The sequence below is a fragment of the Corylus avellana genome, chromosome 4, assembly GCF_965113065.1.
Source record: "Corylus avellana chromosome 4, dhCorAvel1.hap1.2, whole genome shotgun sequence".
Classification (NCBI taxonomy): domain Eukaryota; kingdom Viridiplantae; phylum Streptophyta; class Magnoliopsida; order Fagales; family Betulaceae; genus Corylus; species Corylus avellana.
Window position 1 is genome coordinate 22,040,331 of NC_142493.1, and position 126,915 is coordinate 22,167,245.

General features: G+C 36.9%; 13 protein-coding genes and 1 long non-coding RNA gene across 19 annotated transcripts; 5 read left to right on the plus strand and 9 right to left on the minus strand.

Annotated features, from left to right (window-relative positions):
• The first annotated feature begins 9,597 nt into the window (after positions 1–9,597).
• On the plus strand, positions 9,598–16,909 carry LOC132177169 (ankyrin repeat protein SKIP35). Its single transcript, XM_059589408.2, has 4 exons — positions 9,598–9,618; positions 9,765–11,059; positions 12,967–13,399; positions 15,731–16,909. The coding sequence occupies exons 2-4, from the start codon at positions 10,437–10,439 to the stop codon at positions 16,538–16,540; spliced, it is 1,866 nt and encodes a 621-aa protein (XP_059445391.1). The 5' UTR covers positions 9,598–9,618; positions 9,765–10,436; the 3' UTR covers positions 16,541–16,909.
• A 1,493-nt stretch (positions 16,910–18,402) lies between these two features.
• LOC132177681 (uncharacterized) lies at positions 18,403–20,029 on the minus strand. Its single transcript, XR_009439790.2, has 2 exons — positions 19,551–20,029; positions 18,403–19,024 (listed from the first exon to the last, which is right to left on the minus strand). It is a non-coding gene; the product is annotated as an uncharacterized LOC132177681 (long non-coding RNA).
• A 5,777-nt stretch (positions 20,030–25,806) lies between these two features.
• On the minus strand, positions 25,807–32,888 carry LOC132177058 (putative disease resistance RPP13-like protein 1). Its single transcript, XM_059589265.2, is given in 5 exon segments — positions 25,807–26,501; positions 26,580–26,827; positions 27,040–27,171; positions 27,345–27,881; positions 27,884–32,888. Coding segments are annotated over 2 exon segments (4,299 nt in total). The 5' UTR covers positions 31,752–32,888; the 3' UTR covers positions 25,807–26,501; positions 26,580–26,827; positions 27,040–27,171; positions 27,345–27,450.
• A 4,137-nt stretch (positions 32,889–37,025) lies between these two features.
• On the minus strand, positions 37,026–39,150 carry LOC132177063 (Mitochondrial transcription termination factor family protein). Its single transcript, XM_088515396.1, has one exon. The coding sequence runs from the start codon at positions 39,115–39,117 to the stop codon at positions 38,206–38,208; it is 912 nt and encodes a 303-aa protein (XP_088371522.1). The 5' UTR covers positions 39,118–39,150; the 3' UTR covers positions 37,026–38,205.
• Positions 39,151–46,272: 7,122 nt separating this feature from the next.
• On the minus strand, positions 46,273–47,568 carry LOC132178222 (F-box protein CPR1-like). Its single transcript, XM_059590670.2, has 2 exons — positions 46,463–47,568; positions 46,273–46,354 (listed from the first exon to the last, which is right to left on the minus strand). The coding sequence occupies exons 1-2, from the start codon at positions 47,566–47,568 to the stop codon at positions 46,273–46,275; spliced, it is 1,188 nt and encodes a 395-aa protein (XP_059446653.2).
• Positions 47,569–56,633: 9,065 nt separating this feature from the next.
• On the minus strand, positions 56,634–58,020 carry LOC132178223 (F-box protein CPR1-like). The gene is made up of 2 exons (XM_059590671.2): positions 56,915–58,020; positions 56,634–56,806 (listed from the first exon to the last, which is right to left on the minus strand). Exons 1-2 carry the CDS (start codon positions 58,018–58,020, stop codon positions 56,725–56,727), a joined length of 1,188 nt encoding a protein of 395 aa, XP_059446654.2. The 3' UTR covers positions 56,634–56,724.
• Positions 58,021–59,916: 1,896 nt separating this feature from the next.
• LOC132177061 (Late embryogenesis abundant protein, group 2) lies at positions 59,917–64,419 on the minus strand. Of its 3 annotated transcripts, none has more exons than XM_059589270.2 (3): positions 64,285–64,419; positions 62,254–63,218; positions 59,917–60,215 (listed from the first exon to the last, which is right to left on the minus strand). In XM_059589270.2, exons 2-3 carry the CDS (start codon positions 63,214–63,216, stop codon positions 60,207–60,209), a joined length of 972 nt encoding a protein of 323 aa, XP_059445253.2. In that variant the 5' UTR covers positions 63,217–63,218; positions 64,285–64,419; the 3' UTR covers positions 59,917–60,206. The 3 variants fall into 3 exon arrangements, with proteins under 3 accessions (XP_059445253.2, XP_088372178.1, XP_059445254.2); XM_088516052.1 differs by lacking the exon at positions 64,285–64,419 and adding an exon at positions 63,346–63,404; XM_059589271.2 differs by lacking the exon at positions 59,917–60,215 and having other exon boundaries at positions 62,245–63,218.
• A 2,445-nt stretch (positions 64,420–66,864) lies between these two features.
• Positions 66,865–71,331, minus strand: RAP (RAP domain-containing protein). The gene is made up of 3 exons (XM_059589268.2): positions 69,371–71,331; positions 69,160–69,242; positions 66,865–66,976 (listed from the first exon to the last, which is right to left on the minus strand). The coding sequence occupies exons 1-3, from the start codon at positions 71,142–71,144 to the stop codon at positions 66,893–66,895; spliced, it is 1,941 nt and encodes a 646-aa protein (XP_059445251.2). The 5' UTR covers positions 71,145–71,331; the 3' UTR covers positions 66,865–66,892.
• Positions 71,332–72,170: 839 nt separating this feature from the next.
• On the minus strand, positions 72,171–74,992 carry LOC132177060 (ADP-glucose pyrophosphorylase small subunit 2). Its single transcript, XM_088516042.1, has 9 exons — positions 74,810–74,992; positions 74,318–74,608; positions 73,938–74,207; positions 73,684–73,851; positions 73,419–73,522; positions 73,210–73,321; positions 72,933–73,031; positions 72,690–72,815; positions 72,171–72,430 (listed from the first exon to the last, which is right to left on the minus strand). The coding sequence occupies exons 1-9, from the start codon at positions 74,990–74,992 to the stop codon at positions 72,314–72,316; spliced, it is 1,470 nt and encodes a 489-aa protein (XP_088372168.1). The 3' UTR covers positions 72,171–72,313.
• Positions 74,993–76,263: 1,271 nt separating this feature from the next.
• COS1 (6,7-dimethyl-8-ribityllumazine synthase / DMRL synthase / lumazine synthase / riboflavin synthase) lies at positions 76,264–81,573 on the minus strand. Its single transcript, XM_059589274.2, has 8 exons — positions 81,342–81,573; positions 81,142–81,257; positions 80,897–80,992; positions 80,019–80,114; positions 79,813–79,891; positions 78,505–78,551; positions 78,330–78,389; positions 76,264–76,618 (listed from the first exon to the last, which is right to left on the minus strand). Exons 1-8 carry the CDS (start codon positions 81,508–81,510, stop codon positions 76,580–76,582), a joined length of 702 nt encoding a protein of 233 aa, XP_059445257.2. The 5' UTR covers positions 81,511–81,573; the 3' UTR covers positions 76,264–76,579.
• Positions 81,574–83,446: 1,873 nt separating this feature from the next.
• On the plus strand, positions 83,447–90,533 carry LOC132179756 (Dihydrodipicolinate reductase, bacterial/plant). Of its 3 annotated transcripts, none has more exons than XM_088516101.1 (9): positions 83,447–83,644; positions 84,038–84,318; positions 86,043–86,280; positions 86,972–87,105; positions 87,229–87,303; positions 87,812–87,913; positions 89,240–89,349; positions 89,455–89,542; positions 89,958–90,533. In XM_088516101.1, exons 2-9 carry the CDS (start codon positions 84,136–84,138, stop codon positions 90,024–90,026), a joined length of 999 nt encoding a protein of 332 aa, XP_088372227.1. In that variant the 5' UTR covers positions 83,447–83,644; positions 84,038–84,135; the 3' UTR covers positions 90,027–90,533. The 3 variants fall into 3 exon arrangements, with proteins under 3 accessions (XP_088372227.1, XP_059448509.1, XP_059448510.1); XM_059592526.2 differs by lacking the exon at positions 83,447–83,644 and having other exon boundaries at positions 83,975–84,318; positions 89,958–90,052; positions 90,223–90,533; XM_059592527.2 differs by lacking the exon at positions 83,447–83,644 and having other exon boundaries at positions 83,975–84,318; positions 89,958–90,030; positions 90,223–90,533.
• A 732-nt stretch (positions 90,534–91,265) lies between these two features.
• On the plus strand, positions 91,266–100,225 carry LOC132179360 (poly(ADP-ribose) glycohydrolase 1). 2 transcript variants are annotated; one of them, XM_059592066.2, is made up of 10 exons: positions 91,266–91,765; positions 92,484–92,587; positions 93,555–93,759; positions 93,888–93,992; positions 94,247–94,365; positions 95,252–95,395; positions 96,265–96,370; positions 96,558–96,755; positions 99,259–99,321; positions 99,906–100,225. In XM_059592066.2, exons 1-10 carry the CDS (start codon positions 91,319–91,321, stop codon positions 100,092–100,094), a joined length of 1,680 nt encoding a protein of 559 aa, XP_059448049.2. In that variant the 5' UTR covers positions 91,266–91,318; the 3' UTR covers positions 100,095–100,225. The 2 variants fall into 2 exon arrangements, with proteins under 2 accessions (XP_059448049.2, XP_059448050.2); XM_059592067.2 differs by lacking the exon at positions 91,266–91,765 and adding an exon at positions 91,815–92,180.
• A 1,126-nt stretch (positions 100,226–101,351) lies between these two features.
• Positions 101,352–105,041, plus strand: MRL7-L (Thioredoxin superfamily protein). The gene is made up of 6 exons (XM_059590227.2): positions 101,352–101,698; positions 101,920–102,110; positions 102,209–102,729; positions 104,371–104,452; positions 104,541–104,652; positions 104,735–105,041. The coding sequence occupies exons 2-6, from the start codon at positions 101,922–101,924 to the stop codon at positions 104,869–104,871; spliced, it is 1,041 nt and encodes a 346-aa protein (XP_059446210.2). The 5' UTR covers positions 101,352–101,698; positions 101,920–101,921; the 3' UTR covers positions 104,872–105,041.
• Positions 105,042–112,133: 7,092 nt separating this feature from the next.
• On the plus strand, positions 112,134–112,562 carry LOC148586445 (uncharacterized). Its single transcript, XM_088515641.1, has one exon. It carries the CDS (start codon positions 112,134–112,136, stop codon positions 112,560–112,562), a length of 429 nt encoding a protein of 142 aa, XP_088371767.1.
• Positions 112,563–126,915: the final 14,353 nt, after the last annotated feature.

Sequence of the window (126,915 nt, forward strand, 5' to 3'; positions counted from 1 at the left end):
TTGTTTTTTAAATTAATTAATGATTTGACACCTCAAACTAATCAATTAATACCACATAATTTTTTGTTTGACATTAATACGACCTTCTATTGTGTTACATGGCATTAATTGATTAGTCTAATATAATGTTGAGATAATGATTATTATAATTTCTCAAAAACTCAATTTTTTCTTTCCCAAACATTAAAGACAATGGAATATTTTTCCAAGCGAGACTTCAATCAATTAGATCAATAAAGACTTGTAAAAATAAAAATCAATGGCTGATATTCACTATTACGTCATCATAGTTGTATGACAATCGTATGAAAATCTTCTCTCTAAGAGAAATGCTAGAATCTAATAAAACCCTCATATTTTACCTTTCAAAATCTTAGGTGGCAAAATGCACATGGCCCAAGTTAATGTAAAAGGGCACATGGCCCAAGTTGTTGGCAAATGGCACTTTGCCACCAAGGATTTTGATGGGCAAAATGTGGGAGTTTTATTAGATTCTAGCATATCTTATCTTCTAAATATCATTTCTCGTTCTTAATAAGGTTGCAATCGAGTAAAGACAAACTGAGTTTGGCATTTTCATATTCGACTTGAGAACTTCGTGTAGGTGCTCAAACTCGACTTGAACTTGATCGTAGCTTTGTTCAAACTCAGCAAGAAAAATGTTGTCAGACTCTATCAAGCATTAATTAATGATTTGACATCTTAAACTTATCAATTAATACCATTTTTTTTACAACGATACGATCCTCTATGGTGTTACGTGACATTAATTGATTAGTCTAATATGATGTTGAGATAATAATTTTTATAATTTCTCAAAAACTAAATCTTATATTTCCCAAACATTAAAGACAACGGAATATTTTTCCAAACGAGACTTCAATCAAGTTCTCAATAAGGTTATAATCAAGTCGAGTCAAACTGAGTTTTACATTTTCATATTCAACTTGAGAACTTCATATAGGTACTCAAACTCAACTTGAACTCGGCAAGAAAAAATGTTACCAAACTCTATTTTTTTTGTCAACTTACCATACTCTATTGAGTTGAAGCTTGATAGACTCTTTTATACTTTCAAATTGCAATAATAATTATAATTATATATAAACTCCTTAGGTCAACTCGCTTTTATTAAAAACTCCCTATGTGTTTTTTTTGGGAAATTGACTCAATGGGTCAATCGAAACTACAATAAACTCCCTACCGTCAAAAACTTTTAACAGTCGTTATTGCTACTCAAAACTCTCCGTTTTACCTCATTAAAATATTAATTTTTTATTAATTTAATTTAAAAAATTAAATCTTAAAAATAAAAAATAAAAAAATTGAAGGGTAGCCATGGGTGGCTCGCACCCACCCATAACCACCCATGGGGTGGCCGCGAGCCACCCCATGGGTGGAAAGGGGTGGCCGCAAGCCACCCATGGGTGGCCGTAAGCCACCCCAGGGGTCACACCACCCCTGGGGTGGCTTACGGCCACCCCATAGGCCACCCTTCATTTTTTTTTTTTTTTTTTAAGATTTAATTTTTTAAAATTAAAATAATAAAAAATTAATATTTTAATGAGGTAAAACGGGAAGTTTTGAGTAGCATTAACGACTGTTAAAATTTTTTTACGGTAGGAAGTTTATTGTAGTTTCGATTGACCCAGAGAGTCAATTTCCGAAAAAAAACACCTAGGGAGTTTTTAATAAAAGCGCGTTGACATAAGGAGTTTATATATAATTTTCCTAATAATAAATTAATCAAAATTATATTATTTAAAAGGGTTAAATACCAAATACCCCATGGGGTTTGGTACCCTTCTTTTTACTCCTCTGGAGTTTCATTTTTATCACAGGACCCCCCCTTGGGTTTTGATAAATGACCAAGTTAGTCAATCCGTTAGTTGACCGTTAGGACTGACACGTGGACCAATCAGATGTTGACACGTGGCACATATTTAATTTTTTAAAAAAAAATTAAAAAAAAATGTTTTTTTTTTTAAAAAAAAAAGAAAAAAAAAAATCACCATTGGGGGTGGTTTTGGCCACCCCCATCCGGCCAGATGGGGGTGGCCTGGGCCAAAGGGGGTGGCCGAGCCACCCCCAAATGGCCAAGGAGCCACCCCTAATTTTTTCAGTTTTTTTTTTTTTTTTTTTTTTTTTAAAAAAAAAAATTAAATATGTGCCACGTGTCGACGTCTGATTGGTCCACGTGTCAGTCATAATGGTCAACTAACGGATGGACTAATTTGGTCATTTATCAAAACCACAGGGACCTCTTGTGATAAAAATGAAACCACATGGAGGAAAAATAAAGTTGGAAAACCCTAGGGGGGTATGGAGTATTTAACCCTATTTATAATTGTTGTACAATCATTTTACATGAGTAGGACCTCAAATCAAGACTTTAAATACAGCATTCTACATAATTGAGTGCAATGATAATTACTTACACGATAGTTCATACTTTCCCAATATTTCATGTTCACAAAATTGAACTCACATTGTTACAAAATGATTTTGTTCAAGTAAATTAGCTAAGAAAAACTACTCTGTAACATCTATTAGGGCTGGCAAAATGGGTCCGCGGGTGGACCCGTTTACGACCCGCGGGTACTCGCAACCCGTTTAAGCATTACCCAAACACGACCCCTTTAATAAACGGGTCGGACCCCCCGACACGACACGACACGGGTATTTTCACGGGTCACCCGACAAGACCCGTGAGACCCGTTTAACTAAAAAAATGATTTTTTTTTTTAATAAAAAAAAAAAAACAACAACAATGTCGTTTTTGAGAAGATCCTACCGAGGAGCTCTTGATCCAACTTGAAACAAAGCGAATTGCTATTCAATTTATCGACAAAATCAGCTTTGCTGTGCCTTCAATTCAGCAATGCTAAAATCTTAAAGTTTTATCGAAGTCTAAGCCATTGGCTGAAAAGAACAGTAAAGAAAAGGAAGCACTAAAAATCTCTGAATTTCACCAAAAAATGAACCTTTTTGTTAATTTTTGTTTTTTGTTTTTGGTTTATCTTGAATTTTATGAAACTATTGATAATTGCATAGGAGTGAGGCCAAGAGGGAGGATTTTGATTTCTAGATATGGAGTTGGAGGAGATGAGTGTGCTACTGTGTTGTATCTATATGCGTTTTTCACTCTTTCCTTTAAGGTAAAATAAATAAATAAATAATAAATAAATAAAACGGGTCTGGTGGGTCGATCCGTGACACGGCCCGCCAAACCCTCATAAACGGGTCGACCCGTTTATGACCCAAACCCGTTTAATATAAACCCAAACCTGCTAATTTCGTGTTGTGTTCGTGTCGGGTTGTCGGGTCGTGTTAAAATTGCTAGCCCTACAAAACACCAAGGTGTTTCACAGGTGAAAAATAATAGCAACTGAGGAAGTCCATAGCTTAATAAGTAAACATCATATGAGAACAAACATGAAATAAGCTATTGATAAACTCAAAATGCTATACTCATATGAAATAAGCCACTGATAAACTCTAAATAACTTTTCATTATACTGTATAATTTTAGAAGGTTTGATATATGCTTGAGAATGTAAAGTAACAAATTCATAAAACAATGCATGATTTCTTGACAATTTCACTTTAAGGTATGTAAAAACATTTGAGTTTAAAACATAACATCTTTTTACATTCCATTTGCTTTAAAACCATAATTTTATCTCATCAAACCATTTCTTCTTTCACATCATTATATGTATATCTTACCCTTATATAGTTGATGTCACTTTATCAATCGTTTTCATACTGGTACACGAGTCACAATATCATATTAGTACATTAATCATTGTACTATAGAGGTTGACAAAAATATATAAGATTTATATAGGTAATTCATATCATACTGGTTCCCTTGCCACAAGATGCCTTAAATATACTAGCTAGTTCGTCGTACTGACACCCTATTATACGGTAACTGAAACTCATATCGAAGACCCGTCATTGCGTAATTGTAACACATACCGACACTCCCATTACAAGGTATTCATACTTAAATCGGAACCTGTTACCAAGTAATCCATATACCGCATATTGACTCCCTTTTCATGGTAATCGTAACTCATTCTATATCATATAATATATTCATATATTTTCATCATATTTCATAAAATATGCTAGCTATATAAAGCATAATTTAGCATTTGAAATATCATCATGCAAACAAAATACGATTATGGTTCACATAATGTCAAAAAATTGTATGATTTAATGTTGTAAAAATATATTAAGTTCTCATTTTCACATTATGCTGAAAAGTTTGTTTATATTTCAATAGTGAGTTCACTCACCTTGAACGCTTATCCTCAAACTTGGACATCTTAAAGTTCCACTTCACAACTCTGTAAGCCACACCCTAATATTAGACAGTCCTCAGACTAAAACATTAATCAAGCATATAAAAACCTTAAACCAGTTAAAATAGACATTCTATCATAGTATCAAACCTTCGGTTTCTAAGTCAAATGATCGGCATCAATCATTCGACAGTCGTGTCAAACGTTCGGTCGTGGGCAAAAATCTCATCTAAGACAAAATCCATAACCAAGCCTTAATTTGACAAGACCCACTATTCCTCATACGATTATACCCACAAGTATAGCCTTCATATACATCTAAATTTGTCCATTAACATTAAATATCCAACTAAAATCTAGATTTACCACAAATCTTCCAAAACAACTCAAAGGTATACATTACTCTCATATAGTAGATTAATCATGCAAGTCTAACAAGATAACAAATGCTAATAGATTAACAATAAAAACGATATTAAAACAAGGAGGATTACCTCTCTTGAAGGTAAAACTTCAAGAATTCACCTACTTTTTCTCTTGCACTCTCTCTCTCTCTCACTATAGGGTTTTTGATGCAATAGGACGTCCAAAATGGGTGGAAGAAACTAATAATGTTTATAAAGGCCCCCTAAGCACGCACATAAGGGTTGATGTGTCCAACTTTTTAAAGGAATTCTTCAAACAGACATCGAATGTTTGAATCTAATTTCGAACGTTCTCCACCAATCATTTGAATCCAACTTTGAATGTCCTACCAAATAGAAAATTCTCTTAAAAATTCAAGATCTTGCACTTTACTAACTGAGAACCATTAATATCATCATAAAGTTAGAATTAAGGCACTCTTAACCATAATTTAACAAAACAAGATAATAGTATTTCTGTGAGTTTCACTCACCTTGATCGTAGGGATTATCCTAAAAACCCACTTCAAAGTCCTCAACAATATTCTATCCAAAAAAAAATTGATGTTAGAATGTTTTACCTATTCAATAACCTTTCATAAAGCCCAAAAACTAACAATACATGGTGTTGGAACAAGGCATGATCAATCCTCATTAGGGTGATCGATCTTGTGTTGAGGTAGGATTGATATTGACAACCGAGAATCGATCATTGGCTGAGCCTCATCAATCTTGGATAGTATGAGATTATCCTAAAAATCAATATCGTACTCTTCAACAATATTCTATGCGAAAAAACATAATGTTAGAAGGTTTTACTGGTCCAAAATCTTACCATAAAACTAAAAAACTAACAATACAGGGAGCTGGAACAGGGCAGATCAATCCTCGTTGGGGTGATAGATCTTGTGTTGAGGTATGATTGATCCTCACAACCTGGGATCGATCCTAGGCTAAACCTGATCAATCTTGGGCAGTATGAGATTGATTCAAACACTTTATTGACACTTCAGAACATCGGAAAGAGCTATCCTAACTTTGAAAAGGATCCTAAGGGTTCTAAAACTTCATAAGGATAGTCTTAGACATCATCTAAGGCATTAAAGCTCAAAACCAGGCCTTTATATTTCTAATACATAAACTTATGTATTTCAAATACAGAAGGGTTCGCAAACCAATAATCAAACACAACAATCAACAACCCTCAATAACACATGTAGTAATTTAATGCATGTTGATGAAGTGTACAATATAATAATCATAAGAATTTATCGTCTATAACCATTTCCACATGGCCTACTCGTATGTTTAACCATCCAATAGGAGGTTTACGTGTCCTTATAAGGACATGTGGTACAACGTCGATGCCGTGGCTAGGGACAATAGCACAACACCTCTAATGGCTTGGCCAGGTCCGACACTAGGTGATCCATATCACTAGTGATGATGTAAGTTGTGATCGCCATTTGTGGAATGTTGTGTTGGTCACTTTAGCCACTAGATCTAATGCAATCTATATCTACCATCTTTAGGCTACAAATCTCTATACTATTATGTACACACCTCAAGTTATGTACATCTTTTCCCAAATGGTGGTATGACACACAACAATATGTAATGACAACCAATTAAGAAACATAATTTAGTTCATGGGTATACAATTGATAATAATGCATTAGTAAAACATCATTTATAAAATATTAGGCTCATGACTTATTTTGTAAAAAAATATGAGTATCAAAATGCAAGGTTTATAAATAAAATATTAATTATTGATGACACAGTTTATGGTGTTTTCATAGGGCGATTACTTACCTTGAATGCTCTTTTTCAACTTTGGACATACTAAATTATCAAACTTCTCGTATATGCAAGTCATAATCTCATATTAGTCAAAACACTAAGCAAAACCCTAATCCTACACTTAAAATCCTAACTATGCACATTCTGCTTTGAACGATCGATTGTTTCTCGAGGTTCGTTTAATTGTTATGCCGCAAAATGTGTTTTTCCTAATTTCTTCCTACCAAAACCAAAACCTGGCCTATCTTTTACCTAAGACTCCTAAAAGGCTACAACATAAACATTTAAAACATTTAAATGTTTTAAATGCCCCAACTTTAAAACATCATACATAAACATTTAAAACAACTAAAACACCACTTAAAAACTCCAAATGCCCCAACTTTCTTCCCATAGTCACATCTCCCTCGTTAAACAACCAAGAAGATGCTCTCAGTTATTGAAAGATAAGTACTTCAATAATGTTCTAAGGTTGAAAAGAAAGATAATCTTTAAAGTTTAACACATTTCATGCAAAACTCAAGCTTATTTACTTAAAATACTCAACTTTAAACATTTATTAAAGGAAAGACAAATAGCATGTGTTTTAACACATAAAACATAGTTTAAACATGAGTAAACATAAGTTTTTTTTTTTTGAGCAAAAATGGTAAGCCGGAGAGACCAATTGTAGCTATCCTACCTAGGCGTGACCATAGTAGCACCTATCCGCTGGGAGCCGCACATGAGGGGCCTAGACTGTGGGAATCGTAGACGCTCCCTCAAGTCTGACTGAGCCATAGCCTGACCCAGCCCCACTAGGGTATCGATAAGAATCCAAAGCGGCTAATACTAATTAGGCATATGTGGAGATTCTCTATTGCAGAGATTTGAACCCACACCATAGTACATGCCCTAACCACTTGAGAACTTCCTTAGGTCATTGAACCACCACCCTTGGTGGTATGAGTAAACATAAGTTAGAGTTAGGTAAAGTTTTATATCTCAAAGCCTTAAGAGCACAACTCTAAAGGGAGGCTCTTTCCTTCTCTCTCTAGGGGCTAGTATCATAAAAGTGGCTAGTATCATAAACTTGTGTTGAAAATGTCAAGTTTTAAGTGCATGTAGACTGTCATCGATCGATCGTTAGGTACAAAATTGTATTGTTTGATTGTTTGAAAGAATTGATCGATTGTTCCATAAAAGCACATCATCAACAATTGATTGTTATGGATAAAAAACCCAAAAATAAGTGTTTGAAAACCCTAACTTACCACATTTTCATATCGGGCTTATTTCAACATCTTAAAAACTTGTTTGAACATTTTTACAACATAGGGTATAGAGAGGGGCGGAACTAGAATTTGTAGTGTGGGGGACGAAGCCATAAAGGTGCTAACTATAGCAAATGATAAAGCCCAAAAAAAAAAAACTACCATATCACAATTTGTAATGCTTTTATAAGGTTTTGGACACTGTTGCACTCCAACAAACAATAAAGCCATAAATGTATTTTCTTTGATTTTGATCGGGTCTCCAAACTCTAAAAAGTCATAACATACTATGTATGGTTCTAGGTAGACAATTTTATTTATTTATTTTTCTAATTATGATTCTAGGTAGACTAGATTCTTCATTTTTGGGAAAATTTTTTGTTGGGTTTATTAAAGTTTTGTTTCCTCCATCTGAATCCTTTATTCAATTGGAGCAAATTGTAATTTCAGGCTTGTATTGGTATTTTTTGGTGCCTTGAGGAACTGATTAAATTTTGTAAAATTAAAAACTGAGTAACAAAGAGATAATCAAATAAGTCATTGTGAGGAGTGGCTGGCCGGATGCAATCAATGGCTAGTTTTTTTTTTTTTTTTTTGTGCGTTTTATCAGTATTAAAACAAGGCATGGTACCTAAGATCAAAAGACTCACAGTTGTTAGTCTCAATTGGAGCAAAATTGAGACAGACGAGAAAAACCAACAGGAAATGCCACAACTGCCATCCCAAAAAAAACCCTCCAACTTCTCATTTAGAATAAAAAAAAAAAAGAATAAGTTATGTTTTAATTAAAATATGTGAAACACACAACAAAGGTTAAAGAGTTTGTACACTACTCGCCCGACCCGACCCTTCATTCGAGCCTAGCCGATTGAGCACTCGATAAGGGCTGAACTGGGTATCCTAACCGACTTCGAGTTCTAGTTCGAACTCAAAGATTCATACACTTTTTCTCGCTTTGAACTACTTTGAGATAATGCTTAAAAAAACCCCATAACACACACTTCTGATTCGCTCTCGATGGGACCCAAACAAGCCCTCTCTTCACATCTTTTGATTTCATCCACCCTGACCCGACACTTCCTTCGAGCTTAGCCGATTGAGCACTCAATAAGGGCTAAACTGGGTGCCCTAACCGACTTTGAGTTCGAGTTTGAGTTCAAGTTCAAACTCAAAACTTAGGTAAGGGCTTTGTGAGCCAAATCGAGTACTTGGTTCAACTAAGCTCTATTACAACCCCAATTTTGTTCGAAACCAGCCTTGAACATGTGTTTTTAGTCTAACCGAGCTTATAAAATCCAATACTCACTAGGTAACAATTTTGCCATTGTCATGTATGCCCTTACCTAACTTGTACTGTAAAAGAGAGAGGGGGGGGGGGGGGGGGAAGAGTGGGGAGGATGTGCCCATATCATAAAGCAATAAATGAAAGGTGCCAAAGCAAAGCAAGAAGGAGAGGGTGGGCATTTGGCATGGAAGGCCAGGGGGTGCGTAATGATTGTAGCTTGCGTGAGTGGGACCCATTCTCAGACACCCCTTTCCCTTCTTTCCTTTTCTCTCTCTCTCTCTCTCTCTCTCTGCTCTTTTGTGGTGACAACATGCACTCAGCTCCTCCGTCCTCATGAGGTCACTCGGTCCTCTGTTTTTTTTTTTTTTTCTTATAATTTTCTTTTAACCTTTGTTAAAAAAATAAAATAAAATAAAAATTTTTAGGAGAGATATCTTTTTTTGTTTTTTGTTTTTTTTTCTTGTTTCTAAAATAAATAAATATTCTCAAAGGACCATTGGAGGCAGAGGGTTTCTCTTTGCCCCTCATCTCTCTCTCTCTCTCTCTCAATTGATCAGGTTTGCTGTCTGTTCATTTTCCATTTCTCTCTTTCTCTCTCCCCCCCTTAAAGCCTTACTATTTATGCGTTGATCATTTTTTTTTTTTTTTTTTTTTGCCTTTTTTGGCCTTCTCTCTTTCCTTAATTTTCTCGCCTTCCAAACAGACTGTATTTAGTCACGAATCACTTGAAGAATTTCTGGTTTTTTGGTTAACCGAAATGGTTTTTGGTGGTTTAGAGGTGGTCCTGGATCTCTGAATATATTGCTGGAATTTATGTGAAATTATTGGAGGAGGGGTTCTAGGGTTCTCTATGGATGGAGCTTTTTGTCTGATGTCTATCCCTTCTCTGTCCATTGCTGTTTATGGTTATGACTCGTAGATTTGCACTTCTTTCGTGGGTTTGCTTGTTTTGATCGATTTCAAGCTTATTTACCATTGATTTGGATTGTATTGGAGACCAGGGATATGCATACAACTTTTTAGTAATTTGTGGTTGTGGGGTTTCTATAATTTTTGGATTTCTGGGTTTTGGGTCCTTTTCTCTTTTGGGTTTTTTGCAATTGAGGATTTTGCTTCTCATTCTCTTCACCTGAAGCCAATTGTAGCAGCGTTTGAAGGAAAGAGAAAGAGAAAGAGAAAGAGAACAAGATTGTTTTCAGTTTTGTTATTATTAGCTCATTTTGGGTTTGAAGGGGTTGATATTCTGACGGAATTTTTTCCTCGGGATTTAGTTGGTTTAGGATGTGTCCTTGTGCTTGTTGGGAATATTGAGTATCTGCTTGATTAGGGGTTCTTTCGTTAGGCAGGGCAGAGAGGAATTGTGTAAAGGGTAAGGATGGAAGAGGAGATGGTGTCAGTTGTGGGGAGTCAGGAGAATAACGTAGAGGACCGAATGTTTGTGGAAATGGAAACCGAAGAGAATGGAATTGACAGTCCGAGGAAGGAAATTGAAGGTTTTATGTCAGAGCAAGGTGAGGGAAGTAACGTGGTATTCTCTAGAGAAGGACCTCTTGTGAGGAAAGAATCGAGATCATCCAGCGGTTGTTGTTGCAGTGTCAAAAAGCTCAAATCCAGGGTGGTTGCAGCAGATTCTGAGGTTGGAAAGAATGAGAAATTTGTGCACGAGAAGAAGCTCAGTAGACAAGAGAGGATCGATTTGGGTCGGTTGTTTCAGGGTGCAGTGAGTTCTCATGATTGGGAGCTTGCGGAGAGTTTGATCTTGTTGGCAGATCCACAAACTCTTAATGATGCCTTGTGCATCACGTTGGACTCCATCTGGTTCCTGACCGCACAGCAAGAGCTTAATGGGATAACGGGATTGATTAAGAAGATCATTGCCAATGGTGCTTATGACTTTACAAGAGCTGCTCTTAGGACTTCATTTCTTGCTTCTTGCGTCTCTGCCTGCCAGAGCCGAACTATGAGTCTTGCAGATACAGTCACTGTTATGGCTCAAAGGTAAGTGTTATCTTCTTTTACTGTTAATGAGACAATAGTTTTGTAGCTTACTAACCATTTGAAAAGCCTTAAAACTCTTATTTAACAAAAAAAGATCATTGTGATGGTGTTCTTATGTTGCAGTACTTGTCCGTTACTGTTGAAGACCATGCTTTAATTTTGATCTCATCTCATATGTGTTCTGTTGCAATCCCATTTAATGAAGTTTTTTGTTAACGGGTGTTCTCAGATTACCCAGATTATCCCTTCTTGCATTGTTATTTGTTTTTGTCTTCACTTATGAAATGTTGCCCCTTCTCAGTAGCCTTTTTTGTACAAAAGGAAGTTTTCTTTAGTATTTTTGTAAAAGCAGATCAGGCACTACTTCAATCAATTTATTATGGTTCAATCTATCGAATATTACACATATGATGGAATTTGTTTAGTAACCTTTTTTACATAAATGCTAATATAAATTTGTGCAATTTGTGATAAACCTTAATGTCAATCAGTTTCAGAACTACTGTAACCACTTGCCTGAAATTTGTGCAAAATAGGGAGCTGGACTCTCCATTGCATGGTATCATTGTAAAGCTTGTGCATTCTGTCATTGTTGGGAACTTGGAAGCATAATTGGAATTCCACAGAAAGGTTTTCACACATTTGGAAATAGTTATTACTTATTTCTTAGAGTGTTAGTTGGTATTAGTTATAACAAAGCTATTGTGTTTCTCCAATTATTTGGGAAGGAGTGAATATATTTTAATTTCTCTCTCCTGAAGAAGCTCTAATGGAAGACAACTAGATAGCTAAGATTTTTCTATTTACAACTTCTGTATAGCTTTGAGTTTTGGAATTATAATCTGTTTCTAGATAGATGTATTGATTACTTATGTAGAGGGAAGGAGGAAGTTTTCTAGGTTCTTTAAGGGAACCTGGACAAGTTCAGTTCCTTTTTGTCTCTTCTATGGGAACAACTTAGAAGAGAAAGAAATGAAGTGGTCTAGGTTCACTTATAGTTTCTTTATCTCATGTCCTTCAAAAGTGAGAGAAATGAGTGTCTTTCTTTAATTTTCAAGAAGTAAAAGAATGGTGTCTTTTGCTTTTTGATCTGCTGTATTTCTTAATAGAACATTTTTGAGCACCCCCTCCTCCCGTGTGGAAATAATTATAGGTGTCATTTGACATTATGCGTATACCCAATTTGAGCTTTTTGATCTGCAGTATTTCTTAATAGAATATTTTTGAGCACCCCCTCCTCCTGTGGAAATAATTATAGGTGTCATTTGACATTATGCGATTTAATGTGCTTTTAACAATTTTTAGAAACATCTCTCTCTCTCTCTCTCAATTGTTTTTTTTTTTTTTTTTTTTAAGTACAAAAATTTCATTAGAATGAAGGGTACACGGGGCTCATTCAGTTGTTTATATAATATATTTTTATATATACGGACATTATTGGCATGAAGCTTACAGAGTAGAATGGAAGCATCTCGGTGAGCTTCTTTATTTGCAAGCATACCTGAATAGGGAATCTCTTTTTTTCCTTTCTGGGATGCTTGGAAATATTTATAGATCTCACATGTCACAGCACCAGTTGATTTTCTTTGAACGAATTCCCCACCCCTGTTCCATATGTATGCAAATTATATGCTGACAACCTTGGCATGATGCTTACTGATTAGCAGCCATGGAAAACACTTTGTTAAGCTATCTACTTACCGGTCTACAGAGGGCTTGGACTTTAATAAGTTTCATGCTTTTTTTTTTGATAAGTAAAAAAAATATTGCAACAGAGAAGTCCCACTGCTTTTTGTTTATAAAATCCAAAAGACAGATGTTGTTTGCTCTTTGTGCTGAATGTCATCCTGATTTTTATAGCATGCTATTGATGTCCCATTCTGCTTCATTTTTTTGGCTTTCATCAGGTTGCATGAGCGTCTTCAGGAATGTAATGGAGATGAGGTCTTGAAGGCAGAAGCTGGTGCTAAGGTTCAAAAGTTTACTGAATGGGCTCTGAAATGTATAGGCTTCCATTCTCGTTGCCAAGGCAATAAGGATAGAGTGAGTCACAGCTCTGCGGTTGAGATCCAACTCCAGTTATCTGCATTCAAGACATTTTTAGATCTTGTTGGCAACCAACTTACAGGGAAGGACTTCACGGAGGCCTTTGATGCAGCTTGCTTCCCCCTTACTCTCTTCTCTAGCTCATTTGATCCTGGTTGGGCATCTGGGATATCAGCAACTGCAATCCAAGGATTGCTGGGGATGTTGGTAGAGGGGGGTGCTGACAATGTCAATCAGTGTTTCCTCGAAGCCTCACGTTTTGGGAGTACAGAACTTGTGCGCATTTTATTGCAGGTATTGCTAATACAATGTTTATATTTCATGAGGACGTATAGTTGCCTTTCTGGCTTTTAGCTGTTTTCTTTTTTAAATGGCGTTCTGTTCTGTTAGGTTCAAAAGTCATCACTTTCTGTCTGAATATTACTTCCCTTTGTCCTCTCTGTGCACTTGCAAATATGTGTTAATTGTAGTTGGGAATACTCCTTCTTGAGACTTGGTGTCTAAATTCAAGTTTTTGTGATTTTAAATTCACACCTAATGCATTCTCCTCCCTTCAGAAAATACTACATGGACATGATTTCCTCGAATGGTGAGTTGTAGATGGACTTGGCTTTTGATGGTGAAAGAATTTTCCAACTATGTAGTTGAAGAGTAAATAGGAAAGCTGAGGTCAAACTATAAGCAACCAAGAGAAAGATCAGATATCTCACATTCTATGCATTCATGTAAAATCCAATCAATGGAGAGAGATGATAGAAGGTTAATGCAGATAAGCCTTTTGTTGTTTGCTGGGTACGTAAACACTAGAGATGTATAAAAGTAGGGCAACACTCTAGCTTCTCATGCATTTTCATTACCCTGATGTGCAAAGGTGGATATCATTTCAAATGAGTACCCTACTTATTGCATATGTCATGACTAACATGGAATTGGCATTTTCAAACACGTTAGAATTTTTCGGAAGGTAGCTACTTTGTTTCATATGTTTCTAGTGCAAAGCTGAGAAGTCATGGGTGAGAATTTTGAGATGTAAATGCAAGTTATCTCTTGGGTTTGATCCTTTGATCACCCTCCCCCCCCCCCCTTTTCCCCTCAAAAACCTGCTGCTCTGCCACAATTTCTTTAACAAGTTGGAGTTTCTTCTACTATTTGGTTAGGAAGGAGAGGGTTTGTACAAATGGAAGTTCATCATGTTTTATCTGATTCCACTTAAATAATTTGGGTCATCCCATGTTTGGATTATTCCCTTTTCAAGAGAAATGCTCCAGCTCTCCAATTGTGAAGGATTGATGGGATTGCTTAGATTATTGAGAGATGTGGTTTTATAGCTGTCATGTTAAATCTTTATAAGCAAGTTGTCAGCACCAAATATAGAGATTCCTACATCTAGTCAAAAGAGAGGGAGGGAGGTAGTCTCCAATGTGCACATCAAGTTGTTAAGTTCATATGCATATTCTATAACTTAGTCATGTGAGAAGAGGAAATCAGTTTAAAGCTTATCATCCCTAATCCTAATAAAACTATAAGGGCACGTTGGTGCACAAAATGATCATTCCTTTAGGAATAGGAATGAATATTGTTGGGAATACAAGAGCTTGGAATGGAGTTACCATTCCTATTCTTTTGTTTGGTTACAACACATATGCTCTCATTGGAATTGAGCCAGAATTCCTAAAATACCCAAAAAAAAAAAAATGAATGAATCCTGAGGAAATAGAACCCTGGGGGCACCACCCCCGAGGCCGCTCGAGGTGGACACTCAATGTGCTCCAGGGGTGGTGCACGTAACCATTCCCAAGGGGCTCCGAGGGTGGTCTTGGCCACAGCACCAAGTTTGGTTGCTCCACCCTCGGTGTTCCGTTATGGGGTGGCCGACCACCCCACATAATTCATTCTGTTTTTCTTTCTTCTTTTTTATTTGGGTTTGAGTAAAAAATAATAATGTGGGTTTTTTTTTAATTGAAAAACGTAGTTTATTCCTCTATTTAGGGGAATAGTCATTCCCACGGAATAATTTGCAACCAAACAAGAGAATGTATATTTTATAGAAATAGTCATTCCATTCTAGGGGTCTATTGGCTATTCCACATGCCAAATGTGACCTAAGTATGCATGCTGAGTTCATCAATATTACAATATATGTTATGCTTTGTTCATGACCATTACTGCGATGGCACCTGGTTTTCTCTGTTATCTCCTGCATATAGTGGCTCAAATGAGTGGGTCTAATATGTAGTAGCTGTGGTTTATGGTGCTTGCAATGCTCAATCTAAACAATGCCCTTTTAGATGAAAAGTATGTGTATTAATAAAGAAGAAGAAGAAGAATATGTGTACAAGATCTTTATTTTCTATTTTGTGGATATGATGCTTGTTCAGGCATTGGATGGTGTCTTTGACCATTATTATTTACTTGAACGGGATTTGCTTTATATACTCGTACTTGTGTCCTTGACCACACTGAAACACACGCACACATCCCAAAGCTTTTCATCTTGAAATTTTCCTTCAATACTTGAAATCTACTAAAATATGTATTGTATTTTTGTATGTCATTGTGATGTATGGTTTGTTTGTCTGTCATTGTTCTCATTTGATTTTTGTGAATCTGGGATTATATCTGTAGATTGCCCAAAGAAACAGCTTGGATGTTGACGTTGACCTTGCTTTGGGCTTTGCTTCCCACTACTGCAAGATTGGCACAATGGAATGTCTGGTGGATGAGGGTAATGCCATTGCTTTTTTGGGCCCTTTGATGAGAGCTGCTGAGAGGGGTTGTCTGCAGGTTGTTGAGTGGTTTGTGAAAAGGAATTGCCGAGAAATGGAGCTTTGTCTTGCCCTCACAGCTGCCACTTCAAGCAGCCAAGTAGACATTGCTGCCTATCTTCTCCCTCACGTTCCTCAGACTGTGCTTGCAGCACTCAGCATCGAGATTCTCAAGGCTGCTGGTGAACGCAGTGGTGGGTCCCTTGATGGTGTAGCATTTCTGCTCCATTCAGACTTCTTAGGTGATCCAGCAGCTACTTACGCAGTTGCAGACAGTATAGCAAGGTCTGACGACGAGGCTGTAGCTCCTGAGCTAAGGTCTTTTCTTCAAGAGCATTGGTCAGAGGCGGCTTTCATTGATGGATTAAGGCAAGGACGAGAGCATTACATGAACCTTGTGAGGATTTTAAAGTGGGGTGGATCTCCTATTTGCTTAAGAGATCTTCCAGGCCCTCTGAGGGTGGCAATTGCTTACCTGCCACTGTATAGGGAAAGTATCAAGGCAGGTGGCTGTATGTTATCCCAAAGGCTAAGAGGCCAGCTTGTTGAAGCAGTGACTAGGCTTGGAGGTGGGGTCTTAGAAGAGTTGAACCAGGGCAGAGAACTCCTGGCTGTTTTGGAGCATCATCTTCCTCCATTTTTGGTTCATAAATCCACCAGCATTGCCTAGCAAGATTTTGCCATCAGATCTCTCATATTTTTGCACCTTTTTTTATTTTTATTTTTATTTTTTGTTCCCAACCTATATGTGCCATAGATAATAATAACACAACGTTTTTAGCCGGGGATCAGATCGGATCGGATCGGGCGAAGAAGTATCCAAGGTTTGCCAATTTTCTTGCCATCCTATGTGCTTGGCTTATATTTTAGGTCTCCCTGCACGCTTTCTATATAGCAGCATGTACTCTCTCTCTCTCTCTCTCTCTCTCTCTCTCCCTCTCTCTTTTATATCTGATGTGCAAGCTGATCTATCGTGTAAGACGGAAGTGCAACTGTTGTCACAAGGGTTGAAATATGATGGTCGTGTATATTGGCTATTGACTTTCCGTCCACCTTTTTGACACATGAAAAATTCCCTTCGTTTGTCGTATGATTTTCATGGCCGGTGGCTGTTCAATGTTTGTCGTAAACTTGTCTTGCAGATGAACCAAACCAAACCAAACCAAAACTTCTTTTCTTAAAGAAACAAAAAATATTGTTCACATGGGTATTTGACTGCGGCCGTGGGGATTTGAATCACGCAATCAAATGGTGCAGAAGAATAGATCTATGAAATAATTGCTAAAAAAAAGATTAGTTTAGTGCAATTTAATTATTAATTAGGTTTGAGAATCATAATTACGGAAGGAGTAGATCACATCCCACCTTGCTAAACGACACATCTTACTGATTAAAATAAAGAAAGAGGATGGATGCTTTGGCGTTGGCGTTCCTTCGTCGCTTTCCTGAAAAGGTGTCCACCATTTCCATAGGATATGAGGCATTGAGGCTCACAAATCAACCCTCTGCTTTCTCAATAATTCATGTTTAGTGACCCAATTACCATTTCATCCTAGGAGTGCGTCAATCCGCTCATCATGCCATGATGTCACCGGCCCACGTGGCCAACCCACTCATCATGCCATGATGTCACGTGCCCACGTGGCCTAACCGTTGTACATGAACAAGATGGCTGGTTGGTTGGATGTCAGCTCACCCATGGCCTAATCAACAAACTGTTGGTATTATTACCCATGGGAAACCTTCCTTTCTTTTCTTTTTTTTTTTTTTTTTTGAGTTTGCGATATCAAAAATAGTTATTTAAAAATGCAGTTAAGTATCTCGTAAAATTATAAATCGGACGCAATCTCAAATACAAAATTTTCAATTTGGTTCAAAATCGCTTTTTTGGTTTAAAATAAATCACAGTACTAAACACACTCATACCGTACCCAACCGGGGAGACTTCCTTGCCAAAAATTGCAATATGAACTAATATCATCCCATGGCTCATTAATGAGTAAACCCAAATGATGCAACAATACAGAGGCATATATTACTCTTCATCATGACTTAATTAGCCACATTGCAAGTAAATAAACAATAGTTAATAATACAACTTTGTGTCAAGATTAGGATGATCACAATCTCCTGGAGAAATGCCTACTAGTTTGTCTGATCCAGTTGGGATGAATTCCTCACACAAAATAAGGATTGTTGTGATGTGAAGCAAATGATGAATAAGAAATAAAAGAACTGGTTATCTTATCTTTTTTTTCAACATTAAGAGAAAATACAAAATTTGTATGATGAAAGACGTGCATGTGCATGTCTATAACGCCATTTACACATATGTATACGTTATATCCCTCACATTGGAAGGCATGAAAGCCAGTACCATAAGAACAGCCAGAATCCCTATTGGAAGCAGCAGCAGCATGAATGGTGGGGGAGGTAATGGTGGAAGTATCAATGGAAGGATCAGCAAAGATGCTGTGAGGCACACCAGTAAAAGCAATGACTCTAAGCTGAAGTAACTTGCAGGCAACAATCTTCTGCCGCTCCCTTTACCATGTGAAAGGGTGCGTTGGTATTCAATCTTCTTTCCTTGATGATGGAGAGGATGATGATATTCCATCTTCTTCTCTTCAACCAAAGGGGTAGGAATCTTTCTTGCTCTCACATCCATAATGTAACTTGTACAATTAACCAAACCTTTCAACAGTCCTGTCAGATCTAATTCAGGAAGTTCAAAATTCATTAAAATTCTCCCAGCCTTCAAGAATCTCCAGACCTCGAAGGCACAAGATGGAAGCTATGGTGCTGGTGCAAATGTGTATGGGAATTCTTGTAGTTTTGATATGCAATCAAGCCTACAACTCACAGAATCTGCCAAGGTTGTTATCTTTCCACTTCAACAACCCAATGTGGTTCTTTTAGAAACTAATGCTGCCTGGATCCAAGTTCAGAAATTACAGCTTCACTAACTAGAAATACAAAATGGGTTCAAGCTTGATCTTGCAACAAAGATTTGATTTTTTGCAACTCTTCTAAGAAAAAAATTGTCCCAACCATCTTCGAATTCAGTCAATACCACATGTTTCTAACTGCCGGCCAAAGAGTTACAACTTCAGTTCAATGAGCAAACCATGAGACGTCGTCCCCAATAATCCAACTGCTTCGAACAATTGAAGGAAATCATGGAAAAACATTGAATCAGTCGCATGAAATTTCATTGCATTCCACAAAATTAAAGAATCATATAAAGCTACGAACAACAAATCCAACACATACATTTAAACAAAATAGATTCAAAGTTCTGATCTGAAATTGAAACCACAATGGACCACCGCAATATGTATAGGCAATCAAATGAAAAAGCGCCCAAGTCAAACACAAACTACAGTGATTCAACAAAACATCTATAAAAGCCTTTGACTTTATTGAAAATGAATTTGGGTCTCTCCAAGATTTAGATTCAAATGACTCCCAAGAAATTTTTGGGATTGGCTTGCAGCTGAAACCCTATAAATTAACGAAATAAAGGCAAAAGGAAGAACACACAGATACGAAATATAGCTATTTTTTTTTTGTTAGGAGATGAACAAGATAAAAGAGAGAGAGAGAGAGAGAGAGAGAGAGAGAGAGAAATCAAGGAAAGATTTGGAAAAACCAAACGTAGAGAGGCATAAGGTTGATACCAGTGATGTTGATAAAGCTGATAAAGCCTTTGATGGTGTTGGCGGTGGGTTTGATAGGAAGATTTCCGAATGAGGCAACAAGAAATAAAGCCCCCCTTATGCAGTCTTTGCATCTCAGCCACCAAAACTCTTTCCCCTTACAGATCCTCTGTATTCAGTACAAAGAATTCCTCATCCTCATCATCATCATCAAAGCAAACAAAAAGAATAAAAAAGGAGAGGTGGGTTTTGTGCTATCTTTCAAAAGATTGCATGGGAGTTATAGGAAGGAATGGGATGGTGAAAAATGGAATTGGTACCTCCTCCTTTTGTTGAGTTTTGGGTTGTTACACTGTATTTGAATTGTCTCTATTATCACTGTTGTTATTATGTAGAGAGAGAGAGAGAGAGAAAGAAATGGTTGGGTTCAGTGAATTCCAAAATCAAGTGGGGTTGCTGACATGCAAGTTGCTGGTTTTAGAAACAGAGGGCCTTGTGTCTCCCAAGGTTCTTCACCCCTGGACTCCCCCCCTCTCTCTCTAGAATATGTCTCTTTCTCTCTCTCTCTCTGGAAATTATGTGTCCATCTAGAAAAGCCTAAAACCAGCATCAACTTTATTTAATTATGCTTGTTTATCCACGTTAAGGGCCCCTTTGCAAGTTTTATTCAAAAGTGAAATCATTCCATTGAATTTCACACTACATTTGGGATGGGGTCCATATTGTTTCCTACTCTGTTTTGGAATAGCTTTGGTCTCCAATCAACATTGACTTAATGGATTTATTTTATTTGAGAAATGTTTTTTTGTCCTATGAGGGTTTAGTAGTCATCCATATTTGGCAAGGGGCGGAACTGTTCCTTAGCTTGGGGGATACAAGTTTTTTCAAAATTTTTAAAAACTTCTAAATTTTATGTTTTTATATGAGTTCAACCCGCTCAAATTAATTTTTTACCGTTAAAGATCTTCATTTTTTAGTTACATAATTTCTCATTTCAAATCCTGGTTTCGCCCCTGATTCATACCATTGACCAAGCCAACTATGGGGTTGGGAAATTCGGCGTGAAAAAATATGAGTATATGTAGCATTACTCATGATATATACCATATTAATATCACACAAGTATCTCACTATCTCACTATGCTAGGGCTATTTTGACGTGATAGTGTCAGTTCACCATTGAAATTATGAATAGATAGGCATTGTCACGTCATGATAGTGAGTTAGTGATAAGATATTAGATATTTGTGTGGTATATAACGTTATTATTATTATTATTTTTTAAACGATACCTAATTGACAGTGCCACATTGGATTACTCTTATAGTATGATTTTTGAAACATGACATTGTCTCCAAGTTGATTTTAAAATATGATATTACTGTTATCTTATGATTTTAAAACATGACATTGTCTCCAAGTTGAAGGTCTCATCCCCATTCAATTGGCATTCAATTGGCGGAGTCGCCATTCATCTTTCTGGCTGAAGTATTATAATGATTAAATATTTTATATTCATTTCACTTATGTTTTTATTTTCAAATTTTAGACCTTTTTTTTTTAAAAAAAAAAATGTTAGGAGGATTTTTTTGGGTCCGTTTGAGATTGCGGTTTCAATAAGTGCGATTTTAAAAATAGTGTTTTTGAAATCAATACTTTTTAAAATCGTAAAGACGTTTAGTAAAATATGTTAATTTTTTTTTTATTAAATATTTGTTATGTGAATTCATGATTTTGATTTAAATTCGCACATTTTCAAATAAGCACCCCCTAGCCTCCTTATTGAAATCTTAGATTTTTTTTTTTTTTTTTTTTTTTTCTATTTTAAATTAAGTGCTTTTTAAATCGCAATGCCAAACGCCTTACGTTTTGCGATATATTTTAAGAACGCTGATTATTCTTGTAAAATCGCAATTCCAAACACACCATTCATACTTGTTAAGGGGAGTTTTTAATTTTTGGGAAGTGAGAAGTTTTCTTTTTTGTTTTTGTTTGTTTGTTTTTGTTTTTTTTTTTAAAAAAAATTTTTATTTATTTTATTTATTTTTATCTTTTATTTTTAGGTGATAACATGTCTCCACTACTAATTCGATAACCATTTAAGTCTAAAAGCCATTAACTATGTTTCTAGAACTAATTGCTTGGCCCCAAGCCGATCCAATATCTATTTCGGCCTAAATTATATTGACCGATACTTTTAAGGATTTGGGGTGCCGGAAAAAAAAAAAACTGCAGTATATAAGCCATAGTGTTTTCAATTATTCAGATTTAATTTCACTCTCTTTCCCATAAAAAAATTTAAAATTAAATATGAAACGTTTAAAAAACTACACCACATAAGCCAAATCCTTTCTAAGAACTAATTGATTACATTTAAATTTTGAATTTTTTTATTACTTGAAGAGGAAAAAAAAAAAAAAAAAAAAAAAAACACAAGTGGGGGTTGTTCAAAATGGTATTGGTAGCACATCGTGGATGTGAAGTGTGGCATATATGCATACATAGATAATTCCAAATGGACATAATAATAATAATATATATTTGATTTAATATATGTAGCATATATTATATCATGGATCTCCATAACATGATGAAACACATAGCATGTGTGAAGTGGGGATTCATTGCATCTTCCTTTCTGACTTAATTTGTAGGTATGCTGGCAACTTTGTAAATTCCTTCCTCGTACATCCACTATAATCATGTGAATCATAAATGGTAATATGGGTTTTATATTTGGGATCCAAAAGTATGGCAACTGCTGCTGTTGCACTGCACCTTCCACACAGGACCACACGCATTGTCTTCGCCAAGGAATTTGAAATTCATGCATTTTCCAGCGACGGCGAAAGAAAAATTGGGCATTGGTGCATGAATCAAGAATTGGGTACACGGATTCTGCCAAATCCAAACAACATATCCCATGAAAGATTTCAAAGACACTTGCAGAGCTGGTCGGCTGACACTTTCATCACTTCTCGTACACGCTTGAAAATGAAAGCAACTAAAGTAATGTTAGATCTCACATCTCTCCGACCCACTCCGTTCTAATCGGCTTTATTGGGTTGATGTGACAGTATTTATTAATTTTAAAAAATTAAGAATTGGTGAGCGTTGTCCACGTCAATCCAATAATGAAAGTGAAATGAAGATATAGTATGTAGTATTATTCTTAATTTATTAGCATTTTAACGTTTATTTCATGTACAATTTCGCTGAATTAGCAATTTAGCATGCTCTATTTACTGGTGTTTTCTTTTTTCTTTTTAATTAAGGGCAGATGGAACATGTCAAATTAGCAAAGATGTAAACATTTCTAATAAGGAAATGACACATTTATCTCATTACTCATTTGATGGAATGATAATTGGAGCAAAGAATTATGTAACCTTAACCTAACCTAACCCATCACTTACATAATTTTAAAAAGTAATATTGCTATATATTACATCTATAAGTTGTTGTTACTGTGCACAATAATTGATGAACAATATAGAATCGAAAAGAGAGAGAGTCGAAACATAGATTTAACGTAGTTTAACAATTTGTCTACGTCCACATAGAGACGGCTATATTTTTCTTTTAATGATCCAGAATTACAACATAACATGTATATAGGAAAACCAAAACCCTACTTATACGGACATATTGAAGAAATCCCCAAAGTACCCCATACCGTACTGCGGGGGCGTAATTAAGTTTGTAGGGGCTATCGCGACGTTTACTCCACTCCCGACTACTTAGCCTTCTACTGATATTAATATGAGCTACTAGTTTCAACATATTTGTTAAAGTAAAAAAAAATATAAGGGCTAATTGATCGAGACTGCTATATTAAAAAAGTGAAATGAAGGTAAAATGAGGCTGTAATCCGTAGCTTTACTCATTTCTAAAGCAACTTTGGCTTTTGGTAGATAAATAAAATAATAGAATGACTTTCTTCTATAACATCAAAATGATATGGACTCTTCTCTCTATTCCACCTCTCCCACTACCCGAAACACTATAAAATTTGGCCAAAATAACAACAAAAAGAAAAAAGAAAAAGAAAAAGGTAAAAAAATAATATAACCCAAAGAAAAAAGAAAAAAAAAAAAAGGTAAAAAAGAGTTGCACAGCCTATATGTGAACATTTGCTATGTGAGTATTGGGCTCATTAATTCAATATATTAATTTTGATTATGACTAATCTATCTGGTATGCCTCATCAACACTTGGCACCAAAAGAAGTCGTCAGTTCTGCCTATATTTCCATATTTTGTATTGATTTGAATTAAGCAAACAAAGGGATAATTTGCCACACTTGATGGTGGTGGTGGAAAACTAGTAGTGGTGGTGGAAAACTAGTAGTGACGGTGTGGTGGTTTCGGTCGAGGGTGGCCAAAACCACTCTTATTTAGCCATTTAGAGGTGGTCGAACCATCCTCAAATTGCCAAGGATAGTAGTTTTGGCCATCTCCTATGGCCCGCCTAAAGTGGTTGAAACCACCCCAAGGCCATTTCGGCCACCCTCTAGTCATTTGGAGATGGTTCGGCCATAGGATAGCCTAAGGCCCGAAGCCACCCCCATTTGGCAATTTTGGGATGGCCAACTACCTCTTTGACACCCAAACTTTTTTGTTTGTTAGTTTTTTTGCATTTTGGTTTTGGTTTTGATTTTGTATTTGTTTTTGTTTTATTACCTTTAAATAATATTATGAGGTGTATGGGACAAACGTCGCATTGTGAGAGATATTGATGTATCTCTCCGTTAAAATATCATATACCATCTTGGTCTTTTGGATCAATATAGGTATCATCTACGCCTCTTCGTTAAAATATTAGATGCCATATTGGTTTTTCATATCAATATAAGTATCATCTAAAAAAAGGTAATTATGTCTCTTAATATTAAAATCCTACTTACTGTTTCGAATAACCTAGAATGAGACTTTTCCACCCCCAAAAGCAACCTTATTTAATGAGAAACCTTTTAGGGTAAGCTAATGACATAGACTTTTTGTCATAAGAGTAAAGAACATCATATATGCAAGAAATCTGTTGAAGACTTGTTTAGTATTTGTTATTTCTTGTTTGGAAAGAATAGAGGGGCCATTGAAATCCTATTTTATGGAAGTTGGCCACGATTCTGTTCTCATTAAGCAATGTTTATGCGTTTGCAAAGGCTTGCCTGCTGGCCCGTCCTTGTTTCAGGGAAAATGCGACTTGCCCCTGCCAAACCCTTTTGAAGCACCTGTGGTGCACATGCTTTCTCTGTATCCTCCAGACACTGGCACATCCCATTGATTGGATTGTGGGATCTCTCTCTTTCTCTCTCTCTCTCTCTCTCTCTCTATATATATATATATATGCCAGCATAGCATTTCTACTATATTATATGCTCAGAGGAGATTAGTCATGAGATGTGATGTTCATCTTTTAACCACCCTATTATTCATATTTAATCTTTCTTTTGCTGGATACCATATAATGTTTCTATCACAAATAAGTTCCTATGCTACAAGCTAAATACACCCACATCTGGAAAGTGTTTACCCAATCTGACATAGCCAAAATAACACTGCAATTTTCCCCTTGACCTTTTCCAATTGTCATATTTCCACCCTGCCTAGAAAAGTACAAATCTGAGAAACTTCAAACTATCACCACTCTCTTTTCTCTCTCTGTCTCTTGCTGTCCATAATTTTTACAGTTTTTTTTAGAGGCGAAGTGCTAGGTTTCCAGTAGAACCCAATCCCACTACACAAACCCCATGATATAACCCCCAATAGAACCCATTCCACATTTATCAGGAAAGCCTTATGAAGCTTCAGTGGTCTACAATATTCACCAGCAGCAATACCCTTCCATCCCTGAAACCCTAAACTTCCATAAAACACCTTGTTGCCAATACTACAAAGTATTTACTACAGCAAAGCTGCTCCTTTATCTTTGACAAATGGTACACATTCGTCTAAGTGTTTACTTCCTAACGTGACAGTGAAAATTCAATATGAAAATCATCATTGAATGCTACATGTACTTTGTTACGTGAATGCTTTTACATACACGTAACGGGATAAATTTTTAGGTTTTAAGGGAACCTAAACCCTTTAAATTTATTGAAGGGAACCTATAACCTTTTTCCAACACAAAGTTTGGAATAATTTTCTGCTTACTTTATTCATAACATAATGGCTTTTAAATAGGCAAACTATTATAATATTTTCTAGGATTGAGTCATTAGCTCTTATTAGAATATAAACTAGGGTTGAGTCATCAAGACTCTTACAAGGAATAAAATAAAGACAATATTATATAAAAATAAGAGATATGTTACAGTGCAATAAAAAGACCATTTTGACTCATAAAAGTCATAGGTGGCAAGCAGGTCCCATTCGCAATTGTATGTAAAAGTTGTCTTCAACATCATAAACTTTTTTGCGGCCATTTGAATTATTGCCATCCATTTTGTTGCTTGTTGGGTTCTCTTTCACTTCCTTTATACATGCATGGATGAAGTTTGGGCCTTCTTGGTACAGTGAAGAATCTAACAAAAGAAAGCTTCAAAGAAGAAGAGATTTTAAAGATGTTGCAAAGGCCCTCCATAGTTCCGTCCAAGATAGGAATTTAAATTGCAAACCTACCTTGAAACTTGTGCTGGTGATTATTGTCTTGGGAGCCCTTGTGACATTCTTCCACTCTCCAGCTATTTATAATACAGATTATCGATCCCATGGCAGCAAACCCAAAAGCGTCCTCCAAAACCACCAACTCTACACACCAACCCATGAAAATATCTCCCTCCAAATCAAAGAGAAAATCCTCTGCCTTGAAATCATGGGTGTTGACTCAGGGAAAGCCCTCTCCCAAAACCCTTCTCTACACGAAGCCTCCCTCGAATTCGTCCACTCCATCATCTCCTTCCTCCAATCCAAAGGCATTCGCCAGAAGGACTTGCCCAGAATATATGGACACGTGTCCGCATGGTTCCTTCAATGCAATAAAGTTAATACCCCCTTTTTTTTAATCAATGAATAAACCATAAAAAACAAAGGAGCAAAACATTACCATCAATATCCTGTTCATGACCAACATTATCTTCATTGAATACTTCGGGTTCCACCAACAAGGGTGTGATGCCAAATCATTGGAGAAAATGCAATATATGCTCTAGGTTTGGTGTTTAGGCTGGGAGTGTTTAACTTACAGGTTTCTTCTCTTTTGTCAAGCCAAGAAAGGCACTCATAGTAATGAAAAAATTCAATGCTCAGAGGCTTTCACTCTCTGCTTGGTCGGTGAAGCAATTTAACAAACACCTGTTATGCATTTATGTGAACCCATCAAGTACATTAATAAATAGGAGCAACATGATCTCTCCAACGCAAACATTTAGACAAAAACAAAAGAGCCTTTTATATCAACGCAATGCCAATGACAAGCATAAAATTCCCAAACAGGAAAATTAACAAATATACAAACCTAAGTTCCAAAACATCCAGATTGTTTCTTAGGAAAATATGAACTCTACCTGGAGAGATTACAAGTATATTTGTGTGGGATGATGCATGTTCTCCTCCTGCTACTAACAGTTTAGAGGCCTCTTGAACAGCGTGATGTGTGTGGCTCATGGCGATGACTTGCATAGTGGACCCGCCCACGGCTATGTTGAACCCCAAAAGAATGAGAGAAATAAGAATAAATGCAAATTATTTAAAAATCTTCCAAAGAAGATGAAGAATGTGAAAGAAAATCAGAAAACCCAAGTTATTTGCAGAAGGAAGCACTGAGCGTTCTCCAATGGAAGCAGAAGAAGTAATGTGCAAATAAACTCACCTTTGGATATACTTCTCAACAGTTGTCTTACATTAAGCAAAATCTGGGGGTCAATTGACGATAGACCTCCCTAATCCTCCTCTTCCGAGTCAGGCATGGATTCCTCCTATTCTGAGTCAAACACGAACCTCGAGTCAATATGAACGGAAGGAATGTGGGCTATCTTGGGCCACTCTGGTCCGTTATTCTTGTTGCAGCGTTCTTTCAGCAGAGGACACTTGAAGATACTAAGTTGCTGGAGTGAGGGAGGCAAGCCATCCTTTGGAAAGTATGTGAGATTTTCACACCAATTGATCTGCAGTTGTTGAAGAGAGGCGAGGTCTCGAAGGGAAGACAGGTATTTCAGAATGGGGAAGCTTCCGATGAAGAGGGTAGTAAGAGACGCAGGCAGCATCTTCTCTGGAAAGGACTCCACATTCAGACATCCACCAATAATTTTAAGATGTTGAAGAGAGGTAAGCCTGTGCAGCCTCCATTCAAGCAAGGCCTCAGTGAAGTTGCAATTCACGATTTCAAGTGATGTTAGGTTGGCAGGAACTTTTCCGGAAAGGATGATACCACGCTTGGATTACTACAAATCCTCAATTCTTGAAGGGAGCTGATGCTGTATATGCAGTTGGGTAGTAGTGCCATATTATCAATCGTTAACTCTCTAAGGTTGCTAGGGAGTAACCCTCCGTCTGGTAAGGAAACGAGAGCTGGACAATCCTTAATATCAATCTTGTGTAGATGGCTAAGGGTGTGTATGCCCGTGGGTAAGGATTTAAGGTTTTTACAACTATGAATATCAATCTTTTCAAGAGACGAGTTGTGATGGAAGCTCTTAGCTATTGACTCCAGCTTTGAACAAGAGTAAATCTTTAGCAATTTGAGTGTTGCGGGCAGTTCTCCGTTTGGGATTAAGGATTCAAGGTTTTCACAACTCCCAATAACAATTGTTTCAAGGGACAAGTTGTGATGAAAGCTCATCGCTATTGACTCCAGCTTTGAACAATAACTAATATGGAGGCGTTTGAGTGTTGCAGGTAATTCTCCACTCTTGATTAAGGATTTGAGGGATGGACATTTAGAAATATTCAAGTGCTCAAGAAGAGTTGAGTTGACACTGCAAGTACTGTTGGTATCATCCCCATCCACCAAAATCACCATATTCTTGCAAGACTCTATACGTAGCCGCTTTAGGGTTGAAGGTAGCTGGCCTATTGCAAAGTGCTTCAGTGAATCACATCCGTTAATATTAATACGCTCAAGACACGGGTTGTTGTAAATCACTGCCTTGGGTAAAGATTCCAGGGCATTGCAACGAGAGATACGAATTTCTCTAAGTGTTGAAGGCAAATCCGATTGTGGCTGCTCGTTTGCTTTTTTTGCTGCCAAAGAAACTAGTTTCGGACAATTATCAAACCTTAGAACACGAAGATTGGGGAAGGGCTGTAGTAATCCCACTTCATTTGACCACAAAGGCGTAAGCTCCTCACAATTTTCAAAAGCTAGATCTTCTACTTGAGTTAGTCCTTCGAGAAGAAGCCCTTCTGTTGGAAGAGGTGTGAACTCTGAAATTGTTGATAGAGAACTCCAGTGTAGTGAGCCAAAGTCAACCTTACTATCGCACATAGTCCCTTTTGACCCCTCAATTTGTAGTTCGCAGTCCTTTGGAAAGCTTGAAATTGAAATCACCAACTGTTGACATCTTTCTATAGCAACTTTTCCTAATGAAGGAAAATGGTTTGGTAACTTCCCCAATAGCTTAGGACAATTTGCAATTGAAAGCTCACGCAAGTGTGGGAACTCTCCATTAGGGCTCAATTTCTTCCATTTTGCCATATCCTCAAAATGTAAGGTCACCAAGGATCTAAAAGGTTGTGAGGAACCTTCCCCATAAAACTCAACACCAACATCCTTCACACTTGCCATGCCTCTAATGAAAAGTTGTTTGAGTGATGGTAGTTGGCCGACTGGTGGCAATGAAGTACACTTTTTACAGTTTTCAATCCTTAGCACCACCATACAAGGAAATGAATGACCTTTTAACCAAGTCGAAAATTTTGTTCCACCATAGCGCCTGATAGTGAGCTCGTTCAAAGCCTTGTGAGGTTGTAACATGTTAAGTACATCTAGCTCACTTGTTCTGTCTTGTGAATCATATGCTTCGGCATTCCATTCTAAGCACAACGTAGTAAGATCAGTCTTTTCAATTAGCTTAGCATCGCTTGCATCCCTTGGTTCAGTGACATTCTCCAATTGTGAGATGATGAGTGTGCCTCGAAGATGCAACAAAGAACCTAGCTCTCTTAACGCGGAGCAATTGCCTTTTCCCACAATTAGATTAGACAATGTTTGGAGATGAGTTAATTTGCCTATTTGAGGAGGCATTGTTTTTAGCTTATATGCATTGATAATGTTGAGGTGGCGCAAGTTGACCAGGTTGCCCAAATTTGAAGGCAATTTCTTTAGATAAGAACATCCCTCCAGAATCATTGTTTGTAAGTTGCAGAGAGTGGTTGTTGATTTAGGCAAGCCTGTAATCCAAGTGTGAGAAAGGTCAAGGTACCGTAGATGCTTCAAATCACCAATTGAATCCGGTAGCTCAGTTATGCGATACCCACTCAAAGAGAGCACTCTTAAACATGGTAGTTTTGGCAACAATTGATGAGGAACATTATGAGTCAAATAACAAAGCCCACGATGTTGAAGCATAAGAGGCAAGAAGGTACGTAGACATCCGAGTTCAGAGAATGCCTCAAACTTTTCAAAAATGTCGTATTCACCACCTAAGTAAGAAGAGTGTCGAGCCCTTTTGGGAAATATCCTTCCATTACTACCCTCAATTTGATCCTCCATTCTAAAGCATATATCTCCTGCAACCCATTGGGCCAAATCATTGATGAGGTCGTGCATTATAAATCGTGTTCCATCATCGCTTGATTGTTGGAAAAATGACCTTGACAACAACTCACGAAAACACTTCCTACCCAAAACTTCCGGTTGCTTGTCCCCCTGTTGTGACTGAATTAGATCTTCTGCCATCCATAACAAAACCATCTGCTGCTCTTCAATTTCATAGTCCTTGGGGAGTATTGAACAATACATAAAACACCTTTTTAAATGTGGAGGGAGATGATGGTAGCTCAACATAAGAGCTGGAACAATTCCACTTCTCTCCTCTGGTATATCCCATATCTTGCTCTTAAGTACATCTTCCCACTCGTCACGGTCTTGTGTAGTGCGCAAGAGGCCTCCGAGGGTCTTTGCAGCTAAAGGCAAGCCTTTACACTTTTCAGCAATTTTTTCGCCAATATCTTGAAGGTTTGGATGTGCACTGAAGTTGCTTGCCCCCAGTGCATGTTGGGTAAATACAGACAGACATGCATCTTTTGACAGCACTTCCAAACGGTAATGGTATTCTGGAATGGACCGTGTTGTTGATGAAACTCTTTCATTACGAGTTGTGATGACAATTGTACTTCCAGGAGCCCCTACTAGGAAAGAAGCACGCATGATAGTCCAATCATGATAGTTCTCATTCCAGAGATCATCCAAAACAACTAGAAACTTTTTCCCATTCAGATTCTTCTCTAGTTTGACTTGCAAAAAATTTAGATCGTCGTCGTCACAGCTTTCAGAGGTGACCAATTTCAAAACTGCTTTTGTGACTCTAACAACATTGAAATCTTCAGAAACACAAGCCCATGCTTTTAACTCAAAAAAGCTTTGCACTTTTTCATCATGGAATAAAAGTTTGGCAAGAGTTGTCTTTCCAATGCCCCCCATACCAAGAATGGGAATCACAGAAACTTTATCTCCAGCATCACTACGTCTTTCACCCAGCAACAATTCAAGTAAAACCACTTTATCTTTTTCCCTGCCATAAACATAAGCATCTGTCATTACAGAAGTTGGCGCCAGTGTGCCTCCTCTTCTGTTTGATCTCCCACGATCAGCAGCTTCTTTCAAGTTCAATTGATTTTTTTGTGTCACGATATCATTGAATCGAGCAGAGATCTCATCTATCTTTGAAACCAGCCTAAAATTGAGCTTAAGAGCACTTGGAGTTAAACCAGTGCAACAGGTAGGGATGAGTTTCCGTACCTTACTTGTGCTGGCCTGATCATCATCATCTCCTCCCTTCAATTTGCGTTGCAAAGCTTCCGTGGAGAACTCATCAAGTATGTCCTCCACATCGTAAGCCAAGTCTCTAAGATCATCCAACCACAGTTTCACTGTCTTCCCATCATGCTGCTTTCCATCCGCATCATCAAGGACTGCCTGGATTCCTTCCAACGCATGCTTCCACTTGATCAGCTTTTCTCCGAGTCCCACATATCGGCGTGCAAAGTTGAGCAACTCGCCAGACGCCAATTGGTCAAACAACAGTTGGATTAACGGAGAAAGGAAAAGCTCAGCCATGGTTATCTTTCGAGAAAGGTATGATGAGGAAACTCAGAAGCACAAGTAATTGGTATCTTCTGGGAAGTGAAGGGTTGAAATCAAGTAATTATTACTTTAATATGTGTCTAGTTTAGATTAATTTATGTTAAAAAAATCAAATAGTAGGTTAGTTGGGAGTCGATGTATCAAAATTCTATCCCGTCAAAGAATGCAAAGTGTCAGCTTTCTTTTGGTTGAATGCGCTGCAGCCTGCAGGGGACCATGTGATTTGAAAAGGAAAACTCGAAGAATTGTACAAAGGCTTTGGTATCACTAAGGTGATGTTTGGTAACCGGGTTGTGGGGTAGATACTGTAGATTTTCGGGAATTGTGCCAAATTAAACATCCACCCCCCACCCCCAAACCTTCGTCCCTCCGTGGTGGTTATGAAGCAGAAGAAGAATCAGTAAGCACAATGTCATTTAGATCTCCGAGGGACAGCTCTGGTCATAGCAGCCACACAGCCTCAATAGCTGCTGGTCGCTATGTGACAAACATGAATTATAAGGGGCTGGCAGCTGGAGGAGCTAGAGGTGGTGCACCAATGACCAGGATTGCAGTATATAAGATGTGTTGGGACTCAGGTTGCTATGATAGTCAGTACAATTTCTATGTCAACATCAAGGAAAACTTCGAATTATTTTTTTTTTGTCCTACTTGTTCTTGTAGTTACTATTTAGAGAGTTCCTTGAATAGCACCAAGGCCAGAGGGAAGGTTTTGGTCTGTCAACACGCAGAGAGCTCAAAGGAGTCAAAGCTGGAAAAAAGTGTGGCAGTGAAAGAAGCTGGCGCAGTTGGGATGATATTAGTTGATGAAGCAGAATAGGATGTTGCCATGCCCTTTGTGATCCCTGCAGCTACTGTTGGAAGAGGGACAGCTGATCAGATTCTTTCTTATGTTAATCGAACACGTTCTATTATTATATAAGACGATATCAGTGTGTTTGAATTTATCTATAAGCCGTGGTGGCCGGAGGACGAAGGTTTGGGGGTGGGGGAGAAAGTGAGAAGGGCTCGCAGGACGATGATTTGGTTCGAAGTCGTTCACTGGAAGAACAAAAAAAAATTAGAAGGAAGGGAAGGGTAAAATGGTCACTTAGTAGATTGGGTACGGATGGGTGGATGTTTAATTTGGCACATTTCCCTAAAAGCTACAGTACCTACCCCCAATTCCGGTTACCAAACAAAGCTAATAGACCCAAATTATTAAAATAAAAATATAAAAAGAATATAAAAAAGAGACAAAGTATTACAGGTAAAAAGAGCCAAAGTATTTTTTTAATAAAAATAAATAAAAAAAGAAAATAACACTAAATTGACCCAAAACACTAAATTGACCCAAAAGTATTACAGGTAACCAATATTAAAAGCTTAATTGACTCAAAGTATATCCTTTCGGATTTGATTTGGTTTAGGTGTCATAAAAATTAAAATTACAATAAACATTTTTTGTAATTTTTTTAAAGCATATAAGCCAAATCTTTCTTTAATATTTTGAAGTGTTTATGGCTCAGTTTACTTTGACGTCGGAAAATATTTTCAGGGAAGCCATTTTCTTACTGCGCACACGGAAAATAATTTTTTTTAATATATATTTTTTTCCAATAAGGTCCCCGCTGGGACCTGCAAAGGGACTTGTTCGAGGCCCTGCAGAGACCTACTCGGGACTTCGTCGGGACTTGTCTGGAATCTCGTCGGAACCTACCTGAGACTTGGCCGGGACCCGCCCAAGACTTGATCGGGACCTGCCCGGGACTTGACCAGCACCCCGTCGGGACCTGCTCGTGATACCGCAGAGACTTGACTGGAACCCGCTTAGGACTTGCTTGGAACCCTTTAGAGACTTGACCGGGACCTGCCCGAGACTTGCCCAGGACCCCGCCGGGACCTACCTGGGACCTCGCCAGGACTTGACTAGACCCCCACCAGGACTTGACCAGGACCCGTCCAGTGCTGTTGAGGCAAACATGCAGGTTCACGCGTGCAATGAGAAGATCACTTAGGCGGATGCTAGATCTTGGGCACCTAGTCCTAGGGATGCTCAGGTGGTCGCCTCTATTGATGCTTAGGTGGTCGCCTCTATTGATGCTCAGGCATCTGAGACTCAGAATACCATTTCCTCCAGTAGTTCTTGAGTGAAACCCCTCGGTTTCAAGTGGTCGATGGGTAGGCCGCTCAACTAATTTGGAGGTAATCTCACCGGTAATCCCTTTGCTGCCTTGGTGGCTTTCATTCCCCAAGAGTTCCTGACTGGTGAGCGTGATCATTGAGCCCAAGGCATGGCGAAGTCCCCGAGCAAGTCCCGGCAGGACCCGAGCAAATCCTGGGTAGGTCCGGTTGAGGTCCCAGGCGGGTCCCGGTCAAGTCCCATCAGGGTCCCAAGCAAGTCCCGGGTAGGTCCCGGCCAAGTCCTGGGCAGGTCCCGGCGGCGTCCCGGTCAAGTCATAGGCGGGTCCCAAGTAGGTCCCAGTCAAGTCTCGGGGGTCCCGGGCTCTCGGGCGGATCCCAGTCCGGTCCCGGTCAAGTCCAAGGCAAGTCCCTGTCATGTCAAGTCCTAGGCGGGTCTCGGTTAGGTTCCGGGCGGGTCCATGGCAAGTCCATGGCAAGTCCGATCAAGTCCCGGGCGGGTCCTGATCAAGTCCTGGTCAAGTCCCGGGTGGGTCTCGATTAAGTCCCGATGGGGTCCTGGTCAAGTCCTGGGCAGGTCCCAGGCGGGTCCCGCACAGATCCCTAGCGGGTCCTGGTCAAGTCTCGGGCGGGTCCCGATCAAGTTTCGTCGGGGTCCCAGGCAAGTCCTGGGCGGGTCCCGGTCAAGTCTTGGGTAGGTCCCAGCGGCGTCCCGAGAAAGTCCTGATCAAGTCACAGGCGGGTCCCGAGCAGGTCCCAGTCAAGTCCCATTCGAGTCTCGGGCGGGTCCCGATTAGGTTACAGGTAGGTCCCTGGAAAGTCCATGGCAGGTCCGGTCAAGTCTCGGGCAGGTCATGCGATGTCCCGGGCATGTCCTGGGCGGATTCTGGTCAAGTCCCGGTCAGGTCTTGGGCGGGTATCGGGCAAGTCCTGAGCAAGTTCCAGGCGAGCCCCAGCAAGTCCAGAGTGGGTCCTGGTCAAGTCCCGGGCGGGTCTCAATCGAGTCTCGAGCGGGTGTTGGGCAGGTCCCGTTTAAGTTTGGTCAGGTCATGGGCATGTCTTGGCGCGATCCCGAGCGGGTCCTAGGCCGATCAAGTCCCGACAAGGTTCTAGGCAAGTCTTGGCAAAGTCCATCGATTTAAGAATGAGATGCTCACAATCGAAAAATGGTCTACGATTTTCAAAACCATAAACCATTTTTCGAAAATTAAAGAAGAATTTTTAGTAAAAAAGAAAATATTTTTTATTGACCACTATTTTACGTTGAAGTAAACATCGTAAAATATAAAAATCATTTTTTAGAAATCTTTTTACGTCGAAATAAATAGAGCCTAAGATGAAAATGAAGAAAAAGCACCGGTCAAACAAGTAATTTCCGACGTTGCTTGGAAAAAGACACAGAAGAATTGATTGAAGGAAGATGGGTGGTAATTGCAAACAGGTGGGCAAAAGATCAGACTGCAGGCTTTCTTTTGATTTTACACCAAAAAAATACTCCGTGCATGGCAATGATGGAGCCTTTTTACTCAAAAGTCTTTGCAAAATGCTTGGCAAACAGATTTAAAAAAAAAAAAAAAAAAATCCTTGAACCCCTTTGATTTTCCCATTTCGTACTTTGGTCAACACAATAGGTAGTCAGAACAAAACTAAAATTTTAGGGAATTACCAAATAATTTGTAATGTTTTTCAAACTTTCAATTGAACCAATATCTTTCAAAATTACAATGTAGTATTTGTATTTTCTTTTCTTTTTTTTTTAAAAAAAAATTATGTAATTTTTGGTGCAGAAGGATTACAACTTACAATACAGTTGTTGGAGAGGTTCGTAGGTGGGAATTACCAAGTCTTCTCTCCTTATTTGTTCGATAATGCTTTCTATTTTGCTTTTTCTTTGATTCTTTTCATGGAGTAGTTAGAGTCCACCATTGTTGGCCTCATTCAAAGTAAGCCAACGGAATCCAAAGCTCTCAGTCTCTTTACAAACAAAGAAAGAAAAAGATTTCCACAATCCAATAAAGTCTATCACCATTCACCACCACTTTGTCTGTCTAATCAATACCTCTCTCCACTACTTTTCAAGGCTATTGACTATTAAGTATGGAATAGGAAAGGAAACGGAAAGGAAAGTTTTACGAGGGTAAAACTGTCAATTCGACCCTTCCTCTCCATTTGCAACTCATCTCTGTTGAGATGAAGATGATCTTTCTTCATTAAGTATGAATAAAAATTAAAATTTAAAAAAAAGGAGAGTTTTACGGTCTCCAACAACAATAATTAAAATATTGAGGAAAGAGTGCAATTCTTCATTTTAGTTATTGTATTGTTTATATGCACTCTCTAACATAGGTTTTACTTGCTTTTAAATATTAATCTTCTTTCACACAATAAAATATCATAGTGTATCATATATTTTAATATATCCCAATATTAATAATTATTTTGTATAAAACTTTATTCACGTAACACACTTTTATTTGTTATTTCATTTAATAATAATTTTTACTGCCACGTTAAAGAATGAGTACTTGAGAATATATGTAGCACTTCTATTTATCTTTTATCTTTTATCTTTCTCTTTGTGCTGAGTGAAGAAAAAGGAAGATTTAGCTACCAGAAAGCATCATCTGCAGACAGCAGTAACATCATTTGGAAAGCAACATAACATTAAAAATCTTTACCTTGATCTATACCGTCGTCAAGTTACAACTACCCTTTCAGAAACAAATTGAAAACTTCAACATCTGCATACTAAAAGCATTGGATTTTGTATACCCCTTCTCCCAGGGGTTTTCACCTTTAACCTTGTTATTTTTAACTCTATACACCAAACTATTAATGTGAGTACAGGTTCAGCTCTGTTTCTTTGGTTGATATTATCATATTCGATCCTTTACTGTAATTGAATACACGAATTAATTTCAAGTCAAGGCTTATGATCATATAAAATGCCAAGATTGACTGAGCAGCTATTCAATTTCAGAATGTAGTTAGGATGAAATTTCAGGTCACTTCAGCCAAAGTTGCCCTACATTATTTATTACTTGGGATAAATGAAAGTTCAACAATGTAACAGAGAAACAACAGAACCCCGGCAAGGAAGTTTGACAACTATCACACTGTTGAGTATTGATAAACCAAGCAATATCCGAACTAAGCAGAAATGCATAAATATAATAATACCAATGTATACGATAGCTATACAGTAGAATGCATCGAAACTACTGAACAATATTGCTATCAATTTTATAGCTTTTCTAACATATGGGGAATTTTTTTTATTTTTTTTTATGACGAGGAACTCTTCAAAGGTAGGACCACTTTGCGTACCTACTCCTGTCGAATAAAATTTGGACCCGTGCAAAACGTCCCCTCCACGCAGATCGAGTAAGACTTTGACTTCGCCATTGAGCTAACATAAGGGGAAAATCTGAAAAGGGGTTGGAGAAAAAATGGACAGGAATAGGGAATCAGTGAAAAAATTTGGCATCAATGTCTCTTCTGTAAAAGATGCAGGTATAAACATTGATAAACATATTGGCATTCCAGGAAAGCAAAAAAGAAAATTTTACACCTTACCTCAACTGTGGAGCTTCTCTTATTATGGATTTTATGTGTAAAACCGTCCAAGGCAGAACAACCCCAGGGAAAAAATTCTCTATCACCCAAAACCTACATTGTTTTTTATAAGTAATAACCCCGAACCTACTAATAACCACATACAATATCAAGATCGATATAAGTGGTCACTAGATATATACAAGCACCAATCACAGTCTCTTCTGACGCATCTGTGCATACACACAAGCACTCATATATGAGAAAGGAAGAAGGAACACAAGGATTTTCTTCAAAGTAGTGAACTTTGAGTATTGTAGTGGTTTCTCAAGTCATCTTGTCTATTTGATTTACCAGTAGCATTGGGTGTTATCAGGTAAATTCCCCATGCCCACATTGCAATCTTTCCAAAAAACAAGAAAAGAAATACTAATGCTTGCCTATTTACAGCTAGTAATACAGGAACCAAAATTTCTATTCCACTATATCATAAAACCTATAAAATGATACTGGAAATTTTATTACAGAAGATAAAACAATATACAGCACCGTAGCTTCAATGTACATTAAACAATGTAAAATGAAATGGGCAATCCAAATTTTCACAAGACAGCTAACAAGAATTTCTGCAACTCAATTACTTCTCACCATACCATGGAACCTGTTCTTGACATTCTAAGCATGTAAACAAGCCAAAAATCCTTCTCTTCCTATCAGTGTTGTGTTCAGAAAAGTGTACCCATCATACTCATTACCCCCCTTGTCTTATCAACCCAGCAAACTCTTCATCAGTGCTCTTGAGCATCAGTGGCAAAGGGACTTCCACGCCACTCTGCAAGACTTTCTCGTGCCTAGGCTTTATCCTCTTCTCCAAACTAAATGCAAAATACTGAGGGAATTCCTTCAACTCCTCCAACTTCCTCTCCATCACCACAGCAAAGTACTCAAACTTTGGCTTAAAATTATTCTCGATGCTGAATGTCAACAGGGTCGGGCACCTTAAAGCCATCCCCACAGCCTCATCCCTGGAAAGCCCCAAACTTTCCAAATACTTCAGCTTGGGAATGAGGGTGATCTCTACACTCGAAACCAACAAGACAGAATCATGGTAAGCCAATTCCTCCAAGTCCTTGAATCCAAGTCTCTGAAGGTAAAAAAAGGCTGGTTTCAGCTGGTCGCTTACACTGCAAGCAAGCAATCTTGGGCATTTGTTGATGACCCTTCTAAAGTTATGATCTGGGACTCCAAGGTATTGTGAGAGGAAGATGAAAACTGGGTTAAGGTCAGTTTTGATGTTGGAGGTGAGAATTTTGGGGCACATGCCAAAGATTCTGGGCAAGTCCTTCTGGCGAATGCCTTTGGATTGGAGGAAGGAGATGATGGAGTGGACGGATTCGAGGGAGGCTTCGTGTAGAGAAGGGTTTTGGGAGAGGGCTTTCCCTGAGTCAACACCCATGATTTCAAGGCAGAGGATTTTCTCTTTGATTTGGAGGGAGATATTTTCATGGGTTGGTGTGTAGAGTGGGTGGTTTTGGAGGACGCTTTTGGGTTTTGCTGCCAAGGTGCCGTTTGATTGCAGGGAATTTAGTGGCGGTGAAGATGATGGTTTCTGAGGAGAGAAGCAGAGGAAAGAATGTAATGCTGTTGCTCCGGCGGCAGGCATGGTGTGAACTGTGCAGTGCTCCAAGAGCAAACAAGTGTGCGTGGGAGAGAGACTCTCTTGGCAAATGTCATCCCGTTTTATTTGCTTGTGGTAGTGACACGTGGCAGATTGCTTGAAAATGATTGGCTAAAATTGGATTTCAAAGATTGTTGTGACTGCTTCCTCGTGACGCGTGTCCCACTATGGTTGATGTTAACATAGGCTATGTTTGGCAAGAGGCTGGGCTGTCACTGTAGCTGGAACGGCACTGTTCCAACTACAGTGCCAGCAGCAAAAATTGACTTTTTGCTTAATTTTTATTTTTTTTATTTTTTGAAAGTAAAATATTAAAAAAAAGAAAAAATGATGAGAAAGGGGTGGCTGGTTTTTTTTTTTTTTTTTAAAAACAAAAATTGAGCAAAAAGTCAATTTTTGCTTCTGGCACTGTAGCTGGAACAGTGCCGTTCCAGCTACAGTGCCGGCCCGGCCTGTTGCCAAACATAGCCATAGATATGTCATGTGGAACTCGCTACCATGCGGTAGTGAAAAACTACGGCATGGTGCAGTAGTCCAAAACGACCCTGTTTTAGGTAATAAAAAAATATATTTTTTTAGAAATTAATATAAAATTTATTAAATATTAAATAATTAATAATTAAAAAAATAAAAATATTAAAAAACAAAAACTATTAAAAAGGATAAGGGGGTAGCCGGCCATCCCGACCTCTCTGGCTTTCTCAATCTCAAATCCCGGCGACTTTCCCGCCTCCACTGCCTCAAAGTCGTCAACTTCTCCGGGAACCTGGCCAGATTCCGATCTCTCTTGTCTGACTTAGGCCACTGTACGTGCTCTATTTGCAGAACAACAGGTTGAGAGGCACCATCCCTCCTCTGTGGCGCTGCTGCTCCGCGTGCTCCTATTATGGATGAGTTGCAGGAAGCGTAGCTGCGCAAGAGGAATGGCCAAAGTGGAAGATGACTGAGGTTTGATATTTTTTAATATTTCTATCTTTTTAATTATTATTTGTTTTATAATTTTCAAGTTTTAATATTTTGTTATTATTAACTTTTTAAACATAGTTTTTAACTATGAAAAATGGTACCATTTTCCACTACCGCATGCAAGCCGGATCCATGTCATGTTAATAGATTTTCTATCAATTTTTGCAATGATATAAATTCATTTGTTTTTTTGTTGTACTTTTCAAAATTTAATGAGTTATTTATCAAAACTTCTAATCACAATGACAAAAAAAAAAAAGATGCCGCAATTGCTTCCGCAGAAGCTGCATCCAAAATGAAAGGTCTGTTAGCACACTTCGTAGCTACCACTTGGCCTTCATGATCTCTGCCTATGATGCTTACTCCCATCTTCTTTTGCCTCTTGTCAATTGCAGCATCCTAATTGAGTTTTATACATCCATAAGGAGGCTTATGCTACACCATCATTCCATGATCATTTGGAATTTGACTTTGGCTATGTTGACCTTGCTCAGCTTTGGTGAAAGCCTCCAATTGAACTGTTGCTTCTGTCGAGCCACACATGCAACCATCTCCATATCCGAAGCCTCCAACTTGTCCAACAGTTTTTCTAGAATACTCAGAAAATCTGTTTCATCATTGATGCATTTCTGGATCTTTTATTGCAGGCTAACCACACATCCTTCGCTGCTAGACAACTCCACAAAACATGGCCAGGAGTTTCCATCACTTGCTCACAGTGAACACATAGGGTTTCTTGTAATATTCTGCTTGTAGAGCTTCTCCTTTGTTGGAAGTATATTACTACAAGCCTTCCACATAAACATCTCAACCACCCTTGGACCTCTAATTTGCCAGATCCTCTTCCATAAAGACACCAATACTTGCAGATTAGAACTATCGCCTACCTCCATACTAATTTGCTCCTTTGCCAAGTGATATGCGCTTTTGACAGTGAAAATTCCAATTTTGTTTCCTGCCAAACTAGTTGGTCTGCACATGAATTTGGACAAATGGCCATTCCACAAATTTTTTCAGCTTCCTCATTAAAAATCTGCTTAACCAGAGGGATGTTCAACCATCTAGAATCCGTAGCAATAAGAGCCGCAACATTAGCCCCTAAGGGTGGGCACGGGTCGAGGTGGGTTTCGGCTTTTTCCACTACCTAACCTGCACCCTACGGGTTCGAAAAATCCAACCCACTACCCAAGCAAAGTGAACCTTATCCGCACGGGTTTGGGTTGTGCGGGGCAGGCTGGGTTCTTTTCCATCCTTTGCTTCCTCTCCTTTCATTTCCTCCGCCGGCTTCTTTGTCGGTTTCTCTTCTGTCTTCTCCATTGGTTTCTTCTCCTCCATTTTCGTCTCTTCTGCAGGTTTCTTTTCCTCCAAAACAAACACAACCCTACATCAGAACCCCGAGAAACAAACCTATAAACAATGGAAAAGAAAACCAAAGAATAATTCATATTAAGATAATGATAAAGAGATCTCTTGGTTCCCATTCATGAAAGAGGTCTAGAGAGAGAGAAAAAAATCAGGATCGTGGTTTGTAGAGGTGGGAGCGACGCAGCAGCCAATGGTCAGAGGAGGTGGAGCAGTAGTGTAGACGAGAGAGAGAAGCAGAAGAGAGACGGAGAGAGAGCAACTAACGAGAGAGAGAATAGACCAGAGAGAGATGAGAGAGAGCAAGAGAGGGAGAGACTGCGGCAGAATAGAGAGAGTTAGGGTTAGAGTTTTTTAATTTTATACTTATGCGGGGTGGGCGGGTACCTACGGGGAAAAAATTCTATACCCGCAACCCGCCTTGTCCCCACGGGTTGGATTTTATCCAATCCGAATCTGCAAAAAAATCCTCAAAATTCGGGCGCGGCGTGGCGGGTTTGCAGGTTGGGCGGGTTTTTGCCGAGCCCTATTTGCCCCTCTATTCAGAATTTTTACAAGTGACTAGATTGCATTGGTGATGGAGAATTCAACAATCTATCCCCCCAAATCATAATAGATCGACCATCTCCCACCCTCCACATCAATCCATCTTGCAATAATTCCCCCGTTTTCCAGATGCTCCTCCATGCATATGAAGGTCTGGATCCTAATGAAGAATCCAAAAAATTACCATTTGGATAGTATTTCTCTTTAAAAATTAAGGCCACCAAGGAATCTGGAAACTATGTCAATCTCCACCCTTGCTTGGCCAATAAAGCCAAATTAAAACACTATAAATCTCTAAAATCCACTCATCCTCGATCCTTCGCTCTCCCCATCTTCTCCCAGCTCATCCACGACATTTTAGATTGATTATCTTTATGCTCCCACCAAAACTTAGACATGACAGAGTTAATGTCTTTACATAAGGTGTTTGGTAACATAAAAACACTCATTGTGTATGTTGATATCACCTGTACAACTGCCTTCAAAAGGACTTCCTGTCCTGCCTAAGATAGGAAATTTTAATTTAATTTTTTTATTTTTTTAATTTTTTTTTAAAAAAAAATTATTTTTTTATTTTTTATTTTGTATATGGACACATGTCAAGATTTTAGGGGCGTTGATGTGGATTTCCGTCAATTTTTGGACGGAAGTTTGACGGAGGTACCATTTCCGTTTTTATGTAAACCCGAGGTATTTCCTGAGATAAAAACTAAACCCTAGGGGACAAAAAATAAAGTTGTTAAACCACATGTGGCAAAAAGTGATTTAACCATTTTTTAAAATATATAATTTTTTTTTAGTCCCACCATGTTTGAGGTTGAGGAAAATGAATAATAACAAAATAGGCTCCAATATATATTACAGTATAATATATCAAACAACTTGTTCTTCAACAGATTAAGACCCTCTCCCTCAGCCACAAACATAAACCAACGCGACTTAGAAACTAAGTCCATAATATTGAGACAGAAAAAGAATTAATCAAACAAAAAATTCCGTTAAAATTTTACCTCTTCCTCAAGGCTTCCCACACAAAAGGCTGTCCAAATCAGACAATTGGGCATACCACGAATCTTAATTCTACTGCCCCCTTTCTATTGGCTCAATCGGCAAATTCTTGTACCGTCTGATTAATGAGCTCCAAATCCCATTCTCTCTTTCATGGCAATTCTCGAGGCAAACCAATCCGTTGCAGTAGCCCACGATATGAGTGAACTTTCTTAGATGTCTCAGTGGCTGGCAAATCTTCAAGAAAGCTCTGTCGAACTGGTGATTGTCGTTAAAGCGCACTGAGAAGCAATTTGGTGGCGGAAGCTTAACTTCATCATCGCATTCTAGGACGATGAGTGTGCGTTCTCGGTTGGCGGCAATATATGGAGAGCTTGAGATGCATGTTGATGAAAATCGGGTCGTTGATTAGCACATGCCATGCCTTTGAAACACACCGTAAACGTAATAGAGACTTGACGGGTAATCGAATAAGTATTTCAGTGATTAACTCCAGCAAGAGACTCGACATGGATGAGTAAGAATTTTTTTTTTTTCAATTTGTAAATTGTTTCGAAAGAGACTTTTTGGAAGAAAATTTCTTACTTGTATATATTCCTACATTTTAATCTTTTAAAAAAGGTAATATGTGTCCATTAATATATAAAGAGTACATGTGTTGTTTCTCACATGCTTAAATAACACATCACTTTTGAGTTGCCAACCCATAAAATGTTTGTCTTGTATATAATTTCTCAACCAAAGGACACAAATTTCTAGCCTCTAGAAGCCACATTATACATTAAACTATTATAAAACATGTGAGAAGCACGTCTTATTAAAAAAATATGTGTTTTTCACATATTAAGGGACACGTATCTTTTAAAGGCTAGTTTATATGAAATTTATATTCATCCCAAATAAGACAAAGAAATTTCCTATAAACTGGTTTGTAGAAAACTTCTCCAAATTAGTTTATAAAAGTGACATGTTCTTTAAGCATGTGAGAATCACATGCTTTCAAACCATGTGAAAAGTATATGCTATTAAAAAAAAAAAAAAAAAGCGTAATTCTCACATGCAAAAGATATATGTTAGTTTTAGAGGTTGGTTTATATACAAGAAATTTCTAGAGGACAAAAATTTGTTACAAACTGGTTTTTAGCAAATCCCTACAAACATGTCCAAGGAGTTGCCAAGTGTCCTTAAACATGTGCCTTTGACATTTTTTTTTTTTTAAAAAAAATTTTAATTTTAATTTTTATTAAGTTAAACAAACAAATATTTCACTATCAGTTTAGAGTAATGCTATAAGTCTTCTTAGAGTCCTCCTACAGTCATCTCAAATGTTATGTGGCTTTTAAAATCACCGTTGAATTTGAGATGTGATTTGTTGAGTTTTGATCTATTTGTGATTTTAAAAGTCACATCACAATTGAGATGACTCTAGGAAGACTTATAGCATTACTCATCAGTTTAACATAAAATTGCGTGCTTGATTCCTCTCTCAAAGAGGCCGTCGCCTTCGACAGTAGTTTTATAATTGGATGCATATACGTTTAAATTTTTAATGGTTGTGCAAAAATTTCACTAACAATGATTAATAAAAAGTAGGTTGAAAACTAACTTTTTTTTTTTTTTTTAATTCAACTTATTAGGTTGACATGTTAATTCAAATTTCGAGAATTGAGATGAGTATTTGTCTTTCCATCCTAATGGTTAGTGTTGAATGTATATTCGACACAATGGTAAATAAATAAAAGAAAACGTGCTCTTTGTTGATATTATTTAGAGAGTATTTTTTATTTTAAAATTTTTTTGATGTGACATAAAAGAAAAATAATTTTGAGAGTTATTTTGAATTATTTGTTAATGTATTTACTCGATCTAAAGTAAAAAGTTTTTACCCAATATGTTAGCTTTTTGTTTTACACAACTTTTTAAGTACTAAAAGTACATTTTAAGGTCTTTAACACAATTACAAACATGCTCTTAGTATAAACATTCTACTAGCATACTAACTACTACTAAGTCTATTATATCAGTGTGTTACTAACAGTAACATATGAATTGAGTCTATTATTTTAGCTAATGGCTTTTCAATCACATTCTCGTCTCGGTGTCTATTCTTTCTCCATATTATTTAAATATTATTTTTTTATTTTATTGTTTTTATATTTTTAAATACTTATACATTATTGCATAAAACATCTTCTGGATCCTAACTCAACTTTCTAGGGGTGTCAACCCGGTCCGGTTTTTCGGTTTTTGGCCAGAACCGGAACCGGGTACCCCGGTTCTTGGTTTTGAGAAACCAGAACCAGGACCTCGGTTAACCGGGGTCCCGGTTACCGGCCGGCTTCGATTTTACCCGGTCCGGTAACCGGTTTTTTTTTAAAAATTGGTTTTTTGGCTTATTTTAGGTATTAGGCCTAAAAAAAGCCCTTTTTTTTTTTTTTCATAAGTTGGTCCATTTTAAAAAAAATCTATTAGTCTCTTTGTCTAAATTAAAGGGGCTTTGTTGTGATTGTTCCAAATAATTAAAAAATAAACCTAAAAAAGTCCAAAAATCCTAAAAAATCAATGTTTTTGCCTATTTGGGCCTTAGAAATAAAAATTTAATTTTTTAAAATACCCTAAACCTAAACCTAAGTGTAAAATATATATATATATATATATATATATATATATATAAAATGGAAACCCGGTTCTGGTATTCCCGGTAAAAATCAGGTACCAAAACCGGGGTACCCCGGTTTTTCGATTTTTGAAACCGGGACCCCGGTTTCCTAGTTTTCCGGTTCCGGTTTCCCGATAATTTTTGATACCCCTACAACTTTCTAACGAATGAAATCAAAATCAGAATCCATCTCCAGAATCTGCTCGCAACTTCTATGCTAGCAAGTTCTACATCCTTGTATATATTTTCGAAAGAAATGTGCATCCCAACCAATGGCACGAAGAAGACACAATCAAATACAATGCCTACTTGCACTTTAAGAATCAAAGCTAATGCAGGCTGAAAAATATTTAAGGTGCAAGCAAATGCATACAAAAAAATGGATAGCTGTATTTGGAGAAAGAAAATCTTTGCCTCCATAGAACATTTGAGCAACATAGAACTTAAAATAGTTTAGTAAGTCTAGAGAATTCCAGCAGAGATAGACATTAGACATAACTCGGAATGCTGAAGCAAAGAAATTCTACATGATATAAAATTCCCAAGAAAATGAGTTGTACCAAAATGGGCTCCAAAGCAGTTTTCCTTGCAATCTAATATCAAACAGCTTGTTCCTCATTTATCATTTCCTCCTCCATGGCTTCTATCAACAGATTAGGACCATCCGATGGATTATTATTCCTGGCACAAACATATATAGACCAATATGAGTTGAAAACTAAGTCCTTAATATCAAGCCAAAGAATTAATCAAACAAAAAATTACACTCAAATCAGTTAAAAATTTTACACTCTATCACCGTCGTCGAGAAGAACAAGGCTTCCCACACAAATGGCCGTCTCAAAAAAATTAGGCATACCACCAAACTCAACCCTTGTGCCCCTTTTCTCCTCTATGTCATACCAAAAGAGATGCTCCAAATCCTGCTCAATTAGAACCTTCTTGCCCTCTTTCGAGTACACCACAGGTTTACAGTACTCAAAATTCCAAGGGACTTCGCCTTGCACAATGGTGTAAAGACGAGTCCAAGAGCTTACTACCTCGTACTCCTTCATCACCCAAACTTCGTTGAGTATCAAATTGACATTCAGGCAAACACATATACATCCTTTCAAGACCTCCAAACCGAGTACCCAATCATCGGCCGATTGAACCGGAATTGTATACGTTTTGTACTTTTCGGTGGCTAGATCGAAAGCTAGAAGGGTCTGCCGGTGCAGGGACCCACTAAAAGGATAAACTAACCAATAGAAAGCACCGTTTAAGGACATCGAACAAGGATCGGCTGTACTATACTCTTTAGGCCATTCCTCTTCGACCCTTTTCCAAGAATGCGCTCTCAGACTATAGACCTTGACTTCAATGGCACTTTTAGCATCAATCTTTCTATAGAACTCTTCAACCCTCATCACCTTATAGTCTTCGTTAACTGGGTCGTGTCCGAAGGCCAAGTTGGGCGAACCAGACAGATCATAGTCGGTGAATCCCACCGGCTCAAAGGGCAACTTCTTGTACCGCCGGATTAATGGGTTCCAAATCACAATCTCTCCCTCATAGTTGTAGAAGCAAACCAGTCCATTGCAGTAGTTCACGATATAGGTGTAATGTCCTGCATCGAGTAGTGGCTGGTGAATGTTCACGAGCGCTTCTTCGAATCGGTCGTCGTCGTTGAAGCGCACTCCTGAGAAATTCCGCGGCATTTCTAGCCCGCGCTCCATGAATATGAGATGGCGTTCTATGTTGCCCACAATGGAGAAGTCGAGATGAGTGTTGATGAAAGCTCGGCCATTGATCTGTGCCTGCCATGGCTTCGAAACGCATTGGAAACGTATCAGGCTCTTCACGGGTAATCGCAGAAGTATTTCGGTGATCAATTCCGGCGGGAGAATCGACATTTACGGAGTTTATTGTTTTGGCGGAGGAGATGAGTAACTTCGAACGCGTAGAATACTCAATACCCACTACTCAGCGGGAATTTCAATTCCCAACGGCCAGGAAATGGATCATATAGAAACAGAAATGTTCTTTCTTGATTCTTCTAACCTCTTTTTGCCACGTCTTTTCGTTGGAAAACGGTTTTGCAACCCCCATTTTCTATTTTCTAATAGTAAGTGGGCTTTTATTTCCAACTCTAAATTCAGCTCACGAGCTCCTTGTTTAATACAAATGATAGAATTTTTTTTTAAAATTTTTTTTTTTTATGAGGGGGTGATTAATCACTTTTCAAAATTTAGGGAGTTATTTATCAAAACTTCTCATCACAATGACAAAAAAAAAAAAATCTTATTTTAAATTTTTATTTAAGTCTTTAAATTAATTAAGCGGTAATTTAATATAGTATTATAGTTGAAATCATAAGGTTAAATCTTTTTTTTTTTTTTTTGAATAAACTGCTCTCATTCAACAACAACAAGTACAAAGATTACAACAGAAAAAACAAGGGAATACAAAGAGAACAGCAACAAGAAACAAAAAGAAAATACATGCTTAACTGAAAAAATAGATCTAGCCAAACTTCTTGCACCTCAAAGTCTGGCTAGAAAGGTTAAATCTTATCTTCCTTTTAAATTAAAATAGTTTACATTATTTAATACTCTTGCTATGTAAAGAGATCTAGAAGCGAATACCCAAAACACCCAACCCTATCCTTTTACATTATCTTTCCCTATAAACCATGCTGAATTTTTTTTGAAAAAACAGATGTTTGGTTCCCAAAGAAAATTAGGTAAAGTAACACTTACGCAAATTAAGACTTTTGAAGAATGTGACAAAATTTCAGGAAGAAAATGGGGAAGATTGAGGATTTATTAGAAGTTCCTTCTACGCTATTATCTAGTCTTTATCTCTTTGTTCATAATCTTTTAGTGTATGCTAAGACCCAGCAATGATGCTAGATTTTTTTTTTTTTTTTTTTTTGGTAAAGAAGCAAGGAAATTGATGGTAACAAATGTTTGTAAAATGGAAGGAAGAAAGCCTTTGCCCGACATCATTTGAGCAATGATGCCAGATATTTCTTCTTAAACATCATCATTACCTTCCCCATGATGAATATTGAAATTTAAATTCCTCATCCCTTCGCACTGGTTGACTGAAATCCCATATTTTGTAGCTGCAGTGAAATGTTTGCCAACATTGAAAATGCAGTCATTCTCTTGCATCAAAATTTAATGAGTTGTTTATCAAAACTTCTAATCACAATGACAAAAAAAAGATGCCGTAGTTGCTTCCGCAGAAGCTGGATCCAAAATGAAAGGTCTGTTAGCACACTTCGTAGCCACCACTTGGCCTTCATGATCTCTGGCTATGATGCTTACTCCCATCTCCTTTTGCCTCTTGTCAATTACAGCATCCCAATTGAGTTTTATACATCCCTCAGGAGGCTTGTGCTACACCATCATCCCATGATCATTTGGAATTCGACTTTGGCTCTGTCGACCTTGCTCAGCTTTGGTGAAAGCCTCCAATTGAACTTTGCTTCTGTCGAGCCACACATGCAACCATCTCCATATCCGAAGCCTCCAACTTGTCCAACAGTTTTTCTAGAATACTCAGAAAATCTGTTTCATCGTTGGTGCATTTCTGGATCTTTTTATTGCAGGCTAACCACACATCCTTTGCTGCTAGACAACTCCACAAAACATGGCCAAGAGTTTCCATCACTTGCTCACAGTGAACACATAGAGGCCAGGGTTTGTTGTAATATTCCGCTTGTAGAGCTTCTCCTTTGTTGGAAGTATATTACTACAAGCCTTCCACATAAACATCTTAAGCACCCTTGGACCTCTAATCTGCCAGATCCTCTTCCATAAAGACACCAATGCTTGCGGATTAGAACTATCTCCTTCCTCCATACTAATTTGCTCCTTTGCCAAGTGATATGCGCTTTTGACAGTGAAAATTCCATTTTTGCTTCCTGCCCAAACTAATTGGTCTGCACATGAATTTGTACAAATGGCCATTCCACAAATTTCTTCAGCTTCCTCCTCATTAAAAATCTCCTTAACCAGAGGGATGTTCAACCATCTAGAATCCATATCAATAAGAGCTGCAACATTAGCCCCTGAGCGTGGGCACGGGGCGGGGCGGGGTTGGGTGGGGCGGGTTTTGGCCTTTTCCCCTACCCGACCCTCACCTACGGGTTCAGAAAATTCAACCCGCTACCTAGGCAAAGTGAACCTTATCGGTGCGGGGCAGGTTGGGTTCTTTTCCATCCTTCGCTTCCTCTCCTTTCTTTTCCTCCGCCAGCTTCTTTGTCGGTTTCTTTGGTTTCTTCTCCTCCATTTTCGTCTCTTCTGCAGGTTTCTTTTCCTCCAAAACAAACACAACCCTACATCAGAACCCCGAGAAACAAACCTATAAACAATGGAAAAGAAAACCAAAGAATAATTCAGATTAAGATAATGATAAAAGAGATCTCTTGGTTCCCATTCATGAAAGAGGTCTAGAGAGAGAGAAAAAAAACCTGGATCATGGTTTGTGGAGGTGGGAGCGACACAGCAGCACGTGGTCTGAGGAGGTGGAGTAGCGGCGCAGACGAGAGACGGAGAGAGAGCCGCTAACGAGCGAGAGAACAAACTAGAGAGAGAGACGAGAGAGAGCAAGAGAGGGAGAGACGGCGGCAGAATAGAGAGAGAGTTAAGGTTAGGATTTTTTAATTTTATACTTATGCGGGGCGGGGCGGGTACCTGCTGTGACATCCTGTAGATTTTATTTATTTATTTAAAATAGAGTTATAAAGCATTTTGGTATATATTAAATGTTTTTATAAGTGCTATATATATATATATAGGCACATGGGAGTATATAGTTACTTATATAAATTATATGAATATACAAGAGGATCTACTAAAATAGGACTAGAGAGTTTTTAGCCAATTAAAGTCTCCTAGAATCTAGAAGGAAATTGTTTATTACAAACTCAACGTAGGCCTTTAAAAAAAAAAAATTAAAAAATAATAAAAAAAAATAAAGAGAGAGAGTTTTTATTAATTAAAGCCTTTTGCCTTCTTGGTTTCCAAGAAAAGAACAAAACAACATGTTTTTATCCCTTCTATGCATTGACATTTGTATCTCATGCCTATCAGGTATCTTGAAGCCACATATTGAACATTTGTCCTTCTGCATGGATTTCCCAATATCCATTTTGACACTTGTCTTTTAGCTTGATTTTTTTTTTATTATATCTCTCTCTCTCTCTCAACTCTCCTTGGTTATAGTATAAATACCCCCAAAAGCTTCCATTATTCCTCACGCCCACATAGTAGAGAAACACAAGCAGAAGGTTTATTTCAAGTTTTTCTTGCAATCTCACTCTTAGCACAGCAGCGGTGAGGAACTGTTGCCTTCTTTCTCTGTTATCATTTTGTTTTCTTAGAAAGAGATTGAAGATATGTTATTATTTGCTTCTTATGGGTATTTTAGGATTCTTATGCGGATGGTTATTTAAGGAGTTTATAAAAATGACTCTTATTATTAAAATGTTAGTTCTATAGGTTTTATAAAGATTATATATATGCAATATTTTGTTTAGACAGATTTTTTTATATATGTTCACATAAGTCAGTATAGTGTTTTTGTGATTAGATTTTGTACATCCAATAATAATAATAATAATAATAATAAATAAATAAATAAATTTTTAGATGTGTAAGACTTGGAGGATAAATGATTAGCACCCCCCACACACACACACACACACATATATATATATATATATATATATATATATATATATATATATATAGTCATGTAAGGTTATGTGTGTATATAAATATATGTGCAACATTGTTTTGTGTGTATATAAATATATATATGCAGCATTGTTTTGTGTATATATATACATACACAGCATTATTGGGGATTGGAAATTGGATATCATAAGAACTATATATACATACCTATGCAATATTTTTGGGATATGATTTTATGTGCTTACACATGGGGTCCGTGCACACACACACACACACACACACACACACACACACACATATATATATATATATATATGAGTATTTATTTAAAATTTAGATTAAAACTTTAATATACTCCTCTAAGTTCTCCTTTGCAATTTATTTAGGTGAAAGGACGACTTGACTCAACCCAACATCAAATCCAAGGGGACACAACACCAAAAACCCCAACAAAATTTTATTATAAATCTTTTAAAAAAATGTTGGGAATTTTATAAAGAATCCACTTACATGATTGCACTTCCTTTTATATTTTAATGCAAAGTTTTATTCAATCATATGCCATGGTGTAAGAATTTTTTTGTATTACAATTATCTCAATTTTATGAGTTATGCATGACAATGATTATGGATGAAAAGAGCTCTCAAAGTTCATGGCATAACATATAGTTACAGATAAGCTTACAGATCATATGAAATGTTATATGTGCATTCATGCTTATAAATGTTTAACCCGAGACACGATTATCGGTACCGCATAGGGTAGCATTGCAAGCACACCGAAAGACGGTTACGAGAGGGTGTGTGCTACTGACCAGGTGGCCATCACCTAGGGAAGTTCCCAACCTGGTAGCTCTCCCATGTGACGACATAATGAGCATATAGGTCTTTCGGTACAAGCCAACGTGCGTCGCTCACAGTAAATTTGTGGTGTCGAGTCAAAAGGGTAAAACAATAGTTTTGAAAGAAAAGTAAAAGGAAGTGCTTGCATATCTCATAACTTACTTGCTATTCTTGTATTAATTGTCAATTATTTTATTATTTGTGCATAACTGAGATTATGGCATAAAATCTGCATAGCATGTTTTATAGGATCTTGGTGTTGTGGCTACTTACTGAGTTGTCGAACTCGCCCATTTTCCCTTTACTTTTTTTTTTTTCAGATGCCGCTATACATAATAGTTTTAAGAATGGGGCTTCCAGTAAGCCATTGTTGTGCAGACTTTTGTTTTGTTTTGTTTTTTTTTTTTTTTTTTGTGTAGACTGCACAATTTTTGTTATTTTGTAGATATGAGGACATTTGGCACATGAGGAGGCTATAACCTCCCTATAGTGGTCATTTTTGGTTATGCCTCCTAACAAGGCTTGTAATGCCTTTTTTTTTTGGATTCTCAACTCTTATGTATACAAGATCTTATAAATGTTCATATTAAAATACTAGTTTTATATAACTTTTGCCTTCCTATCTTCCTTGGTTTAGTATTAATAATGTAATGATATTTAATAATTAATTCCTTAATTGTTGCGATTTCCTTTTAAGTTCGTGTTTCCCCTATTCACCTTAATTGGGGGCGTGACACCCGCGGGGAAAAAATTCTATACCCGCAACCCTCCTCGACCCGCCCTCCACAAGTTGGATTTTATCCAACCCGAATCCGCAAAAAAAACTCTCAAAATCCAGGCTGGGCAGGTTTGCAGGTAGATCAGGTTCTTGCCCAGCCCTAATTGCCCCTCTATCCAGAATTTTTACAGGTGACTGGACTGCATTGGTTGATGGAGAATTCAACCATGTATCCCCCCAAATCATAATAGACCGGCCATCTCCCACCCTCCACATCAATCCATCTTGCAATAATTCCCCCACTTTCCAGATGCTCCTCCATGCATACGAAGGTCTGGATCCTAATGATGAATCCAAAAAATTACCATTCGGATAGTATTTGTCTTTAAAAATCAAGGCTACCAAGGAATCAGGAAACTGTGTCAATCTCCACCCTTGCTTGGCCAATAAAGGCAAATTAAAACACTATAAATCTCTAAAACCCATTCCTCCTCGGTCGTTCGCTCTCCCCATCTTCTCCTAGCTCATCCACTGTATTGATTATCTTTATGCCCCCACCAGAACTTAGACATCATAGAGTTAATGTCTTTACATAAGGTCTTTGGTAACATAAAAACACTCATTGTGTATGTTGGTATTGCCTGTACAACTGCCTTCAAAATGAATTCCCTTCCGGCCTGAGATAGGAAATTTTAATTTAATTTTTTAATGTTTATAATATATATATATATATATATATATATATATATATATATATATATATATATATATATTAATTGTGTATATGGACACGTGTCAAGATTTTAGGGGCGTTGACGTGGATTTTCGTCAATTTTTGGACGGAAGTTTGACGGATGTACCATCTCCGTTTTTATGTAAACCCAAGGTATCTCCATAGATAAGAACTAAACCATAAGAAACAAAAAATAAAGTTGTTAAACCACAAGTGTTAAAAAGGTATTTAACCATTTTTTAAAAATATACAATTTTTTTTATTGGGATTGTCACACGTGTCCCACCATAGTTGAGGTTGAGGAAAATGAATAATAACAAAACAGGCTCCAATATTACAGTATAATATATCAAACAGCTTGTTCTTCAACAGATTAAGACCCTCTCCCTCGGCCATAAACATAAACCAACGCGACTTAGAAACTAAGTCCATAATATTGAGACAGAAAAAGAATTAATCAAACAAAAAATTCCGTTAAAATTTTACCTCTTCCTCAAGGCTTCCCACACAAAAGGCTGTCCGAATCTGACAATTGGGCATACCACGAGTCTTAATTCTACTGCCCCCTTTCTATCGGCTCAATTGGCAAATTCTTGTACCGTCTGATTAATGAGTTCCAAATCCCAATCTCTCTTTCACGGCAATTCTCGAGGCAATCCAATCCGTTGCAGTAGCCCACGATATCAGTGAACTTTCTTGGATGTCTCAGTGGCTGGCAAATCTTCACGAAAGCTCTGCCGAACTGGTGATTGTTGTTAAAGCGCACTGAGAAGCAATTTGGTGGTGGATGCTTAACTTCATCATCGCATTCTAGGACGATGAGTGTGCGTTCTCGGTTGGCAGCAATATATGGAGAGCTCGAGATGCATGTTAATGAAAACCGGGTGGTTGATTAGCGGATACCATGCCTTCGAAACGCACTGTAAACGTAACAGAGACTTGACGGGTAATCGAATAAGTATTTCAGTGATTAACTCCAGCAAGAGACTCAACATGGATAAGTAATAATTTTTTTTTTTTTTTCAATTTGTAAATTGTTTCGAAAGAGACTTTTTGGAAGAAAATTTCTTACTTGTATATATTCCTACATTTTAATCTTTAAAAAAAGTAATATGCGTCCATTAATACATGAGGAGTACATGTGTCGTTTCTCACATGCTTAAATAACACATCACTTTTGAGTTGCCGACCCATAAAATGTTTGTCTTATATATAATTGCTCACCCGAAAGGACACAAATTTCTAGCCTCTAAAAGCCACATTATACATTAAACTATTATAAAGCATTTGAGAAGCACGTCATAATAAAAAAATATGTGTTTTTCACATATTAAGGGACACATGTCTTTTAAAAGCTAGTTTATATGAAATTTATATTCATCCCAAAAAAGACAGAGAAATTTCCTATAAACTGGCTTGTAGAAAACTCCTCCAAATTAGTTTCTAAAAGTGACATGTTCTTTAAGCATGTGAGAATCCCATACTTTCAAACCATGTGAAAAGTATATGCTATTAAAAAAAAAAAAAAAAACGTGATTCTCACATACAAATAATATATGCTAGTTTTAGAGGTTGGTTTATAAGAAATTTCTAGAGGACAAAAATTTGTTACAAACCAGTTTTTAGCAAATTTCTACAAACCTGTCCAAGGAGCTGCCAAGTGTCCTTAAACATGTGCCTCTCACATTTTTAATTTTTTTAATTTTTTAAGTTAAACAAACAAATATTTAGAGTAATGCTATAAATCTTCCTAGAATCTTCCTACAATCATCCCAAATGTTATGTGGCTTTTAAAATTACCGTTGAATTTCAGATGTAATTTATTGAGTTTTGATCTATTGGTGATTTTAAAAATCACATCACAATTGGGATGACTCCAGGAGGACTATAAAAAGACTTATAGCATTACTCATCAGTTTAACATAAAATCGCATGCTTGATTCCTCTCTCAAAGAGGCCGTTGGTTCCGACAGTTGTTTTATAATTGGGTGCATATACGTTTAAATTTTTAATGGTTGTGCAAAAATTTCACTAATAATGATTAATAAAAAGTAGGTTGAAAAATAACCCTTTTTTGAAAAAAAAAAAAATCAACTTGTTAGGTTGACATGTTAATTCAAATTCAGAGAATTGAGATGAGTATTTGTCTTTCCATCCTAATGGTTAGTGTTCAATGTATAATCGACACAATGGTAAATACATAAAAGAAAACGTGCTCTTTGTTGGTATTATTTAGAGAGTATTTTTTATTTTAAAAGGTTTTTGATGTGACATAAAGAAAAAATAATTTTGAAAGTTATTTTGAATTGTTTGTTAATGTATTTACCCTACTTTAAGTAAAAAGTTTTTACCCAACATGTTAGCCTTTTGTTTTACACAACTTTTTAAGTCTTTAACACAATCACAAATATGCTCTTAGTATAAACATTCTACTAGAATACTAACTACTACTAAGTCTATTATATCAGTGTATTATTAACAGTAACATATGAACTGAGTCTATTATTTTAGCTAACGGCTTTTCAATTGCATTCTCGTCTCGGTGTCTATTCTTTCTCCATATTATATATATATTATTGTTTGTGTATTTTTAACTACTTATACATTAATGCATAAAAAATCTCCTGGATCCTAACTCAACTTTCTAACGAATGAAATCAGAATCAGAATCTATCTCCAGAATCTGCTTGCAACTTCTATGCTAGCAAGACATCCTTGTATTTTCGAAAGAAATGTGCATCCCAGCCAATGGCACGAAGAAGACACAATCAAATACAATGCCTACTTGCACTTTAAGAATCAAAGCTAATGCAGACTGAAAAATATTTAAGGTGCAAGCAAATGCATACAAAAAATGGATAGTTGTATTTGGAGAAAGAAAATCTTTGCCTCGATAGAACATTTGACCAACATAGAACTTAAAAGAGTTTAGTAAGTCTAGAGAATTCCAGCAGAGATAGACATAACTCGGAATGCTGAAGCAAAGAAATTCTACATGATATAAAATTCCCAAGAAAATGAGTTGTACCAAAATGGGCTCCAAAGCAGTTTTCCTTGCAATCTAATATCAAACAGCTTGTTCCTCATTTATCACTTGCTCCTCCATGGCTTCGATCAACAGATTAAGACCATCCGCTGGATTATCATTCCTGGCACAAACATAGATAGACCAACATGAGTTGAAAACTAAGTCCTTAATATTAAGCCAAAGAATTAATCAAACAAAGAATTACACTCAAATCAGTTATAAATTTTACACTCTATCACCGTCGTCGAGAAGAACAAGGCTTCCCACACAAATGGCCGTCTCAAAAAAATTAGGCATACCACCAAACTCAACCCTTGTGCCCCTTTTCTCCTCTATGTCATACCAAAAGAGATGCTCCAAATCCTGCTCAATTAGAACCTTCTTGCCGTCTTTCGAGTACACCACAGGTTTACAGTACTCAAAATTCCAAGGGACTTCGCCTTGCACAATGGTGTAAAGACGAGTCCAAGAGCTGACTACCTCGTACTCCTTCATCACCCAAACATCGTTGAGTGTCAAATTGACATTCACGCAAACACATATACATCCTTTCAAGACCTCCAAACCGAGTACCCAATCATCGGCCGATTGAACCGGAATTGTATACGTTTTGAACTTTTCGGTGGCTAGATCGAAAGCTAGAAGGGTCTGCGGGTGCAGGGACCCACTAAAAGGATAAACTAACCAATGGAAAGCACCGTTTAAGGACATCGAACAAGGATCGGCTGTACTATACTCTTTAGGCCATTCCTCTTCGACCCTTTTCCAAGAATGCGCTCTCAGACTATAGACCTTGACTTCAATGGCACTTTTAGCATCAATCTTTCTATAGAACTCTTCAACCCTCATCACCTTATAGTCTTCGTTAACTGGGTCGTGTCCGAAGGCCAAGTTGGGCGAACCAGACAGATCATAGTCGGTGAATCCCACCGGCTCAAAGGGCAACTTCTTGTACCGCCGGATTAATGGGTTCCAAATCACAATCTCTCCCTCATAGTTGTAGAAGCAAACCAGTCCATTGCAGTAGTTCACGATATAGGTGTAATGTCCTGCATCGAGTAGTGGCTGGTGAATGTTCACGAGCGCTTCTTCGAATCGGTCGTCGTCGTTGAAGCGCACTCCTGAGAAATTCCGCGGCATTTCTAGCCCGCGCTCCATGAATATGAGATGGCGTTCTATGTTGCCCACAATGGAGAAGTCGAGATGAATTTTGATGAAAGCTCGGCCATTGATTTGTGCCTGCCATGGCTTCGAAACGCATTGGAAACGTATCAGGCTCTTCACGGGTAATCGCAGAAGTATTGCGGTGATCAATTCCGGCGGGAGAATCGACATTTACGGAGTTTATTGTAGTGGCGGAGGAGATGAGTAACTTCGAACGCGTAGAATACTCAATACCCACTACTCAGCGGGAATTTCAATTCCCAACGGCCAGGAAATGGATCATATAGAAACAGAAATGTTATTTCTTGATTCTTCTAACCTCTTTTTGCCACGTCTTTTCGTTGGAAAACGGTTTTGCAAGCCCCATTTTCTATTTTCTAATAGCAAGTGGGCTTTTATTTGCTTTTTTGTGTTTTTTTTTTACTTTTATATGAGGGAGTTATTTATCAAAACTTCTCATCACAATGACAAAAAGAAAAATGCTTATTTTCAATTTTTATTTAAGCCTTTAAATTAAGCGGTAATTTAATATAGTATTATAGTTGAAATCATAAGGTTAAATCTTAACTCTACCCTTCATCTTTCTTTTAAATTAAAATAGTATACATTATTTAAAACTCTTGCTATGTAAGAGATCTAGAAGCAAATACCCGAAACACCCAACCCTATCCTTCTACATTATCTTTCCTATAAACCATGCTGAATTTTTTTTGGGTTAAATACTAAATACCCCATGGGGTTTAGTTGTTTTATTTTTTTTCCTCTTAAGGTTTGATTTTTATCACACAAGGTCCATGTGGTTTTGATAATAGACCAAATTAGTCATTCTGTCAATTAACCGTTAGTTGACTTAACGAAAGTATATGTGAACCAATCAAATGTTGACACGTGACACCTACTTAAATTTTTTAATTTTTTTTTATATTAAAAAAAAAAAAAATTGGTGGTGGCCGAGCCACCCCCTTTGGCCACCATCTGGCCGGACGGGGGTGGCCGAGCCAATTTTTTTTGTTTAAAAAAAAAAAAAAAAAACATTTTTTTTTTAATTAAAAAAAAATAAGTAGGTGCCACATGTCAACATTTGATTGGTCCACGTGGACTTCCGTTAAGTCAACTAACAGTCAACTGACAGATGACTAATTTGGTCTATTATCAAAACCACATAGACCTCTCGTAATAAAAATTAAACCCTAAGAGAGAAAAAATAAAACAACTAAACCACATGGGTATTTAGTATTTAACCCTTTTTTTTTTTTTTTTTTCAAAAAAAGATGGACTAAAAAGAAAAATGCTGAAATAGATGTCTGGTTCCCAAAGAAAAGTAGGAAAAGTAACACTCACGCAAATTAAGACTTTTGAAGAATGTGACAAAATCTTCGGGAAGAAAATGGGGAAAGAAGCAAGGAAATTGATGGTAACAAATGTTTGTAAAATGGAAGGAAGAAAGCCTTTGCCCGAGATCATTTGAGCAATGATGCCAGACATTTCTTCTTAAACAACATCATTACCTTCCCCATGATGACTATTGAAATTCAAATTCCCCATCCCTTCGCACTTACTGACTGAAATCCCATATTTTGTAGCTGCAGTGAAATGTTTGCCAACATTGAAAATGCAGTCATTCTCTTGCATCAAAGGGAAAACAGTAGGGGAGATTCAAAGGGGGTTCATATGCAGATCGACATGCATTGAATTAGTCAGAAAGAGAACTTGCTAAGGAGAAAATCTTCCCAGCAAGAGTGATTAGGCAAAGCATCAAATTAAGAAGACACACAACACTTCAGTTTTTCCAGAAATAAAATCTGTAAGGGTTTGAGAGTAAAATGCTTTGTGGGTTTTGTCCATTTCAGTCCAGGCTCCTCCCTGGGGGGCGAATAGCTTCTAAATACGCCAATTTTGCCACAAACAGCTCATCGGGGGGGATTTCTGGCGTAAATACACATATCACAGGGAGAAGTTCACCTGTCACACTGACAGGATGGCCTCATCCCTCTCATACCCTGGACATGCCCCCCAAAAGCGCATCAACATTACGAAGATTTAGAAAGGAAAATGTGTTTGAAAACAAACAGAACACTCATAGTAATGTCTTATATAAGTTGAATCATTAATATTCACCATCATCACAAAGTGAAAAACAACAGTTTCATCTGCCGCCCAAAGGTATCAACAATAGAGCGGTATGCAAGCTAAAAAGTGCCAGACATATCCATCACAATAACACAAACGTAAATATGGATGAGTAATGCTACTCGACTTCAGCTTGCAAGAGATGTGTATCAACACTCGGAAGCAAAAGCCTTGAGATCTATTATTCTAATGGACCACTGCTGATAAACATACCACAGCTGCTAATATTACCACTCCTGCCACCAAAGAATAAAAAAGAGTTACAGGCAAGAGAAAATGCAACACAGAGGTATCATAATAATATATCTAGGTCAGATGTCGGTCCGTTATGAATATAGAGTAACAGTTTAAAATAAAGGGGTGCATGCATCAAATGTCAATATTGAAGGTTACCAAATTTAAGTAGGGGTGTGATGAATCCCATTGAAATGGGTGAGTTAGAAACAGATGCAAAGTCAAGTTCGTGGAATTCTGAGCTAGAGTGGCATTTTGTCATCATAACTAGTCAATTCATAAGCACATCCTTGGAGCATATATTTTGAAGCTACTAATCTCTTATTATTAGAACAATAGACTTATGGGTTTGTTATGTCTTTGCCTATTCTACCATTCTGATCTAGTCATGTCTATGGCACACATATGTCCAGGGCATCAAGCTCATTGCTCCCCTTTTATTTTGTTTCAGTAAAGATGATGATAACAACGCAGCACCCGTTTTTCTTCTGACATATACAAACAATGCAATACTCCTGCGATGGTATTGTGAATACCATCATGTCTAATACTTAAATAGTGGCACCCCACAAGGACAGTGCTTAATATCTTAGTGCACGCTCGTCCTTTTTTCTCTCTTAGATTGGGCTGGCAGTTTATGTTCCATTAGAGTAGTTGTATCTCTTATATACTCCTCGTGTATGAGGACTGCAGTTTTTTTTTTGATAACGAGGAACCCTTCCAAGGCAGGGCTACTTCGTATACTCACTCCTGTTAGGTAAACTTCAGATTCGTGTAAAGCGCCTCCTCCACACGGATCGGGTAATACTCTAACTTCGCCAGCGAGCTGGCTCCAAGGAATTGTTTGCACCCAAGGAGATTCAAACCTTAGACCTCATAGACTACCACAAAGACCAAGGCTCTTACCACTTGAGCCAACCCATTGGGGTTAAAAGCATTGGAATATTGAAGTGGCTTATCAATCTAGTTGATATGATACTGTTAGATGATATCAACTTATCTCACTGCTCACATGTTACAATGAATACTAGGGCTGTTCAAAATAGCCAACCACCAAATCCAGCCCAATTGGAACTGACTGAAACCAACCAAAGTCAGCCAGTTCCGCCCATGTCAAGGTTGGGGGTCGGAAGAAGATCTAACTTCCAAAGTTGGATTGGTTCAATTGGGGAAACTAACCCATGCCGAACCAACCGATCACTCTTAAGACCTCTCTGCAATTTTTTTTTTTCTTTTTTTTTGTGGGTAGAAGATGAAGAATAGAAGAAGATTTTTTTTTTTGTGGGTAGTAGAAGAGGAAGAAGAACTCAGCCGTGGGGGCCCAAGTGGGATTAACAAATTTTTCAGTCCACTCATTAATTGATAGAAGGGACACATGACAGTCACAAACCTTCGTTTCTCTCTCTCTCTTTTTTTTTTCTTGGGCGAGAGACCTTCAACTCTCAGAGACTTAGACATTGTCGCCATCATTGCCTCCTTGTCACGGCGCTGCCGTGTGTTTCACCATTATTTTAGGTTTCTTTCTCTTCTTCTCCTGCTCCTTTCAGCTCTCACCACCCCTTCGATTTTCTCTCAATCTTTCTCTCTAGGTTTCTTTTCTTTCCCTTTCTCTTATTGCCCAGCCTAACCGACCTTGCTGATCGATGCTGTCGGTGACGGGGTCAGTTGGGTTTGGTCGGGATTTTCGACTTCTGGTCTCCCTCAGTTCCGAAGTTGGGGATACCCAAACTTCTGAACCGAGTGGGTCAGGTTTACACCCCCAATGAATACTCAGTCATTCAACTATTTTCCAAACTAATGTTAGAAAGAAAAAAAAAAGGCCTATATTATCACCAGAAAACATGGTAAGAGAAGAGGGAACTATTACATGATGCAGGATAAGTGAAATTTTATATCTCATTACTATTAAATGATAGATTGATACAGAATGAACTACTCTATCACTTCGTTCCCATAAAACTTTGTGGGCATAAGACAGCACACGATGAAAATAAAAAATAAAAATTTGCGTCTTAGTATAAAGGTATAAAGCTAACATACCTCGTCGTCATCATCATCATCATCATCATCCCCGCGATCTTCTTTCTTCTTCTTGAGACGCGTAGTACCACCCTCCTTGCTGATTGGTAACTTCATTGCCCCAAAGGGTGTATCCACATTAATATTTCCTTTCATGGTGTAACCAGTGCCTTTTCCTCTCATCATGTCCCAAATTGCAGAGCCAAAGTCCTTGGGCCTGAAGGTGATGGGAATATTGATGTAACTGATTCCATTTTTATCAATTTTTGTGGATTCTGAGAGTTCTGCACTTCCGATGCTCTCATCACACAGCCAAACCTCATAGTCTAGTTCATTGACGCCCAAGTCAAAGTCATTCTTATTTTCCAATTTCAAATGAAGAATTGCAACAGTTTCTTCAAAAGAGAACCTCTCAAATTTTATTTTCTCAATATCAATGTCAGGCTTGTAAGGTATGGGGATCTCTCCAGTTTTCTCAAGTGGTAGAGTTAGTCTCCCAAAAACAGGCACGTCCACGATGAGTTCAACCCTGATCCTATATGGAATTATGCTTCCGGGCTTAATTTCACTATACGTGTTTTTTATGTCATCATAAATCAGAGTAACTGGTATTTTGACAGTCTCCTCACCATGTGCCTGAATCGTCCCAGCATCTGGGATCAACCCTGAAATTAGTTTCCTTCCATCACTCTCAATCAAGTAGTTTATGTCAATCAGAGGGATAGGAACAGGATTTGGGTTCTTAATGAGAACATCAATAACAAACTCTGCCTTCTCCAGATTTATACAAGGGATATGAATCCCTGCAACATCAGCAGTTGGCTTCCCAAATCCAATAGCTCCCTCAAGCTTCTCGCCAATGTCATGAATGAAATCCTTCACCTTCTCAATAAATCCACCTTTTCCTTCCTCTTTCTCATCTTCCTTGTGCTCTTTGTCCTTAACATCCCTTGTAACTGCCTCTGGCTCATCAGATGATGCCATGCCTTAACAACAACATGATTTCAGATGTTAAAAGAATTAGTTTGTACAATGACCAGAACAAAAGAAGCAACAGATTAAGTAGAAAAAATGGGCAGGAAAAAATGAATGAAATAGAGCGAATGCACTTGCATTAGCGAGCATAGAATGAAATTCTACAAACCCACAAAGCTAATCGCATGCAATGCCTATAGAAGTTTTTAGATAGTTAGAATATACAAAGGAATGCAGATGATTACTTTTCTATGAAAAATAAATCAAATATGGGCTCAAAGTTCATTGCTGCTCAGACCAAGAAAATGCTTCTATATCTTAAAAAGGTTTCACTTGCGTTTTATTATGGGTATGCATCGCCAAGTAGCATTTTATCATTTAATCATATGTTAAAATTCATATTAAAAAAAAAAAAAAAATTACCGATTCATACAGATAGCATCAAAAGGTGATTAGAAGATTAAAATCTAAGAGAGGTATTACGCTTTTTCCTCTCTTTTCTTTTTCAATAGTTAAGCACTAAAAATATAATCAATCAGAATTGCCACAGTTTACACTGATCCGAGTAGCCAATGCAAAACATATTCAATCCAAACGTATTATCAACAGATGCAGATTAAAAAAGTTAAACAGATAACAAAAGGTTTGATCTGGCTTCTTTAAAGTTCAGGATCTGGAAATACCAGTGATTCAACTTCCAGAGCAACACTCAAATCAACATCTACTTATGCACGGCAACCAAAAACGAAGTAAATAACGCTAAAATTTCATATACATATGATCCATACATACATCCATACATACACACACACACACAAATATATTTCATATACATAGAATAAGTAGATCTAAGAATGCGATCTGGATCTGCATAAATTGCATTACACAATCAGCGCTTGAAATGAAGCACCAGATTGAAAATCAACAAATTTTTATAAAAAATTAAAAATTAAAAAAAAAAAAAAAAAAAAATCCTAAAATCAAGCTTGGATCACAGCAATGTGCTGATTCTGTTTACAACAAGAAATCAAAAAATAAGAAATTTGAATGCAGAATTATAGAGGTGTCGGAGTTTACCAGGAAATTGATACGAAGTTTGTTGTTTAGCTTTTGGATGAGAGCAGTAAAAGAGTGTAATGGTAGAACAGGGGTATGAGGGAGAGAACAGAGCAATTATATGAAATGAACTGCAGAGGGGACTATGACGGTTGGGACGCGTGGCAAAGAAAAGTTATAATAATCCCCCATCATGAATATTGAATGAAGACAGCATTGCCGAATGCCGACTATTAAGGTGTAGGGCCCATCTTTTAGGATTGAGATCCACTGCCAGGTGGAATACATTTTATCTTAACTATCTATTTAAAAATAAAAATAAAATAAAATAAAATAAATGTAATAATAAAATAAAATAAAATTTTTTTAAAAAGTTGACTTAAAATGTTAATCGGATGATTCCACTGTCCAAACCATCCAATAGATGGCTAAATTATTCTCGTGGCTAAGAGACAATTCGGCAACCTCTAAAGCAGCGGATGGAGGTGGCCGAACCATCTCTTTGACTGAAGAGAGTGGTTGTGGTTGATCATTCTTAAACAAGTCATGTATTGAGAATGACTCAACCACTCTTAAATCACTCCTGATGGATGATAACCATCTCCTTTTACGACAATTTTATTTTTATTGTTACAATTTAGATCATTTATTTAAAAATATAATGTATTGCATCGGGTGAATTACTTTAGTCCCATCTTATATATCAGGACTATAATGATAAAGCATCAATATAATAGTATTAGAATAATGGTGTACACTATATTTTTATTTTACTTTTAACTTATTTTGTTGATATGTCACTATCTGCTCTTAATTTTTCTGTTTGCAAAGACTGATCTAAATCCTAATTGACTATAAGACATCAATAAAATAAAATAAAATAAAATTTTTAACATTTTTATTGTATTATTAGTCAATTTTTGCTTTTAAATTCGAGTCGACCCATTTACTCCATTCACACCTCCTTTATTGACAATTGTTCTATTATCATATAATTCTGATTCTCTGAATGAATTGCGTTTAGATTATTAATTGTCAAAATTAAAAACTCAAGCCCTTATTTATCACAAAAGCAAAACTAAGGAATTTTTGAGACAATTTCCTTAAAAAATTGATCCAATTGAATATTTAATCTTATATTAATTGGCAGGCTGACTTCTTGTTAATGCAGGTTTATAAATTGAGATAGTCACGATATCCAATTCTGTCCAATCAACATTGAAGGTGTATTACAGGGATTAATTTTTATTAGGGTAAAGTCTACTTAATTCCCTCAAACTACCATTTCAATGACAATCTATCCCCTAAACTATCAATTGTGACAATTTACCCCCCAAACTACCAAAATAATGACAATATACCCCCAATTTTAACAAAATAACAAAATTACCCTTATTAAAATAAAAACAAAAATACTAAAATTTATTATTATTTTTTTTTTCAAATTTTAAGGGCATTTTTATCTTATTGAAAATTTTAGAGAGGTAATTTCATCATTTTGCTAACATTGAGAAGTACATTATCATTATTTTAAGTAGTTTGAGAGGTAAATTGTTGTAATTGATAGTTTGGAGGGATAGATTGTCATTGAGATAATAGGTTGAGAAAGTTAAGTGGACTTTACCCTTTTTATTATTTTTTTAGGGTCGGATTTTCTTTTTAAGCAAACAAAAATAAAAAACAGTATAATATTGAAGGAAAATCGATGGAAAAAGAAAAGAGAAAGGTATGCTAATGTAGAGCCAAAAGTCAAAGAGGGAGATATCCCATCCAAGCTATAGACCACACAATAGCATTTTTCCTCTATGTGAATTAATAAGAACCATAAAAATCACTTAGAAAATTAAATTAAAAAACAAAAAGAACAAAGAAAAAAAGAAGAACCATAAAAACATGCATGTCAACGCCCACAAGAAGAATAGCTAATCCCTTTCTCTAAAGTGAATAAAGCAACACCGACAATAAGAAGGACCGCAATTTTCTCTAGTCCAATCTAATTCTTGTAAAAGTAAGGGCAAAATTGTCTATTTACCTTTTTTGGGACAATTCTGCCCTTACTTTTACAAGAACCGGATCCTCTCCAGTTCATTTGGTCCGGAGAGGATCCAAATTCCAATGAGAGACACAAGCCTTAGGTGCGGTAAAAAAAATTATGATACAAGTACATTAATTTTTTTCAATGGTGCAAATTTAAAAGAGAGAATAAAATTAAATCTAAACCATTGAAAAACCTACACCACATATACTATAGTTTTTTTTTTTTTTTTTTTTTTTTTTTTTTTTAACAGTACCTAAGCCAAATTCGTCTAAAAATAGCTGGAAGCGCCCCCAGGCCTGGTCACCTGGACACCATGTCTCAGCCTTGTATAGAGCATTTTAGATGAATTCTTTGAAGAAGAGTAAAAGCGATGCTGGAGACAACATAACATCGTCAAATTACCAAAAACTTGTCTTCGCTTCTTCCCATGCAGTAGAGTTGTTGATGTCTAATTCACACCATCCACACATTTCCACAACAAACATGGAAATCACAGTATACTTCACTGATAGATGTTAAGGAACTTTTGTTCTACTCAATTCCCTGCCAAAATTTCACCTCAACTCAATTGCTTGACAATCTTACCTCGCTCTATTCATGCAATGTACCCAAGTGATCTTTGAGAATTTCTCTTAGGTATTCTGATTGCTGGGAGCTACCTTGAAGCTCCTCCCACTACAAAATAAATACCATGAAAGCCACTTTATCAGTTCCTTTAAAGGAAAAAATAAAAAAGCATAAAACGAAAAAAGGGGAAAAAAAAAAACAGAAACAAATAAACAATCAAACAAATGAACCCTGCTGAACAAATATTTGGAAGATATGTGGGGGGTTGTTGCCCTTGTTCAAGTCAAGGCAGCCCTACCTCTTATTCTGGGCCAAAGATATCTCAATCAATTTTCGAACAAAAGCACTAATATAAATGGTGGTGGCGATAAAATCAAGTTAATATTTAATGTGGAGTAAGATTGAATAATTTTTGCCATTGAGTAGCCACCTACCTTGTTCTAGGATGGCAGGCCACAAATATCCATAGCAAGTCACCCAACAAGAAGCACTACCAAATAGAGACATACATGAGTGCCTCTCTTATGATCCTAAGTATCTTACATGGCTTAAGTATAAGCTTAACCATGTGTAAATAAGTTCTTGGGCATCCTTCCCATGCAAGCCGGTTTTCAAAGGTGAGTTCTACCTAATGTTTATAACATTTAGTATTAGAGTCAAACACTACTTCACAAGTTCGAGTCACGGAAGAGGCGACTTATGGACTACATTAAAATACTAATAAGTAAGTGAAGTCGCCAAAAGAAAAATGGCTACTATCGGGTCAGTGTCAATAAAGTGGACTGCCGTGAATGTTGGCCACAGAAGAGTGGTGGAATGTTATGACCTAAGTCCCACATGAATTAAGTACAAGCTTAACTATGTGTATAAAAGTTCTTGAGCACCCTCCCCTTGCAAGCCGGTTTGCAATGTTGAGTTCTACCAAAGGTTTATAACAGCCTCCAATCTATAGAACCGACTATACCCATTGTCATGTGGTTATGCAATATATATGATCTTTAAGAACAGTGACTTCTAAGTGATACTGGGAAATGCCTTCATATTTTAAGATGAGAAGTATATGTATGAGGGACTTGGAAATCACAAGAAAATGATTAAAAAAATGACATTTTTCTTGTTCCAACTCAAACTTTAGGGACTTGGAAATCTAAATAAAAAAAGGCACCTTTCTTGTTCTCATTCAACTTTAAATACTTGGAAAATCTACAAAATATTCCTTTAGTAATACAATGGGTTCTGGTGGTTGAGTGCGAGAGACTGCATGTATTTTAGGTGTTGGACTTTCCTGTAGAAGCAGGACCTTCAACAAAGAATATTTGGTTCCAGTTATATAACTTCTTTACATTAGGGAAACTGTATCCCTATTTCTATCCACAGCAATATCCTGTTCCAATTTTTTCCTGTTAGTACACTAACGTATGTAAAATGCCTATATCCTCAACCAGAAAAACAAATAAATAAGTCTAGATAAGATGGCTCAATTGATAAATGTGATACCATACTCAACTCAGTTCTATAGTAGCCATCAACCTACGTGACACAGGCTTGGAACCGATTAAAAATATTAGTACACAAAGCATGACACAATCAGAGAGACAAAAGGAACACCATATAGTCATAAGTACATTCCGTGACTTGGTTCTCCTTGTTGGGTTCACATATATGGCCAAGTGTCGTATTTGTTTGTTTTCCAATAAATAGTCCACCAATTTGAATTGTTTCCTCTACTCATGTCATGTTGTGTTGACAAGTGTACTCAAACATAAAAAGCAAAGGTACTCAAAGGTGAAAAACAAAGGGTCCAAAGTAAGACAAATCATATATATACACAACTAACATCCACACACAAACACACATGTGCATCTGTACATATATAAAATCAGTATCAAATTAGACGTGCTAGTAAAACAATCCCTCAATAACTTTTGTGGGACTAACTTGATTGGAGATGAAAGCTGATCCATTCATTTAGTGCTCAACTTGATTTTTATAAAGTACATGGAGAAACACACATACTTCCATTCACATGTGAATACGCAGGCATGCATATGTTCATATAGTGCACTGATTTTTGAAAATCTATACAACTTCAAGCAGGTCATTGGGTAAGTTATAAATATAATTGAGCAAAAAAAGTATCTTAAAAAATTTCTTTGGTATCAGCATTCTTTTTCTTTTGGCTGAAGTCTTCTCACAATCTATTTGAAATTCTTTTATAAACAAACCAAGTTAAGTGCATGTCTGCTAAGGCAATGAATTATTGAATTTCCCAAAGAATGTAGGAAACTCACCTCTTGATGAGACAATGAATAGACCTTCCAACCGGCAGCAGTCATGTAGCGGCGCTTCACCTGGGTATGTCCTAAAGGTGCCCCTGCAGAGATGAAGAATAAGAAGATCAATTGAAAGCAAAAATCGTTATTGAGGGTGGTCAAATGGCTCATTCAAATATCAGCAGATGGGACATTCTACAATGTTGTTATACAAGTAGGAGGTACACACCACTATTCCTTGAGAAATGAGTTGGCCCATCAATCTCCAAAGCAACCTTCTTATCAACCAAAACTGCATCTAAAGTATACCCATCGACAGCATATTCTCGGACCCAATCAAGGCCAGTGCTAAAAAGAAGTCGAGCTACCTCCTTTTGAAATGATGAAGTCACTTTTTTATTAAACCTCTTAGTTTTTCTTGCACGAGCAATTTTCTCCTCAAGAGCACCTGTTAAAGATAACTGAAGATGTGGCCATTCTAGCTTCAAGCACTGGTTCACAAGATGAACTTGAGAAGCAAACATGATATCCTCTCTATACTGCTCCGAAATCCTTTGCTCCTCAAAGCGGCTCAGAGTTCTCCATACATGAGAAAAGAAATTACGGTCCATTTGTCCGAAAACAGCATATGACCAAGCTATATTCCCAAGCTGATCCCTATTAAAATTGAGGACAGGAGATCCTAAAACTTGATCAAAGCCAAGATCTCTACTGATGTCCACACCACTTTGCTCACTAATATTTAAAGTTTCTTTACTTAAGCAGCATTTAAATTGGCTAGCATCCATGAAGACATTATCTAAAGATTCAAGCAAAGGGTCAGCAGGTTCATATAAAGACGCAAAAGCCCACAAGACCTGAGCAAGTTCCTGCTCTTGGAAAGTGTGACTTATATCCGATGCCCTTTTTGACAATTCTGAAAAGAGTTCAGGAGCTGAATGCTGCATTGAAGCAAAAGCACCCGCAACATTAGCAACATTCTGAGAATTGAACTCTCCAACCTTGGTGAATGCCACCTCTGCAACTCTATCCATTTCTGATAAATAAAGCAGCTCACCTCCAATCTTGGACAACGCCCACGAAATATTCGAGATACCTTGAGCTGAACATTCTGGTAAGGCTTTCATGGCAATACCCACAAGCATAGACATCTCTCTTTGTCGGGCAAAAGCCAGCCTACGCGTTTCCATCATTGAAACCTTCTCCATATTCTTAGCAATACGATGAAGAGCAGTGGCAATGTTCAAAGGAGAGAGAGGCGAGGGGCTCAATCCTTTCCCAACAGCCATGATTGTCTCCGCAGTAACCTCCAACACTTCCTCCGCAGTCTGCGCTTCTACAATATCTTTGTTCAAATTAATTTCTTTCCTGCGATCAGAGGGCCCTGAAAATTGGGATAGCCTCTGAACAAATTCTTCCATTGTCTTCTCCTTCTTTTCTTCAAGCATCCCACCTGCCATCATACTCACGTTCCTCCTTAGTACATCAGCATCATCAAAATTTCTCATATCTTGCAATTCAAAGCCATCCTCCGAGTCATTATACAAATCCTCTTCCAGTTTCTTATTAATTTTCTCTTTCTTTCCAAGCTTCTTGTTCTTGCTCTTCTTCTTCTTCTTCTTTACAGTGACCAAATCCTCCATTGTACGAGTCATCCCTCTCGCCTCAATTGATTTGAGGGCAACCTGTCTTGCCCTCATACACCAATCCATCCCATCAGTGTCTTCCAGCAACTTCGACTTCTGTTGTTTTTTCCCTTTCATGGGAGGTTTGATATCCAAAGGATCATCATCATCATCATCATCATCGAGACTCAGTGAACTAATACCATGACCAACTCTACCCAAATTGATGCAATTTCTTCTCAGAAAACCAATCTCTGGCTTTCGGGTAAAAAACTCAGTTCTTAATTTTAGTATTTGAAGCTTATGAACGATTTTAGGATCGAAAACGAAGACTTTTGAGCAACTTTGATGTGGGAATGTGTTTAACAACGCTTCCATTTCTTCACTTTCTATGTACTGCTATGGCTACTGCTAACACAAATTGTTCGGAAAGTAAAACATACCCATCAAAGAAATTCCATTGATTGTCGAGAAAATGAGACCATTAAAACTTTTACAGAGCGGAGAAGTTTGAGAGAGCCACCTGAACTGAACTGATCCACCGAACTGGATAAGAGAAAATAGAGATTGATGCTGCAGTTAACGAAGTAAACGGTGTCGTTCCACCCCATTTTATTCCACTTCCCCGTTTCTGTTGAGTCCATTAGATAAAGGGATGTTTTTTTTCTTTTTCTTTTCTGTCCTTTCTGTGATGAAGAAAAGTAAATATATTGATTGTATCGGAAATGGAATTAACTTTCTTGATATTATGTTTCTTAAGTTTTTTTAGGGGAAAAATTATATAGCTAAGCAGTTTTTCTTTCTTAGCGTGCATTTTCAGATGAGGAATATTAGGCTTATAAACACATTTTATAAAAAGCCTTTTACAAACTGACGTGGTGCAACATATTTGAATATGAGATAAATTCAAATTTTGAGAAATTCAATCATGTTATGACACATCAGTTTGTAAAAGTTTTTTTGTAAAATGTGTTTGTAAGCCTAACATTTTCCTTTTCTGATTTTATTTCATGGGGAAGGAGAGAGAAATTATAAAAAAAAAAAAAAAAAAAAAGAGAGAACAACTCTCATTTTTACTAAAAATATTAATTAAATGATTAAATTCATTATTTTTTTTTATTAATTTAAACTTATGAGATAAATGGTAATTTGACATGTAGTATTAGAACAAAGGTATTGAGTTTAAACACTATCTTTGCAATTTACCTCCTATTGTGTTATAATATTAATTAAATTAAATTTATCATTGTTTATAAACTTAAACCAGTGAGATAAGTGGTAATTTAACAAAAATGGACATTAAAAAAAATATAAAAATGAAATGATTGATCATTACATAAAGACTATAGCTTGTGCATAAACAATGAAATTTTACATGGAATAAATCTGTGAATGACTATATATTTCTTAATGCTGGCAATGCTTTTGATGACATTTGAGATAGCAATATACATTTGGCTCCTAAGCTACATGCATGGCTCTCTTATTTCCATTAAAGAATCAATCTGGAGGAAAAATATATATATATATTTTATGACTCATGACTTTCATAATATGCTGCCATCAGGTATCACTGCACTGGGAAGAACAACCACAATTCCCCCACTGATCACATAGCCATTAGCTTCATTGTTCCCTTCTTGGACATTGTCTTTGTTAATAATCTGCACAAGACCAATACATTACTTCATATATCAGTAATATAGGAAAGGCACAAGGGAAAAATAAAATGCAGGTATTGATTTCTTTTTCTTATGACAGGGAATCCTTCAAGGTAGGGTCACAACTCCGCCTGTAAGAATCGGGTATTAGTTGAGTGAGGACTCGAACAGCTAATCTCAGAATATTAATCAAACGAGTCGACCATTCGAGCCGACCCTCACGGTCGAATAAGGTATTGTTTGTTTCTAGTATTTTACATACCAAAACATTTTTGCCAATTCTTGCACTCTTATCTACAATGGCTTTCCTTATTTGAGTATCTTCCCCAATTCCTATGGGAATGTCAATGCCCTTCCTGTCCATGCCACTCTCCTGGATATCTTCCATCTGTTGAGAAGACACACTTGCACTATAAATAAACTAATTAATGAATATCTGGAAAGAAAACACTCCCCAAAACATCAACAAAGTGATGTATGGAAAAAAGATGCAGATCTCTCTTACTTGATAGATATCAGAACCCATGATCACTGAATCCTCTATTACAGCCCCATCTCCAACTCTTGTCCTTGTACCAACTACTGTGCCTTTGATCTTGCATCTCTACTCTTAGAAAGGGAAAAATTATATCAGAAACAGCATTGAAATTTAGTTTAGAACTAAGAAAATATTTACATGATGTGAATGTTAGATCTTCAGTTTTTTTTTTCATAATTTCTTAACCTTTTATCATCAAAATTTACTGTGGGAAACTTTAGAGGAAGATAAAGCAGTTGCTTACACCGAGAATGCAACCATCACCAATAATACTATCTATTATTGCAGCATCATTCATATGAGTTGGGGGCAGAACCCGAGGCAAAGTGTAGATGGGAGACTCTTTATCAAAGAAGCTGCTATGAAAGGATGAAGTTTGTGTTAGTTGGTGAGTAGTCCAATGTAGGCACTGGCATTATACTTTCAGCCTTTCCCGGTATTAAAGTTACTGACTTAAATCCCATGTTTGCTTTCTTTGTGCTTTCCATATTTGCTTGGTAGAATGCTTCAATGCTCCTCATGTCCTCCCAATATCCATCAAAGATGAAAGCTTGTATCTGGCCATCACAAAGGAGGAGAATTTTCTCACTAATAGTAACTAAAAAGACAAACAACTACCACAGCATATCTGTAAGAATGGGAGGAAAAAAAAAAAGAGAGGATTTCCAGTTTGAAAAGAAAAGCACCACAAAGGAACAGCATGCACAATAAGTCTGACCTTCATTCCCATGGATATTGCACCTGGTATTACTTCACTTGTAAAGTCATTTGCCTTGGGAAAATGCTCTTTTAGAAGCTGCACTATTATATCTCTGTTAATGAGATATATTCCCATGCTGGAAAGATTACTATAAGCAATATGTTTGCATTTTCTTGAGCTTTCCACCTGGATTTCAGGAATAAACTTCCTCAGAGAACACCCCAAAAAATGATAAAACCGAAATAGAGAAGAGCTTGGTGGAAGAAACTTACTGAAACAAGACTGATTGGCTCACTCCCAGACTTCAATCTAAACTCTAGAACTTGATTTTCAGAATTCACTTCCAGAAAGCCAAAACCTGTGTCTTGATCTCTCAAAGCACTCAATGCTGCAATAGTTATGTCAGCCTCGCTCTTTCGATGAGCCTCTATGATTTTCTGGTAGTCCATTTTGTACAGATGATGACCAGGAAGGATCAGAAACTCAGTCACTGGACACTCCTCCATTACCCACAAGCATCTTCTAACAGCATCTGCAGCCCCCTAATATTGAGAAGTGCATAGAATCATGAATGCTGAAAGGACATGGACTTAATGCATATTATGCTTTATGAAGTCAAGACTTTATTACAGAGAAGTCTAGGCTTGTAAACCTGAAACCAGCCCTTGTCTTCAAGGCTCTGAAAGGCAGCAATTACTTCGACAAATCCCTCTTTCCCCAGACCTACTCTGGAATAAGCTCTGGAAAGGTGGGAATTGAGAGAAGTTGAGTTGAATTGGGTAAGAGCATATATCTTGTTTATGTTACTGTTAATACAGTTGCTGACAACTGCATCAACAAGCCTGTAATTTGCTGCTATAGGAATTGCCCCTTCTGTTCTTCTCTTTGTCAATGGGTAAAGCCTTGACTCTGACCCATCACCAAAAACAATAGCTGCTACACTCTGACATCAATCAATTCACAAAAGTTCATTCAGAAACACACCCTGCCACTCTTCCAGACCCAAGCCAAAGAAAAACAGGTTAAATAGCCTATAACTAATGCCAAGAAAAAACAATTAAAGTAGCACTTATCATTATGAATGTATGTGATTCTGTATGAAAAAGGAACATTAGGAAAATCATTTGAGTTGTAAACTTTGGACCTGATTAGCTGGAGGAAGCAATGAAATGGGATATTGAGCTTGCTGTGAATTGGATATGAACAACCTTGGAGGAAGAGTACAATGAAACTTTGAAGAACTTTTTTGACGTATACTTGCTAATCCAGCAATGGAACCATTTGTTTGGGGAATGGGGGTGGGAAGAGAGAGCTGCAATCTCACCATGACAAGAGAAAGCAAGAGAAAGCTATGATATAATATGTAGCTTTTCTTCGAACAAAATGTTTTTGATCTCTTTAAGGTGTATTGCTTCTCTTCCTCCCACAGCAAACGGGATTTAATATAGAGAATAAGATGGGAATATTTTGCTTCTTTCTTCGTCATGGCTATTGCAGAGGATGTCTTCCTTGCATGGGTTGTGGCTTGGATCCGATCTGCCGACCAAATACTGTAAATACTTCTTTTTTATGATACACACGTTTATAAACATGAAGCCAAGCTAGCTAGCAACAATCTTCTTAGAGATCTTTGATTGAGTTGTTATGTTTAACTTTGATTCTAAGTTTCTTATAGCTTTTTGTTCTTTAATCTTTTGCAGCTGGGTTCACTTTGTTCGTAAGAATTTAAAGTGAATCATGGTCCAAGAAGGCCAACACCAGGAATAGCTTAGTCAATAGAAAATGCCACTGCAAATGACCAGTTTACCCTCACAACGTTTTGAAACAAAAATAGGGGATTGGCAAAAAGATGTTTAGCATTGTAATCAATTCAAGTTTTCACTTGTGCACATGGGTCATGCATGCTTATCATTAGGGTTGATAATTTTTTATACAACCCACTAACTCAATTTGAAATAATATGAAATTAGCATATTAGAATTGAGAAGACAAACCTATTTAATTAAATATGACAAGTTATGATTGACCTATATTATCCTTATACATACGCTTCAAACGATTCAAACCTAACACATAGCATAAAGATTGTCAGTTCTTTGCACAATTCACTAACCCAATACAAATCTAACACAAAATTAACGACTTAAGATTAATGAATCTAACCCTTTCAATTAAATAAATTGCATTATATTTGACCTATATAATCTATATTCATGCCTCAACAAGCAAACACGAATTGTCACCCATACTTACCATGCCAAAGCTTTGATGGATTGAAAGATTGTCAATTGCTGATATGCAAATGCCTCTGGTTATTTACCGTTTTTCGGGGTGGGTCGAGTAGAAGGGAATGGTCAGTGGGGGCAGTTTGGTCAATTAATTTCAGAATGAAGCTCAGAGGCTTGTGACCAACGGCAGCCGTATTAGGATTGAGTAGTATCAAAGGTAGGCATTGTCACAGCTTTTTGGCCTCCAGCTTATTGCCCTTTTTTCTCATATTCTATTAACAAAATACGTTTGATTAACACATGATCAACGTCTATAGTTCTCATGGACCCTGAAACATTGTTTGATTGCAAAAAAGGGACAAATGACAAGTAACCAGACAAAAGATCGAATCATATAGAAAAACAGGGGAACATAGTACAAAATTATTTCTGATTCTTGACATCAAGAGTATAGCTTTTCCTTGTGTCTAGGTAGTTTCAGCACCAAGGCCTTTTCAAGGTGTAACAAAGCAATCGACAAATAACTCATTATTCTTTGGGATGATGTGGCTGTCTTTTGGAAATCCCCAGAAACTCTCAACAGAAAGATATTCTGGCAGTTGACAAAATGAAACAACAGGCCACAACCAGGAGAAGAAAAAACCGGGAACGATACGGATGACATCCGATGTTGAGCAATAATTCAATTACTTCAGATGGTGCTCGAACAAAGATGCCATCTCAATCTGCAGGAGAAACCAGGTTAATTGATGAGAAGCCGAATCATCTAAAGCATAAAACCATCCAGAGACATGCATAACCAATCAACAGTACATAGAGTATAAAATCAATAACGAAGATGCATAAAGCAACTATTTACCTTCCAAATACCTGATAATTCAGTCAATCTTTAACATTTAAGACAAAGGTGGAAATAAACACATTGAAAATATTAAAAATGGAACCAAATTATTAACGTGCTGAGGTCAGAAATAAAATTGAACATAGATGGTATTTGTCAAAGGCTACACTACTACAAATTTGCTTCTTAAAATTCTGGTCCAGGTTTATGTAACTAGAAATACATGGGCATCAGTGTTGACATGATCAGACAAAATGAAAGGCATTATTACATACATCTACATGATAATATAACTGAGGTATCTCATCTATAATGTGATGTATGATGGAATACTTGAACAAACAAAAACACAAAAGGCAGATCTTGTCTACAAAACTATATTAAAAAAGGAGGGAGGTAATAAGGAACTCAATCATAAAGAGAAGAAACCCCACAATTAAGTAAAATCATCTCCCTTAATATGTCTATCAATGACGAGAGAAAATATGCACAGACACATTATACAACAAAAGATCATGACCATCCCTAGCCCTAGGGAACCTGGAATGCATAACTTACTTTCCACTTAGCAAGAAAATTTAACAAACATTTTAACTTTGATGGGATGCTAACAGAAGATTTTCTGAGTCTGTAGATCATCAAAAGTTTAAATGAATGACTCGTAGACCCTAATTTTGTAGCCCTAACCCATTTCCACACACATAATTACATACATATGTGTGTATGTGTGTAGACTTGGACTTGTTAAGAAGTCACTGCAAGAAGAAAGTGAGCATATCACAAAATGAAGCCGGAGAACAGAAAAAAGAAAAAAAAAAGACTTAAGGACACAAAGAGCTTAGTGTTGGTTTGATGAAAGAGAATAGAGGCTGCAATGGCCAATTTATAGATAAATGCACAAGAAGAAAAGTCAATAATACCACCATTAATGAAGTGCATGAAGGTGACAATAAAAATTGCAGGAAACAAAGAGACGTGGCTTTATCTGACATATGGGTGGCATCATGGTCACTGGGCAAAGTACAAACGCCAACTTTAGGAGCACAATGCATCTGTGGAAGGGTCTAATGACTTCAAAGATCATGATAACTCCCCATGCAGTCAGGGCTAATGCACCCTCATGGGTCCAAGCTGACACAGGCCTAAGCGATGCTAAAACATGTCAGCTAGGGCCACATCAGCAAAGGGGATTTTGTGATCACATCAACAGTGGAAACATGAGTGCTTGACGCAAAATTCCCCAAACATGAGGAATCCCTCATTGCTACCACTTTTAAAATGGTTCCTTCAAAATTACGACGGTACTTGTCCTTCAAAACGTTACATAATTAAGGGCATATGACATACAACAACCATTAGCAAAAATAGAAATTAGCTTATTTCTTTACCTATACATGCTCAAATGTAAGGGTGGGTGGAAGGACTAAGAAATTCTTACTTTAGTTAATTGTTGTAATTTGGATCTTAACTAACCAGTAAGTCCGAACCCTTTCAAGAAGATGCCACAAAATCAAATTGGTAACAATTAACCATCCAAAACACAACCACTCAACCACCTTCATTTTCTGATATTATTAATTCTAAGATCAACTTACAGCTGTCAAAGCAGTCTCGGCACCCTTATTGCCAGATTTACCACCAGCTCGATTTAATGCCTGAAATAATTATAAAAGGCAACAGTCAGAAATCAATTCTCATATGGTTAAAAAGAAAAGAAAAAGATAACTATGGAGAGCTCTCTTGTATTTAGATTGACTTGGCTGCAAATACCTGATCCATGTCATCGCAAGTCAGGACACCAAATATGCATGGAACTCCTGTAAAATCATATAGGAAATGCTTCAGTTTATTGTCAGGAAGCAAATATAAGCTATATTGGATGCGAAAGCAAGAATAGAATGATAGCAGTCACAGTTTCACCCATTTAATATCAAATGCACATAATTTCTAGATCACCTCATTAATGCACAAAACACATGAAAATAATGTGTGGTGCTTAACAATATAGTGAAAAGAAAAATGATACAAAATTTACATGCAGCTGTACCTTGTCTTGTCATTCCGCCATAATGGCTATCACACAACTAAATGCAACCACACTCATTGAACAAAGGGGAAGTTTGTCATTTTTTTAGGGTGGTTGACCAGACTTATTTAGCCTAAGGACAAGTTTCTTAAAATAGTGTATTAAAAGTCTGTGCAGGCACAGGCATGAATGCATATGCATACATATGCATGTAATATCAAAATGTTAAAACATATTTGGGACATTTGGACGCATTCTAGACCTTTGAGCCACCGAATTCAAGCCATTAGCTGTGGCTTCCCAATAACAGAACAAACTCACTAGTTCTATTGGAATCAGCATCCATATAACTATGAAGAAACTTTACTCTCAACAGAAAAATCACGTGGATGGTTAATTTATTCACAATTGAATAAAATCTAACAAATGAGAAGTTTAATGTATTGAGCAAATGTTTCTCAACTAACCCAAAGCATTAATATTTTAGGCAAACTTAAGATGATAAGTAAATATGACTAGGGGCAGATTTTTTTTTTTTTTTTTAAAAAAAAAAAAAAATCTTTTCTCTAGTATCATATCTAGAACAAATTATTTGTTTCCTATGTCAATGGTAACCAAAGACTAATTTCCAAGCCCATGTAAGTCTGTGCATCCAAGTAGACCAGAGAGACTCGAGGCTTTATGTGCAAAGTCTGCTTCCAACATGAAAAAGAATATGCACATGCATAGTCATGGCAGTCCATACACTCGTGACATAACAATGCCAAAGGATGCATGTTACTACAACCAAACTAAAGCCCCTTTTTTTTATTCGCAAGTCAAACATGCAGCTGGTGATCTCGAACCCACAACCTTAACCTCCATCCTGTTCTTATAGGGGGAGGAAGTGGCATTTCAGGTAGAGCTCATTGGCATAAGCAAACCAAATCTGTAATACTGCTACAACAATATATAAGCAAGATGGATGGAATAATTGAATCATATTGCTACTATTTAAAGGTATTGCCATATAATGAAATCAGTTCAGCCACCAACACAAAACATAGACCAACCTGAATTTAAACCTGCCGAAAGAACTCCTGATGCTGCTGAATTAGCAACTGCGTCATAGTGGGAAGTATCACCTCTAATCTACTGACAACAAAAGTGGTTCATACATTAGGGCACCCATTACAAGCATGACCTCAACCGAGCAACTTAACGAATCCCGCATGGAAGATAATATCTAATGAAAGATTAGAGTGAAAAGAAACCATACCACCGCTCCAATACATAAAATTGCATGATATTTTCCTGACTTCCCTAGCCTTTCTGCAACAGCACCAATTTCGAAACTACCAGGTACCCATACAACCTGATGGAGAAAGTGAAGAAAACAATTATGCCTTGTCAAAGTTTGCTCGTGCCAAATCAAAAATATAGACCAAGTTAACAATAACAAGACATAAGATGCCTGTAGGCCTCAATGCATTTATCTAGAAAGTTCAGCAATAGATTATCCAAGCTAGTCAAGAACATGAAATGTGTGCAATGCTAATATAACAATCACAAGGCTCAAAAGACCTTCACTTTTTCTCTAGAAGCATCTAACAAACTTTAGCTTCAGGAAGACCATAGCTGATCCAAATGTTTGGGATAAAAACTGACAACAATGTAATGCATTGGCATATATTGCTAAGCCCACAAGCAGAGATTCAGCATACAAAGAATCGCAAGAGAAAGCATGATCAGCACTGCTACAAGACATTGAATTTGATATAGAGAATGAGTCAAAGGTCTGCATATGCACAAAGTACTCACCCATGTGCTTGAAATTAAGCGGATCACTAGCATAACAGAAAGACAAAGAAAACATAATGTGGCCGTAACGGTGCTTTTGTTTTCAGATCTTCGCAAAATCTTTGCTTTCCCAGCAACAAAACAACTATTGGCATGGAAATTACAAACTTGATGACTGTATTAATTTGGGAAAGATGCTATCTTTACCCACAGCGACCAAGATATTTACAGAAGTCTATTTTCTATAACTCTCTAAGATATCATGCTAACAAGTATAGCAACATACAGTTCCAAAATCACACGAAGATATTAAAAGCTATCACATATAGTTGTTTTCCTTAAGGAGTGGCTGCATACATCAATGTCCTCGTCTTTAACCGAATAATTCCTGAAAGTGCCCAAAGCTCCCTCTAACAGCTGCTTTGTCACAATCTCATTAAACCGCGCCACAACCTTCAATAATCAAAATTCGATCAAAAAACTAATGCAACCAAAACAAGAATCATACCAAACACACCTGAGTAAAAAGTTCTGCCATTTCATACCCAATTCGTGAAAATCAAACAATTTGTGAGAAAGAGTTACATGAGTAACTAACTCACCACAGCAAATCGAAGACCCTGAGTTCGGGTGACGGAACCCATCAGATACCGAACGGCGGCCGTTTGTGCAAAGGACGATCGGTCCTTCCTCTCGACAGCAATGCAGGAATTCGTTCCTGCGAGATTGATTTAGTTGAAATAATAATGAATTTCTCAAAAATGTAAAAAATAGGGGATTTTCGCTGATAAAATGAATGTACCTTGCGACGAAAAGGAAAAGGAGAGGGACTTGGAGTGGTGAGAAGCAGGAGCGGCGCGTGGAAGAAGCACGACGGTACTGCTCGTGCCATTTCCCTGCCGGTGATGCGTGGGTGCGAAAAATGATTGTTGGAGGGGAAGGAAACACTCCGTGGCAGCAAACGAAGCCATTTTCTTAACTCAAAACACTTGCAACAGAGTCTGACGAGCAGAGTGAAAGTGTACCCTCTAAACCAATAGTCCGCCCAAATATGTAAACCATTTTATTTTTTTTATCAACTAAAAATATATATACATTTTTTGTAATTAAATTAAAAATATTTTTAAGTTAACCAATATTTTACTTTATATTAAAAACTCATAAAAAAAGTTTTAAAAATATTTAATTTTTTTTTTTTTTTTTTACATATCTGCACAAGAAGAAGAGGGAGACACAAATTGTACTTACCCCTACACCAAAGTAAAAAAAATATATATTAAATAAAAAAAACCAGAAAAAACCAACGACCGAAGTTTGAATTTTTTTTTTTTTTTTTTTTAAGAGTATAATTGTAGTTTCACACATTTGATAAAGTGAAATGATAGGTTCTTTTCTTTTTGTCTTAGGTGGATATGATTTTCTAAAAATCAAGTGAGATAAATAAGAGCAAATTTTTCAATTTTTTTTTGCTTTTTTAAAAATAATATCTACCCAAGACTATGAAGACTTAAAAAAAAAAAAAAAAAATCAAAATAACACCTAATATTCCCATTTGATTAAAGGTATAATGGTAACGACATTAATCAAAACTAAACATGCCAATAACATTAACCAAATGAAAGCTCATTAAAGAGCTGATAGACACTATAACATCAACACATAGAAACAAAGAATAAGAGATGATTATATAATATTACTCTTAGAATTATTTCTTTTTATGGTAAAGTTTACATACCCCCCTCAAATTACTATCCAATTGATAATGTCCCCTCAAACTTCACACAAACTGGCAAAATAATGTCCCCCCAAAACTTTATTTTTTTTAAAAAAATTTTTAAGTTTTAGGTTTTTTCTAAAAGTTTTAGCATTTTTTTTTTACTGAGGATAGTTTCGTCATTGAGTGAGGCATTGACAATTTTTTAGTAATTTGGAGGACATTGTCAATTGTGTGATAGTTAAAAATAAGTATGTAGATTTTTCTCTCTTTTTCTATAGCTTTAAGATTTACGTAGTAACTATTTCGTAGATTAGGGTTTGACCCCATATGATTATTGACATGGCATGCACAGTCAACAATGCCACATCAACATATTATTAAAAAGAGAAATAAAAAGAAATAGAGATAAAAATTTGACACATCAAGTAAAAAATCAAATATAATAGAGATGAAAACACCATATATTTAATTATAATAAATCTCATGAACATTTTCATTAATTTTAACCCAATGCCCATCACTCACCACTGAACCTTCACCCACCTTCGAGCCCTCAACACTAGAGAGTCAAAAACTAACTAAGATAGTGGATCTTATGATTTTATTAATGGGTATGTTGTTTATGAGGTATTTTATTGAAAAAATAGAACTCAATAATGTAAAGAGTTATATTATTTTTTTTTGCATTTCAAGATGAGATATCTATAGGGTTGGTAATTTTGACACGACGTGCGAACTTGACACGAATTTAACAGATATTGGGTTTGGACCTATTAGGTTCGAGCCTTAATCGAGTCTACCGGATTAAGACACGATTAAATTCGTGTTTAGCGGGTTGACTCGACAGCAGCTGGTGACCCGCCAGACCCATTAAAAAAATGTTTGGCGGGTCGACCGGACGGATCAACCGGGTGACCCGTCAAACCCGTTTAAATTTATTAAAAAAGAAAAAAAAACCTAAACTACCCTAAGATCCGGCTTAGGTGCACTAGTTAAAAACTACTAGTGCACCGTGCTGTTAAAACAACATACGGTTGGGATTAAATATAATAAAAACAAAAAAAAATTCAACGGTTGAGATTTAACAATTTTTTGTTTTTTGGTTGCAAAACCCATTTTCTTGTTCTGCACCTATTCACGTTCCTCTCAATTGCTGGAATTCCATGTCAGTCCCTTGCTCAAATTGGGGAGGAGAGGAGAGAACTGATTCATAAAATCTTTCAAGGGCTTCTTCGCAAAGCTGCCCGAACCTGTAGATCTACCCATTCTCAATTCATCAATTGCAGGGAGTCGCAATTCACATCAAAAAACTCATTAACCCAGTACTACACTCCAAAAGGTCAATCAGAGAGAAGAAGAAGAAGAAGAAGGTGCAGAGGAGAAAGAAGGTAGATAAATTTTTTGTTTTCTCTCGTTCGGTTGTGGCGGGTGTTATTGTGTTCATTTTGGTGATGATTTGAGGATGGATTTTGAAGGAAGAGATTAAAGAGAGAAGATGGGTTTGGAAATAATGCTTTATACCACCAATATTCAAAATTAAACGTAAACGGGTTAAATGACTCGTGTCGGGTTACCGAATAGATTATACATTAGCTTTAGAAGATTAGAAGATTAGAAGATTTTAATGAAAATAAAACGACACAGTTTGGTTAGAAATTGTTTTGGTTAAATCTCAGCCTTTGTTTTTTTCTTCTATTATTCTTCACACACCACGACCTAATTTAATTTTTTTCTCATTTCTTTTCTCATTTCTCACTTCTCCGCTTGCCTTTTTCCGTCAGGCTAAAGGGTTTGTGTCAAAGGTTTCATCTTTGGTTGGCCTAAACCCCAACTTGCTTGAAGTGAACCACATCTGCCTCTCTCGTAGACGCAGCCGACAATGTCGTCCTTGCTGAAAGTGAACCACCAGCTTGGGTTCTTCTCTGGAGGCATAAGACCGACAAGTGCCATTCGTCGGAATCAAAGGTCAAGATCATCTGTCATCTCAATGTCGTCGTCTCTGTCAACGACACAACATCTCGACCAAACGATGTCGTCTCAGAACCTCAGCATTCCCATCATGGTAATGCGACGATAACACCCTTTACAGTAATTACTAATGCTTGATGAACCTTTGCAGTTTAACTTGAGACCCATTCAACTGCTCTAAACCCCGATTGACATAATAATTGGTTTTGACCAAGTATATTCCAGCTTGTATCAGATTTTTTTTTTTACCACCTCTTGTTGACGTTAAGATGATTGAGGAGTGTTTGATACTGGTTCTGAAAAATAATGTTTTTTGGTTTTGGTTTGGAAATATGGTTTGATGCCATATAAATGCGAGAAGTGTTTGGAGGATAGCACCTTTGTGCTTATTGTAGTGTAGTGCTTATTGAAGTGTTGTGCTTATTGTGGTGTATTTGAAGACAACGAAATGTAAGGAGCTTTGAAGATATTGAGATTTCGGGAAATGATGTTATGTTTAAATCCCTTTATAGATGGATAGCGGGGGATAACAGGATGCATTTTTCTTGTTTTTCAGATTTTTTTTGTTACTTTTGTTCTTCTTTTTCTTGCTACAATGGGTTCTCTCTTGTATTTTTACTAGGGTTGCACCTCGCTTTATAATGAGACTGAATTACGCTTTATAATGAGACTGAATTATATATATATATATATGGAGATAAGTATTTTTTGGTGGGCCGTATTTGAAAAGTGTTTTGTGTTTTGAATTGTTGGTTAATGATTTTAAGTCATCATTTTGCTAACAACACTTTCATGTATAACCCACCAATTCCTCTTTAGGTCCTTCAGGTTTACATACTACATGGTCTTTAAGAGGCATTTGCATCTTTTACACTGGATTGGGCATAAATTACGTAATCTATTTCCTTATCATTCCAAAGATTGTCTTCTTCTGCAATGTTGTTCTGTGATTATTTTTCCCTGAAAATCGATTATGCTCCCATAATTGCTAAACACTTCTAATTCAAAACAAACATGTGATGTTCTTACTGAAGAACTTTGAAAGAGGTCCCAGAGGTGAGCAAGTCCAGAGTTTTGCTTTTCTCTAGCCTCTTGCGTTGGATTGGATTAGATTGCAGTTTGTGAGCATCAATTGGAATGAGTTGTATGCATTCAGCCAAGGGATACGTGATTGGTAGAACTGTTTAGGAATGCTACTTCACATGCCTCTTGAATTATGGATGTGGGTTATAAGCTTTTGCTTCAATATCATGTCTTCTTAGATTATGAATTTTATATAAGTTTGTGCAGAATATTGCTCTAGTGATGATGCTCACCTGGGATTTCTTATATTTGGAGTTGAAAATCAGATTGTTAAGGATATGATATGGCTAAAAAACATGTTGAGTTTTATATCAGATAAAATGGTTTAGCGGTTGCATGTTATTTCAGCAACAAATGGAGCTGTGTTGGCAAGGATCTACACACATATAATGTCATGGCTGTATGGTGCCACCTGCAGTAACACATACAATAATTAAATCATTGTTTAATCTTATTTTTGTCAGAGTGACAGTTTTTTTTATTTTAATTTTTTTTATAGCTTTTGTGCCTCTGGGAATTCCATTTTATGCTTTAACCACTTTTCATGACATATAATTTAACAACACTGCGAAATGCTTTTTGTATGCTTGTTATTGAGTCAGTGAAGAGACCCGAAATTGACTAATTTTGTAAATCTTCTGTGATGAGAGAAGTTGTACATTTTAAGACTATTTGTAGTATCTCATGGTGGAAATGGTGCACCTCATGCATTTCTTGTTACTACATTTGTTTTAGGTAAATGGTTGTACAGGCAAAATGGGGACGGCTGTTATCAAAGCAGCTGATTCTGCAGGAGTTAATGTTGTTCCTGTATCATTTGGCTCGGCAGAGGAGTGTGGACAAATTTTGCAAGTGCATGGGAAGGATATTCTGGTACATGGTCCAGCTGACAGAGAAAAGGTCCTTGCATCTGTCTTCGATGAACATCCAAATTTGATTGTGGTGGACTACACTGTGCCTTCTGCAGTAAATGGTAACTATTATGGAACATACTATTTGGAAAAAAAGGAAAAAACAGAAAACAAAACCATAACATGGACTTCATAGAAATTTCTTTTGTGGCAAATGGAGCCTTGATTTAAGATCTTACAATAAAGTGAGTGGAGTCACCATTTAACCTTGAATCCAATAGTAGATCTATACTATCAAGCATGGGTTATTAAACTAGTTTGTGCTATATTTAAATTAGTGGAAAAGTTGCTGTCCTAAACCTATCTCCTTAACATTACAAGGCTGTTTGTTGTTTAATGTGGTTGTACTGATTGTAAATTGTAACTATGTTTTATCAGTAGTCCAAGAAAGTTGACTCAAAATAACAGTGCTTAATCCATGCTTGTGCGAATCTGTGCCTTACTACCTTTTGTTAAAAGTAGTACAATATAATCTGTGGGAATCTGTGCTTTTACTACTTAATCCATGCTTGTGGTGCGAATCTGTGCCTGCAATAATCCAACTTTACTATAGTAATATATCAATATATAATAATTAATGTGGAAGTTATGAATTAATTGTTATACTACTTTTTTGTTAAAGTAATGTCATCCAATTCTATATCATATGAATCCAACTTTACTATATTGATGCAGGGGCTCTAATTCTTCTTCTATTCGTCGTTTGAGTTTATCTCTTTAAGCTTATTTAAATCTTATGTTGTGGATGTGTAGATAATGCAGAGCTATATTGTAATGTTGGAGTGCCCTTTGTGATGGGAACCACTGGTGGAGACAGGGACCGGCTATATAAGACAGTAGAAGACTTTAACGTTTATGCAGTAATTTCCCCACAAATGGGTAAACAGGTGATCAGAATTTATTGCTCTTAGCTGTTTGGTTTTTGTGTAAATCAGTACGCTTTATCATGTATAGTATAACACTCCAGAACTTTTCCTTTCACGTTCTTCTATAATTTGTTGTTTGGTCAGGTTGTTGCGTTTCTTGCAGCCATGGAAATTATGGCAGACCAATTTCCTGGGGCGTTCTCTGGGTACTCCCTACAGGTCTCTCTCTCTCTCTCTCTCTCTCTCTCTCCCGGTTTTAGGGTGGGGGACTTAAGTAGTTCCAATCCCTTGGTTGGGTTTTCTTATCTGTAAATTGCTATTTCTCTCAATTTTCCTTGGGAGGGTGGGGGCTTAAGTAGTTCTTATCCCTTGATTGGTTTTTCTTACCTGTAAATTGCTATTTCAAGATGGTCATTCATAAGAATACTCTACTTATCAAAAAAAAAAAAGAATACTCAACTTTTACTTATCAAAAAAAAAGAATATTCAATGTTTACTTATCAAAAAAAAGAATACTCAACTTTTATTACAATGGTGCCACACTTTCCTTTTATTTGATGAATCTTTTTGTTTCGGGTGCACACATTATGTGAACTAACTTACTAGTCTTGCAATTCAGCTCTCAGCACTCATTATCTATTATTTAAAATGATTGAATCTTTTGTTAGAGTGTGAGTTACTTCATTGTATTATTAGCACTGTCTGAGGCATTTATTTCAAATTTTAGGCAATGGAATCCCATCAAGCAAGCAAAGTGGATGCATCTGGAACTGCCAAAGCTGTTATTTCTTGCTTCCAGAAATTGGGAGTGTCTTTTGATGTGGACCAAGTAAGTTAAAAGAATTTTTATATTATTCTTTTGATATGTATCTGTAACACCCTGCCTTAAATGATATAATATTGTTAGCTTTGAGCCAAGCCCGCATGGTTTTTAGTATTGGGTTTACCCTCAAAAGGCCTCATACCATTTAGAGAGCATATTCCATATAAACACATCATCTTTTTCATACCCAGGCAATGTGGGACGTCACAGTATCAGATTCTATTTCCTTTTCCAAAATAATAATTGTGCGATTTGCTGGATGAATTTGCTAGTCGTTTGTCATAATTTTCATATTCAGCTTCAATTGTACTGAAGCGGATCAAGCTGGAATTTGGAGCTTGGATTTGCAAATACATTTTTAAATTGGCCTATTTTGTGTTGGTTTATGGAAGCTTTGCTCATAGATGTTCATTTTACCTACTTACCAAAAAAAAAAAAAGATGTTCATTTTACCTGAAAAAGAAGAAAAGTTTTAAATCTAGAGGAATTTGTTAGAAGTGAATCGGACTGCCTTGAATCCAGGTGGTCCCCATGCCCCTTTCATAGTTTCCAACATTCATTCCATAGTAGCGGTTAAAGGTTTTATGGGAAATAGATGGTTAGAATCCCTGGTCTTCTAGCTTTAGTCTTCACTATTTATCATCTCAGTACTTTTATCTGGTGACAGCTACAAGTATCATTGGCCATTTAACTATAAGAACTAAATGATTTCGAAAGGACCTCTATCCAAATGTTTTTCCCTTGTCCCTTCCTTCCCCCATTTTGTTCACTCCCCCTTCTGTGCATGTACTGGAGGCTATATAAATAGGAGCACCAGCATTTTGGATAAAAGTGCTCTTTAGCTATTTTTAGAAATATTTTTCTGACATACATGCATGTCGACAGATATCAACATGTCAAAAGAAGAGAGAATGGGCTTTATTATTATTTTTTTTTATTATTATTATTTTTTTCTCTTATGTTGATTGGTAGACCGATATGCAAAATGTTAAGAGTACTTCTGTCCAATTTTCTTAATATCATGAAAAGAAATCGATAGAAGAATCTTGCAGGCAGATATCTAAATTACTTTTTATCAGCCTATTGTCTTGTGCATCTTGATTCAAAAGCATTCTGAATTTAAAGTTTAATTTTTTTTTTCCTACTTATAAAAATAAAGTTTAATTTTTCCACTTTGGTAGGATTTTTTGTTTTCAATGGGAGAGTATCATTTCTGATCTCTTTTGTCTGGTCACATTTGCTTTATTATAAAAACGGGTGTTCGTCGGAAATGGTTTTTGAGGAGTTTTGGCAACTTCATTGATCTTTTTATTTTTTTAACATTTTTCTCAGATACAAATGATACGGGATCCCAGGCGACAACTTGAGATGGTGGGAGTTCCTGAGGAGCATTTGTCAGGTCATGGATTTCATATGTATCATCTGACATCACCTGATCAAACGTAACAATCAACATCCTCAGTCATCTCTCTCTCTCTCTCATGGACTTTTTTATTGTGTGTCAGCTAATATACGAGGAATGATATTATATATTTTTTTCCTGGCAGAGTTTCCTTTGAGTTTCAGCATAACGTTTGTGGTAGATCAATATATGCAGAGGGTACCATTGATGCGGTATTATTCCTTGCCAAGAAGGTACTGATGCTTTCATTCCTCATGCTTTGTGATTGTTTCTGTTACAATGTTTTACATTAATGATTTATAACGAAATACACTCTGATGCAATCCAACTGTAATAGCAGTTATAACTACTATATATTCTTACCCCTTTTACCCTTTTCTGCAATATCTCATTGGTCAAATATAATATTAGAATATCTGTTTTAGAAAGAATTAGTTGTCTCAAAACTATATAAAAAACACCTTCAGTGATAAGAAGAATATTTGTTACTTATCAAAAAAGATAAGAATACTTTTTGAATTTCGAACAATAACTCTTGTGTTTCTCCCGTGTTTTTGTTGACTGGAGTAGGGTTTAAGATGTTACGGTGTTCTGTTCAACCATGCTCTTTTTTAACTATTGAATTGTTCAAATATTGTGAAAATGCAGATCCAGTCAAAGGCTGACAAGCGGATATACAACATGATTGACGTCTTGCGAGAGGGTAACATGCGATGAAGAAGTGGGTAACATGGGACTAATAAGTAGGGTTTTGCATACAGATTTGTATTAGTATTTAACTTAGCTTAAGTTTATTAGGTACTTGTTTGAGTAACATGGGGATGGCAATTTTGCATTCGTCATCGTTTCCATTACTATTTTTCGTGTTTATTTTTCGGAGAACCATGTGGCTGATGGTTGCAATGATAACTAGGAGTGGAGGCAAATACTAAAATGTTGTCCAGAAATTACCTCTACCGAACACATTGATGGTGTGCCAAGAGTCAAGCTTGAATACATGCCAACTCTGACTTTTGCTGATCTCATTCCTGCAAGGAAGCCAGTCTGAGCTAAGCATTGCTGAGTTTAGACGAGCTGACCCATTGGAGCTCCAACGGTTATGATGTCTGGGCTTGTATGATCAATTCACTGGCTTTTCTTGTTTTGTTTCTCTGTCCCTGGTTAGGAACGAAGGCATATCTTGAATTTTGCATGAAATGTCATGTAGACCGACTTTTTGATGGAGAGTGTCTTGTGAGAGATTGCTGCAGCTTTACCAAGAATTGTGGTGTTCCACGTACGACCTTGCTTGGGAATCAAGGCTCTCTTTTACAAATATCTCACCTTTTTGAGTTGATGAGAATTAACACCCACTTTCATATCGAAACAGATCTTTTCAAGCATCTATTTAGTGCAATTAAGAGGGCATATTTGTTCAAAACATTTTGCCCAAAAAACAAATGGACATCTCTTTCATATCGATAGAATGAGAATGCCATTTTGCTCACTTTCCATAATGCTGGATGGACTCATGGCTCCAAATCATGTTATTTGTTCAAATAAGTGAAAAAAAGTGTGCTTGATATTGGATTTAGAAGTGTTTTCAAAGTGTTGATGGATAAAATGTTACGCTTACCAAATTGTTTTTCTAAAAGTTTGCTCTCAATTGATGTATTATTATTTCATGATACATTTTTTAAAATAATAAATTTTATTAAATGGTGACACATAAATTTAGTAATTAATAAATTTTTTGTCCTTAATAAATATTAATGTGATATCTTTCAATGTAAGTCTGGTAATTAATATATTATTAAGAGTATAAAAATATTATCAATTCCTCAAAAACTATAAAATATTAAGAATTATTAATAGACTTGAAGAATCGACAAAAAAAAAAAAAAAAAAAAAAGACTTGAAGAATTGAATAGAAAAAAAAAGAAAAAAAGTAGAGACTTGAAGAAAAGCACTCAAGTCTGAAGGTGACAAAACCCGGAAATCAGAGAGGGAGAGAGGGAGAGAGAGAGAGAATGGAGAGCAGAGAAGACCTGGAGTGCATACTACCATATCTGCCGCTGTTAGTACGGTCGTCGAGTCTGTCATGGCCGTCAGTGGCGGTGGAAGAGGCACTGAAAGCGATGGCAGGAGGACCCGATCACAGCATGGTCGACACAGGGGAGGCACTATTCATCGCCATTACCGCTCTCAGGAGGCTCTCTCCTTGCCTCTCCTCTCAGCCCTTGGCTTCTTCCGCGTCTCATGGTTACGCTTTCTTCTTCGACGAGTTGATGTCAGAGGCAGAATCCGCAAAATGGTTCGGAGAGGTAGTCCCGGCATTGGCGAATTTGCTCCTGCGCTTTCCCTCTTTGTTGGAAGCGCACTATCAGCATGCAGATTATGGCCTTTTCAATGGAAAGCTCAAAACTGGGCTTCGTTTATTGGGTTCCCAAGAGCCAGGAACGGTGGTTCTCTCCCAGGTATATATGTACCCGATGTTTATATTCTTTAGCATTTGATGCCAGAAATGATAGACAAAAGAACCCAAACCTCATGGAACCCATGTTCTAGATGGGCTAGTTGTTGCTAATTACTGTGTTTCTGAATGATTTATTGTCATAAACGTGCTAATATTAAAGAAACTGAAGATGGGTTGTGGTAAGAAAAAGTCAGCATTCAGCAACACTAACACTTTAGAAAGAGAGGAAAATGGAATGTAATATGATCTTCCTTTTTAGCCAGGGACCTATTTTTAGTATTGATAGAGCAAAAGTAAATCCAGATATCCCATCAAACCTGAAACATTCACATATGAGAATAAGTTTGGGCAACCAGTTGTATGATTGTCTGTTTTGGATCGGGTCATCTACTTCGCAATCACTACTTTCATCAAATGTAAGTATTTAATTCTTTTCTTTTGCAAAATTACAAATTGGCATAGCTGATTTAGATCTTCCTGAAGGCTTCAGGGGCAGCACTCAAATAGGAAACACCACATAAAGATTTTAAATTTCCAAATGGATGGCGTTCTTTCTTTCAACCCATTTGGGCAAATTCCCCAATCAAACTGCATCCTGCCTGAGACTGTTTTCCTCTTTTTATTTATATATTATCCGAAATGAAATATATTTTTTTTGTGTTATTGTTTTCTCTTTATGGTATTAACTTTTTGATAATTAATGTTTGTGTTGATTTCAGGAATTGATTGGTGCTCTTCTTGGATGCTCTTTATTTTGTCTGTTCCCAGTCTCTAATAGAGGTGTTAAACATCTTCCAACAATCAACTTTGATCATTTGTTTGCGTATGTGAGATTCAGCTTTCTTCTGGGAAATCTTTTATCAGTCTTATTAGGCATCTAAAATTATGGGTGTGAATTATGGTTATAACAATATGGTTCAGTTTTCTACTTGTGTCTCTTTGATCCTTTCAGTAGATATAATATTCTGGATGAAAAAGGACAATTTGACATGTCATAATTTTGATAATATAATTCTGATGGTGTCAGATAATAATATATAATCTAAGGGGCATTGGTTAACAAGTGGCTACACTGATACCATTTCATTAAGATGCATAAAATTTCTTGAGGTGACATTGAACAGTATAACATTAACCATGCACTATTATTAATCCTAATGCGCTTGTCTTATTGCTCCAAGTATAACACGATTGGCTGTAGAAGGCTGCTGCAGTAGAGGGTTGAATTATCTTATGCATCTGGATGTTGGGTAGGAGTGTGCATCATACATGTGACGAGTATTACCTGTATTTCCCAAATATTTGTCGATTTTCTTTAGCGCATGTGTTGAATGTCAATTGTAACGATCAATATAGAAATGGCAACACAATACATATATTCTTTTGATAAGTAATGCATTTTATTAAAAAGCGTAAGGCGCCCCTAAGTACACAGTTAATATACACAAGAGGCTTCAAACGAGCAAGAAACCCAAGCCCTCAAACCCAAACCCCGACAAGCCCTCAAACCCAAACCCCGACAAGCCCTCAAACCCAAAACCCACAATACAACCAAACCAGAAACCCTCCGAGGCACTCAACGCTGGAAAGCGTAAGTCTTGCAACACAATATATATTTTTTAGTTGATTTCATGGGCTTTGTATTTTATCCTGTTTAATAATTAATTCATCTTCTTTGAGTTGGTGTATATTCTACTATAGTTTTATATATTTTTATCTGGGGAGGCTTGCTAATATCTTATCATACTGAATTCAAGATCTGAATGTGTCTAAGATTTATGAATCTTCAGGAGTCTCTACGACAGTTACAACCCAAACCAGGAAAATAAGATAAGGTGCATTATACACTATTTTGAAAGGATATGTTCAGATATGCCTGTGGGCATTGTCTCATTTGAGCGGAAAGTACTTCCTTTGGAAGGTCGTCCACTATGCATATCATATCCCAATTCTAAATTTTGGAGCAAGTCTGTCATTCCTCTATGCCGTGTTGAGGTAAAAAATGAGCAGATGTATTAAAAAGTTTTATTTAGATGATTTATCATAACTGCTGAATCCAATTTCTTTCCTGTTATTTCTTCAATTTGAGACAAAGATTTGGTGGTCTTTCAATATCATTGTAGGTCCAAAATTCAGGCTTGATAGAAGATCAATCCAGTGAAGCTCTTGAAGTGGATTTTGCAAACAAGTATTTTGGAGGTGGTGCTCTACGTAGGGGCTGTGTACAGGTATACCTTACAAAATTAATAAAGCTCATGTGGTCTTCTAGTTTGTACTTAATCTCGTATTAGGATGTCTGATACTTAGATATATTGTTCCTGATGTGTTCCCTAATGGGGGCATACATGCTTTCTCATTCAGATTGCATTTACGCATATTTTACCTTCCCGTGAGTCATGCAGACCATGATGTTATTGCAATCTCATGTAAAGTTAGTAAACTTTGATATTTGTTATTTCCTTGTTTTTATCATCTTATGTAGGAAGAGATCCGTTTCATGATCAATCCTGAATTAATTGCTGGCATGCTTTTCTTGCCTTCCATGGCAGAAAATGAGGCTATAGAAATTATTGGTGCTGAAAGATTTTCAAGCTATACTGGGTGAGTATTACCCGGAGGACTATAAATCCGGAATTGACTTAGAAGGGGTAATGATGTTGTACCAATTTCCTTTTGCTTTGTCTACTCTCTATGTTTTTTATAGAGAGTAAATTTGCGTTAATTTGATGTATATGATTGTTGATGATAACAATTGGTGTATTATAAATCATATATATGATTTTTTCTAAAACTGATATGAAAAAAAATCTATCTTGTTTTCACATGGTGATCCATATTGTCTAAGAAAACCAGTAGTCATAGTAAATATCTTGGTTGCACCCCCTTTGGTGTTTCTTAATGAATTCTTAACTCACTATAGAAAATATGTATGGTTCTTGCTAAAATTAAACTTCTTTTGATAAGTAAAAGATTTTATTGAAAATATGAATGGGAATTGCGAAGCACAAAGGTAGCATAAAGGAGGTGCTGAAATAATTTATTGTTATGGGTTTGGGGATATGAGGCATTTTTATCACTTGCAATTGTATAGTGACCTTTTGTCCCTCTAATGAAGCGCTCTTTTGAAATTAAGATAGTGCTTTGTGGAAAAGTGCATACCCACAACTATTTTCCTTACTTGGAAGTTCTATTTACTCCATAGGCTGGCCTTCTATTGTGAAAAAAATTATTCTCCAGCCAAATGTGCTAAAAGTGATTTTGGCATATGAAAACCTTTTCAAATGCTTACTCCAGACATAACATCATCTGTGCAAATATTAATTTCCCATCATGTTATTGCCACATTAGGATTCTGTGTCTCCGTTGTTTCCTATATAGATGCTATGGATGTCCTAATATTAACTTAGATATTTAAACTTCTTGTTTATTGTAGTTAACTTGTGTTGCAATGAAAATATGATTCAAATATCATCTATTTCTGGTGTAGGTATGCCTCTTCATTCCGTTTTTCTGGTGACTATGTGGATAAAAGGGGTGTAGACTGTTTTGGAAGACGTAAAACCAGGATCATTGCAATAGATGCATTATGCAGCCCAGGGATGAGACAGTATAAACAAGAGTGCCTCCTCCGGTTTGTAAATTCTGTTTTCTAGCACCACATACAACATTGAATTCAGAGGTGTCTGAAGTAGGTTTATTTGAATGGGAAGTCTTAGTGTCAGTTGAAGCCATTTTCTGAGCAACATAATACTTTTCACTTATACGTGCAGCTTGTTTGCACCATCTAGTGGAGCAACCTTTAAGGATTTTTTTTTCCTTTACTGGTCACACCTATGGGATTAGTTTTACAAGACAATTATAGAACCAGTCTTGTTCTATGGCTAGGATGTTGGGCTTATAAAATGACAATATCAATTTATGAGTATAACAAGAAAGAGAAGATCTAAGTTAACTAGGAGGAAAGTAAGTTGGTTTCTGAGTGACATGTATAAATTCTATGATTTGTTTGATAGCTCTGCAACACAGTTTTAGTACCATACTACTAGCTTTACTGTTGTTGTCTCATGCTTACCAGATGACAATTTATTGATTTAGAATGTTGATTGTTGAGTTCTAGTCAAGAAAATGACGTATTAATACCAATTGAGGTTATGAAGGGAAATATCGTTCCCTTAGAGGTGTTGCAAAGAAATGATATTTTTCAAGGACATGGCTGAAATCAATGAGCATTTGAATTAACAGATTTTTGTGGATGTAGCTAAAGTTGAAAGGGTTATTAATAGGGTATCCAGCCAAAGTTAAATAAGTAGATTAAGACTTTGTTGGTATATGGATCATTGCCTGTTGAGGTTTGTGGGTTGCTCTCCCATTTATGATCAGTAGGTTTTATATGCATTCTTGTTGCCTAAATGTCTTCCTTACATATTTTACCCTTTTTCTAGTCTTTTGGCAATCACAAAATTTTATCATTCTATTATTCTAACTTGTTTGTTTCATCAGGGAGATTAATAAGGCATTCTGTGGCTTCTTTGATCAATCTAAGTATCAGCAGTACGAGAGACTGTTTCAAGAAAATGTGTATTGTGAAGCTCAGCTTGATCAGAAGGTAGAAGACCCCATTGACATGTCTGGGAATAATCTTTTGGTCAATTTTCTCTATGGCTTTGTGATGCTGTCATTATTTGAAGTTTTATTAGTTTGGCATGGCTTGTCTCATTATGTGCTTGAGAATTTGGTTTTTGCATCTGTTACTAATTTGCTAGCTTGATTATTGGTCTTGTGCTTGTTGGTAGTTGCATGAAACTGCCTCAACTTCTGGTGAAACATATGGAGGAAAATCTGTAAATCAAGTAATCAGAAATTATGAGAAGAATTGTCAGAATATGGGCCACGAACATAATATTGGGATTGTAACTGGGAATTGGGGCTGTGGTGCTTTTGGAGGAGATCCTGAACTTAAGACCATGATTCAGTGGCTTGCTGCTTCTCAGGTAATTTTGTGTCTTCAGCTGTCAAAAAGGAAAGGAAACAAAGGTCATCACTTTTTATTTTTATTTTTATAAAGAATGTTGTATATGGCATTTGATGGAATAGAAGTATACTAATATACATTCTTCTTACAAAATACACATTATGTACTTCCTTTTAGTGATATTTGTGCTTCATCCATTGATTAGGACAGAAAACCAAGAGTTTTTTGCTCCATACATCTTGTATTGGTCACCCCCCTGTTATTTCAAAATGCTTTTTGAAACTCAAACAAATGGCTTCTCTTAATTAATTTTCGATGTGGGCTTCACCTATTTTGCTGATTCACATTATAAGCATCACTGTCACTCCTTTTTCTGTGGATTTTGCAACTAAAATTATAATTCTTTTGATGAATGCTTGAAAGAGGTCAAATGGATGAAATGATTTTAAACTCATAAAGATCTGAGTAATGCTACAAAGTCCCTCTTGTGTCACTCTCGTATCTCTCCAAGGATGATTTGACTCTTAAAATCACCATTAGGCTTGTGATTGATTGTTATTGTGCTGATGATAAATAAATCTCAAGACTACATGACTATTATGCTGTTAACACCTTTCCTCTCTCTTTTATTTTATTTTTATTTTTTAAAGAAAAAGATAGTTTGGACCTTTAAAATTTTAGATTGTAATATTATAGGGACTTTTTTTTGTACGCCCGTGAATAGTTGAGTTTTACATAAATTTAGCTTGAGAAAAGAACATCCTGAAGTGGGCATCAAACCCTCAAGATAGCTTTTCCGAACATGTTTAGCATTGTCCGTTAAGGATGCTGCTATGACAAACTATTTGGAGCTTTATAGTGCCTCTCATCAGCAGAATATTAATTTTCTCAAAGTGGCTCACGATTGGGAGTTGGATTTCTTTACCTCATTCTTCACTTTGTTTTAATTCATTAGAGTGAGATAGGGTAGTGAAGACAAACTTTGTTGGGTTCCTTCCAGGAGTGGGGTTTTTTTTTTTTTATTTATTTTTTTAATTTTTTAATTTTTAATTTTTTTTAATTTTTTTAATTTTTATGTTAGAGTGTACTACATTGTTCTTGTTCCTCATGATAATACTCCTTTTTCCGTGGAGGAGTATTTGGTGGAATAAAGTTCCCTTGAGAGTGATTTCTTTGCCTAGTCGGTTGTTTTAGGGAAGATCTTCATTATGAACAATATAAGGAAACGACAAATCATTGTGGTTGAGTGATGTTGTGTGTGTAAGAAGAATGGGAAGCAGTGGATCATCTTCTACTCCACTATGAGATTGCAGATGCTATTTGGAATACTATCTTCAGCAATGTAGGGTTAGCTTGGGTTATGCCTAGGAGGGTGCAGGTAGATCTCTTTACCTGTTGGAGAGTGCCAGGGGGTAGGTTTAAGCTTGATGCAATTTGGAAGATGATACCACCCTGTTTTATGTGGTGTCTCTGGAGGGAAAGAAACAATTGGAGCTTTGAGGATTGTGAAAGGACCTTGGTGGAATTATAGGCTTCATTCTTTAGGACTCTTTTTCATAGGGCTGCTGCCTCAGATTTTAGTATTTTGAGCTATCATGTTTTTTAGATCTTTTTTCTGCTTCGAGCTTGATGTCTCTCTTGTATACTCTCTATATACTTGGGTTGTGCCTTTGCATTTTTTTAATGAATTTGCGAGTACTTATAAAAAATAATATTTAGGTTTTAAATTGACTGTCGTTTGAGAAAGGAAGAGGGTTGGAGACAAGGTCTGATACGGAGTGATGGTAATAGAAATGTCCTATCAGTGGCCAAATGGCATCTCCTTGGCTCTCCCGTTGCACAAACTAGTGATGGACACTGAGCTCAGGTTCAATCCTAGGTGCATAAATTGGGTTACCTAAGAAAGAATTAAAAGGAATCTCCCAGAAACTCATCTAGGGGAAGAAAATCAGGGGTGCAAGGGATCTGATTTTGGGTTAACTAGGTAGGACCAGCACTGAGTAATGACATTACAATTTGGATGAAAATCAGGGGAAGAAATCTGTGAGTGCAAGCGATCTGATAGAAGAGGACATGGAACTTGGGTTTCTGTTTTAGTGCCATTGGTGCAGAATAAAACTCAGCTTGTTGTATATTAATTTGTGTTGTTTGCCCGTTTCTCTCTCTCTCTCTCTCTCCCCCCCTGCCCTTCCCCCACTCCCCTTTTAGGTATGGTTCAGCTCTCCCAAAATTAAAAAAAAATTGTTGGATGTGTAAACATGGACTTCAATGTTTGGTGTTAGCATAGGTCCTCATTTCTCACATCTTTTACCACTTATGTTAGACTGAACCATATATTTCTTGAGAAGTCTTTAATTTTCTCATATACTATAGTTCTCAAGGGGTGACATTTGTGTGGAAGTGAAATTGATAGACTTGTGTCACTGATGGAAAACAAAGAAACTCTTATCTCACCCTGTTCTCTCTCTCCCTCTCTCAATCAAATACCAATCTTTCTTATATTCTTGGTTCATGTCTTTCAGGCCTTAAGACCGTTCATATCATACTACACATTCAATTTGGAGGCATTGCAGAACCTAGATCAGGTACTTGTCTTTACTTTCTAGTGTGTGATTACTGGAATATGTGGTAAAACATTATGTAATTATGCTATTATGTTAGAATTTTGGCTGTTGGTAACGTAGAGGGCCTACTAAAACCCGATACGTCACAAGCAGTGTTTTTGTGTTCTGCTTTTTGCCTAAGCCAGATATCCCCATGAAAGTTTAGCTGCAAATATTCATATTACAGAGAATTCTTGCATGGTTCAAGCTTCAGGCTTCTTACCAGAATTTTCATTATTGTATTCCAGAATTCCTGGCCAAGCCATTGCTACTGCAGTTTTTTAAGCTTTTTATGCTATATTCCAAGTTATTGGGTAGTTCCTGAGATTATGCATTAAGTATGATTAGTATTAGATTTGAAAGGATTGCTAATCTTATCATTTAATTGCTACCTGTTTGGCTTTGGATACCATGTTTGAACCACCTTTTATTTGGAGTCACGTTAGTTGTCAACAGAATGCTACCTATATTTGGTGATCTCAAGATAACTGCATTTCTTTTAAACTTATGGCCTCAAATATTTATTTTTCTTAATTGCTTGTGTCTCAATTGACATTGGATGGCAGGTGACTCGGTGGATCCTGTCGCATGAATGGACCGTTGGAGATCTTTCGAACATGTTGGACGAATACTCGTGCCAGAAATATAAGGGACAAACTAATGTTGGCTTCTTAACATGGCTCCTTCCTTCTTTATCCAGCCATGATGTCGAGCTGCCGGATGCCGAGATGTCAGACTTACCAAATACGCCTTAGCACTTTTTTGCTTTCTAAGCAAATACGCCTTAGAACTTGCTTGATTATCGAATTGCCTATGCATCCTCCACTTTTCTATGTAGGATTTTCAGTGAACTATTTCTGTTAGAAATGAAGCCAATTTTGTAGTTGTTGCCTTGTCTCTTGAGTTCATATGCCTTTCTCTGTTTTTCTTGCCCAAGTTATCTTTTGCCAAAGTCTGTCTTATCTACCATTACTGGGGACTGGGCCCCGTTTGAATCAAGCGCAGGTATGGATTTCATATTTATCATTTTCATTTCCTGAGCGAGTAACAAGACAGAAAAGAACAATCAGGATGAGTGGGGTGGGAATGGCTTCATAGGCAGAGTTGGTTGGCACTTGGGTGGATCAAGAGGATAGGTTGCCGAGAAGCCTGAGAATGTGCTTGGATTTCTTTCTTCGCAAATTAGACAACGAATCTGACTTGTCGGGGCCAAATACAGCAGCTTTGTGAGATGGCAAGGAAAAGATGCTTTTGCTGCATCCACAGTGAGATCATTGGAGGCTTTTTGGCCGTCCAAGCACGGATGAGACTTCCGTTTGCGTCATGGCAAGTCGTACCTTCATCATAAAATTGTTCCGGACATTGAATCTGATTTAGACGGCATGCAGCGGAGCGCGACAACCAAATGCAATTTAGTGTCTAACCAAGGCAAAGCCTTGCTTGGTAATGATTTTGAAAATAATGTTTTCGAATCCAAAGACGCATTTTTCTCAAAATTATTAACATACAATTCAAAACACATACACATTTCAAATTTGTTACGGAGTAAAATGTTTTTTTGGAAAATGTTTTTCTTATTTCTTGGTGTTTGGTGCGACTGAATATAATAATCAAAACGAAAATATTTTCAAGTTTGGCCTAAAAAGCTTATTTAGTTTGTAGAAAATGGTTTTTGTTTTTAAATTTCGTAAAGTAGTTTTTGAGTATCTCATTTTTAAACTACAGAACACCGTTGAACTTCAGTTAGACTATTGTCAGAGTTTGCGAGACCTCCGCCAGGGTTGCTGGCAATTTTCCGCTATCATTCATTTTCTATACAAATCAAATGTTGATATATAGTTCTCAAGAGGTAATTCAATCGGTTGTGACTATGCCTAATAAAGCAGAGGTTACTAGTTCGAATTCCTCTCCCATCTTATGCAGATATGTAAAAAAAAAAAAAAAAAAAAAAAAAAAATGCTGATATATATTATTTTTGAAATCAATCTTTCTCGTTGAAAATATTTTACGCAAAAGAACGGAGCCTAAAACTAAAAATTACACGTCAAAACCATTAGAAAACGTACTCGAATCCATTCATAAAAGCCAAGGTCTTCTTACTGCTTAGCCTTCTGCACAATTCTCTCTTCTGCACGTCCTTACCTGAGTGGTGGTGAGCCTATTGCCTCAAGGTCGGGGTGGTAATTCGTTGGGTGTCGGGCTTGGATTGTGATGAAATGAGAGCGTGCCACTGGTCGGAGAGCCAAAAGGTCCAATACCCCTTGCCTCTGCTCTCTTGGGGTTTAGGCTTTTAGCTCAAGCGAGTTCTTTCCTTGACAAATAAAAGAAGCTTCATTCTCAGAAACTAAAGACTACCCAAGTCAGTTTTTCAAACAATTTTCCTATGTTTTTCGTTTACAGACTTTTTCTATGCTTGATTGTAGTAGGGTTTAGCACTGCTCCTTAACTGTTTGCTTTAATGACTAAATGAATGGATTCCCGTGTTTTTGAGCTTTCAGTACTTTTCTACTTCTCTTCTGTGGTTAACTTTTTATTGCTGATATTTGCTTTTGTTCTTCCTTTGGAACCAATTGTGTGTAGAAATGGCGCTACAGCATACGATAAGGTTGCCTTTATCATATCCACTCTCACCCCTCAACAAATTCAGAGTTCCCAATTCAGTTACTGGTTTAAGTCCACAGTCTGAACAAAGACAACGCAACAGTTGCGTATCTTCCTCAAGAATGGAGTGTTTTAGTCTCTCATCCAACTTCCTAAACTCGCCTTTGCTGGTGTGTTTATGTCACGTTTAGAATCTTTAACTTTATAGGATGTATGAATTTTTCTTAGTGTATTTGTTGAAATGGAGTCAAATTGTGCCTGAACACAGGGTCATGCAATCAGAACAAGTAGATTGCGAGAGTCTAGAAGTGTAGGGAAACTCGATAGGGAAGCATCTAGTGACAGTGAAGAGGAGGAGGATGAACGTCCTTCTGGGAAGGTGGATGATCCTTATCTTATGGACTCTGAAGAGAGACGTGAATGGAGGAGCAAAATTAGACAAGTGCTTGATAGAAACCCTGATGTCGAGGGGGAGGTAGATCCTGTGGAAAGGAGGAAGAAGATGGAAAAGCTTCTGGCTGATTATCCCCTTGTCGTGGATGAGGATGATCCTGACTGGCCTGAAGATGCTGATGGGCGGGGATTCAGCTTGGATCAATTCTTTGACAAGATCACCATCAAGAACACCAAGAAAGGCGACGATGATAATTATGATAGCGACAATGAAATTGTCTGGCAAGATGATAATTATATCCGTCCAATCAAAGACATAACCACTGGAGAATGGGAAGAGACTGTGTTCAAGGACATCAGTCCTTTGATCATTCTTGTGCACAATCGCTATAAAAGGTCATCTTTTTACCTTATCTGTTATACTTTTAGTTGCTTCCTTTTTTCTGTATTACATTTCTCACTTTATATTATCATTTTATACATCTTAGTTCCTATCGAATATGCACATGATTGATTGGCATAAAAGTTTTAGAATATCTCTCAAGTGTAATGTTGCTTCACTTTTGTTTTTTTTGTTTTTTTTTTTTTTGAAGGATTTATTTTACCCACAGGAATAATCATATTTTTCCCACCATTAACACTCATATCATGTTATTCCACAGCCAAATTATTGTCCATGATTTCTTGTTAAATATTTTCAACCAAAAATAGAAAAAAAGAAAAAAAAAGAACAGAACGTAGTTAGTTAAAATTGATACCTTATTATAGATGAACTTTATTCGGTTCTGCTGTAAGATCAGTTGTATCATGGAAAGAATACTATCTTTTACCCATTTATAGCCATGTTTGAATGTTCCTAATGGAATTTGACTTCCAGTCTTACAAGTACTGCACTGCTACGGCAGTTTTGTTGGCTATTCTGTTACTGTAGAACGCAACAAGTACCAAACTAGGGGAGAAATTCTTCACAAAATATATTCCCAACATTTCAACCTTATTATATTCTTATGGAAACCTCTCTCTCTAGTATGTGTGTGTTTATGTATATCACTTGTGAAACTTCTAGGTCTCGTATTTATTGATTTTTACACAACTTTCTAATGATGGCTGCACATTTTAAGTAGGGATAAATGTAAAATCAGTTCTTGTGATTGGCCAAAATTACAAATTGCTCAAGTTTGTAGTATAAAAAATAATTTAGAGGTCTTCAGGGTAAGCCAAAATAACAATTTAGTCCCAGTAGTCAAATTTTGTCAAAACACTTGACGAATTCTATTAGTATGCCTCGTTAGCACCAATAAAATAATGACACGTGTCCCTCTTAATTCAAAAATATAAATATATAAAACTAAAAAAATTAAAACTTAAAAAATTAATTTAAAAAAGAAGAAGGGGGTGGCTGCCACCCATTTAGGATTGATTTGTAATTTAGGCCAACCACAAGAACTGATTTTGCATTTATTCCTTTTATATAATTGGATCCATGTTGTAAGTTTCCTTCTTTGTGCGTAGTCATGCTTTTTACCAACATTATATATATGGAGCTTAAGTTGGTTAGACTGTTAAAATGTTTTAATTTTTTTAATGTCTATTAACCTTTGAGTTGATAAATCAAATGCTGACATGGCAGACTAACGGAATGTCTATTAACCATTGTCCGAGTGTCTTTGAATGGATGGATCTTTTCAACTACTCTTTTGATTTTCTCCATAACTTCAGTATTAATCAGAATGACTGTTTGATGCTCAAGTTGTTATGACATTTTCTGTGATTGCTTATCGAAAATACATTTTCAGTGATCATTATAGTAGGAGTCGAAATAAGAATTGAGTGAGTTGTCATTGCTGTTGAAAAGAAGTCAGATTTTGGTGGACTATTGGAAACATTTCTATTAATTATTGTGGGTGATGCATCTGAGATGTTAATCTGTATTGAAATAATACCTGAACATGGATTTTAATACCAACACCTGTGTTACTTTTACAAGTTTAAACAAATAAACTATACTGTACTACTGAAAATATTTTATTCTTTCAGACCAAAGGAAAATGAAAAAATACGGGAGGAACTGGAAAGGGCTATCCACATCATATGGAACTGCCGGCTACCTTCACCAAGAGTGAGTGAAGCCACTAAACTGTTTCTGTCACCTCCATCCCCACACAAAGACAAATTTTTCTGATATTTTTATTGTTATATCAATTCAGTGTGTCGCGGTTGATGCTGTTGTTGAGGTTGAATTAGTTTCTGCGTTACAAGTATCTGTTTTCCCTGAGATTATCTTCACAAAAGCAGGGAAGATTTTGTACCGTGAGAAAGGTAATTTCTAGAATTAAATGATTATCTTCAATTTCCTGCATCCCACCATATGATTTTAACTCATTGTATGCCGGGTTTTCAGCAATTCGAAATGCAGATGAGTTGTCAAAAATGATGGCATTCTTTTATTATGGGGCAGCCAAGCCACCTTGTTTGAATAACATTGGAGATAGCCACGAAGCAATTCCATCTATTCCCATTAATAGTCAAGTATGCTGATATTATAGTTGTACGTAGCATGTAGGCAAATGTTCATCTCAGTGCAATTTCTAGGGTTAGTGATGAACTCTTGTTGATGTGGTCGTTCCTTTTACAAATATCTTGAGAATGTACTTTTTATTTTTTATGAAAAATGGCGAGGAATCTTCCCATTAAAATACTTTGTGATAGTTTTGAGGGTTTCCTACTCTAATGGAGTCCTCCACTCTTCCCTTGGATATGTTATTCGAAATCTTTAGCCGAACAGATCTAAAGACTATTGGGCGATGCAAAATGGTTTCCAAGGATTTGAACTTGATCACCTATGAGTCAAGTTTCATGCAAGCATTCCGTCACAGAACAAAAACAATATTTGGGTTCTTCACACATACCTTGTTCTCTAGCAAGCCCATGTCTTAGCGTTTTGTCTCCATCACAGATTTTGGTACTGATTCCAACCTGCTCTCCCTTAATTTTTTGCCATGTCATGCCAAACTCAAAGCAGCTACCAAACAAGGTATCTTATTATGCGTGAATGAAAATATCACAAGAAGATTACGAATACCTGAATATTATGTCTGCAAGACTAGTAATGAAGAATGGCACCACATACCGAATCCTAGAACAGGGTACTTCACCGAAGGAATTGGCATGGTGGCAATCAGATCAGATCCTTTATGCTATAAGATAGTTTGATTTTCAAAACCTAAGTGTGCATGCATCAACTACAAGTCTACATCGTAGAATGATCTTCATTGCGAAATTTTTTCATCCGAGACATGGGCATGGAAACGATTAAATGATGTTTTGTTGCCATGGGGCGAGCTCTTAAGTTGGAAACCTGCCGTGTCTACATGCGGTGCACTTCATTGGCTTATAGCCAATAACAAAATCTTCGCATTTTTTGTAGATATAGAGAGTTGGATAACATTTGATCTACCTTTCCGTTTCTGCAATGAACATTATTTTGAGCATATGAAGCTAGTGGAGTATAGTGGCCGCCTTACGATGCTTTGCATGGAAGAGAGTTCTTTGCACCTGTGGGTAATGGAAGATTATGACACCAAAGTTTGGAGCAAGAGACAAACTATGAGCATTGAAGCCGTTCAGCGTGTGGAACACAATGCGTCTCCCTTATGTTTTGACAATTTTGATATTGGACTCATGCAGGGGTTTTGCAGCCTAATCTTTTATAACTTTAAAACTTGCAACTCCAATGTATCCAAGAAACCTTATCCTTCAAAACTAATAATTCCAAAAAGATAACTTTTATAAAGACATGACACAAACCAAATCTTTTCTGCCTTCTATTGAAAGGATGACACATCAATGTGAAACAACAAAAGTGAATGTTATAAAAACACAATATCTTAATTACCTTTTCCTATCCCTCAACAAAATTCAAGAAAGAAAAATACATGAAATAAAAAGTCAGATTCTAAACAATCTTTTTTATTTTTTATTTCTTGGGTTCTTTTTTTTTTTTTTGAATTTTATCGATGGTATAGAGAAATGTAAAGATATGAAGTTTCATAACACTCATTTTTGTTGTTCCATGTTGATGTGTCATCTTCTCAATAGAGGACATACAAAACTTAATTTGTGCCAAATCCTAATATAACTTATTCTCTAAACAAAAACTAAAGAAAAAAAAATCAAAATAAATGAATTGCTTTCACTTCCTTGAAGCTGGTGCGCAACAAAACAATTATCCTTTATATGTACAAAAGTTTTTGGAAAAAATATAAAAAAGCTCCCTCAATTACTAGTTATTTTCAATAAATCTCTACAAAGTGACAGTTGTGACATTTTTATACAATCAAACTACCATTTTATGTTAAATAAACCTCTCCATTAGAGATGACTATTAGTTTGCCCTTATCTCAACCCTAAAAAACCAAATTTGCCCTTAAAAAACTTTTACTTAAAAAAATGCCCTTAACTTAAAAACAAAGGTAGTTCAGCCACTCTTATGAGCTGGAGCCACCCCCAACATGTTTGAGGGTAGCTTGGGGCCACCCCTCCTCTTCATTTTGAGGTGGTTCGGCCACTCTTTGAATTGCTCCTTTTTTATTTTAAATTTTTGTTTTTAAAAAAATATGTGTATCTTAAGAAGAAAAGTGGTCAGGTGTTCGTTTTTATCCAAATTGATGGGATATTTGGCAGAGTGGCATTTTCCCCCCCCACAGTTTGGTAGTTTAATGTGTACAAATAGTTGAGAGGGTTTTTGATATTTTTTCCAATGTTTTTACTTATCTTAACAATTGTGACATCAGCTAAATCAATCCCAAGCATTGATTTTTTGGACCACAGCTTTATGCCAACACACCGTTGATAATGAAGGAAAGCAAACAAATTTGTTTTTGGTGGAATTAATTTCCAGCTTCGTTCTCATATTGTATATAGGAAGAAGAGTCGCTCATATATATATATATATATATATATATGAAGAAGAGTTACAATTGCAATCAAGTTTAACAACCTTAAATTTGATAGTAACTAGAAGAACTAATACAACTAAAGAACTTAATAAGAAGAGATAAACCTACTCTAAGATAATTACAAGAGATAAAACTACTCTAAAGATAATTATAAAAGATAATAACAAGAGTTGCATTTGAATGCAACTATATCTTATTAAAGAGATTTGGTTGTACTTCAACTGCTAGATGTTCCTTACCAGATAAGTCATAAAATTGACTTTTCCATGTTAGTACATCAAATGCATTTAAAATGGATTTTTATATAAAATCATGTCAATTGACATTTGTACAAATATAACAGTCTACTATTTCAAAATAGATGATAACTAAATAAGGTCAATTGATATCTTCAAGTTCCAAGATTATTTTTACCTTTTTTATTTTTTATTTTTTTTATTTTTTTTTAAAAAAAACATGATTTTGATTAGGAGCTGTGCCAACGATAATATATATTGATAAAAATGTTTATTTATTTATTTTATAAAAATAGAGCATATTACTTTAACAAAACAATATCAATGAAAAAAAAATTCTATTCAAATTTGATTTATGCTTTGTTAAACTTTTTGAATGCCAACGTCCCAGCTTTCATATTTGCAACATAGTATAATGAATCAACAATAATATAAAGTAAATAACATATTAGGAAGATCATTATTTTTTCCATCATTAATAATAACACAATTTAAAAATTAATCATTGATATATGTTTTTTTTTTTCAAAAAAAAAAAAAATCAAAAAATATATAGCATATTAGAGTTTTATTTCAAGTTTTCCTTTGATTTTAAATAGCTTTGTCTGCCATAGTTTTGTCTAATTAATTAATAGCATGACATGTCAAAGCAATCAATCACGTAGCTCTCATTTGACATGTTATGTGCCAATTGTACTTGTCACGTGGCACAGTTATTTTAAAATTGTAAATATATTATAAATAAAAAAAGTTAAGAATTTTTAATTTATGGTATATTTGTAATTTTAAGTAATTGAGTCACATAACAAGTACAATTGACGCGTGGCATGTCAAACAAGAGTAATGTAGCATTAAAATTGATTGGTCTGACACGACATACCCTTTATTAATTATATTGGACGAAAGGTTGACTAATGACCTATTTTAAACCTAAAAAAGAAAACTTAAGGACCTAATTATCAAAATTGAAAATCTAAGGGCTTAATTAAAATTACATGAAAACTTATGGACTAAATATGATTTTTTTTTTAATGTAAAGTTTATCTCTTTGACTTCTATATATATATATATATAATGAGAATTTTCAAAAAAAAATATTATATTTGACTTTAGCCAATCGAAGGAGACCTTGTCACAGTCAAAAGGCTCACAACTGAGCTTGGAGAGAGTGGCAACGCGTTTATGAATAGACTGTAGTTATATTATATAGTAGTAGAATTTGACAGAAGGTTGTGAGGCTTTGTTGTGAGCTGAACTGCCTATTTATTGGGATAATGTGGTGTCTTTAGGGATGTAGGAGTAGAGGAGTAAAATTATATATGAATGCTTATCTGTGTGGGTCAGTTTTTGCTTCTACAATTTATAACATTGGAGAAATTAAAATCATTTATATATATAAGGGATTCGAACAAGTGACCTCCGCTTCACGAGGCGTGGCTCTTAACCAATTGAACTGCCCCTTGGAGGAATAAAAATGCATTAAGCACTAAGAACATCTCTAACAGATTAGGTAAAAGAACAACATTAGCTACATTTAGCTATTATTATTCTTTTTTCAGCTCCAACAGATTAGCTCCAGAAGAGCTAAACTAACTTTTTTGGTATAGTAATAGCAATATCTTGCTATTCACTGTAGCACTATGTTCATGTTTTTTAATCTTCACTGCAAAAAAATAATTTTTTCCTTTTTGGAGATTTCGGACATGTCATGCTGTCTGACACGTCAGAATTTTTTTTTTTTTTTTTTTTTTTTCTGACGTGTGTTGAATGTCAAAAGCATAGGAGTTAGAAATTTTTTTTTCCTGACGTGTTATTGGTTAGAAGGTCAGAATTTTCTGACGTGGCACTTCTACCACGTCAGAATATTTTTTGACGTGGAAGAACTTCCATGTCATAATACTTCTCCCACGTCAGAAAATTCTGACGTGGGAGAAGTCCCACATCAGAAAATTAGGTCCCTTTTATTTATTTATTTATTTTTCCCATTTGTTTGTTTTATTTACGATTTATTTTTTGTTTGCAAGGCCAATTTGTTTGAAAGGCCAATTTGTAGGATAGTTTGGAGTTGACCTAATACACATTAATCATCCATCACATTTGTTTGAACCATATATTCATGAAACGACATTAATCATCCATCAAAAATTCGTTAAACCCTAAACAAATTTTTCATTAATCATCCATAAAAAATGAACCTCCACATTAATCACAAACATGCAAGTATCACAAACTCCATCAAGTATGACAAACATACATTTTGTACAAAAACTACAAACAACCAAACTTGTTACCCCGAATCTAGACATAATTACATGTAACGGTAAACATCAACAACATAAGAACAAAATATTTATAAGTTTACCAACTACAAACTGACAGACAAAGCTGATTATATTGCAATAAGTTCCTCATTGTGTACCACCTCTCCACATTATCTGAAAATGATAAAACAACCAATCAGCACCCAATACGTACCCTTCTTATTAAGATCCTAAGCCAAACACAAAAAGGGCACCGTAACAATTCTAACATATATACTAACTAAAATGACATTAATTACTATAATAAAACCAAAAAAAAAAAAAGCTTCCATTAGAAATAATAACAAACATCATCAATGCAATATTTATCTCTTATAAAGTGTATAGGAACAATAATAGTAAAACAAAAAATGCTTATGCTAGCATCAAGCATATATTGGTATTCTCCTAGTATCCTCCTTGGTCCTCTCTCTAGGTCACGCCTAAGAAAGAACCAATGATGAGGGATTGTCTCCTACCGGGTGCCGGAAGAGGAGGAGTGAATAGTGATCGATATGGGGGATAAATATTCTCTTACTACAGGGGAATAAGCCAGAATCATAATCACAGATGGGGACGTTGTTGACATGCAGGTGAAGGGGCAAAGGTGTCTGATAGGTAAAGTATGGATGAAAAAGAAGATCAACCATGAGGCCTTCAAGACTGTTCTTTCCCGTTTATGGCGAACGAGTAATGGTGTAGAATTCAAAAAGATCCAAGACAACCTATGGATTTTTGAATTTGCAGATGAACGAGATAAACAGAGGGTCATGGAGGGCAGGCCATCGTCATTCGAGAGACATCTAATTGCACTCAATGAATTCAATGGGTGGATTCCACCGTCCCAGATGAATTTCACCCGCACACGATGTTAGGTACAAGTCCATGATATGCCGCTGCTTTGTATGTCCCGTACTGTGGGTACCAAGATTGGGGAGTCCATGGGAGATGTTGAGGATGTTGATGTGGCTGTTGACGGAGAAGGGTGGGGTAGGTATCTGCGACTCAGAGTGAAGATCGATATAACTAAACCCCTTGAGCGAGGGAGAGCGCTTTTCTTCGGGGGGAAATCCATTTGGGTCAATTTCAAATATGAAAACCTACCCCTTTTCTGCTTCCATTGTGGGTGCATTGTCCATGCGGCGAAGGTGTGTAGGGTACAACAGAACAAAATGAGGCACAATTTGGAGGGGAAACAGCAATGGGGAGTGTGTTTAAGGGCGGACAATTCTAGATGGCAGGTAGAGGGTCGGCCCTTTCCGTTCGACGTTAACCAGCCAATGGGGGGAGAATACTCGTCCGACGGCGAAGCTTAGAATACCAGCTCTCCACAAAAGGAAAGTAGCGGTAATGTGGGAAAACCTAAAGGTTCAAGTTCCCCCATTAAGGCAAGAAGCAGTGATCAATATTTTTCTGGCATAAATGACAACGGTGATATGGCTGGATTTACGTCAACGTACATTTCTCCACAGAAGGGCGGGATATCTGGCGAACAAATGGGAGAAGCCAAACATAGAAGGCCCACGGAACAGCTGGGGAGAATAAAATCTAATTGAGAAGGAGGTAGAATATCTGGGCACTTGCCAAAACAGGATTGCAAAAAATTGGTGGATCATGGGCCTTTCCCAGTTGGCTCCCCAAGCCCATCTCTACGAAAGATAAAAGCCCTCGCAAGGGGAGGAACTTATCCAAACCGGGCCTATGGTATACATCTATGGAGGGAAACAATAGAGAGGCCGAATGGAAAGGTGGGCTCGGGTTTAAAGCGGAAATGGGAGGAGTCATGGGATAGAGTTGGGGTACAACCAAGTTTGGCCCAACAGGAGGGGAATCATAAAAACATTGGGAAGAGGAGGGTTGCGGACACAACTCTGCAACTAATTCCCATTAAGGCTGTGGAGGATGCGACTGCAGGTGGAATGGAGACTAAGGAAAAGAAAGGGAGAATGAATGAAGGGAATCATAGCTTGCTTATAGATACAATGGCAGAGGCTACTATGCAGCCCCGCCTAGAGCCATGATTCTCCTTAGTTGGAACTGCCGGGGGCTTGGGAACCCCTGGACAGTTCGAGACCTTTGCCAAGTTGTAAAGGAAAAGAAACCCAAAATTTTGTTCCTTATGGAAACAAAATGTTTACAGAATAAAAAGAACCTGACTCGATTGAAGTTGGGTTTTGCTATTTTGTTTACTATTGATTATGTCGGAAAAAGTAGAGGGTTGGCCCTCTTATGGAGAGAGGATTGTGAAGTGACAATTCAGAACTACTCGAGGCGGTACATAAACGCAACGGTCAAATCACAACCTGATGATTTCGTTTGGCAGGGAGGATGAGATTGTTGATGGGTCTAAAAAATGGGGTGAGGCTTCTCGTCGTGAAAAACAAATGGTGGAGTTTCGTGATACTATTGAATTCTGTCAATTCATTGACTTGGGGTTTGTAGGGCCAAAGTTTACATGGACAAATGGCAGGGAGGATGACAATTATACGAAAGAACGGCTTGATCGTGCTTTGGCAAACTCGGCATGGTGTGAAGCTTTTTGTGATGTCCAAGTACAGATTCTGGCGGCACGGTCCTCAGACCACAATCCCCTATTGATCCAGTTTGGTGGCCACGGGGAAATGAGACAAGGTGGAAGGAGGAGATTTCATTTTGAGGCTAAATGGGTACTAGATGCAGAATACACACATGTGGTGCATGAGGCGTGGACTGGGGAGCAACTAGGCCCAAACTGATTGACCACAGTGAGGGAATAATTGGATTACTGCAACAAGGTGCTGAGTAGGTGGAGTAAGAAGAAGTATGTGCATATTGATCGAATACTAAAGGAAAAGACAAACCAACTAGCTACCTTGTAGCTTAGTAAGGGTCCAGAAAATAGAAAGGAGATTAAAAGCCTACAACAGGAGATTGAAATTCTTCTCAAGCAAGAGGACCTCAAATGGAGACAACAGGCAAAACAAAATTGGTATATGAATGGTGACTGGAATACAGGTTTTTTTCATGCCTGGGCGACTCAAAGAAGACATACAAACCGTATCTCAAAAATCCATGATGCAGATGGGTGTGAGAGGACTAACCCGGATGCGGTTAAGCAAGCTTTTTCCCAATATTTCCAAACCATTTACTCCACGGAAGGGACAGTTGGGATTGACCACTGTCTAGCTGGTTTGCAAGCCCAAATCACGAAAGAGATGAATTTTGCTTTGCTCAAGCCTTTTGTTGCAAGTGATGTGGAAGAAGCCCTTTCTCAGATGGCCCCCTTGAAGTCCCCTGGACTGGATGGGTATGCTACCATTTTTTTCAAAATTTCTGGAATATGGTGGGCTCTGAGGTATGTTGTGCTGTTTTGGGTTTTTTGAATGAAGGTGTTTTTGACCCTGCCATAAATGAAACTTATATTGCCCTTATACCTAAGAAGAAAAATCCAGCTTGTGTGACGGATTATAGACCCATTAGTTTGTGCAACGTCTTGTACAAATTAATAGCAAAGACTTTGGCTAATCGACTCAAAAAGGTGTTGGCCCATATAATTTCTCCTAATCAAAGTGCTTTTGTCTCGGGGAGGCTTATCTCGGACAATGTTTTAGTAGCTTTTGAGGCCTTACATACTATGAATGGAAGACTTAAAGGAAAGGAAGGATTTATGGCTCTCAAATTGGACATGAGCAAGGCTTATGACCGTGTTGAATGGTCATTTCTGGAGGAAGTAATGAGAAAAATGGGTTTTGCCCCTAGGTGGATTGAGCTTATTATGACATGTGTGACCACTGTTTCTTACTCTGTTCTCATTAACGGCCAACCTCATGGTCGTATTGTACTTACGAGGGGTATTAGGCAAGGTGACCCTCTCTTACCTTACCTTTTTATCCTTTATGCCGAAGGTTTAAGCTCCATGCTTAGAAATGCCGAGGTTTCAAAAGCAATTACAGGGGTAGCTATTTCTAGAGGGGGAACCCGCCTTACTCAGCTGTTTTTCGTAGATGATAGTCTGCTTTTTTGTAAGTCTAATATTGTTGAATGGCTAAAAATCCAGGAGCTCCTTGATGTATATGAACGAGCCTCCGGGCAAAAGCTAAATAGGGAGAAAACCTCTATCTTCTTTAGCAAAAACACCTTTCAAGAGACACGTGAGCACCTGCTGCATGTGGCTAGAGTTGGATCCACAAATAGTTACGAGAAGTACTTAGGCTTACCTGCTCTCATAGGGAGGTCTTGTATACGGTCTTTCAAAAGCATACATGGTAGGATTTGGGATAAACTTCAAGGCTGGAAGGAGAAGTTTCTGACTTTGGCAGGGAAGGAGATTCTCCTCAAAGCTGTAATTCAAGCCATGCCAACATACACGATGAGTATTTTTCAACTCCCCAAAACTCTATGTTAGAGTATTAATTTTATGATGTTGAGGTTTTGGTGGGGGCACAAAGAAAACCTCTCTCGTGTTGCATGGCTGAGTTGGACGAAGATGAGCAAGCAGAAAGACAAAGGCGGACTGGGCTTTCGTGAGCTAGAGCTGTTCAATCGGGCAATGCTAGCAAAACAAGGCTGGCACTTTGTTCAGGCTCCCAATTCCCTGGCAGCACAAATTTTTCAGGAAAAGTACTTCCCTCACAGCTCCTTTTTGGAATCCAGACTGGGCAATAAGCCATGGTACGCGTGGCATAGTATATGGCAAGCAAAGCAATTATTAGAGGAAGGCTTAATGTGGCGAATTGGGGATGGAAAGTCAATGAGAATCTAGAAGGACTGTTGGCTACCATCACCTTTTTCACGTATGGTTTTTTCTCCTAACGGATCTCTCCCCAGGGACGCTCTGGTCAGCATATTGCTTGACCCAAATACCCATTGGTGGAACTGTGACCTGCTAAAAGAAAACTTTACTGAGGAGGAGGTGGAATGAATAACGAGTCTGGGTGTTTGTCCAGGAGCCCAACTGGATAAACTAGTTTGGGGGGGAACCAAAAATGGCGAGTTCTCGGTATGCAGCGCTTATCATCTAGCCAAGGCCATCTCTAAGAAAGAACAGGGGTCTTGTTCCACTGAGGTGAGTTATGGTGATCTTTGGAGAGCAATATGGAAGATTAAGGGCCCAAAGGTTACACAGCTTTTTCTGTGGAAAGCTTGTCATAGTATCCTCCCTACAAAAGAGAAGCTTCTGAGCAGGAAAATAACAATGGACCCCTTATGCCCAATCTATGGTTTGTATCCAGAATCTCTGTCTCACATATTATGGAGTTGTCAATCCGCTAGGGATGTTTGGCTAGACTGCCCTCGAGCTTTACAGAAGTACACGAGTGATGATGGGGAGTTTTTGGACCTGTTCAGGAGTCTGTTGGGCCGACTGCAGGAGAAAGATATACGTTTGTTTGCGGAGGTAGCAAGACAGCTCTGGTTTCGACGGAATGCAGTTGTGTTTGGGGGGTCACTTACATCCCCAGCCACTGTGTTACGGATAGCAAAGGAGAAATTAAGGGCTTTTGAACAGGCAGAGGCAAGACGACAACACAATATACGGAGCTTGTAGTCCTTAAGGGCTGCAGTCCAGTGGATGCCTCCACCTGAAGTCTTGATAAAGCTCAATTGGGATGCATCCCTCTCAAAGGAAGAAAATCGGATGGGCATTGGGGTGGTGGCTAGAGATCATGTTGGCAGTGTCAGGGCCTCTCTCTGTGCTTCCAGGCCCTACATGGTGGATTCGGCAGCTGCAGAGGCGATGGCACTCTGGTATGCCACAGTAGTCATTCACCGGTTATGTTTGCAGAAAGTCATATTGGAGGGGGATGCTTTGGAAGTGGTTAATAATATGAAGAGGGACGGACTGTTGAATGTGAGCTATGGATTAGTGCTAGAAGATGCTAAAAATAATATTTGCTTTGGGGTGGACTGGCAGGTGATGCATGTGAGTCGCACAGCCAATGGTGTGGCGCATAAGTTAGCGAAATTAGCAGTTGCGATAAATGATGAACAAACTTTGGGTTGGGGGTTACCACCCTTGTATCCACGATAGTGTAATGGCTGAGCAAGTTTCATAATTGAAATAAAATATATTTTCTCAAAAAAAAAAAAAAAAAAAAGCTTCCGCTAGAAATAATAGCAAACATCATCAATGCAATATTTATCTCATACAATGTGTATAGGAGCAATAATAACATAACAAAACTAGTTATAAGCAAAAAACAATACTAAAGTTCAATAATAGAAATAATAACATGCAAACCTTATCATCATCAATAGTTAGAACATCAAATAACAATATTTAATATTGTACAATTTCGGAATTGACCTAATACACATTTAACGAATTATATATTCATGAAACGATACTTGATGGAACGAACTACCACGTTAATCATCCACTAAAAATACCTGATGCAACGAACTACCATGCACATTAAACCCTAAACGAAGTATTGATTAAACATCCATAAAAAAATACTTACTATTTATCATATATACATAATTACATGTATCACAAACATGTAATTTCTATGTCAATCATATACAACCAAATTATATATGTTACGATGAATAATGACATAATTACATGTAACGTTAAACATCAACAAAACAAGAACAAAATATATAATAAGTTTACCAACTACAAACTCACAGACAATGCTCAATCCAAGTCAATAGCTTCATCATTCTCCAACTTCTCCGCATTATCTGGAGATGATAAAACAATCAATCATGAAGCAATAGGTACCTTTCTTATCAGGATCCTAAGCCAATAAAATACGTGACTTACTTGATTCTCTTTACTACACAATTTCTCCAATAATATATCCACGTTTGTTCTGTTGTACGTGGATAATTGTTCCCCTACCCTAGCCTTCACTGTCACCGGAGTATCGTCCAATGTAATGTGAAGACTCTGCTTAAATTCATACCTTCAAGTCTTATGCTTGTTTCGCATATCAAGGAAAGCGTCCCGTTTTATGGCAGCAATATTGCACTCAGGCGGGATATAGAAGTGCTTCTGCATAAATTCACGCGTATATTTATATTAACAATACAACATATATTTGAGATAAATATATGAATATACAAATAACTATCATAACTACAATAATATTTAATTATAACATACCATCAAGGCATCCCAGATATCTTCCTTCCTACGTTCTGGTACATTCTTCCACTCATCGCCAATCCTTACATAATTATTGCTCCTAACAAACACTCCCGTCATCCGTCTAAATTTGGAAGCGCTTTGTCCCACAGGCTGCCATACGGGGTTATACTCACACACGATCCTCTACCTATCGGGGATCTCCCACAACTTGTGACATGACTTGACACTCAAAACATGGTAGTGGGTGGTGCCATTTTGATCTACACCTAATACATTAAAGATTTAAACAAGTTAATTACATATTTAAACTAACTACATATTAAAATAAAAAAAATATTACAATTTTTTAGCACATATACTTACTTATTGTCCGAACCTCGTCCATCGCCAATGGGCGTGTAGAGGCATCATCGGGATGCGTGTCCTGCGCGGCACCATCCTCATCACCCACATTGCTATCAGGGGGCTGTGTCTCATCACTCTCATCCACTTGTGGTCCGGTGGGGTACGGGTGCCGCTCAAAATGGCCATGTGAAATGATTCCCATATCGCTCAACGTCGTGAAGTCAAACGTGAAAGGTGTGGATGTGTCCCGCTCTGGCAGAGTATGCTGAGAATCTCCATGAACATCACCATCAAAGCCAAAGTCCTGCCCCGCATGGGTCTGTCCTTTCACATGATGTGGAAGTACTAGTCTATACCCTTCTGGCTCCATATCGGCCCGAGGGGATGAGCCTGACGCCAGATGTCAACCACACGGTCGGTTGCCTCTATGCTTTTCTCTTTCCCCTATAACTCATATTTCCCTGCAAAATACGTTACGAACCGAATTAGTATTTAAAATAAGTAAATATGTACAAGCATATGTAAAGTAATCATACATTTAAAATTTTAAACATATACTAGTTACTCAATTAATTATATATCGTTTACTCATCATACATATAAATTTTATGGTTAACATAAAAAACAATTACAAATTAATGTAGATATTTCTTTTTTTTTTTAACCAAAAAAAAAAAAAAAAAAATTCAAAGATAAGAGTGTACTCCAATTTCATTAAATGACATATGCTTCGATTGGTTATAAATCGGGTCGGACGTAATTGACATCATCAGATGAGTTAACATGATCATGATTGGTACTTAAGAGGAGGGGCTTAATCTCGTGGTAGCTGACACTAGAATCATCAGGCCCTTGACCCTAACTAACATCATACACATTTTTAGGTTTAGTCTTTACAGTAAAATCCCAATCTGGGTTCCTTTCATCTTCGATGTAAAATACTTGGTCAACTTGTGAAGTTAGTACAAATGGCTCATCCGTAATCCTCTTTTCGGTGTGGATAAGGTTTTTGAAATTGACACCCGTTATGCCATACTCGTCAACCTTGTACCCTCTGTCCCTCGTGTTGTCCCCCCAATCACACTTGAATATAACATACTTTGTCCTATTGTAGTACTCAACCTCAATTATTTGGGTTAACTTCCCATAATACGTTTCGCCATCAGTATTCGGTACACACATGCTGCTATTCTGAGTCCTTTTTTCGATATTAACTGCAAGAGTGCGGAACAACTTCCCGTTAACCACATATCTATTATACTGGACTGCTGTTTCCTTTGGCCCTTTACAGTGCATTACCAGTTTCTCACCCATCTCCTGTCTACGTAAGTCGTCCAATCCATTGACCTATGTACAATGGAGGGTGAGAAGTCAAATTGGTGTATAGGATTTGTATGCGAAATAGATATATTCGTCATTTAACAGGTAAGAAGACATTATTCTTATGTAGTCACGATACCAATCGACAAATTGTTTGAAATGTTGGCTTTCCAATTGATTGTCCGCTGTTTACCCTCTAAGCGTTTCCATGTGCATCCTACAATTAGAAATTAAATTCATTATAGTGCATTAGAAATTAAGGTTGTACAAGGAATGGTAGGACATGTACTAGTGACATGACTCACGTCCGTAGCGGTAGGAACTCGTCAGAGTTAAACAATATATATTGATGAATCTGTGCCAGTGTGATACGGTTGAGGATGACTCATGTTCCCGCCCCCTTACAACCATCAAGGTTTCTTTGGGCCTTATTATGAAACGTCGGTGCGTTATCCAAATACATCGAGCAGAATGTCACCAACTCAGTTGCTATGTAGCCTTCCGCAATACATCCCTCGGGAGCCGCTTTATTGCGCACATTAGATTTGAACCTCCTAGGCTCCTACATATGAAAATCAATCAATCAATTGCAGTGATTCACTGTCTTTTAGTGGTGGGGAAAAAATAATAATAATAACAATTTAACAATCAAAATTTACCTCTTAGCCGGATACATCCACCTATACTACACTGGTCCACCCAGTTGGCATTCATGGATAAGATGCACGACAACATGAACCATGCTAGTGAAAAAATTTGGGGAAAATACATGTTCGATCTTGCACAAAGTCACACAGACTTCACTCTGGAGTCGGTACAAATCATCTAGTGTCAGAGTAGTTGAACATATGCCCCTGAAGAATGTTCCTATCTCAACCAAAGGTCTGACCATGTTACTTGGCAGTGACCCACTTAAAGCAATGGGTAGAAGTTGTTGTATCAGTATGTGATTGTCATGACTCTTCAAACCCGTCATCGTACGTTCTTTGAGTCGTACGCATTTGAAAATATTCGAGGCATAACCATCGGGCACCCTCACATCCCAAAGCATTTTCAAGAAACTGGTTTTATCTTCATTGGACATCGTATGGCAAGGTGGGGGCATATAGATTTTTCCATTCTTCGTAATGGATGAAGTAGACGTCTCAATCCCATCTCTTGCAAGTCTTTGCGAGCATCGTAGTTGTCATTTGTTTTTCCTTTGATGTTGAGTATTGTGCCAAGAATGTTGTCCATCACATTCTTCTCTATGTGCATCACATCAAGATTGTGCTGTAGTAAATTATCCTTCCAATACGGCAACTTAAAGAAAATACTCTTCTTCTTCCATAATACATGATTGGTCCCTTGTGGCCTGCTGTTGGGAGTACTATTCTTCCGCTTCTCTCCCTATTTCTTACTACTGTTTGAATTTGACTTGCTGGCATCCTCATCCTCAAATGGCATCCCTTCTAACTATCTTAGGATTTCAACTCCACTTAGCACATCGGGTGGACATTGTAGTTCCTGGTTATTGTCAAAATTTCTTTTGTTCTTTTCCTCCACGGATGGTCCAAGGGCAAGTATTGCCTATGGCCCATAAAACACAATTTGTGGCCGTGTTTTAACCATCTAGACCTTGTTGACTGCATACAACAAGGACATGCCTTTGCTCCCCTGGTAGGCCATCCTGACAGATCTGCGAATACCAAAAAATCATTAATTGTCCACATCAATTGTGCTCACAACATAAAGTGTGTTTTAGTGGAAACATTAAATGTGCGTACTCCTACATTCCATAATTCTTTCAATTCCTCAATTAAGGGATGTAGGTAAACATCTATATCCATTCCAGGTGAACTCGGGCATGGGATAATCAGGGATACTATGAAAGACGTTTGTTTCATGCATATCCAAGGATGCAAGTTGTATGGCACAAGTATTTCGGGCCAAGTGCTGTGAGATGTACTAAGGTTCCCAAAGTGATTAAATCCATCTAAGATTAGTCCAAGCCTTACATTCTTGCTGTCCGCTGCAAATTCTGGATACAACTGATCAAATGACTTCCATGCTTCATTGTCGGCCGGATGCCTCAATTTATCGTCCTTTGTACGGTTGTCTGCATGCCACTTCATATGGGGTGATGTATACTGCGACATAAACAACCTCTATAGTCTTGGTATGAGTGGAAACCACCGTAACACTTTCACCGGGCGTTTTTTACTTGACGATATGGGTTGACCGTCCTCATCTAAATGAATTTCATCTTTCCACTTAAATTTTCCACAAACTGTACATGAATCTAACTCCTTGTTGCCCTTCCAAAATAACAAGTAGTCATTACGACAAACTGAAATCTTCTCATACCCGAGTCCCATGTCCCTTAGATATTTTTTTGCCTCATAAATATTAATCGGCAAAGCTTCATTATCCGTAGGCAACAATTGATTGATGAACTCAAGGAGAGATGAGAATATCTTGTTACTAATTCCACCAACACACTTCAAGTTGTACAGATAAATAGTTGTGTTTAGCTTGCTATGTTTGGCCCTATCATATAGCGGTGTCTTTGCCTCTTTAAGCAACTCGTGGTACTTTCAGGCATCAACTTTATCCACTTCTTCAACTACGATTTCTTCATCACCCTGCACAACGACTTGAGGCTCGCAGTTGTCTTCCCTGACATCGTGCATGCCGAACACATCACGCAAGATAGCGTGCATATTTTCACCTTGATCACTGCTTTCACCTGCTTCATCTATGGCCGGATGATTCGAAGGAGATGGTTCAACATGGTCCCGGACAGGCTTCTCACCATGAAACATCCAGTCCTTATATGTAGGAAGTATGCTTTTTCCCCCTATCAAGTGGTTGAGAACAACGCCTGGCGGATAGCACTGGTTAAGGCGACACACCTTACACGGGCAGTAAATCTTACCATTAGGTATTGTGCAGTTCCCAACTGCGAAGTCCACGAACAATCTACAACCGTCTTTGTATTCCTACGTACTCCTAGGCTTTGTCATCCAACTCTTGTCCATTGTTGTATACAGACATTAGAGAGAAATATACGCGACTTAAAAGTATTCAATAAACCCATACATATTTAATGGAATTTACATGCAAACTTAATTACTAGCTAAGGTTGTTGGTAATTTATTTATTTTTTACTCATGAAAATTTCTTAAACTTAAACAAAATAACAACTATTCCAAATGGGGACCATCAATAATGATCATCTATCTAGGCTAGTTTTTTTCATGTTTTTTTTTCTCGTAGTGTTTAGGGTTTTCTTCACGCACTTTTTTATTTTATTTTTTTTCTTTCTAATTTACATTATTTGATGTTGTTTAACCGTTAACATTCTTCATTCACATTCAGATTCTATCATTTTTTTCCCCAAAGTTCATATATATGCATTTGTTAGATGTTGGGGGCCCTAGTTAAATAAAATAAATCTAGCTAGGGTACGAAGTCAATTTATTTTTGTTGTTTTTTTTAAATTTTTTTTTTTTTCCTATTGTCAAAGTTTTTGGTCGTATAACATTTATAAGTATTAATAGGGCAAAACCTAAACAATATACAAGTCTAAATTTAAATGCATTTATTATTATATATCACTAAACAAATTAAATAAATAAATCTAAGTTAATTACTAGTTTCCGGATATAACCGATCAAAACCACATGGTTGTTCATATATACCACGTGCATACCAAATAACAATCATAACTGTAACATCCCTAGCTCGTTAAGGCTGAGTTTGCCACTTTTCTTCTTTTACAACAAAAGTTCTTGCAAAGATCTATAAGGTCTATCAAAGTACTTGATTTTAAAGGATATGATAAATGTATAAAACATTATTCAAGAGATTTTATTACAAGCGAAATTAGAAAACATTAAATTTTAGTTGCGGAATATCATATTATTACAATCACTGATATGAAAAGACTTTGAAAATTAATACTTATTCCCATCCCCATTCCGGCCTCCTATTCCAGCGTCATTTCTACCTGAAAACAAGAAATAAAACTGAATGAGCCCAAAAGGGGCCCAGCAAGTAAAATCCACAACCATAAATAGTTTTACTCATTGTTCTCAGTTTTTGAAAATCGTTTTCACAAATAAATATACATCCAGCCATAATAATACATGTATGTACGGTTGCATCTTCCGTAACATATACATACTATTACATCTAGTAATAGATCATCGTAATAAATCATCGTTATAAATCATCATAGTATATCATCATTGTAAATCATATTATCATTTTCTCATATTAGGGCCCATGTACACTATTACCCCTGTGTACGAGGGTTGCGGGCTTGTGACCATGGCACTGAACTATGGCCTCAGCCATGCCCGACCGTCAATTAACTCTTTTCTTGGTGCACTCAACGGTCATGTTGATGGAATACCACCTTCTGGCATAGCCTCCTTCAGTGGTTTCGCCTCCATCCGAGTATCGGTACCGAACTCCTCTCATCTTTACTTATCTTGGGGCCAAAAATATTCTCCTCCATACATGTGCCCTCATTTCATAACATTTAACTCATTTCTTGTACTTTTCTTTGTACTTCTTTTGATGTATCTTAGGGCAACATGTAGGAGGGTTTATCATTATTCTTCTTTCTTATAATCATCATCATTTCTCAACTTTCTTTTCTTATAATGGAAACTTTTCCAAATATAAACTTGTTGTGCTTAGAAATCATTTAAAGAAATAGAAACTTTCTAAATAATTCTTTTAGAAATCTTTCATGCATGCAACATATCTCCATGACAGGTAAATAAAATAATCATTTACAGTTTGATAAAAGAATGAATAAATAGCATGACATGAAGTACTTTTAGAAGGAGTAGTGAATTTACTTACCTCTAGACTGAAGCTATGAGCAGTCTTTAAACTGCTAATTAATTATCTTGAAAAAAAAAATATCTTGTTGTTCTACTCTGTTTATTCACAACTAAATTAATAACAATTCACGAAAATCAATTAACTCCAGTCTACTCCTTTAGAGAAGTTAACCCATTAAAATAGAGAATCAACTCCCAATACTAATTCAAAATTCTCAAGAGTGAAACCACCCAATATCATCATGATTAAATCAAAAAGGTTCTCATCTAAGGCCTATTACTCAACTTAAAATCAAATACCCATAGCTAAAGGAAGAAGAATTTTACCTTTGAAGAACCTATCTTTGTTATTCTGCAAATTTCTCTCTTGGTCATCCTTTAAATCTCTGTTTCTCCCCCTCAGCATCTCACCCGCTTTGTTTTTCTCATGCTACTCTGTCCATCTCTCACTCTATTGCAACATTCTTTCTCCCTCTGTCTTCTCCTTTTTACATCCGTAAAACTCCCTCTCTCTATCTTCTTGTTTCTTCTTCTCCGTTAAGTAATAAGAAATGAGAGTAGGTGAAGTCAAGAAAATGAAAAGGAAAGTCCAAACCGTGTGGTAAGAGAAGGAAGGAAGAAGAATGTTAGGAGCAATGAGTGGTAATAAGTGGCATTGGGGAAAGTGGGGGAGGAGAGGGGTTAGTGTGCTGGTAGTAAAATAAGAAAGGAAGAAAGAAGGAAGAAAAGAAAGTGGGTAGGGCCTCATGAAAAGAGAGAGAAAGTATAGTACAAAGCATTAGTCAATAATTCAAAGTAGGAGAATAAGTGGGTGTGGGGCTGCTGTGAAGAAAAATGGGGAAATGAGAAGAAAAAAAATAAGAATTAGGTGGGTTGGTCGGCAAAGATGTGGGGAAAAATAGTAAAAAAAATAATAATAATAAAAGAAAAGAGAAAGATAAGGTGATTATGAGCAAGTATTGTAGGTTAACTCGCATTTTAAAAATAATGTCTATTGTCCTCATTTAATCAATCACCAACTATTAAAATCATACTCCAAATTCTATAAATCGATCATCAATTATCATTTCTCTTAAATCACCCAATAAAATAATCAGATATAATCTCGAATCAATATCATATAATCTAATAAATTCCTCAAGAATAAATGCCATTACCTAATCATCATCAAATAAACATATCTAAAATAAGACTTTTAAAATATGGGGCACTACAATAACACACAGCAAGAATTACCTAAATAATTAACAAATTAACAATAAAGATCGACTATCTCAAACAAAGCAAAAATTTAAATAAGATATATATAATAACATACATGTAAAATTGTTATATATAATATATATATACCCGGCCATATATATACATATATATTACCCATATATATTACAAAAAATTGAAATGCATATAGCTAGGGAGGAATGACAAAGTGAATCAATTCATGTAAATATATCAATCATCTTGCACAAAACCAGAGTCATAATTATTTTCTTTTCAAACGTATTACACGAAATTAGCACGTAATCACCCAAACTTGCATACAAACACCAAATCCAAACCAAACAAATAAATAAATACAAGGATGCATGTATATATATATATATATATATATATATATATATATATATATATATATATAGTGAGGAGCTCTTGTAGGAGCTAGAAATGGAGGGAGAGAGGAAGACGGCCGGAGATCGATGGCGGAGAGACGGCCGGCGGGTTTAGCTGCGCGCGGAGGATCGGAGACTTCGTGAGAGAGAAACTACTGAGCTTGAGAGTATATATACGACCGGCGGGTGGAGAAGAGAAAAAAAAAAAGAAGAAAGAATCTTAATCGAGCTTTAGCTATGGCGGAAGAAAGAAAGAAAACCGGAGAAAACAAGAGAAAAAAAAAAAAAGAAAAGCTGAGTCATGGCGCTCTGCACATTGAGGAGATGGGACGTATGCGCGCGGGGGGGAGGGTCTCGAGGGGATTCCTGACGTGTCACACATGGCACGTCAGGATTTTTTGTAAAAAAATAAAATATACATAAATATTTTAATTATAATTAAATAATTTTTTGACGTGGCAATGTACCACGTCAAAATTCTCTGACGTGGTAAATGTTGACCCGTCAGAAAATATATAATTTTTTAAGTTTTAAAATCCATAAAAATTTTCTGAAGTTGCAATATTTAACATGTCAGAATTTTTTGACGTGGTAAAACAAACACGTCAGAAAATTCTAACGTGACACTATTCACGCATTAGAAAAAAAATTTCTAACGTGACAAAATTGCCACATCAGAAAATTAGTGACGTGGCAACAAAACGTGTACAGTAGCCACGTCAGAAAATGATATATTTTTTTTTTGTAGTGCTTTTTCTCTCACTCTTCTCTCCCTCTTGCTCACCGAGGCATTCTTGGTTTTTTGTACAAACCCACCGAATAACCCCTCCTGTCATATTTCCTTCTAGTATCAAATCATTCTTCTTTACCTACACCCCATGAGACTGACCCAATTCCTCAAGACCAAGCTTTTGATTTTCTCATGTTTGTTGCATTAGCTTTCGATTCCATATGGTTTGCAAGTAAGAGAGCTATCCATTGCAGAGAAAGCACCTAAGCCATGCCCATCATGAGCACCAAAACAAACAAAAGATCTGAAATCCAGCTCCTACTTTCAAATTAACCACACCTAAACTCATCCGAAATCCAAACAAAAATTTCCCAACATGAGCACCAAAACCCATCGTCACAGATGGGGTTTAGATCCACCATAGGCCGACTGTATCAAATTCTTCTTTCTTCTAGTATCAAATCCTTCTTCTGTGGTAGTGTTTTTTAAGCTCCAAAATTGAAAGTTTTCTTGGGTGGTGGTGGTGTGGAGGGAGAAAGAGTGAGGAGAGGGAATAAATAATTGCAGAGGTTGGCCATGGGGGGTTTGGGTTGAGGCGGAGGGAGAAAGAGAGAGAAAGAGAGAGAGAAAAGTGAAAAAAGAGAGAATAAATAGATTAAATAATAATATTTAAAGAAAAGTAGAGAATGGAATAAATAAGCGGTTGGAGTTTGTATAGAAAAATGAGTAGGTAAAATAGAGAATAGTGTTTTTTTACTAGGTAAAGAGAAGCTTATACATCATATTAAATGGGAGGTGAGGATTCAATTTACTTCAAAAGGTAAATTTAAGAAGAATAGAAGGAATTATATTCTTTGTAGTGTTTGGGGTATAAATGGAATTTTGATTTAATTCTTTGTAGGTTGAGATGCTAGTAGATTGATTTGTATAGAGATTTTGAGCCCGTTTGAGAGTGCGATTTAAGAGAAATAATTTGCGTTTTAAAACCAAATCGCAATTTTGGAGTGTTTGGGATTGCAATTTTAAAAACTCAAATTTTAAAATCTTGGAAAAATCCGTGATTTCGATAAGCTGATTAGAGGGTGCTTATTTGAAAAAGTACGAATTTAATCAAAAACCACAATTTCGCTTAAACAAAAAAGTGGTGCAATATTTACTTATTTTTGAGCG

Bases quoted from the DNA above. Each gene is read 5' to 3' on its own strand.
- LOC132177169 (XM_059589408.2), top strand. From the start codon at position 10,437: ATGGAAGAGGAGATGGTGTCAGTTGTGGGGAGTCAGGAGAATAACGTA. The intron at 11,060-12,966 runs GTAAGTGTTATC...GGCTTTCATCAG, and splicing joins GTCACTGTTATGGCTCAAAG to GTTGCATGAGCGTCTTCAGG. The intron at 13,400-15,730 runs GTATTGCTAATA...TTATATCTGTAG, and splicing joins TTGTGCGCATTTTATTGCAG to ATTGCCCAAAGAAACAGCTT.
- LOC132177063 (XM_088515396.1), bottom strand. From the start codon at position 39,117: ATGCCTGCCGCCGGAGCAACAGCATTACATTCTTTCCTCTGCTTCTCT.
- LOC132178222 (XM_059590670.2), bottom strand. From the start codon at position 47,568: ATGTCGATTCTCCCGCCGGAATTGATCACCGAAATACTTCTGCGATTA. The intron at 46,355-46,462 runs GTAAAATTTTTA...TGTTTGTGCCAG, and splicing joins CTCGACGACGGTGATAGAGT to GAATAATAATCCATCGGATG.
- LOC132178223 (XM_059590671.2), bottom strand. From the start codon at position 58,020: ATGTCGATTCTCCCGCCGGAATTGATCACCGCAATACTTCTGCGATTA. The intron at 56,807-56,914 runs GTAAAATTTATA...TGTTTGTGCCAG, and splicing joins CTCGACGACGGTGATAGAGT to GAATGATAATCCAGCGGATG.
- LOC132177061 (XM_059589270.2), bottom strand. From the start codon at position 63,216: ATGGCATCATCTGATGAGCCAGAGGCAGTTACAAGGGATGTTAAGGAC.
- RAP (XM_059589268.2), bottom strand. From the start codon at position 71,144: ATGGAAGCGTTGTTAAACACATTCCCACATCAAAGTTGCTCAAAAGTC. The intron at 69,243-69,370 runs GTGTGTACCTCC...TCATCTCTGCAG, and splicing joins TCATTTCTCAAGGAATAGTG to GGGCACCTTTAGGACATACC. The intron at 66,977-69,159 runs GTGAGTTTCCTA...TTTATTTTGTAG, and splicing joins ATTCATTGTCTCATCAAGAG to TGGGAGGAGCTTCAAGGTAG.
- LOC132177060 (XM_088516042.1), bottom strand. From the start codon at position 74,992: ATGGTGAGATTGCAGCTCTCTCTTCCCACCCCCATTCCCCAAACAAAT. The intron at 73,032-73,209 runs GTAAGCAACTGC...TTCTAAGAGTAG, and splicing joins GTGATGGTTGCATTCTCGGT to AGATGCAAGATCAAAGGCAC. The intron at 72,431-72,689 runs GTATGTAAAATA...GGTCTTGTGCAG, and splicing joins GAATTGGCAAAAATGTTTTG to ATTATTAACAAAGACAATGT.
- COS1 (XM_059589274.2), bottom strand. From the start codon at position 81,510: ATGGCTTCGTTTGCTGCCACGGAGTGTTTCCTTCCCCTCCAACAATCA. The intron at 81,258-81,341 runs GTACATTCATTT...TCAATCTCGCAG, and splicing joins CTTTTCCTTTTCGTCGCAAG to GAACGAATTCCTGCATTGCT. The intron at 78,390-78,504 runs GTATTTGCAGCC...TAATTATTTCAG, and splicing joins CTTGCGATGACATGGATCAG to GCATTAAATCGAGCTGGTGG.
- LOC132179756 (XM_088516101.1), top strand. From the start codon at position 84,136: ATGTCGTCCTTGCTGAAAGTGAACCACCAGCTTGGGTTCTTCTCTGGA. The intron at 89,350-89,454 runs GTAACAATCAAC...TTTTCCTGGCAG, and splicing joins CTGACATCACCTGATCAAAC to AGTTTCCTTTGAGTTTCAGC. The intron at 89,543-89,957 runs GTACTGATGCTT...GTGAAAATGCAG, and splicing joins TATTATTCCTTGCCAAGAAG to ATCCAGTCAAAGGCTGACAA.
- LOC132179360 (XM_059592066.2), top strand. From the start codon at position 91,319: ATGGAGAGCAGAGAAGACCTGGAGTGCATACTACCATATCTGCCGCTG. The intron at 94,366-95,251 runs GTGAGTATTACC...TTTCTGGTGTAG, and splicing joins AGATTTTCAAGCTATACTGG to GTATGCCTCTTCATTCCGTT. The intron at 96,371-96,557 runs GTAGAAGACCCC...GCTTGTTGGTAG, and splicing joins AAGCTCAGCTTGATCAGAAG to TTGCATGAAACTGCCTCAAC.
- MRL7-L (XM_059590227.2), top strand. From the start codon at position 101,922: ATGGCGCTACAGCATACGATAAGGTTGCCTTTATCATATCCACTCTCA. The intron at 102,730-104,370 runs GTCATCTTTTTA...TTATTCTTTCAG, and splicing joins GTGCACAATCGCTATAAAAG to ACCAAAGGAAAATGAAAAAA. The intron at 104,453-104,540 runs GTGAGTGAAGCC...ATATCAATTCAG, and splicing joins GCCGGCTACCTTCACCAAGA to TGTGTCGCGGTTGATGCTGT.
- LOC148586445 (XM_088515641.1), top strand. From the start codon at position 112,134: ATGATTTCGTTTGGCAGGGAGGATGAGATTGTTGATGGGTCTAAAAAA.